This window comes from Benincasa hispida, chromosome 12 (genome assembly GCF_027475165.1).
Source record: "Benincasa hispida cultivar pf3 chromosome 12, pf3_genome.v1.1, whole genome shotgun sequence".
NCBI classification, from domain to species: domain Eukaryota; kingdom Viridiplantae; phylum Streptophyta; class Magnoliopsida; order Cucurbitales; family Cucurbitaceae; genus Benincasa; species Benincasa hispida.
The window spans coordinates 56,785,789-56,929,967 of NC_143489.1; the positions used below are offsets into that span (position 1 = coordinate 56,785,789).

Genomic DNA, 144,179 nt, shown 5'->3' on the forward strand with positions numbered 1-144,179 from the left:
GAGACACCCTCAGTCGGACATGGGTGGCCTGCAATTTGTATATTTTTTGCATCCTCTTCCATGGCCATGGGTAGGATCGGTCTTGACACCAGGGCCATGCCCCTTAAACACCTCCGTTTCCTTATTAGGGTAATAAGGATCAGGTTGGGTTAGCACTGACCGGTGAGCCTCGGCTGGAGACTGAGCGGTGAGAAGCACCACTGCAATTGCTACCACAACCACCCATTTTAGAGACATATTTTTATTACCTCGTTTTTCTGCTTTCAACTTATCGTATTGATCTTCACTTGGAGCAATTTTGTTCCCTTTTATAGCAATTATTGTGGGTGTAAGTGCGCATGCCTTTTTCCTCTTTGGCAATATTTCTATTTGGGCCTACTACTTTTTCTATTAAAAAAGAAAAATTATCGGGCCAATTTTTCATGATTTGTCTAATTGTTTGGTAGGAGTTATATTTACAATACTTTGTGTGCTTCTCGAGCTGCACAATAGATAGATGCATCACAGATTCCACCAAAGTTTATTTTCAAATTTTTGAAAAATTTTCAACGATAGAAAAAAATGTCAAACTATTTATAAAATAGTAAAAAAAAAACAGTGATGAACACTGATAACCTATTTCACAAAGTGTTTATAAGTGATAGAAGCCTATCATAGTGTCTATCAGTGATAGAAACGGATAAAAGTCTAAAATGATTAAAGTTTAATACTGTGTGTAAATAGTTTCCCAAATTTTTTTTATTTTTGAAAATCTCCCAACTTTTTTCTTACTTTGTTTCAGCTTATGTATTTTTAGGTTTTTTTTTTGTTTCTCACTTTAGTCTATATTTGCAAATATAACATCTTATCTTTTATATCTATGTTAACCATCTAACTTTTTATCTCTTTAATCTCTGCATTTTCAAACATGTTATTTTGAAAACTTACTAATATCTCCCTGTTTAGAAAATTTTCTCACACAAATAAAATTTCTAAGAAATTTATTATTATAGAAGTAGGACTGTGTAGAAATTTTGATTAAACAACCAGATAGAAAAAGGAAAAAAAAAGTTACTTAATAGTACATGGATTAAAAAAAAAAAATTGAAGAATCTTGAAAGAAAAAAAATACATGATAAAATTAAATTAAATTTGAATATCTTAATTTAGGTAATTTCTGTTGATTATACTAGCATTCTTAATTTCAATTGCCAAATGAGGGTCTCCAGTAAGAGTATCCCTAGGGCATTAAGTATATATTAAATTTATAACGCTTGGTATGATAGAGGAAAAGGAGAACTAAAGTGAAAATTGAAATTTGAAAGAGGAAACATTCTTCAAGTGTATGTAGAATGCATTTTCAAGTGTTTAATTTAAAAAATAAGTCATTTTTTTAAGTATATTTGGTAACTATTTGAAGAGTATTTGCTAACTATTCAAAATAGTTTTTCAAGTGTATTTTCAACTATTTTGTCAAAAATATTTAAATAAAAATGATTTTTTTGAAAAACATTTTTTCTTAAAGTCAATCCAAACGGGTCCTAAATATCATGCTAACCTTATTTATTTATAAAATAAAACATAATTAATATCATCACTCTCAACCAATCTCATAATAAATATAAAGGCAGCTTGCATAGATAGTCGTTATACCATAAATATTGAAGTTTATATAATAAAAGAAAACTAATTGCAAATATAAAGTTTATATAATGCAGATTTAGGCCCAAGAGGCTAAAAAGAAAAGAATGGACATCATGGTCTGACCCATTTTGAAGAGAAATCCTATTTCACGACAACCATCCTTCTTCCATGGTTTGACCCATTTTCAAGCCATCCCATTTCAAATCGGGGAAGATAAATCAGTCATCATCGATAGCAAGCGTTCTTCCTTCAATTTTCGTTACGACTGTGCGATTCTTCTTACTCCCTTCGATTTCGCTCCAACATTCAAAAGATACATCTATTCTTCTTCATATCTTCATCTCTTCTTCCTCGTTTTTTCGTCTCTTCTTCACTGATAGCAATCCTTTGAAACCGTAGGGCATCGTTCTTCTTCTGTTGACAGTAATAATTTCGATATTCTTCCTAAAATGATATCTATTGATATTTGTTGATATATTGTTGGTAGTTGTTGACATGTTGTTGATAGTTCATTGATTTCCTTCAAATTAGGGCTACATGCATTCTCCATCTCTTTTAGGTATTTTATTCATTGTTTAATTTACACATTTTGGTCAATGTGATAGCTTTTCTTTCTAAAAAAGAGTTGATTATGTGAACTTTATTGTACTGTGTTTGATTATGTGTTGATAGTAGTAATTTCTATTCAGTAATTTCAAGCTATCAGTGATTGCTTTTATCACTGATAACATATTATCAATGACAGAAGCTATCACTAGTAAATTGAAATTAGTGATATCTTCTACGCTAATGGAAAATTTTGTACCTTGAAGCTTCTTGACTAATTATGTTGCTCTCGCAACTCAATCAACAGGGAACTCCCTAGGCTCTTTCAACATATTATTCAAGTACTCTGAAATATTCGTAGTCATCATATTTTACCTTTTGTCCTAGAATATGCACCTTTTATCCTAGAATATGCATGTGCCCACTTTTCAAAATCAACTTAATGAGATATTCCCGAATAGTAGGATATATCGATTCCACCTATTTCATATAAAACTCAAATTTATCAATTGTATAAGCTTTCACACAACTATAATATATGTCATCAATCAAAGAATCCTTATAAGTTAACTTCATATTTTGCAAAAGGTGTCGTAGACAAACACAATACTCAACAGTTGGAAAAACATTGATAACACCTTTTGGAATGCTAAATGTCAATCGAAAATAATGATTAATCCTTCTCGTTCACCAAAACTTATCCTTAGATTCTCAAAAACCCATCTCCATGATGCATCATTTCCAGAGTCAACAATACTAAATGCAATAGAAAAAGTCTGACTGTTATCATCAATTGTTGAAGTCGTCAAAAGAGTCCTAGCATATTTACATTTCAAGAACGTGCCATCAACGGATATATTAGGTCTACAATGCTTCCAACCATCAATTGACGCTCCAATAGCCATATAACAATACTTAAAATGCCTATTTATGTCAGCTTCATAGGCAGTGCATGTACTTAAAATAAGATAAACATGAAAATAAAAAAGCAAAATTACAAAAGGTATATAATTGATTGATGTCTATCAATGATAGAGCTTCTATCACTGGTTGGAGTCTATCACCAATAGCTTCTATCATTTTCATGTTATTTGTGATGGAAGTTATCAGCGATATACTCCTACCAATGATAGAAGCTATCATTGATAGATCATACGTACAAACCGTTAATAAGTTGGAAACAAAAAAAATAAACCTGGATTCCTTTCTTCTAACTTTAGCAAAAACTTTGGAATCAGAACATATGATTCGCGTGTATCGCCTTTCAAAGACTTCATTACTTGCTCTTTTTCCCTCCATGCTTTATAATAGCTAATAATTACTCCAAATTCCTTACGATCTTTATTTACAATATCACTAGGAGTTAAGGTATGAGAAGAACTAAATATAAAATTCTTTTTCAAATATTCAGCTATTAAGGAGGAGGAAGCTTGCCTATGAGAAGTTTGAACACTTGTTATACAACAATCATGAATATCAATAAACTTTCTAAGCATCCACAAACCACTGCGCTTGTAACGAGATGCTCTCACATAAAAATGTTTTTCATTCAATATTTCACTATAAAAAACAACTATTGGAATAACAATGTTTTAAAATTCATGCAAAAGTAAAACAAAAACTCTTGAATAATAATATCAATAGGTTATGACATCTATCAAAAGCAATATAAATCTATCACTATCATTGGTACCAGTCTATAACTAGACATGTCTTTCGACGGATATCAATGAGAAACAATAAACACATAAAAAATAATAGCAGCCACATATATTCTATCAGTGATAGTCAGAGTCAATGATAGCCAACTGATATCTTTCGATTGATGACAGTAGCTTCTAAACTCTAAGTTAATATAGTGAAAATTGCATAAAATCATAAATGATAAACAAAAAGATAAGGTAGTCGTAATATCAAACATCAAAATAGATATGTTTCTAGAAATATTATACAATATCAAAGAAAAGAGTAAAGAACACAAACCTCAAAATAATTAAAGAAAATAGTGAATAATGAAAGCCCTAACTTAATTAATCGATCAAAATTCAAAATATCAAAGAAAAAGTGAACAATGCAATGAAGAAAGCTTATTCATGAAAGCACAACAAACTTCCTTTACAATCTACTCTATTTAGAGTGAGCTGAAGAAATCATTAGGTTCTTAAGAAAAAGTGAAAGAAAAGAGTAAATGAGGTGAAGAAATCAAAAAAAAAAAAAAAAAATGAAAGACAAAATTGAAAAAAAAAAAATAGAACGCTGAAAGAAAATAAACTCACAATCAAGATGCAATAGAGAAAAGGAAAATGAACTCACGAATTGGAATTGGTCATAGTATCACGGAGAGTCTGAATCAGAGAACTTCACGAATTGGAATTCATCGTACTATTTCACATCAAGACTGAAACGAAGACGCCAAACCGTGAAAAGAATGAACACAAAAATGTAAAAAATGAAAGTTAATAAAGGAAAAAAAGAGGGTAAATTTGGAATTTTTAAAAAAGTAATAGCTTGACCAGTTAACATTTGCTATATTAATAAATATTTTAAACGTGTAATATATGATAAGTTTTTTCCCCAATTTATATTAAAAATAATGTTTCATTACAAATTTATATAAAAAATTTTACATTTATGTCAAATAGTTTGTGGAACTCTAAGAAGTTTTTAATATATTATTAAATTTTTAATTTTAAGTTTAATAGGTTCTTACACTTTAAAATATGTCCAACAAATCTTTGACCTTTCAATTCTTAGTTTAATATGTCATTTGCTTATTCAACCATTTTTATTCATGTTTCTATTATAGAAAAATTGAAAGTTTAACGTCGTATTAGAAAAACAATAAGAGCTTACAAAGCATATAGAAAAAAAAAAAAAAAAAAAACTAGGAAGTGAGATAAAAATTTTGAGGACAAAAACCTTTGGAGACAAAAGGAAGCCACACAGAGATAAACACTTTGGAAAGGCTTTAGGTAGTGAGAGAAAAATAGAGGAAAGAGTTATGAAAGAATAGTTTTTGAAACTTTTAGAAAAAATCTTGGTAATGAAAAAAAAAATAATAGATAAGAAATCTTTATGACAGAGAGTTCTTATTTAAATAAAAAAAAAAAAAAGGGAAAAAAAGCTTTCTATACCATTTAGAAAAACAAAGCTTTGAATGTGAGAAAAAAACAAAGTTAGGAAGTGAGTGTTGGAAAAAGATCTCTCACTTCTACCACAAGAAATAAGCAGAAAAATAACAAAGAAATTAAAAGTAAGCAGTAAAATTGAAAATGCAAGAATTTACGTGAAAAACTCCAACTCGAAGAAAAACCACGAACTATAAAAAATTCTACTATGTGAAAAATTACTACAATCACATAGAGATCTCTCTCCCGACCCCAATTAAGATCACTCTCTTCAAAGTTTTTTTCTACTCATACCATTTTTCTTTTTTCCACTCTCAAAGTAGAAAAAGCAAAGAGAGAATTTAATTAGCATACATAAGTTTAAAGTTTTTTTTGCTAATTGGGATATCTAAAAACAAATGACATGGGCTCCTTTTATAACTATGGAGCCCATCCCTCCATCAAAATAACTGATGTGCCAAAAGCTCAACAAATTCCACCTTGGCAAGATGTTTGAAGAATCCACATCATCTAAAAAATCCATTGTCTTCTCCGACAATCATAATTCTTAAGTCACATAATTATAAATCACTCAATCGTAAAAGAGTAGACCACTTGGAATACCATCTTCTAAGAATTTTCTTTTTCATCATATGTTGATAAACCTTGTTGAAATATATGATGCAACTTCCGCCTACTTGACTCACCTGAAAGTCTTTCAGCCATCGACATAACTTCCACCACACACCTTGCATAACCACCAAGTTAATGCCTCGTGTGCAAACCTGTGAAACTGCTAACATCACATCATCTATAATGGTAAAGTGGTCATACCACAAGGATGATTTTTGTTTTCTTCAGAGGGAGCTACTGTGTCCCCTGGCAAGAAAGGCCGTCCTAGAGTCTTTTGACAAACTTGATCTATTAGGACAATCCTTCTTCATGTATCCAGACTGTCAACATTCTCATCGAATATTTTTCTACATGAACTCTTCCTTCTTCCATTTGCTAGCTACCATTATTGAACTTTCTTGTGAACTTCACTCCTTAGTCTTTTTTCCTCTGATAGAAGTTTAATAGTAACCTGAGCAAAATCTAAAGTTTCTCTCTCATACATCAAGATTGGTTCCATGTATCCATAAGGAGGAAGTGACCAGATCAATTGGAGTGCCTATCTTTATCTTCTATCTTCACTCCTATCATCTTCAACTCAGAAGTGATGCCATTGAGAATACCTATACGATTTGTGATTTTCGTACCTTCCATCATTCATTGTGTGAAACAGCTCCTTCAGGTACAATCGATTTAAGATTTTTTTGTTTGATACATTGCTTCAAGCTTTTCCCAAAGCTCTTTGGTTGTCGAAAGTACATGCATATTTGCAAGAACATTTTTAGATAAATTTAGTTTGATTGCACTTGCAGCTCTCAAATCCATCTCCAACCAATCTTCATCACTCATACTAGACTTTTTAGAACCTCCGCTGGACTCTTATGGACCACCATCTGATAGCATAAATACTTTATATCTATATTGAATAGATAAACCCTAGAATCATTCATGTTAAATTGTCAAGAATATATACATACCGGATTCCATTGAAAGATTGATGATGACTAAGTGGCGGCTATTGTCTTCCTCAACCAAAGCTCCAAATGTCCTAAGTGGTATCTCTCTCTTGATGGGATTCAAGAAAGACTGAGGGCTTATTGCTTTGGTATATCAGGGACCATAGCCTAAGGTCTCTTTATATACTAGTTCAATTAGGGTTTCCATTAAACCTTAATTAACTAGGAATGGGCTTCTACCCATTAAGTCCATACTTAATTAGGAATCTAGGGCCTTAATTAATTAGATCACATATGCCCAATCTAATAAAATAATCCAATGTGATAAATTATTAATCCACATACATAGCCCATACTTTAATTAAACATATTATTATTTAAATATGTCTAACACCATCACCACTCCATTCTTTAGAAGCACCACTGTCTAGTCTTCCCTTCAAATTCTTATATAACCTAGCTTGCATTAGCACATCCTTGACTAGCACTTGCCACAAGCCAAAGTTGATCCTTCCATCAAATTTCTCCACATCAAACTTTACTAAACTCATAAAGCTTGGCATATCTACTATCTGTTTCTTTTCCTAGCAAATTAGAAAATAGTGAACAACTCATACTATTCACAATACTGCAGTTCATTTCAAGAATTTTTTTCTGATATCAAAGATCAGACAATGATGAAACTACATAGCATACTTACAAATTCAAGAAACTACAATCCTGACTCTTTGATACCACTTGTTGGGAAAAGACCTCCCACTTCTACTATAGGAAATAAGTAGAAAAATAACAAAGAAATTAAAAGTAGGCAGTAAAACTGAAAACACAAGAATTTATGTAGAAAACTCAAACTCGGAGGAAAACGGCGGACCAGAAAAAATTCTATTATGTGAAAAATTACTACAATCACACAGAGATCTCTCTCCAATCACACAGAGATCTCTCCCCGACCCCAACTATAAGACCACTCTCTTTAAAGCTTTAGTCTTACTCACACCCCTTTTATTTTTCTCACTCTCAAATTAGAAAAAGTAAAAGAAGAAATTTAATTAGCATACATAAACTTAAAGTTTTTTTTGGTTGTTTGAGATGTCTAAAAACAAAAGAGACCTTTTTATAATTAAGGAGCCCATCCCCCTCCAACAAAATAACGGATTCAAATGCAGTGAGGAATGTAATTTGTAGAATGAAAAAATGAGAATGACAAAATATGAACTTTAAAATAAAACCATTTAAAGATAAAAAGAACGTCTGCGATAAACATTTTTAAGATTTTTTATTTTTTTAGTGTCTTGAATGTGCTTTGAATAACCAAGCACACGACCTTCAAAATTGAATTTGTATTCTTTTATGTATTATTTACGAGTTTGATCCTAGAGTTTAGAAGAGTTTGCAATATATAATCCTTCTACTCGTAAAGATGTTCTTGCAATATATATGTAAGACCTTTCTCTCTAATACTAAACTACTCTCTTCCTCTACACATGGACACAACTAACACGATGTTAGCAAACCACATAAATCTTTATATCAATTTCTTTACCATTTACATTTTTTCTTGCCTTATTTGATTATCAATTTCATAACAAAACATCAAAAATGGGTTTTCAAAATAGATTTTGAAAATTTTGAGGAAAAATCTTGGAAGAATATATGAAAATGTGAGAAATAAAAAATTTCAAGATAAAATTCAACAAATATAAAAAGAAATTACAAAGCAATTATAAGAAATTAAGAGAAACATATTTAGAAAAGTTTTTTCAAATTTTAAGAAAAAACCATGAAAAATGATAGTTAAAACCTCATATCTTCGTAAAGGTAAATCTTCATATTATTATCACACTATATATGTAAATGTATATTTGTTAATTATCAAAATCCAGTGAAGACAAACTGAGAATACAGATGAAACAAAGTATGTCTTAGGCACATGTTTTGTCAAAATTGCGATTAAATTTAGAGTTTACCAAAGCTCAAAACCTACTATATACTAAAGTTTCTCTAAATAAAAATTCAATTGTAGGTCGTGAACATGAACATAGTTAAGGTATTTTTGCTCTCTTTTTCTTAAGCTTTGAGGTACAAATCTTTACCATCCACACGTTTATAGCACAAAAAAGACAAAAGATTAAGCCGTTGAGTTGAATTTTCATTTAAAAAAAATCATAAAATTGAGTAAATAAATCAAATTTATAACCTTCCATGACAACTATTTCATGTGTCAGACTTTGTAAGAATTTTGAAGTTGTCTTCTTCAACGGTCTTCAAATGGGTGAGAAGTATTTTTTGTTAAAAAAAATAATAATAACTATGGAGACGAAATCTTGGCCAATTAAATTTTTTCACATCATCACAAAGTCAATTGTATCAAATTTATGGCAATTAAGAATTGATGTCCCTAAATTACAATATGAAGACGAGTAAATAATCACAAACTAAACAATGTCACATGTCTTCTTTTTGGCCATTTGATCACAACGATAGACTGATCAAATTCAACGGTTAAGTTTAACTACCATCAATAAATTTAGAAGTTTATTGGGTCTGGAAACATAAATTAGATCGAGCTGAGTAATTAAAATCATTCGGGTCCAAAGTTAAGCCCAATTCAAGTTCATAATGGAAATTTGGGTCAAAGATAAAACGGGGTCCAAGCCCAACTTTTCAGGTCCAAGCCTAATCTTTGGTCCCAAAAGTAACTTGGCCTAACCCCATGTAAGGCCCATGGAAAATCTCTATAATTAGAGTCGTTACCCTTCATTTTAAGGAATATTTGAATAAGTGAAGGTTGAAACGCTTATTACTAGAGACATGCAATTAATTTTACCTAACCGAATTATTTGGACAACCAGTTAATCCGCCCTGATCAACTAGTTAGACCAATATAAATCGATGAACAACATACAAATTTAAATTGACCTAAATGTAATAAGTAGTAAGGCAAAGTTAGCTTGAACATTTAACAAGGAACAACTTTAATTAAACATTCGGTTGATTTGATCCTAAGTTGGTTAGAACAATGCTCATCTAGGTGATTGCAAGCTACCCTGACCTATTACTTCTAATAGATTAACAAAAGATTACATGTCACATATCCAATTCCAATACAAAAACAATAATTACTACATTCCCAAACGTCCAATGAAATAATCATAAGCATTCAAAACAGAATCGAATTTGAAAACAAAAATGCTAGTTCAAAATCTCACAAATACATCAAATAGGTGAAAAATCCTAAATACCCAAGCACAATCGAGTACCTTTGCCTATAATCGACATGGAAAACGCCAAGGTATTGTCTTTATATATTCCCAAACTAAAAATAGAATAAAAGTGGAGAGAAGTCGAAATAGGGGTCGGATGGAATTGTCAGAAATCGTGATCTTGACCTACGCGGCTAAACAACAATTTTATAGTTGTAGCCGCAGCATTGCAATGCTGGATACAGCATTACAACGTTCTCATTTGTAGCGTCGCACCTTTGAAGTTCACAGTGTCGCAAAGTTGATGACAACATTGCAACACTGGTCTGCATCCTCAGCATTGCCTTTGAGTGTAAGGCAAGTGTCGTGACGTTGCCCTACATGCACATGTTTTACCTTCTAGCGTAGCAAGCAAGCGTAACAATAGGGTTGCAACGCTGCGACACAAGGGCAATTTTGTCATTTTTTCATCCTTTGAAGTCCAGATGCTCAAATTACATCCAATTTACTTCGAATTAACCTCGTTCAAATTCAAATACTCGATTCTACCTCTTGAGTGCTCGATATCTACAAACTAGAAAAATAAACACATAAATCATAGGACAATCTCGAATTAAGTGGATCCAGATAGCACAATTTTAGTGTTATCAGATATATATTTATATTTTTAGTAAATATAGTTATATTTATATTTATATTTATATTTATAGTAAATGTATCTATATTTATATCTATAAACAAGGATTTCTAAACAAAATATTTTAAGACTATTTTACCCTTTTAAACTTTTAGTGGATTCTAAATAAACCTTTATTCAAGATAATTATATTCTTTGTCCCTTTACTCGAATGTATTATTAATAAACAACGATTTTTTTTGTGTGTGTATGCAATATTAAATTGTCTATAACAGACAAACCATAATTCGTGTTAATTGCATCAACAATTTTCAATTTATTTATTATTGTCATTATTATTACGTTGATTTAATAATTAAGATTACAGTTCAATTAGTTTAATTGCTATTAGTTCAAATATTAATTTTAACCCAAAAAAAACTAAATAAAAAATTATATAATTAAGAAAAATTATTTTAAATGATAAAACGGCCGAAAATATTTACAAATATTAACAAAATATCACAATTTATGTGATAGATCACGATAGACTACTATCTGTATCTATCATCATACAAATAGATACAAATTGTAGTCTATTAGATAATTACATTTTGTTATATTTGTAAATATTTTGATGTATTTACCTATTGAAAACGCACACGCACACGTGCGCGTGCGCGCACGCACGCACAGAAATTGAAGGTAAACAAAATATAACTTGATAAGTTTAAAAATAAAAGTTTATTTATTTTTTTCTCTTCCTAAATACCCAATTGGAATGAGATACATTAACATACGTGAGGTATATTTTTTATATAATAAGTTTTTAAAAATACCAATTTCAAAAAATCAAATACAACTTGTTTCGAAAAATTAGTTTCACAAATAAATATCACACGCAGACACGTATACACGCACATGCACACATTATAGCATAAATTAAATAAATAGAAATATGTTATTAAAAATAAATTATTATTTGAAATTTAATTAATAGTTAAATTTACTAATTTGCTTTAAAATAATTAGTTAAAAGATATAACTAAATAAATAAAAATAATAAAAGTTTTCATCAAATTTAAGGTGTAACGACATTTGATCAAATACAAAAATCTAGAAACTCAACTAAAAAACACATTCTTTATTAGGAAAAATTATTATAATTAACATTTCACCTTATCAAATTTTAAATTTAAGTGATTTCACTTTATAAGCACATGCATTACGAAAAAAAAATATTAAAAAAAATACTATATTGGTTCTGTGTTTTATTAAAAACAGTTATTTGTGATATAATCATTAATAAATTTTTTATTTAAATACTATTTTAGTCCCTAAACTTGAATCATTTTCTATTTTAGTTCCTAAACTTTCAAAACATTCGTTTTAGTCTTTAAACTTTTACAAGATGATTATTTTAGTCTCTATTATTAAAATTATGTTAACTTTTCAACAAAAATGTGAAGGAGAATGTATTTTTGGATGACTAGGCTGTAGTTGTATATTGAGCAAGATGAAGATGAAGATGAAGTAAAATGCCAACAATCTACACACCAAAATACTAATCGACCAAAATTTTTAACTAAAAATGTCTTTTAAATTCTCCTACTTTACCACCTTCAAAATTGAAACTTTAGATTTGTTTTAGCTTAGCTAACTTATATGGTAGCCTAGTCATCAAAAAATACAAGTCACCTTGATATTTTGTTAAAAGGTTAACAAAATCTTAATATATTAGGACTAAGATAAGCATCTTTTAAAAGTTTAGGGACCAAAATAATACAATTTTCAAAGTTTAGGGACTAAAACGAACATTTTTAAAGATTTACGAATCGAAATAGAACATTATTCAAAGTTTTAGGACCAAAATAAGATTTAAACTTAAATTTTTTTATTGAAAAAAAAATAATCCAAATTAGAATTTCAATAGATACACTTAAAATTATATGTCAAATTAATAGCAACCAAAAAAGAACTAAGTATTTGGCAAGGGTCAGTCTCAGCCCAGTTTGAGACTGAGGTTGCCAGCTTAAGCCAGGCCCAAGTCAACCCATTTCTTAGGCCAATTTTGATCGTCAGTTGTCACTTTCAGCCTGGGTCATGCTTCTTCTTGATTTTGTCAATTCTAAATGTCAATTATATCATTCGGTCTAAAATCATCTATATCAATAATAACATTATTGCAGGGAGGTCCATTAATTCTTTGAATGAAAATTGTGGACACTTTAAAATTATTTTAAGGAAAAATTGCATATACCACTCATGAACTATGAGGTTGGCTATAATCACACTACTCATGAATTTTCAATTTGATCGATTACTCCCTTGTAGTTTCTTAAAGGCTGCAATCAACTCCTTTTGTTAAATTAAATTTTATTTGTGCATAACTCACACACGAATGAAGAGCACAAACTTATCAAAGAAAGAAAAAAAAGAATCTTCGAGAGGAAGATTTGCATCTATTAATTTTATTTTATGTCTCATTAATTTTATTCATTTTTTATGTCCATCTTCTTACATAGAAGCATTCAACGTGAACATAACTCAACAGTAATTAACATGTATTATCTCTCTTCAAATTAGATGTTCAAATACTTATACATTTACTTGTTGTACAAAATTTTTGTTGGGTTGTATGTCTTAAAACTTGCAGTTTGTAATGTCAAACATATTCTATTATCAATAAAGATGTTATTGACATTTATTCAATAAAATTGTTGTTGAATATGTAAATTGCGCTTGTAAAGACTAAATCCAATAAACTAAGATCCATGGCTATTAAATGAATACTTGGGTTTTTATGTGGAGACATAAAGATGAATCAAGTTCGAGTAAATAGCTGAAACGGTCTATAGTATATAAGGTCGAGTACCTTATTTTGGTAACACTATAGGATGCGATCCACTTTGTATTTAGTACAAACAATTTGATCCTGAATCGTTCATGTGGAGACATGTGAGTGGAGGCGTCTTATGCAAAGAGTTTGTATAAGATCAAGACCAAGAAATAAGTCACTCTTACTCTATAACGTTTACTATTTAAGACTGAATATTTCAAATCAATAACCTAGGTAACTCGGCCTTAATCCTAAGCTTACTACGAACTTTTGTTTATTAAAGATTATCCTTAGATTTTCATTGGTGAGGGTTGGCACAATAGTGCCGGCTCAATAAGCCACCCATTTCAGGGATAAGACTGAAGGAATGAAATATCATGCAACGGAAGACTACAGAATCAATAAGCACTTAAGCTACATTTAATTTGAGTTTTAAGCATATTGGTCATATGATATTCAAAAAGTGGGTTTGAATCACATATTACCTTTGAAGATTCCTCCACGAATTCAATTGAAAAATACCAAGATAGAACTTGAATCATCGAGAGGACTACCACCAAGATCTTCTCTACTATGCTCAAGCTGGAATGTGAGGTGGAAACACTTAAACAAGTTGAATTGATGAAGAACGAGAGTAGGGTTTTCAGGTTATCAATTCAGAAAATATATTTAAGCAATCTCTTTGATCTTCATGCATGGAGCTTCAATCTATAGGTAAATAACATGCAAATGTATAAGGTTGCATGGTGGGCAGCTCCAGCTTGAAGATAATCACAAAAATCAATTGGAGTTTGATAATATTCCATCAAACATGTTAGTGGGTTTTTCCTAAAATTGAAAAATCCCATTAACCTAAAATGATTTCAAAAAATCATTTTATCTAAATTAATTTTATAATATTAATTTAAAATAATTAATTTAAATAAAACTAATTTTAATTGATTTTTTAATAATATTAATTTAATATCTAAATATTAAATTAATAAAATATTAATATCACCAATGAATGAAGTTTATATTTAAATCATAATTTAAATATTAATTGATTTTTTAATTCCGTTTAATTTCATTTAAATGGCCCTCGAACCCTTTAGCCAAGAGGACCTTCGTAAATGGATCAGCAAGGTTGTCATTAGAGGTTATCTTCATGACGATCACCTCTCTCCAAAGTACTATCTCTCTAATGAGATGGTACTTTCTTTCAATATGTTTTCCACGTTTGTGACTCCTTGGCTCTTCCGAGTTGGCAACAAAACAACTATTGTCACAATACAGTGTGATAGGTAGGTGTTTATTTGGAACTACTTCCAAATTTGCCAAGAATTTGCATAGCCAAACTGCTTTTTTAGCGGCTTCACATGCGACTACGTATTCTGCTTCAATTGTGGAGTTAGTAATACAACTCTGCTTAATGCATCTCAAAACTATAGCTCCTCTGTTGAGAGTGAAAACTGATCCTGAAGTAGATTTCCTTAAATCCACATCTGTCTAGAAATCAGAATCAGTGTATCCAATAAGGATCAAGTCCTTAGGTCCATACACAAGTATATAGTCCCTCGTTCTCCTTAGATACTTGAGGATGTTTTTTGACAGCAGTCCAATGACTGTGTCCTAGATTGGATTGGAATCTGCTGACGATTCCAACTGCAAAGCATATGTCAGGACGTGTACATAGCATTGCGTACATCAAACTCCAACCTGCAGATGCATATGACATTCTTGTCACTCAACATCTTGGGGTGTCTTAGGAACCTGTTGCTTTGAAAAATGAATTCCGTGTCTAAAAGGTAACATACCTCTTTTGGAATTTTGCATATTATATTTTGACAATATCTTGTCAATATAAGATGCCTGAGATAGTGTTAGGATTCTATTCGTTCGATTTCGAAAGATCTTGTTGCCTTTTTTGCCCTTAATCTCAAATTAACTAATTTTAATTAATTAATTTATCAATGTTTTGATGATAACAAACTCAATTTTTAATTACTGAAAACTTAATGTTTTAATATGTTCATAGCGTAGAGCTCGGAACAATGATTCCAACACCTCTTGAATCACTCAAATCAGAGCTAAAATGAAGACGATATGACCGAAACAAATCTATAGAGAAAATACCGTGGTAGATGACATGGCATAACCAAACCATCTGCATGTAGACATGTGGCAGCATATTGGTTGAATAGTGGATCATTAAGAGATTAACATATGATGGACTTTTGATTTTTGGATTGATTTAAAATAAAAAAAATCAAAATTTAAAAGAAATTTAAAAGAAAAATAAATTTAATATTATTTTATGTTTATATCTAACGGTTAGTTTTTTATATATGGTATGTTTTTTTATTTTTGGATTGACTTTAAGAGAATGAATTTAAAAAGAAAATGAATTAAAAGGAAAATAAATTTAATATTATTTTATATTTGTGTCTAACGGCTAGTTTTTGACACATGGTATGTTTTTATTTTTTGGATTAGTTTTAAAAAGAAAATGAATTTTAAAAGAAAAAGAATTTAATATTATATTTTGTTTGTATCTAACGACTAGTTTAGTTTAAAATCTCCACCATTGATTTTTCTTTTCCAAAATCCAATTGTCCAAAGTAATTGTGGTTTCTAAAAATTTTTCCATCTCTATATAAACCATCTTCCTCTCCAAATTTTCAACAAACAAATTTTACATTTCATAATCCTCCAAAACTCAAAAGTTCCATTGTTGCTCTCTCTAAGTTCCCAATTTTACATTTCTAGTGAGAGTTGTATTGTGTTCTTCAAAAATTCCAACATTTATAACGGTTTGATCCTAAACCGTGGAAAGGATCGGGTTTGCTCTTGAACCCGTAAAAGGAGCGGTGGTGTAACGGTTGGGCTCTAATCCATGGAAAGAGTCGGAAAGATTTTATTCAAATTTCCAAGAGGTGCTTGGGGAGTGGAGTAGGTCGAGTTTGACCGAATCACTATAAAAATTACGGTATCTTCTTCTCTAACTCTTTTTATTTTTGCAATTAATTTAAGCAATTTATTGTATATTTTAGTTTGTTCTTATTTATTTGCTAAAATTTAATAGAATTAAATTATCACATTTTTTTCATATTATTTGTTGCATAAATTGAATTTTTCTTATTATTTATAAAAAGTGTATTAATTAGTTTAATTAGGTTAATTTAGAAAAAAAAAATTAATTAAACCCTATTCACCCCCTTCTAAGGTTGCCATATCGATCCAACAGATCTGTATTCGTAAAACGTCTTGAGCATCACCCAAATCTTTCATTTGGAATTGTGTTGCTAACCATCTCTTTATATTAGCAAGGAAGCTTGTCTCATTCCCAAAGAGTAAGATATCATCAACATAGAGAACTAATAATGCTACAGTTTTGTTGACTATCTTCTTGTATATACAAGGTTCGTCAACATTCTGTTCAAAGTCATAAGATTTGATCGCAATATCAAACCTTATATTTGAGGATCTTGAAGCTTGTTTTAACCCATAAATGGTTCTTTAAGATTACAGACTTTCTGTTCTTGTCCTTGTTCGATGAACCCTTCTGGTTGAGACATAAACATACTTTCATTAAGATGGTCGTTCAGAAAAGCTGTCTTGACATCAATTTGCCATATTTCATAGTCATAATATGTGGCAATGGATAGAAGTATTCTAATTGATTTTATCATGGCAACGAGAGAAAAATTTTCTTCATCATCAACCCCTTCTCTTAGGGTAAAACCTTTTGCCACGAGTCTTGCTTTATAGGTTTGCACTTTACTAGTTTGGTCTCGTTTCCTCTTGTAGATCTATTTGCAACCTATAGGTTTAACCACATATGGTTGAACTACAAAGTCCCAAATAGAGTTGAAGTACATAGACTCCATTTCAATATCCATGGCTTTTGTCCACTATTCCCTGTCAATATTTTTCATTGCCTTTTTGAAGGTTAATGGATCATCTAATCCATCATCATATATGATGTTTTGAATTTCTATTAGACCTATATAGCGTTGAGGTTGTTGAATAACCCTCCCACTACGTCGAGGCATACTCAACTCTTAAAATAGACATGACGAGACAACAACAGTTGTTGATGGACCAGCTTGATCAACAACTCTTGTTGATGTTTCTGTAGCATTGATAACTTGTAGAAATGCCAGTTATTATAAGCCTTTTATTTAGAATTATGAGAGCTAACAAGTAAAAAATGTAGTGATAATACTTAGAATTTGTGAAAAACTGAGTTTTGCATTGATCAGCATCTAAATCCTCACTAACCTCAATATTATGTGTTATTCCATGTCAAAGTGTCTATTTTTGTAGCTATCGCAAGAATCAAACGTATACGCTGGAAATAGGCAATCGCAGGTATCAAACGCATGCGCTGAAGCCAGGTGACCGCAAAGACGAACGCATGCGATGATCGCATACATTCATTGCAGGGATGTTGTAGGTATCCATCGCATAAGTTCATCGCATCAATGTTGAGGCTATCGATCGAATGCGTTCATCTCTTGGAGATTATGGCCACAGAGTAATAACCATAATAGAAAGGCGATAGCAAGATGGATGGAATGCGTTGATACTTCAGTTGAATTAAGCTCGAACGCATACTTTGGGAGTATCAACAAGATAAGATGATGTGACATTGCCCATACCGCGACAAAGGCAGCAATAAGACATAACGCAATCATGATTGCTGTCGGCGTTTAAACTCTATAAATAACCCCTTGGACTTTCATTTCAAGGCATCCGAGCTTCTGCCTTAATGCAGAGGCTTGCGGTCACAGATGAAAGCATGAGCGAGATTTTTGTTGAGGATTCTTCACTTCCACAATCCATTCCGAGTGACGACCGGAACTTTCACCGGATATAGAGCTTGAGAGAGACTTCTCCACCATCCATCCATGGCATCACCAACAGACTTGATGCATAGCCACTCATTTCTTCTCTTATCTCTGTATTGTATTACATTTTGGCTTAAAACACTTACATTCTGTAATCAATACATCTCTAAATTCCTTCAACACCATCTTCTTCATCTTCTTTATCTTTATCATCGTTTACCTTCATCGTTTATTTATCAAAGGCGATCGCATACTCAATCGTGCAACCTAGAGATAGGACGCATGTAGCAACCCACCGATAGGTGTGCGTTGTGCGAGTATAGTGAGTTAATCTTCTTTGCTTGGTGAGAGGTTGTAACAAGCTTGTCGATGGGTTTTTGGAATGCTTGTCTATAAGTTAATTAGCCGCATCTAACTGCCTGAGAAGGTAAGAGGTGGAACGCACTAAAGCAAAGTATGCATTGTTCCTAGAGATAGGCATGGTCTTATGCTCGACGCAACCATGCACGATAGAGATATAGTCATGCGGCTGACCACTGAGAGGTGTGCGATGCATTAGTATGACGAACTGGGATTACTCGAGCGATTTAAGATAATAAACACTAATATGCATTAACAGTTGTTGCATATCTACCTATTCTCATCGCAAGTCTTTCATTGCTCAATCTGTTTAGTTAGGAGTAGGAGTAGTGTGTAATCTATTAACTTCTTCATTTTACTTTTATTCATCACCTCAAACGCATTGATTCACAAGCATTATTGAGTTATGAGTCCCTGTGTTCGACCTCGGATCACCCGAGAAACTTGCATTCTCGTTATACTTGGCGAGAAGGCAAGAAAACTTGTGATAGGAACGCATGGTCATTGCATTCTAGATTAACGCATACTCTCCATTCCAACACATGAACTCCAATGCATGGGTACAAATGCATAGCATAAGACATGCATCATACATAAATTGCGTTACCGAATTTTCATCAACAAGTTTTTGGCGTCGTTGCTGGGGACTTGGTAACTAATAGTTTGTTAAGTTTTGTGTTTTCGCAAGCACCCCTATCAGTCTTGGGCATATTGTAGCTTGTGCGACCAAGTTGCAAACAATATTTGAAGTGTAGACGATACGCCGAAAGTCAATGTTGACCCCGAGATAGAAAGACCATCTGTCGCATGAGCTAGAAGCAGTCTTAAGCACATGTCAGCTAACATGCGTCCAACAATTGCTGGAAGCTCCAATGGTCAGGACAACGAGTTCCTTGACCTAAGCAATTGAGATCAATCTCCAGCATGGAAGACTCCTTGCGGTGGTTTCACTCCAATTTCTCCAGGGACGTCTTCTACTCTATCTTTACTTTGCTTTTCCTAGTTAACTTTGAGTTTATTTATTTGAATACTGTCATTTTGGATTTACGGCTGCTTTCTTGGATGAATGTGCATTAGCTCTTCGTAGGTGCGTTAATAATTTCACTCAATGCGATGGTTCAGAAAAAGAATTTTCTCTATCATTCAACGCATGGCTATTTCACCACATGAATCCTAAGTATTGAGAAATTAATATTCAACTCATAGGTTCTTTTTCTTGTTATCTTTTATGCGTTATCCCTTTGAAATTCTTCTTTGTCCGCTTGCTTTCTTATGTGTTGATAAACCAGCATCCATGATACTTATAATTATAACTCACTACATCCTCTAACTAAAAGTTGCATATCTCACCCCACTTTAGTAGCCTCTTCAAAATTTGACAGTCTAAGTTTATTATGTGTAAACCTCTGTTCAAACATTTGTTACCACATTCCTATTAAGTTTTTCTTTAGCTTTGCGGCGAGAGCGCTGCCAACCCTTAAGTTTAGAGGTGGCAGCGATCTCAAAGAAATGTGTTCACTACATTGCAATGTTATTACAAAAAAAAAAAGGGAATAACAACTCCACTGTCAGCGCAATGGGGAAACCCATGCTTATAAGAGTTAAGTTGTGAAAGGCACTTACCCGTAGTTGGATGTCCGTATGATACCCATGGGGATAAGCCAAAATGAAAGTAAGTCACCAAGATCAACATATAAGCGAAACTCCTCTGTCTAGCGCAAGCAAAAATTAAGCCAAGACAAGAGTTGAGTAGAATATTACACGCAACCGAAGTTGGCTGTCCGCATGACACACATGGGGGCAAGCCAAAACGAAGAGCGTAACCAGGTTCAACACCGCATTCTTATAAAAACATCATAGAACTTTGAATTGTTTCACGAACGCAATCTTAAAAGCTAAACACAAAGTTGCAGGGAATGAGTAGAGAGTTTTTTAGCAAAGGCATGCCGAATTTAAACTTAGAAAATATCTCTTTGAAGAAGTAGCCAAAGTTATGGAGAGCGTTGCTGCCAAGGTTAGAAGTATGGGTGAATTATATTGTGAAAAGCTTCATCGCAGAGGAAAGCTAGAGGATAAATTTTGAATTTCCTAAGTATAAAATATGCTTGAGGACAACCATGATTCTAAGTTTAGGGGTGTGATAACTGGCAGAAATGCCAGTTACTATAAGCCTTTTATTTAGAATTATGAGGGCTAACAAATAGAAAATGTGGTGATGATACTTAGAATTTATGAAAAACTGAGTTTTGCGTCAATCAACACCTAAATCCTTACTAACCCTAATATTATGCGTTATTCTGTGTCAAATTGTCTATTTTTGTAGCTATCATAGGAATCAAATGCATACTCTCCATTCCAACGCATGACCTCCGACACATGGGTATAAACGCATAGCATAAGACATGCATCACACGTAAATTATTTTACCAAATTTTCATCAACAAGCATCTTTGGTCATTTCTTGCAATATTAGTTTACTATGTGGTAAATGATTTTTTCTATGATCTTCTTCCAAGAATGTGGCATTTGTTGATACAAATACTTTGTCTTCTTTGGGATCATAGAACAATCCTCCTTTTGTTTCTTTAGGGTATCCTATAAAAAGGCATAACTTCAAACGTGTTTCCAGTTTCTTAAAATTTTCTACTATCACATGTATTGGACAACTCTAGATATGGAAATGACATAAATTTGTTTTGCATCCTTTCCATAATTCATACGGTGTTTTTGAAACACCTTTTGAAGGAACAACGTTTAGAATATATACAGCAGTTTGTACTGCAAACTCCCAAAAGGATTGAGGTAACTGAGCATAACTCATCATTGATTGAACCATGTCTAACAAGGTTTGATTTCTCCTTTCTGCAACACCGTTTTGTTGTGGAGTTCCAGATGCTGTGAGCTGGGATGGAATTCCATGATCTACTAGATAGTTCTGGAATTGTAAATCCATATACTCACCACCTCGATCAGATCAAAATGTTTTAATTCTTTTACTCAACAAATTTTCTGTCTCGGACTTAAATTCTGTGAACTTTTCAAGAGTTTCAGACTTGTGCCTAATTAAGTAAATGTAGCCATATCTCGAGTAATCATCAACAAAACTGAAAAAATACAGATAGTTTCCTCGTGCTTGGACCACATAGACTTGATGTATTAGTTCGAGAGGCTCTTTTACACGAAGACATTTGTCAGAAAAAGACCTTTTTGTCATTTTTCCTTCAAGACATGATTCACATAGAAGTAAAGAACCATCTTCTAACTGACTTAGATGACCACTTTTTACTAATCTCTCAATCCTGTTAAGATTAATGTGATCAAGTCTTAAGTGCCAAAGATAGACATTAGGAGAAATTTTTCGTTTTTTATTTTAAGTCTCAGCCGATTTAAACATCTTTATATTTAGAATGGCCTTTGCTTCAGTTGGTTTCAATATGTACAAGTTATTTTTTAGTATTGCAAAACAAATATGAATACTTCTTGAGAAAATAAACACTTCATTAGATTCAAAAGATATTATGTACATATTTTCTAGCAGACGAGAAATGGAGATTAAGTTTCTTCTCAACTTAGGTACATAATATACATTCCTAAGTAAGATGAAAGACTCTCCAAAAAATAGCTTGACATCTCCCACTGCATGAGTTGAAATGACTTCACTCGTTCCCACCTTGAAAGTCATTTCCTGTTTAGAAAGTTCTGTTCAAGAACTAGTTTCTTGTAGAAAAGTGCAAACATGATTAGCAGCGCTTGAATCTAATATCCCGGTTAGGTAAGTATTCTCCACTAGACATGTTTCAACTATTAGTAAGTCTAATTTACCTTGTTTCTCCTTTTCCACTTTCTTTTCAGCCAAATACTTTAGGCAGTTACACTTCAAGTGCCCATCCTCTCCGCAATGGAAACACTTTCCTTTGGGAGTCTTGTTTTTGTTTTTGGTTTTCTTATTCCCTTTACCCTTCTTCTTCATTTGTACAACTTTTCCTTTAGAAGAAGACGGAACAAACTTTTTTATTATCAGTGGGTCTTGTTCCAGACGTTGACCCCTTAAAAAAAATTTTAGGTTTAGAAATAAGATTTACTTCTTTTTCCTTAAGTTTCATCATAGACTGACATGTCTGTAACTCGTTCAACAACGTGGTTAGATTATAAGTAATTTTGTTCATAACAGCATTGGTTCTGAAAAACAGATAACTCTCTAGGAGAGATTCCAATATCATACTTACTTGATTTGTCTCATCAATCATCGCCCTATGATCCTCAGCAATATTAAAGTGGACCATCATATCGAGGACATGTTCTCTAATGTTGGAACCATCTCTCATGCGAATAATGTAGACATACTTAATGGCTTCATGTCGAATAGAGGACGACGGTTGCCCGAACATCTTCTGAAGCAACGCCATTATCTCACGGGCGGTGGGTATTACCTCGTGTTTCTTATTAAGTACATCAGATATACTTGCTAAGATATAGGCCCGACCTTTCTCATTAGCCCTTACCCATCGATCATAGATGTCCCGAACATTTTAGTTCACTGTTGTACTTAGAACCGGTGGATATTCCTCCGTCAGCAAAAACCTCAAATCATCACATTAATATTGTATTGATTTTGGATTTCCAGTTTGAGTATCCTTCACCGTTAAATTTATCGGAAGCTAACATTTGTATGATTGAATTCAACATTGCTGAAATAATTTAAACAAATTCTATTAAACTTTATGCATCTAAATCCAATTTTAGAAAAATAATAAAGTACACAATAAGTCTTTATTTATTTTCAACGATATTTTAGTGATTTAGAACAATTGCTATCAAGGGGCAGTCAACAATTCCTTCAATAAAGCAAGACAAAATATTGACAAAATATTACATAAGAATAACTCTTTACTCCTTTAGTTCTTTTGGTTACGATTTCGGTCAAGATCTTTACTCAAAATTAGTAATGCTTGTAAGTGTGACCCGCCACTTTCAAATCTCATATAACAGTATGAATATGCCTCCAAAATGGAAGACAATACCCAAGATGGAACTATAAGACCTTATTCATCTACGGAAGCCTGGGTTGTTCTATATCCTATGTTACAATCCTCCGTGGGGATCATCTGGTTAACGACTAGCTAGTGCCACCTAAAAATGACAACCGGTGCAACATAGGAATCTCACGGTTCAAACTAATGTAGGAGACCGTAGGAAAATGTTGATAGATTTCCTTCACCCACTTACTATGAACTACTTCTTCCATTCACCTTGTTATTGACCCGTGCATACACTTTCCGAATGGAGTATTCGCGATAAAAGCAACACGAAGTCAAGCATGGATCTCACGGTGTGAACTCTTGAAGACGTGAGAGCTAATAACTATATATCGAATATATTGATAATCTCCCACTGAAGTGTTCTAAATATTTGGGTATTTATTTAGTTGGTTAAAAACGGCTAATTTTGAAATAACCTAAGTCTATTTTATTTTTATCCAAGTATAACATTTATATTTTGATATAACCCTACGATGTCTAAGTATTTAAACCAGTTGTAAACATCACATCGCTCAAGCAAGCTCATAAAATCAGTTAACAACGCTTTATCTTTTGGTCATAAACCCCAGGTAGGAGGTGTTACGTATGAAGGAACTCTTATACAAGAGTACCTATGAGCGGAAGCAGATCTTTCCAATTCATTGTGATATATTTCCACATTTACATTCACACATATAAATATGCATTAAACAACTAAATTACCGACATGCTTAAACGTAAATAAACAAGAGAATGAGGAACTTACCAGTTGAAGACTCTCTTCACTTGAAATCTCACTCTCTCCACGAACGAATGCTCTCACTCTCACTAAAACAGCAGGCTATTGTTCAGCAATACCCCGGTCGTCTACCACGAACAACTCCACACGAACAGCAAGAAGATGGGGACGACACCACCACTTGGATCCTTTAGTATTCTTGGAGTGAGAATCCAAAAAGTGGGCTCTGTTCGGATTTGGTAGAGGTAACGAAGAAAAGGGATCATATACAACGATCAAGCAAGTGGGAGAAGACAACAACTATCATATAGTCAAAGTGCTTGATCGTTTAGGTGAGGTACACGATCATGTAGGAAAAGCCAGGCAGTCTATACAATCGTTTAGTAAAGCTCGGGCGCTAAGTGATCGTTTAGTAAAATGTGGACGATTGTTTTGAAGAAACGTGCGTGGGTGTAAGCTATCATCTAGTAAACTGGCGCTATCGTATAGACTCTGAATTACTAAGCGATCGAACGAGAGCAATTAAGCGTGTTGTTTGCAAATGAAAACAATTTTCATTTTATTCTTCAATTACAAAAACTGAATTGGAACTTCCCACTAACGTATGGTTATGGAGAAAATATCAGGCAATTATCCCATAATTTTCCAATTAATAAAATAATAAATATAATAACATTATATTCATAACCTATAGTTTGGTATCATATATCAACCACAGTGTTTTCTCCTCTACTTGATATAAATCATATTTATATCCAATTTTCTATAAATTAATGTATCTCATAGATTTAGTCAATCATATCATATATAATTAACCAATTCAATTATATCATATATAATCGAACTTCCTCTTGTCAATTTGAACATTTCAAACTGATCCAAAAACTGATTCTCAACTTCATTTTCATTTTCAAGTAATGTTCGATCGATTACGTATTAATCAATATTCGATTGATTGGTCTGAGGTATTAAAGCTACCAAGGGGACCTTATGGACCAATGGCTCGAAGCTCCAACAGTACGTGAATAGTTGAGTAAACTCTTTAGCAACGAGATCCACCATCCGTTAACTGTCAGGAATTCCACTAAAGACCAACAGCTGAACTCTTCTTACCACAGATATATTTCTGTGTCCATCGGATATAACCCATCATCAGTACGATAACCCTTCACAGATGCTCGTAAGTACAGTTAGGCGAATTTACCATTTTGTCCCTATAGTTACATCTTACTTCTTAAGTACCACTAATCCCTCTAATGAACAATACAACATAGTCCTACTATATGTGGACACTCTCGGGCCATGAGAAGGTGTGTGACGCCACATCATTTAAGCCCTGGGATCAGCTCTTAAGGGAGCAATCTATCTACTTACCCTTGCTTTGGGGAAGGAGTGAATTCAATCTTGTGTAATTGAGTTCCCAACTCCCAAATCAGACGAATCCCCAAAGTGGTAGGTTTGAGTCGGCAACCTGGCCACTCGCGCTGCCCTCAATGGCAGGAGTTCTCAACTCACTTAGGATTGAGGTCACGTTACCTATAGTCATCCTAGTGAAGTAAGTCTTTGTCATGAACAGCGTTATATAACGAGATGTTGACACTCCGTGGTCAGGCCTTATACAAACTCTTTGTATAGGACGCCTCCGCTCACATGTTCGCACACGAATGATCAGGATTAGACCATTTATAGCTAGTCGCAACACCTGTAACCATTCTACAAAGTGGGTCGAATCCGTAGCATTACCAGGATAAGGTTTCCCTCCTATATCCATATACTACAGACCATTTTGGTTATCACATAAGACATGATCCACTTGTATGTCACCACATACATGCTTAAGTTACATAATGACAACCAAAGATTTTTGTTTATTGGTTTGTGGTAAATCAAATAAAACATCCATTGTGCAAAGTCAAGAAGTGATGTAAATATCATATATTATACATCACAAGCGTTCACACAAAATGTTTACAAACTAAAGGACATGAGACTTTAGGGCATTATCAGGAGATTTGAAAAAGGATCTTAGAGTGTCTAGGTTTGGGCTAGAAGCCAACAATCACCCACTTGTCCTAAAGCGAGTTGAGTGTACAAAAACTAGTACAAAACAATAAACTAGGGCACTAAGGCCAGTGACAATAAAATCTCCCACTTGCCCTAGACCAGCCGTGGGCGGTCCCGTAGACCCATGCTCTAAAAGTGACCCTCAAACACTGTAGTTGTGAGAGCCTTCGTAGACAGGTCAGCAATGTTGTGCTCCGAAGCAATCTTCATGACAATCACGACCCCTCGATGCACTATCTCGAAAATCAGGTAATACTTCCACTCTATGTGTTTGCCATGTCTGTGACTCCTGGGCTCCTTGGAGTTTCCCACACCACTATTGTCACAATAGAGGGTGATGGGCCTAGACATATCTGGAACAACTTCTAGCTCTGTCAGGAAATTTCTGAGCCAGACGGCCTTCTTAGCAACTTCGCAAGCCGCTACGTACTTGGCCTCCATCATGGAGTCAGCGATGCACCCCTGCTTAGTGCTTCGCCACACAATAGCTCCTCCGTTAAGAGTAAAAACTTACCCTAAAGTGGACTTACGAGAGTCCCTATTAGTCTAAAAGTCAAAATCTGTGTATCCAGTAAGGACAAATCCCTAGATCCATACACGAGCATGTAGTCCCTCATTCTCCAAATTTTCTTGAGGATGTTCTTAACTACGGTCCAGTGACCCTAGCCTGAGTTAGACTAATAACTACTGACTATTCCCACAGCTTAGCAAATGTCTGGCCTAGTACAGAGCATCGTATACATCAAACTGCCAATAGCAGATGCATATAGAACCCGTCTCATCTCCTCAACCTCTTGAGGCATCTTAGGTCACATGTCCTTGGACAAAATGACTCCATGCCTGAATAGCAGTAAGCCTCTTTTGGAATCCTGCATCGAGTACTTTAGCAACATCTTATCAATGTACAATGCCTGAGACAGTGCTAGCACTTTGTTCTTACGATCCCAAAAAATCTGTATACCCAGAAAAAACTGAGCCTCTTCCAAATCTTTCATTTGGAATTGGGCTAGCCAGTTCTTAACTGCAATCAGTAGACCTACATCATTCCCAATGAGTAGGATATCGTCTATATACAACACTAAGAAAACTACTGAAGCATTGATGATTTTCTTGTAGACACAAGATTCATCAATGTTTTTGTCAAAACCATACGATTTCATCGCAGTATAAACCCGAATTTTCCAAGATCGAGACGCCTGTTTCAGCCTATAAATGGACCGATTCGGTTTGCAATCTTTTTGCTCTTGTCCTTGGGCAATGAATCCCTCGGGTTGCACCATGTAAATGGTCTCCTCAAGATTTTCATTCATAAAGGCCGTCTTGACGTTTATTTTCTAGATCTCATAATTATAATAAACGGCAATGGATCAACTTTAACATGGAAACAGGCAAGAAAGTCTCCTCATAGTCGACTCCCTCCACCTGGGTATAACCCTTTACCATAAGTCGAGCCTTGAAGGTCTGCACCTTCCTATCAGCACCACGTTTCCTCTTGTAGATCCATTTACAACCTATAGGTCTTACCCCATCAGGATGATCAACAAGATCCCAAACTGAGTTGAAGTACATCGACTCCATCTTGAGATCCATGGCCTTGACCCATTCATCCCGATCTATATCCTCCATTGATAAGACAACGGATCCTGAACGTCGCCATCTGCTACCATAGCTAGGATTTCTTTGAAACCTAGATAGCGAACGGGTGGGTTTGCAACCTTCCACTGCGTCAAGGTTCTCTCAACTCTTGAGGTGGAACCAACCTACTAGATGAACTATCATCAACAACTCTTGTTGATGAATCAGACCCTTCTACAACTCTTGTTGAAGTTTCAGTAGTTTCGTTGGAAAGTTCACGTAACACGACTTTACTACGTGGACTGTGCTCTCTAATATGATCCTCCTCTAGAAAAGTAGCGTTTGTGGAAACAAACACCCTATTTTCAGATGGATCATAAAAATAACCCCTCGTGTACCTTTGGGGTAGACTACAAAGAGGCATAACCTCGACCGTGGTTCCAACTTCTTGGGATTGGCCTCAAGCACATGTGTTGAACAACCTCATAAGCTGATGTGACGTAAACTAGCTTTAAAACCGTTTCACAACTCTAGAGATGTTCTCGCGACACTCTTGGAAGGAACACAGTTGAGTGTGTATACCTCAATCTCCACTGTGAAACCCCAAAATGAGTCTGGTAAGGAAACATAACTCATCATCGAACGAATCATGTCCAACAAGGTTCTGTTTCTCCGCTCCACTACACCATTCTACTAAAGTGTACCCCGTGCTGAGAGTTGGGAAACGATTCCATGTTCTATCAAATAGTCCCTGAACCCAGAATCCAAAAAATCTCCACCTTGATCTGATCAAAGTATTTTAATCTGTCTATCCAATGCATTATCAACTTCAGCCTTGAACTCTTTGAACATTTCAAAGTATTCAGAATTTCGTTGCATCAGATAAACATACCCATAACTAGAGTAATCATCAATGAAACTGATAAAATACTCATAGCAACCTCGGGCTCGCAAATTCATAGAACCACAAAGATCAGAATGTACTAACTCAAGAGGCTCTTTGGCTCGATAACCTTTTCCAGTAAAAGGTCTTTTAATCATCTTACCTTCAAGGCAAGATTCGCACATCGATAAAGAATTTTCTTCTAACTCACTTAGAAGGCCATTCTTCACCAATCTCTCAATCCTATTGAGATTGATGTGTCCTAATTGAGGGTGCCAAAGTTTGGCATTTTATTTTCGAGAAATTAGTTGACGTTTAGATTGATTTACGACAGATTTAAACATCTTTGGACGAATTCCTACTTTCCATAATCGGTTAGACGGTAGAAATCAGTTATTTGGCTTAGCGAGCCCTTGTCCTTAATGCTTGTTAATCGATTGTTTAGGAGAGGATTCTCACTTAAATTCTTGCTTAACTCTATTCAATGGATTTCCATTTAGGATTCTAAATGAGATGTTTGTGTTAATTGGTGGAATTTCATGTTTATCTTATGAATAAATCAATGACAAAATTGCAAGAAATAGGAAAGACTTGATCGACCCCAGCTAGGTGTTTCTATGATTGATAATTAACACTCAGTGCACCCCATTAACCATTGCATTCCACACATTCACTTCGCATCCTTTTATTTTATGCAATTACGTTCATTTTGTAATTACTCATCACAGCCCCCCGCGTTACCACCTATAAGCTTTTCGATTTAGAAATCTTCTTGGCTCTTTGTGGTTCAATTCTATACTTCATTTTACTACTTGTTTTTAGAGTAAGGCACAAAACATTATTTGGTTAGGACCGTACGGTTTTACAATGCCCTATTGGTGCTCATCAAAACAGTCACACATGCATTGAAATTTCGTCCCGTTGTCACTCTTCACTATTTTAACAGATTTATCAAACTGATGTTCAACCATAGCAAGGAAGGAATGAATGATGTAGAAACTTCAATTTTATTTCTCAATAAATAAATCCAAACAACTTTTGAAAAATCATCTATTATAGTAAAAAAAAAAAAAAAAAAAAAAAAAGAAAAGAATGAGCATCATAGGAAGATGGTGTATTGGTATATGGACCCCACAAATCAAGATGAATAAATTCAAATATACGACTGGCTTTGCTATCACTAACACAAAAACTATCATGAGTTTGTTTAGCTTGAGGACACATGACACATCATTATTCAATTTCTTTTTTTTACGAAGATAGAATTAATGGCAGAATTATTTTTACCATCCTATCCTATAGATGCCCCAATCTTCTATGCCACAACTCAAATTCAAATAGTTTTGGAACCTTCACTGCGTGCACTGTAGGAATTGCTAAAAAAAATAATATAGTCCATCTTTTCATTCACTGGCACCAATAAGCTCTTTGAATGGTTATCCTAGATAGCACATGGAGAAGGTGTAAACTAGACAAAATAACTAGCATCATCAATTAGTTGCGACACCGATATTAAATTGCATTGTAAAGTGGGCATAAATAAGACATGTTCAAGCACAAAGCCACCCCTAAGAGCAATACGTCCCTCCATTTTGGCAGGTGCTTTATTTTCATTTGGCAAACTTACTGGACCTGAATGTCTCGAAATTTCAAGTTTTCTTCCATTGGTGTGATTGCCAAAGAGGATTATGAGTTAATGGTTGATCTGAGCATTGTGGACTTTCGTCATGTACCTAGGTTGGGAAATAGAGTTGCCCATGGGCTAGCTGGTCATGTCGTTACTGATGTTGTCTTCTTATTGGTCTTTAGAATTTCCAATTTGGTTAGTTCAGCTCATTGAAGCTGATCTATCTATGTTTGGGCCTTTGGGCTGTTTGTCTCTGGTTTAATTTATATATATTTGCTTTTCCACCAGAAAGAAAAGCTCTATTGCCATTAAAATATTGGTGGGAATCGTTTGACACAGTAGTTTCTTTTATAAATAGACTTTCTATTGGTGTTCTAAATAACCTGTTGAAAAGTTTGTTATTATTAAATTTTATTTGTGGCATTTAGTGTGACTTTTGGGCTTTGTGACTTTTAGTTTTTTGTGACCAATAGTGATTTTTGAGTTATAGGAGTTATGTGAGTTATGAGCATTTGATGACATTTATAGCTTTAAACCATTGGCATTCCTATGGTTATGTTTGTAAACCTATATAAAGGCATGCTTGGTTGAATAAAAAATATATCTCTCATTTTTCAATATTTGTCCTCCACGTTTTTTCTAACATAGTGGTATCAGAGCTAGTAGAAAATATTGAGAGAAAAATGGCCAACAGTGGGATAGGTTCACTTCAACTACCAATACTTACCAAGCTCAACTATGACAATTAGAACATCAAGATAAAAGCATTACTAGGAGCACAAGACGTGTGAAAGATCGTGGAGAATGGTTTCCAAGAGGCAGAAGCTAGAGTCGATCAAGTGCAAAGAGATGAGTTACAGAAGACAAGAAAGAATGACAAGAAGGCCCTTTATATCTTGTATCAATCGATGGACGAAGATATGTTTGAGACCATCGCCAATGCGGAGACGTCAAAGGCGGCATGGGACAAGCTCCAATCGACTCATAGAGAAGCCGATCGTGTGAAAATAGTATGGTTGCAAAACTTACGTGGTGAGTTTGAATCTTTACAAATGAAGGAGATGAAGGTGATAACGGAATATCACACAAAAGTAATGGTTGTCGTCAACCAATTGAGACGGAATGGTGAAGAAATCACCGATGTTCGTGTCATGGAGAAGGTTCTACGAAGCCTAAATACAAAGTTTGATATTATCGCCACGATGATCGAGGAGACACAGGATCTTGAGAACATGACAATTGAACAATTTATAGGCTCATTACAAGCCTATGAGGAGTAAAAGTAAAGGAAGATGGAGCAAACAGAGAACGTTGAACAACTTCTCCAACTCAAAATCAAGGAGGAGAATAGTTGTGGACGTGGAAGAGGTCGTGGTGGTCGAGGCCATGGTGGAAGAGGTGAAGCCAACACCGATGTTTCTTAAAACTCGTCTGAATCCTCAAGAGGAAGAGGAGGTCGAGGTCGTGGAAGACATGGTGGAAGGTCCAGGAGAGATAAATCTCGGGTAAAATGTTATAATTGTAATAAATATGGACATTATGCGAATAAGTATTACTCATCTCAAACAGAGTCGATTGATCGAAAGCATTAGGACTGATCAACCACTAGCACATCAAAATCCCATCAAGGGCAATCCAATTATGCAGAGGAGAATGGAACCTTATTTATGGTTTCAAAGGGAGAAAAAAAGAGTCGAGATAGTATGTGGTATCTTGACACAGGAGCCTCGAATCACATGTGTGGAATGCGAGATGTTTGTGGAGTTGAACGAGATGGAGAAAGGTAATATTGCCTTTGGAGACAATTCTTTGGCCGCCATTAAAGGAATAGGTAAAATTCTCATTCGGTTAAAAAATGGAGAAAATCAATATATCACAAATGTTTATTACATTCCCAATGTAAAAAATAATATATTGAGTGTAGGACAATTGTTAGAGAAAGGTTTTGAAGTTCAAATAAAAAATAATTGTTTGTATTTGAGGGATAATAATGAAAGACTTATTGCTAAAGTCTCCATGACCAAAAAACAAATGTTTCCTTTGAATATATGTAATGATGTTCCAAAATACTTGAAGACGTGGTATGAAGATCTCTCTTGGCCAAAGATGGTGCGAGGTTTACCACACATTCACAAGCCAAACCAAGTGTGTGAAGGGTGTTTGCTTGGCAAACATCATCGAAGTAGTTTTCTGAAGGAGTCTATGACAAGAGCAAAGAAGCTTTTAGAACTCATCCATGCAGATGTGTGTGGAATGATCAAACCAGAGTCTCATGGTAAAAGTAAATATTTCCTTCTCTTTATTGATGATTTTTCTAGAAAAATATGGGTGTACTTTTTGAAGGAAAAATCAAAAGTATTTGAAATCTTTAAGAGATTTAAGGCACGTGTGGAGAATGAAAGCAGCCTTACAATCAAGGCCATGAGAACCGATTGAGGTGGTGAATTCACATCGAATGAGTTCAAATAATTTTGTGATGAAAAAGGCATCCGACATCCATTAACAGTCCCAAGGACACCGCAACAAAATGGCATGGTGGAGAGAAAGAATCGGACAATCTTGAACATGGCAAGAAGCATGCTAAAGAGAAAGAAGATGCCGAGGGAATTTTGGGCGGAGGCTGTAGCTTGTCTGGATTATTTGACAAATTGAGCACCAACCAAAAGTGTGCTTGACAAGACGCCTCAAGAAGCATGGAACGGAAGAAAGCCTGGGATTGGCCACTTCAAGGTGTTTGGGAGTATTGCATATGCTCATGTGTCGAAAGAAAAAAGGACCAATCTCAATGATCGAAGCGAGAAACTCATCTTAATTGGCTATGATGCAAGTTCAAAGGGTTATCGTCTTTACAATCCTTTGAATGGGAAGGTAATGATTAGTCGTGATGTTGTTTTTGATGAGGAAGCCTCTTGAGATTGGAATATACAAGAGGAGGAGTATGATTTCCTTCCATATTTTGAAGAAGACGATCAAAATGAGCCGACCCGAGATGAAATGGGTGAAGGTTTGCCCATTCCAGTGCCACCTCATTCGACCAATCAATCATCATTTGAAGGTTCATCTAGCGATTCGGAGAACGAAATTGACCCAAGAGGAGCTCAAAGTCTACGGAAACTTAATGAGGTAAATGAAAATCTAAATGACATAATTCTCTATTGTCTTTTTGGTGATTGTGAGCCTATTAGTTTCCAAGAAGCCATTGCAAGCAAAATGGAATAATGCAATGGATGAAGAAATTCGAACGATAGAGAAAAATGACACATGGGAGTTGACCAAGCTTCCAAAAGGGCACAAACCGATCGGAGTGAAGTGAGTATACAAGACAAAGAGAAAAGTCAATGGTGATGTTGAGAGGCATAAGGCGAGACTAGTGGTGAAAGGGTATAGCCAACGACATGGCATCAACTATGATGAGGTATTTCTCCCTATTGTTCGCCTTGAAACTATTCGTTTGATTATTGCTTTGGCAGCCCATAATCATTAGAAGATACATCAAATGGATGTCAAATCGGCATTCTTGAACAGAATTCTTGAGGAAGAGGTCTATATGAAACAACCATTGGGTTATGAAGTCAAGGGTGAAGAAGATAAAGTGCTTCGATTGAAGAAGGCACTTTATGGTTTAAAGCAAGCACCAAGAGCATGGAATTTGAAGATTGACAAGTACTTTCAAGAGAAGAAGTATATGAAATGTCCTTATGAGCATGCCCTCTACATCAAAATGCAAGGTGAAAGCATACTAATCATTTATTTATATGTTGATGATTTAGTATTTACCGGAAACAATCCTAGCATGTTTGATAAGTTTAAAAGAGAAATGGCAAAGGAGTTTGAAATGATGGACATTGGTCTCATGAATTACTATCTTGGGATCGAGGTCAAACAAGGTGAAGATAGGATTTTTATATCCCAAGAGGGCTATGCTAAAGAAGTGATCAAGAAGTTCAATATGAATGATGCTAATCTAGTTGGAACACCGATGGAATGTGGAGTCAAAATCACCAAGCAAGATAGATGAGAGAAGGTAAATTTTACATATTTCAAAAGCTTGGTTGGAAGTTTGAGATACTTGACATGTACAAGACTGAATATTCTTTATTCGATTGGAATTATTAGTCAATTTATGGAGGAACCGACAGCAACACATTGCAAAATGGCAAAAAGGATACTTCGCTACATCAAAGGGACAATTGGGTATGGTCTTTCCTATGTCTCTTCTAGCAATTTTGATATTGTTGGTTATTGTGATAGTGATTGGAGTAGGGATTTGGATGATCGAAAGAGCACTATGTGTTTTTTATTGGTGAAACGGCGTTCACATGGATGTCAAAAAAGCAACCCATAGTCACATTATCAACATGTAAGGCAGAGTACGTCGCAACAACTTCATGTGTATGTTCATGCAATTTGGCTAAGAAACATAGTGAAGGAGTTGAAGTTTCAAATGGAAGGTCTAATGGAGATTTTTGTTGACAACAAATCGGCCATTTCCTTAGCCAAAAATCCGGTATTTCATGGGAGGAGCAAGCACATTGATACCCGATTTCACTACATTCGGGATTGCATTACGAAGAAAGAAGTGGAACTCAAATATATCAAGTCACAAGACCAAGCGGCGGACATTTTCACAAAGCCCCTCAAGTTGGAGACTTTCATCAAAATGAGAAGTTTACTTGGTGTAACAAATCAAGTTTAAGGGGAGATGTTGAAAAGTTTGTCATTACTAAACTTTATTTGTGGCATTTAGTGTGACTTTTGGGTTTTGTGACTTTTAGTTTTTTGTAACCAATAGTGATTTTTGAGTTATAGGAGTTATGTGAGTTATAAGCATTTGATGAAATTTATAGTTTTAAACCATTGACATTCCTATAGTTATATTTGTAAGTCTATATAAAGGCATGCTTAGTTGAATGGAAAATATATCTCTCATTTTTTCATATTTATCCTCCACGATTTTTTTAACATAACCTGTCTTCACTAGAAAAACTCACCATAATAAAACCCAATTACATTTTTCTCAAAAGCTTTGGTTGTCTCATATCCATGTCTCCGACCTTACCAACAATATAATGTGGTCTCCACACCACCATGTTTGTGTTCATTGGGTATTGTAACAAACATAAAGGATATAAATATCTAAGTGTGCTTGAGGAAAAATTTACAATCTCGACATGTCAGATTCGATGAGTTAGATTTTCCTTTTAAAGGTAATTTCACGTCACCACCCAAAACCTCCAGTACGCATATCCTTTGCCCTCCTCGAGCTTGTCCCAACTCCCAAAATTGTTATAATCATACAAATAGAATTTGAAGCACTTCTAAAAAATCATACATGGAGATTAGTTATTCATATACCCAAGCTAAATGTTATGGGAAATAAATGGATTTTCAGACTGAAAAAGAATCCAGATGGCTTAGTTCGAAGATATAAAGCAAGACTTGTGGTTAAAGACTTCCATCAAATCCCGATATTGACTTTTATGAAGCTTTTAGCCTAATTATCAAAGCTCCTACAATACGAGTAGTTGTAACAGTTGTTGTATCTTATGGTTCGTATATCAAGCAACTAGACATAAACAATACCTTCTTAAATGGTGAGCTGCAAGAGTCAGTTTATATGAGTCAACCCGAAGACTTTGTTGACTCAAAATATCCTACACATGTATGCCAGTTAGAAAAGGCATTGTATGAGCTAAAACAAGCCCCTAGGACATGGTATGAGAAGCTACTCTCTTATCTTAGGGTTTTGAAAATGCCAAAACTGACCTTTCACTATTCATGTGAGAAAAAAAAAATTGTAATTTGGTTGTTGATTTTTGTGGACGATATTATAGTGATAAGAAGCGACAAGAGTCAGCTAGCGAGGTTCATTGCAGAGTTGAACAAAAAGTTTCCCTAAAGGACAAGGGTGATCTACACTATTTTTTGGGAATTGAGGTTAAAAGAACAAAGGATGGACTTCACCTTAGTCAAAGAAGCTATCTCGTCAATCTTCTTAAACGCTTAAATGAGGAAAATCTCAAGCCAAGCACCACTCCCATTGTAGTGGGAAAAAAACTATACATGCAAAATGGAGAATCAATAGCAGATCCAAAAGAATATTGAAGCATTGTTGGAATTTTACAATACCTGTGTCACACTCGTCCAGACATAGCCTTCACAGTAAACCGATTAAGTCAATTTCTCTCAAATCTGAAGGCCATTCACTTGCAAGCGTTGAAACGAGTCCTTAGATTCCTCAAAGGGAGCATAAATTTGGGTTTGAATATCAAACCGGCGAGCCACTTAGTAATATCAGTGTTTTCTAATGCTGATTGGGCACGTCACACCTCAAGATAGAAAATCAATCAGCGGCTACTATATTTATTTAGGTCAAAATCTTGTCTCGTGATCGTCAAAGAAACAAAGTGTAGTCTCAAGGTCTAGCGCTATATCAATACAGATCGCTCGCGCAAATAGCAGCTGAGACTACATGGTTAAACTCACTACTTCGTGAAATAGAAGTAAAAGAAAGTTTCAAACCTGTTATATGGTGTGACAACGTTAGCGTCGCTGCCATGGCTGCAAATCCCATCCGCCACTCGAATGAAGCATGTGGAGATTGATTTAGTTTTTGTGAGGGAGAAAGTGATGGAAAAAAAATTCTTGAAGTGAGATATGTACCAAGTGAAGAACAAGTTGCAGATGGCCTCACCAAAGCTTTGCACACGCTTTTGTTCAATCTCCTTCAAAGCAAACTTGGGCTTTCAGCATCACCTCAAGCTTGAGGGAATGTGTCGAGGTTAGTTGCATAAATGAAATTCAACATCAACATAATAGAATATATAGTACAAGGATAAAAATAATTGCATATTTAAAACAAGAAATAGTAAACGATCGAAAAACTCACGCTTAGCCACCATTTGACATACTGCTTCTCGGTTTTCTCAAATTGAAAGCTATCACTGATAGCTGTTAGCAGCTATCAGTGATAGCTTTCAATTTGAGAATTGTGCTATTAGTGGTTATCACCCATGGTTGCTATTAGAAGTTATCACTGATAGCTGCTATCAATTGTAGCTTTTCAATTTGAGAAGTGTGCTATTAGTTATTATCGCTGATAGCTGCAATCAATGATACTGCTATCGGGAATAACTTTCAATTTAAGAAATGTGTTATCTATTGCTATGACTAATAGCTGCTATTAATTGCTATTAATTGCTATTACTAATATGTTTCTATCAATGATAGCCAAATAGTGGCTATTGTTGATATGTTTCTATCAATGATAGCCAAATAGTGGCTATTACTAATATCTTTCTATCAATGGTAATGTTTTGATGCTTTTGTTGTTTGAATTCAATATCATGTTATACTTGTTTGTAAATAATCGGGGTCTTGTGTTTAATTTGTTGATACATGAAGTATGTTTATATGTCGTTATTGATGCATATAGGTATACAATGATATCCTTCTACATTGATAGTCATAAAGGATGTCATTGATAGCTACTGCCAGTGATATCTTTCTATTGCTATTAATGTAAATGATATCACTAATAGTATTTATGTATTATGTAATGTAGTATTTGAGACAAAATGACTTCGAGATTGTTTGATTTTGCATAAAAGTTTTCATTGATAACATGATATCATAGTATCACTGATAATATGCTATTATGATAACATGTTATTAGTGATACTACCATAGACTTCATACTCTTAAAGTCCTATAAAATGAAAAAACAAACTATTGGCTTGTTTGATAACGTTCTCATTTCCCACTTTATGAGAAATCAACTTGTTTAATAACTATTATCATTTCTTATTTCAAACTTTTAATAAATGTTTCTAAAAATTGTGCAAACTTGAGTACTAAAAAAGTAGTTTCTCTCAAATTCGTTTTCATTTGCTATTTATATTTAACGTTTCATTATAATCCTCAAACTTACTGATTGGCTTGTTGTTGGTGTTAAGTTACTTATGAGTTAGACACTTTCAAGTCTTGGGTTTGAAAACTCAGTCCTATAATTCTTTTTTTAAATATTTTAGTGGGAAAGGGGAAGATGGGGGAGAGAGGGAAATGTTTGGAGAGATGAAAAGATTGAGGAGATGGAAGCAGAAACAAAAAAGTAGAAAATAAAAAAAATAAAAAAAATGAGTGAAATTAAAAAAATTAAAAAGAAGAAGAAGGCATGCAACAAAGACAAGGGAGGACAAAATTAGAAATTAAAAAAAAAAATCAAAAGTTAACTAATCAATACATGCATATTTGTAAATATTTTTAAAATGTACTATGTTTTTAGATTGTTTTTCCTTTATTGCTCTATCCTATGAAGCACAAATACTTCATGAGAAGCAATCCATATCAGACACGTATCGGATACCGATACTTTCAGATACTCTCGAGATACACATAATTTGACGTATCTATTTCCACGCGTATCTTTTTTTTAAAAAAAAAAGAAAAGCAACTCATCTAATCTTCCCAATTTAAAACTAGGCAACCTATTTAAAAAGCTCACTGCTCGAGTCCAAAACTAAAAGGCAAAAAATAAATAAAAGACCAAACCCTAGAATCATCTAATCTTCATCTTCACATTTGATTCCCCACAAAGTCCACCAAAATATAAACCATTTGGATATCTTCAGCAATTCAATGAAAAAAGGTGTTTATCTTCATACTTCTCCCTCTAATCTTCTTCTTCTTCTTTGTAATATGAGTCACTTTTCTATTGTATTTTATTAACTATTGTATTTCAATATCTTAGATGTTGTTTTTTTTTTTTATTGTATTTCAGTGTTTGTATTCTATTTTGTGCTATTGTTATTAACTTATATGCTAAATTTATCTATATCCTAGATTTTTTTATGAAAAAAAAATATATCTTCAATGTATCAGTATCCTCGTTTTTTAGAAATATATATATATAAATGACGTATTTTTAGACGTATCCATATTTTAGTTGTTTAGAAATTGACAAATCGTCATATCCGATCGTATCCGTATCATGTAATCGTATCTGTATTTGTGCTTCATAGGCTCTATCTATAAATATGAATATTTGTAATAGATAGTAGAATAAGAGAAAAAATCTAAAAATATAATATATCTTTAAAATATTTGCAAATATGGATGAGTTGTCTACTTAATCTTAGAATTTTTTTTAATTTCCAATTTCGTTCTCCCTTGTCTTATTTTGTTGTACATCTTGTTTCTAGTTTTTTATTTTCTTTCTCTTCTTCGATTTTTCCTTCTTCCCTTCCTTTTTCATTTTTTCATTTTATTTTCTTTCTCAATTTTTGCTTCTTTTTTTTTTTTTTTTAAATTTTATTTTTTCCTTTATCCTAGTTTTGCTTCTTTCCTTTATTTTTTATTTTCTTTCATTTCCTTCTTTTTCCCTTTCTTTTTCTTTCCTTTACTTTTTATTTTCTTTTATTTCTTTCCTTTTTCCTTTCTTTTATTTCTTTTTTATTTTAATTTTCTTTTCTTTCTTCGGTTTTTGCTTATTTCTTTTTTTTTTCTTTCTTCAGTTCTTGTTTATTTCTTTTTTTATTTTTATTTTCTTCCCTTTCTCCGATTTTTGCTTCTTCCTTTATCTTTTTTTATTATTTTATTTTCTTTTCTTTCTCCGATTTTTTGCTTTTTCCCTTCCTTTTTCTTTTTTTAGTTTTTCTTTCATTTGTTAGGTTGTTTGCTTCCTTTTTCTATTTAATTTTCTTTCCTTTTATTAGTTTTTGCTTATTCTCTTTCTCTTATTTTTAAAAGTTTTCTTTCCTTTATTTGAATTTTTTCTTCTTCTCTTTTTTTTTTTTCACAAGAATTATGAGGTTGAGTTCCATATGCAAGACTTGAAAGTACTCAATTCATAAGTGACTTACAACAAGCCAATCACCAAGTTTGATTATTATAACAAATAATAAATACAAATAGCAAATGAAAGTCTATTAGTGATAGTCACTAATATTTTCTATCATTGATAGCTTAATCTTTGATTATATTTTCGTAGTTAATAGCCACTTATAGATCATTGATAGCCAACTTAGTGAATTTAATTAATAAAGTTGAATCTCGAACTAAAATGTAAGTGGAATGCCTAGAAGTTATCACTAATTGCATGTTTATCCGTGGTAGAAGCTATCATCGCAAAGAAAAGGGATTTATAAATGTTTGGGAAGGACAGGAAAGTGGCAAAAAGGTGTTTAGTGGCTATGATTGATAGAAGCTACTACTGATAGCATGTTACCAGTGATAGAAGCTAATAGTAATAGCATGTTATCGATGATAGAAGCTACCTGATAGCACATTACACTGATAGCACGTTATCGGTGATAGAGAACTATCACTGATAGCATGATATCAGTGAGATTATTGATAGCATCTTATTAATGATGTTATCAGTGAAAGAAGTTATCACTGATAACCACAATATGAGTGATGTTAGTGATATCGGTGATAAAACTTAGGTGATATCTATATATTGAGTTTCTTTCAAAGGTGATAACCAGTTATAGAAGTCTGTCATTGATAGTCTTAAGTGTTAATATTTCAAAGTTGATTCTAATTGATGAAAGTCTATCAGTAATAACGACTGATAGCTGCTATTAGTGATAGCCATAATAAAATATTATTAGTGATAACTACTATGGTAATTAAAGTTGTTGATCACTATTTATAAATCTATCATTGATAGCCACTAATAGCCTTAAGTAGTAATATTTCAACATTGATTCCAATTGATGAAAGTGAATCAACGATAGCTACTACTAATTGATAGCAAATTAAAAGCTAATATTTCAAGATTTGTATTATTTTTTCTAAAATTGAAAGTTATCGCTGATAGCAACTATCATCGATAGCAATTGATAGAAGTTATCAGCGATCGCAGCTGCTAGTAGCTATCAGTGATAGCTTTAATTTGAGAAAACCGGGAAGAAGCGAACAAAATGGTGGCTAGACATGTGTTTTTTTAGTCTTTTACCATTTTTTGATCTATATATTAAATTATTTTATCCTTGTACTATATATTATATTATTTTGTGCTTGAATTCTATTTATGCAACTAGCCCTATAAATATCCAAAGTCTTCGAAGAATTTTAATTCTCTCATCTCACTACATTTAGACTCATAGAGAAAATGGGCTTTGACCAAATTCAACATTTGTTAAAGAATGTACATAGTTGTTAAAAATATCTTCAAATTTGGCTTGTATTTCGTGAAGTTTGTAACCATTTATTTCAAATATAAATACATGGTGTTTCTCTCATTAGCAACACACTGGGAAGAATACATTCAAATTCCAAATCTATGTTTGCAACTTTTTTTTTTTTTTTTTTTTTGTAGGTTATACACCAATATTCGAGGGTATATATAATTGATGCGTTACATATGAAGACACAAACAAGTAAATTTGGGTTTCAAGTTTATTTGCTATGTATAACAGTTCATATACATCTATATTAGTCCTCATTACTGTTGTATACAAATTTACATACATTTGAATCGCATGTCTGATATTATGTTGGTTGTGTATATACTATTACATACAATAAAAATCGATGTCGTATTATGTCCTGGGTTGTATATATGTCATGGTTATGTATGTTGCAGTGTCATTTGTATATAGTGCACGACTTCGAGATTCTGATTATGTCTACTAATGTATATAGTTCATTACATAATTGATTATGATTTTTTTTTTTTTTTTCGAAGTAAAATACACTTTTGGTCTTTGCGGTTTGAAGTTTGGTCTATTTGGTCGTGAGAGTTTGGAAAATAGTTCTAAAATGTTATTGAGTTAATTTGACCGTTAGTTGACTAATGAAAATGATTTAAATGAAGTGGAAAATTTTACTTTATTTATATTATTTTAATAAATTACATGGATTTTTTTAAGATAACTACAATTGGTAGCATTTATAGACAAGTCTATCAGTGATAGACTTCTATTGTTGATAGACTCCTAAGCCTATGAACGATAGATTCTTACCAGTGATATACTACCAATAGTATGGTCTATCATTGATAGACTATTAAAATTTAGTCATATTTGCAATTTTTTTTACATTATATTATATGTGTTAATACTTTGGGTATAATCCTTTCTTTCGTCTTGTTCTCCAACTTCTACTACCTCATCTTCTCTCATTGACTTTTCTATTTTCCTTCCTTCTTGTTTCTTTTTCCTCTTTTTTTATTTTTTGATTTTATTATTTTTTACTTTGTCTTAAAATGAAGCTGAAAAGCATGATACTCCATCATAATTGTAAGAATAAACATATAACATCCAATAAATTAAATCCTTCCATTCTCATCTTTCTTCTCCTCCATCATGGAGCTCTTTGCACTCGCGATTTAATTCTATAAATATAACTTTTGGTAGTGCTAGGTTATTCGAAAACACATCCTTCCTTGCCAATGGAACTGGGAAGAAAAATTTGGTATTTTTTTCTCTGATCGTGTCTTCAAATTGTGAAATTGGCCATCTGTATCGTTCCAACCTGTGAAATTATGAAGGTAAAATTGAATTTCAGAACGGATTAAACTATTAGAGTTCCTTGATTTGGGGGGTTTCGATTGCAATTTTGGAGTACCCTTTTCAACATTTTTATTTGCGATACAATGTGCTCCTTCTAGCTAGTGGTGTCGGCTCGGTGCAAATGTTGGAAAAAAAACTTTTGGATGTTAGGAGGAAATTGAGAAAGAGGCTACTTGTGTTGTTGAACACTTCTATATTATTATTTTTTTTTTTTACCTTAATACAAATGGTAGGACATCCGTTCTATTTATACTAGTTGGCACCCCTAAATCTATGGTTAAGATTTCGCCAACGCATTCATGATTTAGTGGCTACAAATGTTTATCTAGGCTATTCTTTATAATTACACATTTTTCTCATATGTTCTAGAGAATCCTATAAAATGCTCTAAATATCTCCTACATATGATTTCTCTAGAATACTCTAATAATTAATACTTCTAAAAATTAGGCTTTTCTTTTGGACTAGGCCCAAATAATCTAAACCAAAATCAAGTTTATATTTCTACACTCCCTTTTAAACTTGATTTTGTTACTCCCAACAAATCTCTCAATCTTGTGCAGTCTTCTTTCTTAAGAGGAGTGAAGATGTCAACTATCTAATCATGAGTCTTCACATACTCTAATTGAACATCTTTTCTTCTATTGCCTCTCTAATATAATGATAACGCATATCGATGTGCTTACTCCGGTTGTGAGACTATGTTCTTGGCCAAGACAATTGTTGATCGGTTGTTTATGAAAATTTTGGTTCAGTCCTCTTGTGGTAGTCTAAACTCCTCTAATGGATTTTTCAGCCAAATTGCATGGCAAATACATGAGGTAGCAGCCACATATTCTGCTTCACATGTTAAGAATGTAACAATTGGTTGCTTCTTTAACATCCACATGAAGGCAATGTCTCCCATGGAGAGCACAAAACCAATCGTATTCTTATAGTCATCTACATCCACCCCAATCACTATCATTGTATCCTTAGAGCTTAAAATTATCAGAAATAGAATAGAACATGTCATAGTTTATCGTGTATCGAGGTTGCTTTCAAGTGTGTGGTATTGGTTTCTCCATGAAGCAACTAATAACTCCAACTGCATAGAGAATTTTGGGTCTTGTGCATGTTAAATATCGTAAACTTCTAGCCAAGCTTTTAAAGAGTGTTGGATCTAAGCTTTCTCCTTCCTTACAATGTAACAGTTGGATTTCACATTCTATGGGTGTGTTTACTAGACTAGAATCATCCATTTTGAACTTCTTGATCATTTCCTTAGCATTAGCTTTCATGTGTGGTAAAGATGCCTTTATCATCTTGCTTTACTTCAATGCCAAGGTAGTAAGACATGAGCCCATGTCGATCATCTCAAACTCCTTCGTCATCTCTTCTTTAAACTCATTGAACATGCTTGGATTACTACCTATAAAGATCAAGTCATCTACATGCAAGCACACAATCAATACATCATTATTTTGGACTTTGATATAAAGTGCATGCTCATATGGACATTTGATGAAATTTCTTTGGTGTAGATACTTGTCTATCCAAGCATTCTAAGCTCTTGGAGCTTGCTTCAGCTAATAAAGTATCTTTTTTAGCTTTAAAACATTCTCTTCTTTTCCCTCAACTTCGTAGCCTTAAGGTTGCTCAATGTAGACTTCTTCCTCGAGGACTTCATTGAGGAAAGAAGATTTCACATCCATTTGATGGATTCTCCAATTGTTTTGAGCTGCTAATGAAATTATTAAGCTAACAATTTCTAGTCGATCAATAGGAGCAAATACTTCATCATAGTCGATGTCGACTCTTTAATTAAACCTTTTATCACTAGTCACACTTTGTATCTTTCAACGTCTCCTCTTGCATTCCTCTTGGCTTTGTAAACTCATTTCCCACCAATCGCCTTGTGAACTTTTGGAAGTTAGACTAGCTCCTATGTGTCGTTCTTCTTGATTGCATTAATCTCTTCTTCCAATTTGGATTCTCCATTTCTTCTTGAAGTTCGTGGGCTCACAATCGACAAAAAGTCGTTTGAGTTGAATTTTCATCAATATATATATATTGAAAACAATACATTCATAAAATTGAATAACCAATGATTGCTTAGTTTAACTAGCTGCAGCAAGCTCCAAGAGGAAATTCTTAACATCTATTTAATAATCTGAATAACCAATTATAGATATGGCTTTGTAAACTCATATCTATAATCTAGGATAAAAGGAAATTCTTAACATCTATTTAATAATTTTTTGTTTATTCTAATTTGTTTTAAGAATAGAAGCATTTCGTATTTATTATCCTTTAAGATTTTTTTTTTTTTTTTTTCTGAATGTTAAGAATATTTTTTAACTATTTAAAAGTTACCGTGCATTATCTCTCATTAATCTTTTTATAATAATTTTCTTTGTCTTGATTGTTGTTTCATTTCATGTTCATGTCAAGTCATAATTACATTAAAGAAATAAAGATAATTTACTCAAAGTACCATTAAATATATCGATCAAGCTTTTAATGCAATGTTAAAATCATTAACAATTATATGTCAAATCATACATATAAAAGTTCCAAATGTATGTACTAAATTAGATTACGACAAAGATGTACCTCCAAAATTTTGATGAGAAAGATTGAAAAGGTTTCATATTGAATTTCGTTCCAAATTTCAAGTTGTGAAGCAACAACTAAATTAATGTAACCAAATCATTAAGATCAACCTTCTTTTTTAAAGATCAAATTTATTTAAGTGAAATGTCAATTTATATCTCTAAACTTTGAAATTGTATTAATCTAAACCTTGACTTAGTAATATCAATTTTATAAGAGTGTTCGGATCAATTTACATCTAACTATTCTGTGAAACTAATTTGAGTCAATTGAACTCTCAATTTTCATAAGTCCATCAATTTGGACCCTTCATACTATGATTTTATTTCAAAATTCATTTATGCATTAATTCTTAAACTTTACAAAATGGATTATTAAGTAAATGTATGGACGATTTCCAAAGAAAATTCTATCTAAGTTTCACGTGAGATTTTTCCAAATGCAACGTTATGGAGAAGTGTAAATTGATATACTTAGAAAAATTTAGAATTTAAATCGATACAATTATTAGTTTAGTATTTAAATTAATATGATTCTTTAAATTTAAGGGTATAAATAGATTTTTTTTTCCTTTATTTTATAATTTACTTAATTTGAAAAGAATTTCATAACACAAACTTGATTACTTTAATGCGACAAATAACATGAAAACCACAACAATAATAAGATAGAAAGCTTCGAATTCGACAAACGGATCGGACAAAGATGAGAAAATATGGTCAAATACATTTTTTCTTCTACATTTTCTAAATCTAGATATAAAACAAAGCATGATTACAATATTCACTTTTGACATTGTCAAACTATAAGTTGTCACTATATTGATACATGTCGAAAATTGATGGGGACAAAGAGGTCACCATCTTTATTAGATAGATGAGAATTACTCGAGTTGAAATTTATGGTTGTGTAATAAAAACAATTAGCATATGTTGATAGAAAAATCTAGCTAAGAGGATTCAGATGACATTCACGTGCCACTGACAATAAATTTGTATCTAGGAAAGAGGTCACCTGTAAAATAATAAAATAATATATCAATATGGTACTTGCCACAATTACTCTATACTTAAATTAGTTTTCAATCCAAGGGTCTGAGCAAGCTTTTTAGGGAAGAATGAGATCTACGATGCTCTATATATAATGGGATTAAATCCAGAGTTTCTTTCATCATTTTAGGGGGAAAAAAAACTTAGATTTCCTTAATCCTTTTTAAAATTAAATAAGACTCTTGATGGCTAGATCAAACTGAACCTGAGGTCTCAAATAAAAGGGCCTATCGATAATAGCTCCAAACAGGGGCATGTCAAACTCAACCTTAACCTTCAAGGATAAGGTGGACAATTGGGCCAAGCAACCCAGTTATTTTGCCCTCTTTTCTTTGACATGTGCCTAGGGGAGAGAGATGAGTTGGTCGAGGTAGGCTAATTGGGTTAAGTGGCCCAAGTGCTTTAGCCTTCCTTCTTTGGCATCTATCTAAAGAAGGGCAATTTTGCCTTACTCTAGGCCTTCGAGGTGGAGGCAGGCCAATGGAGTCGTGGTCCAAACACTATAATAAAATTGGGATTTCATCACATTTAAAAATTGTCAAAAAATTAAAATTCGTGACAGTTATTTTCAATCATTGTATCACACATCACGGTATAAGTGAAATACACCTAAATTGTGCATAATCTGGCTTAGATTTAGAATAATTTTTATTTGATTTTATTAAATTTGATGTCATATGTTAGTGATTTTCAGGGATTGTATTTGAAGTTGAGATTTAGAGTCAAAATAAGCTAAAATGAATCAAAATTGTCCAAAGGAGTCAAACATCCAAAAGAGGGAAGAAAAGAGAGAATGTTCTTAAAACAGAGGAGTTTTACGGTGCTCTTTATAGAGAGGACACATCTGAGGGGTGTTGCAACACGTTACGTAGCATTGCAACACTAGGAAAACGCATCGGGGCACTGTCTTATAGTGTCCCAATGCTAGCTAGGCAGTATTTTAGGAAAATGTATTCTATAAATATTCCAGGGCTTTGGCCTGCCAAATAAATTCAAGATGCCATAAAATTCAAAACCTTAGAGAATTTTTTAGCCTAAAATAGAGGAAGAGATTCAGAGGTTCATTTGGAGGTCGTTTGAGATCCTGGGTTAAAATCAATGCATTTCTAATATGTTCTGTCAACAAGATTCATCATGATAGTAACATTTTTCTCTCTTCTTATACTCTTTATCTTTTCATGGTTGTTGCAATTTATGAGAGTGTGATTGTAGAATCGATGAATGGCTAAACGTTTTAGTTTTAGGGTGTTGATGAACCTATTATGGATTTAAGTTAATGCATATTATTTTCTATAGATGCTTTGTTTTTTTAATATTTTCTAATGTTATTGTGCGTAATGCATTGGTTGATTCTTAGTGAATATTAAATTAAATGTTAAATTCAATATGTTGTATATTTAATTAATTCTATAACATTCGATTATTATCAAGTTATCATGAAAATAGTTAGGTCGGTAATGAAAGTTAATAATGGCTATTCTTCATATCATGCTTCTTAATTTGGTTTCATGTGATTAATAATCAATTATGATGACATGAGAAAATATTATTATTGAAAGATAATAATACAAAAAATAGTTTCTAAACTTAAACATATAATTGACACATTAATTCGTAGGAATCTCTGCATGACTTAATGAAATAATTAAGGAAATCAACACCCTTGAGCATATTTGTCTCCTGAATTTCACACTTGTCTTTATTTTGTTTACTTTTAATTCCAAATTAAAATCATTCATCACATATCCAATCCTTTAATAAAATTGAAACAATTCTAAAATAGTTAGGCATTATCTGGATATTTGATCTCTAGAGGATGATATTCAGTCTCGTACATTAAACCAAGTATTTGGCATCAATAACCATCAATGACACTTTCAAAAAATGTCCTAATTCGACTTTTAATAATAATAATTAATTGTCAATTATAAACTAAAATCGACAATTCTAAATTGATACCGTAAGTTTATTATGACAAGTTATCATTATCATTAATTGACTCAAAATCGGTTTAAGTTGTATCGTAATGGATATTGATGACAATGAAAAAATGTCAAAAAAAATAATATATACTTACAGTTTTTCCTTGTCACAAAAAGGTAATGATGTCATCTTTTATTGTCAAGAATGTCTCAACAATATCAAACATTTTAGGTCAATGAAAGTCCTACCACGACACATTTTTATTGTCGTAGAAATATTTATAATGATATAAAGAAAGTTATTTCTTTGAACCATGAGTTATTTCTTTGAACCATGTCATTATATATATGATATCCATACTCAACTAATCCTATTCAAAACGAAAACAACAAACATAAAGGACTTTCAATCTTCAAACAAACAAGAAGTAAGTACATTGCTACCAAGTTTTGTCACTAACCCTACAAAAAAATCATATATATCAATCACTTACACTATGTCTTTACTACTCCAATGGATTCTTGCAAAATCTAATAAGAAAACAAAAACAATCATTTTAGAGTTCAATTCTACACATCAATATTAACAATGATAACAATATAAGAAGGTTTTACTTCTCCAATATATCAACAAATTTTCTAACTCATCGATCTTACTCAAAAATACATTGATGTCATGTCATAACATAGACCCACAAATATGAACACCTATAATCAGGTAAATGTTTTACCTACAAAATTTCACAACTCTTTTATGGTTCTCTTGTGCAAGACCTAGTTAGTAAAAGACATGGTTCATTTTAGAGTTGAACCACAATACATCCATGTCAACAATCATCAATATTCAATCTTCTAAATTCATATCTACTCCACGACTAACTATTGGGATAATATATAGGACAATTTTTTTATTCAATCTAAAAAATACAAGAAATCTATTTCAACTCTTAATATACCCCTGAGAATTCCTCAAAATATATATAGATAGATATGCATATATAAAGATTGATATATGTAGATATATAAATAGATATATGTAGATATATAGATAGAAATATATATACATCCTCTAGAGGCAAACACTGATATTAACAAGATTCTCCAAAACAGTAAACACATATTAAACAACAAATATAAAAGTAAATTTAATGTCAAGTCGTATTTTAAAAAAATCACCATTAGCAAAAGAACTATTAAAGTTTACCAAACTAAATCAATGTTGTGACTGGTTGGCGGAATTCGTAGACCAATTATGGACCAAATAATTTTAACTGTTTCTATCAGATTTTGTTAGTAGTGATAATACGGGTCAAATACACACAAAATCGAAGAATTTCCCAGTCAAACAATTTATAGCCGAGGTAATCAAAGAGGGAGATTTTAAATTTGTTCGTTGCAGATGAAATTAAATTGCACAAAATAAAAGCACAAAATAAAAGTTGAGAAATTTTATGAGAAAGTCTAGCTTAGGTTATTACAAAATTTCTCTATGTAACATATTTGATCATCGAAATCTCATTACCGGAATTAAGTAATTTATTACAACTAACTGAATTAATTAGAAAAGCTAATTAATCATCCTAATCAACTATTAGTCCAAATCGAATCGATGAAAAGCATGCAAATTCAAATTCATACTAACTGAATTAAGGTCTAGAGCACTTTTAGGTTGAATATCTAACTTTCAAGAGTCTAACTAAATATCCATTTGATTCAATCCTAGGTTGATTAGAACAATACTTATTTTATTAGATTTGCAAGCTAACCTAACCTATCGCTTTCTACAAATCAACATACAATCAAGTGTCATGAATTATAAATTAATCAAAAGTAGTAATCATACAATCTCCAAGTGTACGACAATATGATAATATTTGATTAAGAACATAATTGAATCCGACAATTACATTATAAAATCCAGTTCGAAACTAACAAGAACATGTAGATAGATATAAATCCTAAAACTCAAGCTATAAAATGGTACCTTAGCCCATAATTGACATGATGGATTTCAAGGAATTGTTTAGATACATAAACAGACCAAAAAGATGGACAAACATAGAGAAATCGTGCTAAAATCGGCTGAACTGGAGATAACATGACCTAACGGCTAAAATTGGTATTTATAAAATTGCGATAGCACTGTGACATTCGCATTCGCATGCGTCTAGACTTTCGAGCATCGTGACGTTGTGTGCCTTTCACGAAAAAGAGGTATTCTACCTTTTTAGCTCTGAGCATGACAACATAGAGCACTGTGATACCATGCAAGCAGGGACAAAAAGATCTTTCTTCACTTCTTCTTTCCTGGTTGATACAATTAAACTCTATTTCGGCCTGATTTAGCTCCTTTTTGTCATTAGCGTCCTATTCTACCTCTTGAATGCTCGAAACATATAAAATTATCGAATAAACACGTAAAATTCAAGAACAGTCTAGAATTAAGAGGAGCAAGATAGCATTTTTAGTGCTATCAGTAACATTCCAATATCAACCCAAGACTACAAACAAAATAGTTTTGAAGATTGTAATAATAATTAAAAGAGTTTGAAAGGTGTTTAAAGTACTTCACAATACAAACAATCTTAAACCTTAAAAATTATGAATTGATCCCGACCAAGCAAAGAGCTTCGAAGAGTTATAATTACAACATTTAGAAAGAATCTAAAAGAGTATAAATGAAGCTTTTAACCCTTAGACCTTAACAAAACAAACTTGGGTTCTCAAAATGATAGTTAATATCTTACCAATATTCCAATTGTTGATACGTTCCACTGCCTCAATTGGTATGACATCATTCAACTACAAAAGAAATTAAAATGCACCAAAATACATGTCAAGAAAAAGTGGGAAACAAACTAAAAACTCCTTTAAAATCACAAATGTGAGTTTGTTATAGTACCTTTGCTCTCTCTTTTGCCAAGCTCTTTCTTCCTCACCAACAAGAATCAAACACCTAAAACACCAACCTGTAAATGGGTTTTTGGATCAAATATTATAAGGCCTAAAACTGGTTTCTAATGGATTGATCCAAGGAGAGAAGAAATGGATGTGTATTGTATGATGGATGAGTTGCCATGTAGCTTTACCAAATGATAATTATTTCTTTCAGCTTATCTTTCTTACTCAGTAGGAGTGCCAGCATTTTGATTAAAAAAAAAATTCAGATCTCTCTCCACTATCCTTCTCTCTATTCTTCGTTTTTTTCTTTTAGGGTTATGAGTTTGAATTCAGATTCTTGACTTAATCATGGGTAAAAACAATATGCAATTTTAAAAATGAAAAGAGAAGAAGAAGACAAACTCAAAGAGGTATAGTGTTACAGTGATTCTTCACCTACATCCATTCTGGAAACGATCTTCAAGCCTTTTATTCATCCTTCAAGATTACAAGTTTCATATTCTATAAAGATGAGTATAAACTCTTGAACTCCCTCTCAAAATTTTTATCTTCCGACATGTATTTTCCATTTTGTTCTCTTTATCACAGAGTTTTTTGTTCTATTTGTATCAGTTTATTACAGATAACAGAAAGAACAGTAGTGGTCAGCTAACAAGTTTAGTTTGTTGTAATTCTTTAACAGCTTCTAATTGTAAGTCTTGTATGGTTTGTCTTTGACAGGAGCTGGAGCTTTTTGGTTCACCTTAACAAATCTCCCTCTTGAAGCAAAAAAAAAAGAAAAAAAACTCCTTAAAGATCTTCGACGTGAGGTAATTATTTTTCCTTAGTTAAATCTACTACTTTGAGTAGATTTAAATCGTGGTCAAACTTAGGTCTTGCTAGGGCTTTAGTTAAGAAATCTACTGTGCCATCCTCTGTTTTGACCTTCTGTCTCGATAATGTCTCTGACAAAGAAAAGTTTTACATCAATATGCTTTGATCATGATATCATTGGTTTTTGGTTAAATGGATTGCACTCTGATTATCACATAGTAGTTCTACTGATTCTTATATGTGACCTAGCTCTGTAATTAAGCCTTGTAGCCAAATTGCTTCTTTAATTGTTTCTGTTACTGCTATGAATTCAGCCTCAATAGTTGACAGGGAAACTACTGATTGTAGGGTAAACTTCCAACTTATGAGGTTTCCTCCTAACATAAAGGAGTAACTTGTTAGGGATCTCCTTTTATCACTGTCTCCTGAAAATCTGCATCAACATACCCTTTTAGAAGTAGTTTAGGCTCACTAGAAGCTGTGTATAATAGTCCTCTGTCCACTGATCCCACTAGGTATTGAAATACCCATTTGGAAGCTTCCCAGTGATTTTTGCCAGGGTTACCCATGTACCTACTGACTAAACTTAAACTGTAGGCTAGATCAGGTCTAGTGCACACCATCAAATACATCAAACTTCCAGTTACATTATAATAAGGAATATTTTACATATTTAGCTTTTCAGCTAGGTCTTTAGGGAAGTCCTTGGTAGATAGCTTGAACTTTGACCCATAGGTGTAGATACAGACTTAGCATTGGACATATTAATCCTGTCTAGCACTTTTTAAGTATACTGCTTCTGAGATAAGAACAATTCTCTCCTGCTTCTTTGTCTTATGCTTTCCATACCTAGGATTCTTTTAGCTTACCCTAGGTTCTTCATTTTGAATTCAGCTTTCAATTGATCTTTGATATCATTTAACTCAGTCATACTTTTCCCTACCAACAACATCTCATCAACATATAATAGTAGGTAGATTAGATTACCATTTAGAAGCTTTTTGTAGTAGACATAAGGATCATATAGACTCCTCATAGAATTTATTTTGCTGATAAAGATATTAAACCTCTTATACTGGCACCTAGGAGATTGTTTCAGTCCATATAAGGACCTATTTAGCTTACACACCAGTTCTATCTTCCCTTGAACCTCAAAGCCTTTAGGCTGCTCCATATAGAGTTTTTCCTCCAAGTTTCCATGTAGGAATGTTGTAGTAACATCCATTTGTTCTAATTCAAGATCTTTACAAGCCACAATCGAAAGAAGAACCCTAATTGATGTGTGTTTAACCATTGGAGAGAAGATCTTTATATAATCTACTCCCTCTTTCTGCTTAAAACCCTTGGCAACAAGCCTGGCCTTATATTTCATGACTTAATTGTTTTCTCCCAAGTATTTCTTCTTATAAACCCACTTACAAGGAATAACTCCTTTCTTAAGTGGTCTATCAATCAGCTTTCAAGTTTGATTCTTATAAAGAGAGTCTATTTCACTCTTCATTACTGCAAGTCATTCATTCTTCTCTTTACTGTTTAGAGCTTCCTCAAAACTGTTAGGTTCTTTTCCTCAAAACTGTTAGGTTCTTCACTGCCATCATTAATAGAATGATTAGAAATGCAATCAGCACTTGCAAATCTAGAGGAAAGTCTGATGATCCTTCTTTCTCTGTCCTTAAAAAGAAGATAGTCTTCTAGATTCTAAGTTTGTCCTTCAGTTCTACATTCAGAAGTGCTTGGGATATGTGGGGGTTGTACATGTTCATCTGTAGTAACAGTGGTTTCAATTCTAGGATGAACTTCAACTTGTGAGCTGGAAGGAAAATCAAACTGGTCTTCCTTGGCTGGATGCCTTGCTGTTTCTGAGTTCATATAGGACTCATTCTCTTTAAAGATTACATCTCTACTAATTAAAATTTTATTAGAGCCGAAGTCCCAAAGTTTAAAGCCTTTTACTCCCTCAGGATAACCAATGAACATACATTTCATGGATCTAGGTTCCAACTTGCTTTGTTTAATATGAACATAGGCAGTACATCCAAAAGGCTTTAGAATTGATAAATCTAGGGTTGTACCTCTCCATTTTTCTTCAAGGGTTTTCATATAAATAGAAACACTAGGACTTCTATTAATTATAAAGATTGTTGTAGCTAGAGTTTCTGCCCAAAACTCTTTTGTAATTTTTGCTTCAAACAACATGCATCTCACCTTTTCCATCAGTGTTCTATTCATTCTCTCTGCAACTCCATCCTGTTGAGGAGTGTAGGCTACTGTTCTGTGTCTAGTTAAACCACACTCAACACAAAGAGAGTTAAAATTATTCCCTAAGAATTCTAGGCCATTATCAATTCTGAAAAATTTAATTTTCCTCTCAGTTTAAGCTTCTACTTTAGCCTTCCAGTTTTTAAAATATTCTTCAAATGTCTGATTTTTTTATTTAAGGGAATAAGTCGACACCTTTCTAAAGAAATCATCTATGAAGGATAAAAAATACCTGGAACCTTCCAAAGAAGAAGTTGTTGCAAGGCCCCCCAGATTTTCGTGAATGTAGTCGAGGGTGGCCTTGGTTGAATAAACTCCTTTTGTGAACTTCATTCTCTTGGATTTCCCAAGCACACAGTATTCACAAAAACTGAGCCTTTTAGTATCTCTAAACTGAATCAAACCTTGCTTTAGAAGTTCATTCAGTCCTTTTTCATTGATGTGAGAGAGTCTTCGATGCAATAATTCAAATTCATTGTCTTTCTCAGCTTCCTAGAGCAAAGCATACTTTGGTTGATTGACTTTCTTCAAAATATACAGCCCATCAATTTTCTTTCTAACCAGGATTAGCCTTGCCTGTTTTTCTATCCTCAAGGCATTTCTTTCTCTAGTGAATGTGTAGCCTTGATCATCAAGCATGCCCAAAGAGATGAGATTTCTCTAAAGCAGCCTAACTTTCTACTCCTAGTTTCTCCCCTAATTGATTAAATTCATTTGTAGGTCTCTTGAATTCATCTAAATTCTCATTCAAGGACTTGGAATGGTTCATTTTGAAAGAGAAAGCCTTTCCCGAATGTACAGCTTGTTTGGAAGATCCTTTTTGTCATGGAGAGTCTTCAATTTCTTTTAAACTTCATATGCAATGTCTTTGTTTATGACTTATCTCAACACACTGTTCAAAATATTGAGGATGAGGGTTCCATATGTGATTTCTTCCATATTTTGTCTTTCTTTCAGCACTTAGAGTAGCAGGTAAGGTTTTTGGGTCATCAAGGGCTTTTAGAGCCTTTTGAGAGCTCAAAAAAGCTTTGACTCTCTTTTTCCAAAGAACAAAGTCTCCTGCTCCATTAAACTTTTCAATTTCGGATTTTGCTGTGGCCATTTCAAGAACTTCAAGATTCTGTCATGTGCTCTCTCAGGAATCTCAAGAAAACTAAATTTCGATCTCTCAAGAACTTCAAGAAGCTGAATTAAGCTTTTCAAGAACTCCAAGAAATTGTCCTGTGCTTTGATACCAGTTGTAAATGGGCTTTTGGATCAAATACTATAAGGTCCTGGATGCTGATTGTATGATGGATGAGCTGCCACATAGCTTTACCAAATGGTAATTATTTCTTTCAGCTTATCTTTCTTACCCAGTACGAGTGATAGCATTTTGATACAATTTTTTTTTTCATATCTCTCTCCACTATCCTTCTCTCAGTTCTTCGTTTCTTTCTTTTAGGGTTATGATTTTGAACTCAGATTCTTGACTCAATCGTGGGTAAAAACAACATGCAATATCATAAATGAAAAGAGAAGAAGAAGACAAACTCAAAAAGGTATAGTGGTTCGATGATTCTTCACCTACATCCACTCTGGAAACGATCTTCAAGCCTTTTATTCATCCTTCAAGATTACAAGTTTCAGATTATATAAAGATAGTATAAACTCTCGAACTTCCTCTCAAAACTTTTATCTTCTGAAGTGTTTTTTTTTTTTTTTTGTTCTCTTTATCAAAGAGTTTTTGGTTCTATTTGTATCAGTTTATTACAGATAATAGAAATAACAAGAGTAATCAGCTAACAAGTTTAGTTTGTTGTAACTTTTTAACAACTTCTAGCTATAAGTCTTGTATGGTTTGTCTTTGACAGGAGCTGGAGCTGAGCTTGGAGACAAGAGTTGGAGCTTTTTAGATCACCTCAACACAACCAATGCCAGATTACATTAACTTGCATTTACTTCTGCTTTCCTCTACATCCATTCCCCCTCCATCTGAAACCCCCACTACCTTCAACTCTCCTTTCTTCCTCTGTTTTCCAAAAATGGGTTTCACTATTCAACTTCCATACTCATGCAATGTTGAAAGAAAAGAATTTTTCATTTCCATTGACAAACATTCTAGAGGCTCTAAGCTTCTAGTTATAGAGGTGGGTCCATATAAATCCTTTTCTATATTTATCACCCTTGACTCCTTGGAGTGGTTGAGGACCACTTTCAAAACCCTGATTGCTACCCCTGAAACAAATTACTTTTTCCTAGAAAAAGGGTTCTTTGACTACTGTCTTTGGGTAGAAAAGACTCATAATCGAAAAGGTAATATCATTGAAGTATTCTGAATCCATGACAAAGGAAGAAGATGTTGCATTTTGTTTTAGAAGGCACTGACAAAAATGCCTAGGTTTCTTTCTTGTCTATGATCATCTTTAGAGCTGAAAATGAAACTAAAAGAATCTGTTCCAAGGTCGGACTAGTAGAATAACCAGTTATCGTTTTCCTCATGAAGGCATAAGAATGCACACTTATGTAGAAGTCTTCTCACTTAGAAGCTCCCCTGACACCTTCTAAAAAAGAGTCCATCAAAAAGGAAAGATATCCACTACAACAGTGATATCTTGACCTTTGAAGCAGAAGATGAACTCGACTGAGGCCATACGGTCATTGTCATTAGGCGTTGCTTTCACGATGATTACTCTAAATTATTCAAAAAGCTTAAGGCTCAAACTGATTCAGACTTGAAATATAAGCCATTTCATGTTGAAAAGGAAATTTTCTTCTTCAAAGATAAAGAGTAGGTTCAAGATACAACCTAAAGGGCTCAATTGTCCTAGGCTGTCTTATGAGTCTTGAACTGTATGTAGAGACATATAGGGATCAATGTTAAAGATACAATCTCAAGAGTCTATAGTATAGAAGTAAGATTGGGTACCTTATCCTGGTAACACTATGAATACGACCCACGTTGTATTTGATACCAACGCAGTGATCCAATGCGTTCGTGTAAAAGACACACGAATGGGTGTATCTTGGGCAATGAGTTTGCATAAGACGGGACCGTGAAATAGTAACCACTAGATGTAACTCCGTTGATTAGTTAGGTTTCTATTTCAGTAGGATGACCAAGACAACTTAGTCTTACTCCTGAGTATATTATGAACTCCTATTCACGAGGGATTGTCCTTTGATTTGTATGGGTGAGAGTAGCCAGTTCGCCGACTCAAGAAGATCTGAAAGTCTCTTGCAAACACTAATCCTCCAAGAATATCATCAAATCCAAAGGCTGATCAACCAAGAAGATCAACAAGCCCAAAGGTCGATCATCCAATAAGATCAATTAGCCCAAAGGCCGATCGTCCAAGAAGATCAATAAGCCCAAAGGTCGATCATTCAAGAAGATCAACAAGCCCAAAGACAGATCATCCAAGAAGATCAACAAGCCCAAAGGTCGATCATCCAAGAAGATCAACTAACCCAAAGGTCGATCATCTAAGAAAATCCATAAGCCTAAAGGTCGATCATCCAAGAAGATCAACCAGTTTAAATATTAAAGTTTATTTTGAACGCATCAAAGAATTATTATATTAGAGAATGTACTTGCTATATTGAAATCAATACAAATACAAAGTTCAAATTCTACAAATAAAGTTTCTCCAAAAACTTCGTGCAAATACACATGTTCAAGTTGATATTGTTGAAGTATGCAATGTTGGCTTTTTTGCCCTTAATCTAAAGTTAATTTTAATTAATTAATTAATTAGTGTTTTGATGATAACAAACCTGATTTTGTTTTCTAATAATTTTATGCGTAGAGCTCGGAACAACGATTTCAATACTTTTTGAATCACCCAAATTGGAGTTCAAATGAAAAAAATATAGCTGAAAGAAACTTAACAAAAAAATGCTCAAGATTATGACATGGCGGCCAAATCATAAAAAATTGGACAAATTAGATTGTCACTTGGAGTTATAGAGTGAATGACACATGGGGGCTTAAAATTGAATGAGATGGATTTTCGTTTTCCTTTAAAAAAACAAAATTAAAAGAATTTGATTTTGTAAAAAAAAAAAATACATTTGACGTTGATTTAAAAAAAATTGAAAATCAATTTTTTTTTTTTTTTACCGTTGTTGTACCTTACATATATATATTTACATACATACGTATACATATATAATTTTCCTTTTTTTTTTTTTCATTCCTTTTAATCTACGCATTCAATTTAATTTTTGATCAATTTAATGGCCTAAATTGAAATCCACTTTTTACCTTATTTCCCTATCTTTTTATACCTCATCTTCTCCAAAATTTCTCCACCCCAACTATACCATCCTAAAAAATTGTAAAAGGTCCCCATTGTTGCTCTCACTCAAAGCTCTCAAATTTCTTTCTTTCAATTTATTCTAGAGAGATATTTTCATTTGTGAGGGTTAAATATTGTGAGTTCAAATTTTTACATCAACTCTTTTTAGAGAGTATTATTATGTGATTTAAAGTCTCAAGTATTGGTTCCTAACCCGTGGAAAGGTTCGAGTTTGCTCTTGAACCCAAAAGAGTCGAATGAGATTTCTAATCGAAATCCCATGAGATTCCTAACCCGTGTCGATTGTCTTTAATGTCAGTTTTAAACCGACATTAAAAGACTTTAATAACACTGTCTTTAATGTCGGTTGCAATCGACATTAAAACCCTTTAATGAAATTTACAACCGATATTAAAGCCCTTTAATGTCGATTCCAACCGATATTAAAGCCCTTTAATATCGGTTGCAACTGAAGCCCAAGAATCAAGTGAAGCCTTTAAACCGATATTGAAGCCCAGAATCTATCCATTTTATCAATTATTGTCCGTTTTTTTAAAATTCTGTTGTCGAATCCATTTTTTCGGTAAAAAAGTATAACATGACACATCATCATCGAACACTGTAACTATGACATATTATTTATGTATGGATTGCAAATCTATTACATTTAATCCACAAATTCTGCTATAAAATTATAATTTAAAAGGCCGTACAATAATTCAGCCCTTGAAAACACAAATTACAAGTAATAAAAACATTATGAGTTTACTGTCTCTCTCCACTTGGTAAGTATGGATCCCTTCATAATTTTTCTTGAATAGACCCCCCCAGCTTCAGCAGTGTCTGGTTATAGGAATCTTTGTCTGACCACTGTTGTTCAAAGGATCACAAACAAAAAAAATTTAAGATAAGGGATTGAAAGTGAAAATATGATCAAAATTCATATTCAACTAATCGTTTTTATTAGGAATGTGTATAAATGGTACATTCAAAGAAAAATTCTTGTAGTGAATGTGTTGGGTCTAGAGTTCCCCAAGAAAAAGTATAAAGATGTTGTGATACCAAATCTTTACTACTTTGTTGCACCTGCAAAACAAGAAAACTCAATAGTTGAATAAATGAGAGAATCTTCTTTTTCAAGATCTTGAAGAAGAGAAGCTTGATTACCTAGATATGAGATACGAAGACGATGAAAAATTTTCGACAGCATAACGATGAAGTTGGACTCATCAACTAAAACTTATTAAAATTGTGAGTCAAACATTCTTTTAGAGTATTTAATTAGCATAATGCACATATTCTCAAGCCAATCAATCGTTTAGTTCCAGCATCTATCGCTTAGCTCCAGCGGCCCATCGTGTAGCTCAATCGTTTAGTAAACGATCTCGTGCATAGGCTATCATTTAGCTACCGCACCCATCATTTAGCGCTGATGTTTTATCGTTTAACCCATCCGTCTATCGCTTAACGTCATCGCCTATCGCTTAGCATTTCGCCTAACGTATAGCGCGTCTGCTCATCGTCTAGTGCAACACGGCTATCATCTAGCGCTCAAGCCCATCGCGTAGCGCCATCATGTAGTCTATCGCTTAGCACCCGCGCATCGCTTTAACGCTCAACGCTATCGTCTAGCGCTATCGTCCAGCTTCTACGCTTATCGTCTAGTGCTTACACTGATCGTGCAGTACTTTGTCTATCGTATAGCCCAATCATCTAGCGCGTCGCTCCTCATCGTTTAACGTCGCCCGCATATCTACACGATCATCTAGCGCATTGCTTAACTCTGCGCATCTTCTATACGATCGTCTACCTTATCGTTTAGCTCCCCCCATTACTAAATGATCGTCCAGCACCTGCCTACACGATCCCCTACCTCATCGTTTAACACCCCGCATTGTTACACGATCGTCCAGTGCTCACTTACACAATCGTCTACCTCATCATTTAGCTCCCCGCATTGCTACACGACCATCCAGTGCTCACCTACACGATCGCCTATCTCATCGTACAGTGCTGCTCATTTGCTATACGATCGTCTACCCAGCGCCTTGCGCTCAACATTTCGCTTTCACTACTCTTGCTCACGCATACTCAACGCATGAGCAATTCTTGGCAATGCCTCTTGCCAATACTTCAACAAATGTATCATATATAACAAAACCATTAATCAAATCGAATTTCAAAGGCCATAGAAACATAAAAATGCCCAAATCTAGGAACAGAGAGACATATTGGAGTGAAACCGCAGCTGGCTTTCATTGAGACGTTTACACAAACAGTTGAGAGGCATAAACATAAGAACAAAAATTGTTGTGAGTTTAAGAGAGGAAAGAGAATAAGAGCATACTGATCTGGACGATAGCGTGGTGGACGACGAACGATAGCAGATCTGGAGACACGCAGCAAGGAAAAATCGAACGACGAACGGCGGCGCGGGAAAATTGAACGACAAACGGTGGAACACACCATATGGGAATATGAACTTCAGATCTTGAGACACATGGTTAGCGTATCAAGTTTGAATGCTTATTTATCAAACCGAGAGTATAAGACACAGAAAAATAACTGAAGAGGAGAAGCAGATTCGGGTTGTGGCGCTTCGACAGAACGAGCAGCAGATCCGGCGACTAGGTACGGCGGCGCGGGTTGCACGACGAACGGACCTGCACGGAAGCCAAATCTACACCACAACAGACTCTTCACCCACGTTCAACGGACGAATGGCAAGGGTTTGGAAGAGAGAAGTGAGAAAGAAGGGGGTCTAAAAAGGGAACTGTAAGAATGAGAGGAAAAAGAAAATAGGGGGAGAGTGAAGAGGAAAAAATTAAACGGGTCTTCAATGTCGGTTTAAAATCGACATTAAAGATCCATTTTTAAAAAATAAATAAATAAATAAAACCGACATTATACATCCGATTTCACTTTTTTCAACCGACAATAAAGCCAGAAATTCTTGTAGTGTGCACACTTGGGAAAATGGAGGGAGGTCGTGTTTGACTGAATCACTATAAAAATTATAGTGTTTTCCTCTCTAACTTTTTTCTAATTATTTTTGCATTTAATTTTAATTGTATGTTCTTATTGGTTGAGATTGATTGAGTATATTATTACAATTTTTTTTCAATCTTGTTATTGAGCATCAATTAGGGTTTTTATTAATTTAATTTAAAAATTAAATAAATTGAGCTTTTTTTCAAAAGATTTAATTAAATCCTATTCACTCCTGGTCATCTCAGTCCAGCACGCAATGAATGGGAACAATTTTTTTCAAAAACACTTTTATTTAGAAAATGATATATAATAATTTTAGTTGGCTCAATAGGTTTAGTGCTTTTATAAGTTATTGTATTCTTATCTTTCATTTATATATATAATTTGATTGGATTTTAGTTTATTAAAGTTGAACTTGTTTGTCTGAATTGAAGATTTCATTTAATTGTATAATTTGGATGAATTATTTGTATATAACACAACTAATGTGAATCGTAGTCTTTAGTGATGGACCATGGCTTTTTTTTGGGGGGTGTTTATTAGTATAGACTACAGTTATAGTTATTTTATCAATAATGACCACGGTTAATGTAAGTCGTGGTCTATACTATAAACCACAAATAATGTCAACCATGGTGTATGACCATATAGACCAAGACTAACATTGAACGTGTTGTACGATATAGACCATGGTATATGTTGCGTTGAAAATGGAGAATAAATATGCGTGCATCTTATGATATGCGTTGATCTCTATGCATCGATGGTCATGTGTTGGACTAAGAAATAAGCAATATGCATTTAAGACTATATGCAATGACCAAGCGTTCCTGCCACAAGTTTTCTTGCTCTCTCACCAAGTATAATGAGAACACAAGTTTCTCGGGATGATCTGAGGTCGAACTGAGGGACTTGCAACTCAATGTTTGTGACGTAATGCGTTTGAAGCGATGAATAAAAGTAAAGAGATAAAAGTAAAGGGTTGTGCACTACTCCTACTCCTAACTAAACAGATTGAGCAATGGAAGTTTAACGAAGAGAATTGATAGAGATGTAGCAGTCGTCAATGCATAATAATGTTCAATATGTTAGGTCGTCCGAGTAATCCCAGCTCGCCACACTAACGCATCGCACCTCTCGATGGCTAACTGCATGCTTATATCTCTATAATGCATGATCGAGCATAAGATTGTGCCTATCTCTAAGAACAATGCATACTTTTCTTTAGCGTGTTCCACTATTCATCCTCTCGGGCTATTAGTTGTGGCTAATCAGCTCATAGACAAGCATTGCAACAGCCCATAGACAAGTGTTGCGACAACCTCACACCAAGCGAAGAGGATTAACTCACTATACTTACACAATGCACACCACTCAATGGGTTGCTACATGCGTCCTATCTCTAGGCTACACGATTGAGTATGCGATCGCCTTTAATAATTAAACGATGTAAATGATGACATAGATAAAGAAGATGAAGAAGATAACGCTAAAGGAATTAAGATATGCATTGATTACAAAATATCTTAATATCTTAAGTTAAAATGTAATACAATACAGGGGCAAGAGGAGAAATAGAAGGTGCGATGAAAACAATCTCTTGCTTTTCATCCGAAATGCGTCAAGGCTGCTGGTGGTTCCATGGATGGATGGTGGAGATGTCTCTCTCAAACTCTATCTCCGACGAAAGCTCTAGTCGTCACTCATAATGGTTTGTGGAGTTGAAGAATCCTCAAAGAAAATCTCGCTCATGTTCTCATTTGTGATCGCAAGCATCTGCTTTAAGGTAGAAGCTCGGATCCTTTGAAGTAAAGGTCCAAGGTGCTATTTATAGAGTTCAAACGCCAACAGCCTTCATGATTGCGTTCTGCCCCACTGCCACCTTTGTCATGGTATGGGCAATGTCAACATCACCTTATCTTATTGATACTCCCAAGGTATGCATTCGTGCTTGCTTCTCTTGGGATGCCAACGCATTCTGTCTACCTTGCGAGCAGACTTCTATCGATCTGTGGACGCAACATCCCATGCGGTGAACTTAATCAACTCATGCGTTCAAGCTTGCGGCGGTCTGGGACTGACACATGCGATCAACTCTTGTAATATCTGCAAAAATGAACACTTTGACCTGAAATAACGTATGATATAGGGTTAGTGAAGATTTTTGGTGTTGTTTGATGCAAGCTCACTTTTCACATGAATTCTTAGTATTATCAACGCATATTCTTGCTTATTGGCTATCATAATTCTAAGTAAAAGGCTACAAAAGTTTGCATTTGTACGAGCTATCAGTATATACTATAGACTATACTGGAGTATACCATGATCTCAAATTCGTAATCTAATCTAAGAAACCACAGTTATTTGACCGTAGTCTATATTAAATTTTGTAGTAATAGGCTAAGAATTAAGAATATAGAAACGATATGCTTTAATTTTTCTTTAGATAGAAAATATAGGAGTTTTTAATGTACCAAAAACTCTCACAAAAGAATAGTTGTATCAAGAAAAGTTGTCAATTCACTTAAAAACAGATGTCATAAACTACCTTGGCCTAAAAGATTTGAAGTCTCCTTCTTGGGGAATCCATCACTCCTAAGAAGAGAATCTTATAATCTACATTCATAAGATCTTCAAGAATGAGAGCATTTCTCTGAAGAATCTTAGTTTCTAGGTCTTTCCTACCCATGAGAGCGTTATGTAGAGAGAGAGAATTCACCTTAAAAGAGGTTGAATCCATCCTAGAGGTCCTCTAGAGTGAGGCTTTGATCAAGGAGTATTTGTTACCGGATTCGGCCTCTGATGGCTCCGGTATTCCCCTGCGTCCCCTGCGACCTAGCTATGTCATCCTCCCTTGCTTTGAATGTTTTTTAGAAGTGAAAGTTTGTCCCCACAAACCAACATGAGTCCTTTCAGCATGTTTTGTCCTCACTCACATGCATCCTAGAAAAATTCCCAAGAGGTCATGCTTAATTTTGGAGTTCTTATGATTGAGCCATCGAAAAGGAAGGTGCACCTTGTTGGTATAGGTAATAACTTTTAATTCTTTTAAGCCTTTTTTAACCATACTTTCATGTCCTCAGGATCCCTCTCATTCAGATGTGATATCGGTTCATTCATGTACCCCTCTTGAATTCGGTTCATTACAATTTTCCACTACTTTGTTCTTTCTATTCTTTATAAGTGTTTTTCCATTTCTTTACTTTTATTCTTTGAACTCAACAATTATAACTAACGGCTTACAAATTAATGAAATTTATTCATTTTTCTTTAATTATGAACTAAATATCTAGAGGACTCAGTCATGTGGATACCCTAATTAAGACTTTATGGCTTGAGTTAATGCTAACACAATATTTTGCCATTAACTTTTATATTTCATTTGTTTAGTTTAATTGTTAATCTTGTTAATTAAATTGGCCATTAAATTTTAACATGTTAGTAGAGTCTTGATACTGAGAAGGTTAAGATAAAAATGAATTTCATAAAGTATTATGGGACTAAGAATCTAGACATAGGTTATCATATAATCTTAGACATAAGGTACATCATAAAATTTAGAAATTGCATGAAATGAATCGGAGAAATTTCTATCCATGTTGGACCACGTACTATCAACATGATACGACCGCATAGCTCAAGACAAAGGCATAAAGCCTGTGGGTTAAAAGTTGACCATAAATTATTGTTGTCATCTACTGTTTACCTCAATATTCTGCACAATATCAAATTTCCTTATTTTCACTAAGTTACCACCCTTTTGCATTTATTAGTAATTTTTTAGGAAAAATTGAATATCATCTGATCTCATGGGATACGATAATTGGATTACCACCAAATTTATTACTTATTGACATTATATTCTTGCACTAGACCACTCTAAATTACATATTTATCATTTATACACATCTAGTCGATCGAAACATTTGAAATTTCTATAGAAGAAAATTATCGTCACTGAGTTTGACAATATAAATTTGGTTACTCGAGCTAAACATAAGATAAATCGATGAAGAAGTGAATTCTCAGTTTCTTTGCTTGTCATCCATATAGGGTATTCATTATAGAAATCCTAATTGCAAGAGAACCCCTATGCTTCCTTTATATATTTTGAATGAATGAATACCAAATATATATAAAGAGGCTTGAGATGGAAACTCTTGCTATTCTACACACTCCCACTTTATAATTCAACAAATAACCAAATGGAAAAGATCTAGAAGGAATCAGAAAATCCCATGACTCTTGGGTTGACTCAAGCTTTGCGCCCTTATATACATTGGGCTTTATAGGCTTTTACATTGAAAGAATAATAAAAGAAAAAGTAACTAAATCAATTGGTCAATGATTTGCCTTAACAATAAGGATTAAAATATGTCAATATCGAAATCGAGATCTCAACTTTATAAATATATCAATAGATATATTGGAAAATATGATTATCAACGAATATTTTTCTAAATCAAAACATGTCGAAAACGGCTTCGTGACGGACAGAAGAAGACAATAAACGAACAGCACGAATGGAAATCGTCAGAAGTAAAACCTACAAAAAAAAAAACAAACTGTAAAAACTAAGCCACAGATCTCGCTCTTTAAGACATTTCGCGGCCCTGCCCTTTATGCAAGCTATTCGAAATAAGGCCACATTGTCCCCAGGGTAAAACAATAATCCAGAAAATTCTACCTTGATTAGAACTAAACTGAAACTGATATGAATTCTAACACCACTATAGACTGATGATGCTCGAAAAACTCGAAGGGAAAGAGAAGAATAGCAGAGGGATTTCTGATTTTGTTGTGTCTTTCTTCTGAAGCATTGAAGGCAATTTATAGGCTTTGAGGGTACGCTTCAGAAGGGTAAAGTGTGAATACACGAACAATTCGAAAATGGTCGAAAGACGTAAAAAAAGGACGACCATCTCTAAATCGCAAAAGACTGCATAGAAAATGGATGATCATCTCTAAATTGTTCCCACATCCGAAGACTACGTAAAAAAAACTAAACGGAAGATGACTTTTTTTAATAAAAAAATATACCTCACCTCACCTGACCGGACAGCAGCGGCACGCGTGTGGGATGACCATCATATATCCACATTTATCTATCTTCTCATCCCTCTAAAACATAGGTATTCTTGGGGTCCAAACCCAAAACTAGAGGTGTGGATATATAAAAGGACTTCCCCTTGTTGAATTAAGCAAAGTGAGATTCTCATTTTCACAAAAACCCATGAAAAGATCTAATTTTCATTTAAGGAAAATTTTTCACCAACAAAACATTTGTAAAAATTAACAAAATTAATAATTAAGTTATTTATATCTTGGATCAAACTAAGTTATAGACCTTGTATAAACTAAGTTTTTTATCCCAATCCACGAGATATACCAAGTACAAACTCAAGTATATATTCAAACCTATGGAACTTGTGCATACCAAAAAAATGTATGTTTTTCATATGAACCATTCTACGTAAAAGTCTCAACACTATGGAGGTGCTTCAAAAAAGACTGTTGGGTTTCTCTTTCAATCCTAATATTGGTGCCTCTAATGCATAAGCAACGGTGAAAATATGGACCTTTTTTTTCCATTGCAGGACTGCCACAAGCCTATGGAATAAACTCCAAAAGTTGGTGAGGGTATGCCATCATAAGATCTGACTTCATTTCCCTTTGCAGCTACATTAGTAGTCTGAATTTAAATCCAGAATGGGCAATATCATCTTCAACGCATCAGCCATCCTGCAACGTTATAGCTAGAAAAAAACAATCGCACTTTCAATGACACTTTCAACAATGATGTTAAGCTTTGGTGCTTGTTTGGTGAGTTGCTGGACTTCTTGCTCAAAGTTGTTCAAAGATTACAACCTGTCTTCCATCTCATTAAATTTGTCAGCTTTTCTGTAACTCATCCGTTTCTTATTTGTTAATAGAAGGGATCTAATCTCTAACCCATCCCTTTTTGCTTTTTCCTTTCTAATTATTGAAATGTCTTGAATCTATTTGTTGGCGCTTCGAACAATAAGTACGGAGGTCTCGGTCAGCAAGTCGGGATCTAGGGATAGCGCGCCCTGGTGGGTTGCCCCCAAAACCTATTCAGAATTCGTATTCAGCATATTTATTTATTTGTAATTATTTACGATTATCACCCTAGGGTAGTGCGCTATATAAACTCTCTAACCCTAGAGGCGCTGTTATGATGTAATTTTCTGAAAACATTCTCTCTGATAATACTGTTCTCCCTCTGCCCGTGGACGTAGCTAATACACTGTTAGTGAACCACGTATATCTGTGTGTCGTTCTTCTCTATTTCAACGTTTCTTTTTGTATTCTTTAATTGTCGATTTCGTAACACTAATTTTTAACATATCAAACGAAGGGATTGGGAGATGATGAAGGTGCTTTGAACGTGTCCAACTTAATTAATTGTATTTATATTCCTATTGAGATTAGTAAATTGGTTTTTTCATACTTAAATTGTATTTTGGAAAAGATATGGATGAATGATATAGATTGTTTTTTTTTTTCTTCTTTTGAGTAAATAGATTAATTCTTAATATATAGATATTAATAATGGATATTTAGTCCAGGTATAGAAATAGTGGCAAACTTGTTACATTAAATATTAGGGTTAGAAAAATGGGAACAAAGACTTTTGAAGCAGTTGACTTGATGAATCATTGGTTGGAAAGATGGTATATTCCAAAAGATGCCCTCAGGGGCATTTCTGGAATTTGGTCTACTTCACTTATAAAAACAGGTCTTTTATCTTCATCTTCTTTCATCCATCATCAAGGATTTCTTCTCCAACAGTATCTGTCATTTTCCAGAAATTTCAGGTGCTCTCTCCTCTCTCTCTTTAGAGAGTAATTTTGTTTCATCTGAAATTAATCATTACTCTTCTTTTTTATTTTTTATTTTTGAAAATGATTAATGCATTAATCTTATTCTTTTATTTTCTTAAATCGATATCCGAAGAAATCAATCCACATGAACATTGATGTATTGATGATCTTTAAATAAAATCATAATAAGAATCTAAATTAATTTATTTATAGAAATTTAAGAGTTTAATTTATACAAATAATGAATTTAAATATCGTATGTAGCATGAGAAAGGATTGTAAATTCATACACATACAAACTTCAGAGTGGTAAAAAAACATCAAAGTTGAAACCCAAAGAACTTATTTTCTAAAAGTAATTCTGAAATTGGAAATTAGGTTAACAAGTAGTTTGCTATATATATTTCTTCTTAAACCTTTTGGTTTCCTTCCTTTCAGGTTCAAAACCATTATTATGGAAGCTTTTGGTCCATTTTTAATCTCCTAATCATGATTATCATTAGCCCATTATTGATCCATTCTTCTTTTTTTCATTTTTCAAGATGCTCAATGACTTTAAATGCCAAAAAATTTTGAAAATATTTTCAAACGTAACAAAATTTTACTGTCTATTACTAATAGATAATAATAAACACTTATAAACATCTATTAACGTTTATTAGTGTTCATCAATGTCACTGTCTACCAGTAATAGATACTGAAACATGGATAGAAATTGAAATTTTGCTATATTTATAAATAAGTTGGTTTATTTTCCTATATTTAAAAAAAAAAAAAATCCTTTCAAAAACTTAGATGACTATAGAGTCTAAAAAGAAATTAAACATGTAAATGTTTTTAGTTTGATAACTGCAAAATTGGAAATGGAACCATTAAACTTTAAACACGTGTATCATATGTCTTATTCACTAAGCTATATGTTCAAATAGACAAAAATGATAAAATTATAAGAGAAAATCAATTCAAAATTCAATTACTGCTCTTTTTTTTCTTAGCAATCATGCGTGAGGGTGAGAATTTGAACGTTCTCACATTTTTATCGAGAACACATAATACCTTAATTAATAGAGTTATACTAAAGTTATTCTACCTATCAATATTAACATCTTAAAAATATTTTTAGAATTATTATAGAATTAAATAGTCATCTAATAAAGTTAGTTGTTCCTTCAGTATAATAAAAAGGTGGGGATTCAAACTACAAATCTTATGATCACAAACGTATGTTATATGTCAATTGAGTTATATTTTTTTTTTAATACTAAAATTTGTTGTTAAAGAGTACTTAAGCTACGCAATGAATTTGAAGTTATTTTATTTATTTAATTATTTATTATTCTTATTGTCTACTACATAGAGTTTGAAGTTACGTTGATGGGTTTGTTTAGAGTTAAATATTCTCATTTGAAGACTTTTCTCTTCTTTTTTTTTTTCATTTATGAAATCAGGTTCAAGGTAGTTACTTGATCATAAAATACATTAAAAAATTATGACGTTCGTGTTATTTATATGTCCCTATTTGATTGTTTATTATATATATATGTCACTATCTTTTCCATCTACTCCAAATAATAAATATATATAATTTTTTGAAAGTCCATCTACTCCAAATATTAAAAACACTCTATATTTCTCTCTCGATCATATTTTGAAATAAACGGACGTAGTTTGAACAAATAATATTATTAATAATAAGTGCTCAGAAGCTGTATTAAATTTAAGTTTAGAAAAAATCCTACAATTTTTAATGTGAAGTTTAAAGAAAGTATTTAAACTTACTGGAATTCAGCATGAGCAATTATTTATCTACTAGTCAAAGAATGATCTCCTCTCAAGAAATTAAAATAAAAAATAATTTACACACCTCAATAGTAATATATACATTTTTAAATCAACTGTCCATATACAATTATCCGAAATTCTTATAAATATCATTTACCGTCCTTGTTACAAAATTATGTGATAGGTTCATAAAATTTTAATTTTAATTTTGTGTTTTAATATTTGTCTATATTCAACACTTTTAAACGATCAATTTTCTTTTTTTTTTTTTTCTGTCTAATAAATCATTAAGCTTGTAAGTTTAATTCATGTTCAATAATTTTTATACGGTAAAAAAAATGTTGAATATCAATAACTTATTAGATATAAAATTGAAAGTGAATAGCTTAATATAAAATAAAAGTTTACTTATTATCATAAAATTGATCCTTTAAGAACTTAAATACTTTTTAGATTTCAAGAACTTATTTGACACAAGTAATTTAAAGGTAAAACGGATGTTTATAAGCTTATTTTTCAAAAAGTTAAAACTAAATAATGGTTAAACCGAACCTAAGCTTTCATTTTTTTAAGATCCACAAATTTAAAGAGTTTCAAGTCAAACATAAAATTCAAGTTTATATCTAGTATATCAATTAATTTTTTAAGAAAAAAATTAATTTGTCGGTCGTTTATAGTTCAATAACCTATTAGATACATCTAAGTTGATTAAAGTTGTAGTTTAACTATTAAAAAAAAAATTATAAAAAGGAGATTTTCAAAAAAAAAAAAAAAAAAAAGAAAAGAAATTTTTTTAACTTAAATAATAAAAAATTTTAAAAATATGATATAAATCTATGATTGATAAAATTTAATAAAAGTTTAGTGTACTGAACAACATATTTCAAGAAAAGAATTGTACAGTAATACCCAAAACTCTTCTAAATATACCAGATTTATCTTTGTTTAAAATTTTAAAATGATTTCAAATCTAAAAGTCCTTTTTAAACAACAAACAGTATTTATCTATATTTCCTATCATTTAGCCCAAAAATAAGGTGTCTGACCTTTTTCTTCTGCCTTTTGCTAATTTCAGTACACCAAGAAAAAGAAGAAAGAAAGAAAGAAATCTTCCATAGCCAAAAGCTTAAGATGAGCCAACAAGTGGGAGTGCTGAACGCACTCGATATTGCAAAAACTCAATGGTACCATTTCACTGCAATCATCATCGCCGGAATGGGTTTCTTCACCGACGCTTACGATCTCTTCTGCATCTCAATCGTCACTAAACTCCTCGGCCGAATCTATTACCATATTCCAAATTCCCCCAGACCCGGTTCCCTTCCCCCCAACATCGCCGCCGCCGTCAACGGCGTCGCCTTCTGCGGCACCCTCACCGGCCAACTCTTCTTCGGGTGGCTCGGCGATAAGCTTGGCCGCAAGAAGGTCTACGGCATTACCCTCATTCTCATGGTCGTCTGCTCCATCGCCTCTGGCCTTTCCTTCAGCGACACCCCAAAAGCCGTCATCGCCACGCTCTGTTTCTTCCGTTTCTGGCTCGGCTTCGGAATCGGCGGCGACTACCCTCTCTCCGCTACCATCATGTCCGAATATGCCAACAAAAAAACCCGCGGGGCCTTCATCGCCGCCGTCTTCGCAATGCAAGGCTTCGGAATTTTAGGCGGAGGAATCGTCGCTTTAATCGTCTCCGCCGCTTTCAACAACCGCTTCCCAGCACCACCGTACATGGACAATCCCAACCGCCCTACCATACCGGAGGCCGATTACGTGTGGCGAATGGTCTTAATGTTTGGCGCAATTCCAGCCGCGTTAACATATTACTGGCGGATGAAAATGCCGGAGACGGCGAGATACACCGCCTTAGTTGCTCAAAACGCAAAACAAGCAGCGGCCGACATGTCGAAAGTGCTGCAAGTTCATCTCGAATTAAACGAATACGAAAAGAATATCACGACCGAATCAAATGAAAATCAAAACCGTTTCGGTTTATTCTCACGCGAATTCGCCAAACGCCATGGGCTCCACTTACTGGGCACCACCACCACGTGGTTTCTGTTAGACATAGCGTTCTACAGTCAAAATCTCTTCCAGAAAGACATTTTCACCGCCATTGAATGGCTTCCATCGGCGGCGACGATGAGCGAATTAGAAGAATGCTTCAAAATCGCACGTGCTCAGACACTAATCGCCCTTTGCGGGACAGTTCCCGGTTACTGGTTCACGGTGGCGTTCATCGATTACTTGGGGAGATTTTTCATTCAATTGATGGGATTTATAATGATGACGATCTTCATGTTTGCTCTGGCGTTTCCTTACAATCATTGGAAGGAGAAGCCTCACCGAATTGGGTTTGTGGTGATGTATTCATTGACGTTTTTCTTTGCGAATTTCGGACCGAATTCGACGACGTTTATTGTACCGGCGGAGATATTCCCGGCGAGGTTGAGGTCGACGTGTCACGGGATATCGGCGGCGGCGGGGAAAGCAGGGGCGATAGTGGGGGCGTTTGGGTTTTTGTATGCGGCGCAGAGTAAGGATCCGAAATTGACGGATCCGGGTTACCCGACGGGGATTGGAGTGAAGAACGCTTTGATTATGTTGGGATGTGTAAATTTCTGTGGAGCATTGTTTACTCTGTTAGTGCCGGAATCGAAAGGGAAGTCATTGGAGGAGCTGACGGGGGAGAATGAAGGGGACGACAAGAATGAGAATACACATGTCTAATTTTTTTTTATTTTTTTTAAATTTTATTTGGGTATTGTATTGTGTAAATGAAAAAGATGAGATGCTGGGATTGTACTCTGAACAAATTGGTGGATTTGATGGGGTTAGTGTGTTGAAGTTTCTTAACTCTTTATTTTTAGGTTAAATCTAAAAAAAGCTTCAAAATACACATCATGATTTAGTTAACTCTAAGCTTTGAAAAGCTTTTATTTTAACCTTTACAATTTTATTTTTTACCCAAAATAATTTTGAAAAGTTTTTCTCGTTGAATTTATCAATGAAAAAGTTTATGTTTTATAACGTAGATACAAAGATTTAGTTTATAAATTTTAACAATATATACCTACTATTGCTTTGAAATAAACTTCAACCGTTGAATTGAATATTTTCAAAGTTCAAGGTATAATGGAAAATCAACTCTATAACAATTTATAGAGGTATTTTTTTATATATATAATTTAACTCTTTTTTTATTGTAATTATAAGGGATTGTATTTATTTTGTGCTTATTTGATTCTTGAATTCTAAAATGTATAATAGGTTCTTTTCACAAAATATATATGTACAAAAATATCTCTCATATTGACATGTTTATTAAAATGTTTAATCAAAAATTAAGGTTATGAAATTTTAGATTTTGTGTTAAATAAATTTTTTAATTTTGAAAGATTTTTAATAGGTTTTTAAACTTTTTGTTCGGTAAATAATAGTATTTTGGTACTATTTGGTCTTTAGTTTTTTATTTTTAAAATCAAACCTATATTATCTCAATTCTTATAATGGTTTTAATCTATCATAAGTAAAATAGTTAAATTCTTTGTCAAATTTAAAAAATAAAACAAGATAGTAATTATTGTTACTACTTTTTTAAAAAAACAAAAAAAAAAAAGAAAAATGAAGAGAGAGCACTCCCCCTGTGGGACTCAAACCCACAATCTAATTTATATTGATGAAGATTCAAATCCATTTTAGGTTCCATTTTGGTACCATTTAGTCTTTGGTATTTTATTTTCACAATCAAATCTATATTATCTCAATTCTTAAAATTTTTTTAATCTATTATAAGTAAGAGAGTTAAATTCTTTTGTCAAATTTAAAGAACAAAACAATATAGTAATTATTTTTACTACTTTTTTTAAAATAGAAAAGAAAGCACGCTAGTGGGATTCGAACCCACAATCACCTGATTAGAAGTCAAACGCCTTATCCATTAGGCCATGGGCGCTCATGTAGTTTTCGATGAAGACATTAGAAATTAATTTATATACAATAAAGTTATGAGACAAAATACTATTTAACACATATCCTTGTCTTTATTTTTTTCTGAAAATCTCTGTAGAAAATATTCCAGATTATTTATCAAATATAATAGAAATAAAATATATATATATATATTATTATCTCTAAGGTTCGACTTAGTTGTTTTTTGGTTTCAAGTTTTCAAACTCTATATTTTGACTCAATCATAATAATCTTTTAGGGATCATTTGCTTGAAGAGTTTTCAAGATGGAAATTAACACAGACATCCAAAACTATTTATTTCATAGTTTTAACCCTTAACCTGCGAATAAGTTATTTCCGACATCGTCTTTTCTAGTAGATAAGGGTTTTCATTTTCCCTTTCAAAATGGTGGGTTTTCTCTTTTCCTCTCTTTTTTTCATTTTATATATAATTAATTAATATTAATTTAACAAAATTAATATAAATATTTGTTTGAATAGATGAATAATAATCTATCAAAATATTTACTTAACTTATTTTTATAATAAAATTTATTAAATAAATGTAATTACTTATTTGCATAAATTATTAATTAATTAGTTAACAGTATCTTAAATATAGTTCACTAGTAGACAAAGACAGTCAAATTTTTACTTCTATTTTTACTTCTCATAATAATAATTGATTTTTTTAATCAAATAATTATTTATTGAGATTAATTTTAATTTGATCCTTCAATATGATTATATAATCATTATTGATTATTTATTATGATTAATTTGTATTACTTCCCTGCTTATTATATATATGATATTGTGTAATGAATAGATTGGGGGTAGTGTGTTGAAGTCTTTTTTTTTTTTCTCTTCTTTAGGTTAAATTATAGAAAATACACATGAATAAAAACTTGAAAGATCGATGTCGATGGGAATATCGAGGTGATGAGTTCCCTATTTTATGAAAATATTGATATCTATGAAAATTTAATAATATTTTATAGAAAATTGATGGAAATTGTTATAACTAGTTAATAAACTTGAATTGTTGCTTAATTAGATTATAATTAACCCTTTTTAATAATTATTTTTATAAAGCAAGACAACATTTAAATATATATTGTAAATATCTATGTAGATATCGATGTGGAAGTAGAAATTTAAAAAAGAAAAAGTAAATAATTACAAAATAATATAAAATTTAGAATATTTTGAGATGAAGTGTGAAAATAAAAGTTTTGAATAATGAAAGAAGAAACTCTCATCAATTTAATTTTGAGGTGAAATTATGTGAAAATTTAGGTTCTTTTTGTGGTTTTTCAAATTCAATTTATTTAGAAATGAAAGTTTGAATTGAAACTAAAGCTGAAAATTGGAAAAAAGTTGGAATTTAGGAAAGGCAACACATTAAAAAAGTTTCAACCTTTGTCAGAAATGATATTGACATATAAAACTATACAATTATATGTAATAAGAACCATAAAATTGAAAAACTTGAATTGAACTAACGTATTTAATTAGAAAAATCAAAATTTTCTCGAAATTTCATCGAAATGAGGCAAAATAATAATAATAATGACTTCTCCAAATTTTTTCAAACTTTCAAAATTTCGCTATTTTTTTTTTTCTTTTTAAAAATTTGAAATTTCATCGAAATAGGAGAAAAACAAAAAATTTTCCTACCAAAATCTAAAAATTTCGATCAAAATTTTCACCAAACATGAGCTAACCTTTGAAATACACATCTATACAAAACTGGTAGATCGTACTCGATTTGGTTGATTTCAATTGTTGGGCTTGATTTTTCGGATTAGTTTAAGCTATACTATCAGCTTTGAAAATTTTTTATTTTAACCTTTACGATTTTATTTTTTAAGTAAAATAATTCTTAAAGTTTTTGCTGTTAAATTTATGGACGAAGACACGAAGTTTATGTATGCTTTATATAATAGGCTCCTTTCCCAAAAATATATATAATAGGGTTCTCAAGTTTTTTATTATTGGTTTAACATTTCGATTATGTTTCACATCAATTTACGGCGAACCAACGTTTTTATTATATAAAAGAAGGTTCATAATATATACAAATATATATATATATATATATATATATATATATATATTGTATTGATATATTTAATTAGAATGTTTAATCAAACGTTTAGAGGTCGTTTAATAACCAGTTTGCTTCTTTCTTTTTCTTTTTGCTTTTAATTTTTTAAAAGCAGATTTGATTTTTTTTTTTCAAAAAATAATATTATTTTAATAATAACAAAAATAGTGTTGAAAGAAAAGATTTGACAAAAATAGGTGACGAAATCATGGACTCGGTATACAATTTCTAAAACTCGTAGACCAAGTCCACGATTACATAAATGAAATTGTAGACCTAGTCCACGGTTTTGGGATATAAATGGTGGGCCTCATCCACGATCTTTAACTCACATAGTGCCACGTTGTGTCTATCTGCTATCGGCTGCCTGTCATATCACAGAGAAAGATAATCGTAGACCAATTCCACATTTTCCAGTGTCACACTCCGTCCCAAGTTACCCTCCCAAACCAAGGACGTGGCATGATGATAATAAATTAGAATTAAAGTATGAAATCTATTGTCAAATTCTACATACGGTTTTCAAAATAGATTGGTAGCAAATATTTTTTATATAAAATTTATTAAAAAATTTGGCAGAGTTTCCCCTAAAAATCGAATAACACTTGAAAAATAAACACTAACAAGTGCCCACAATGTTGGTTGGATACAAAGCTAGAGGTCCTTCTAGGATCCTTGCAAACATCACAAAGAAAGCTAACTTGTATCAAACTTAGAATCTGTGATGGTCACTTTTAGATCCTAAGACAACTTATTCCAAAATTAGCTTGATCAAGACTAATCCATGAACTGATTTAAACATCAAATTTAAAGTAAGATTTGAAAGAAAAGACAATACCAAAAGGGTTGAATAAACACAAGCTTTTTAATGTTGATAATCTGTGTTTTATAGAGCATTACATGCCTTGCCAAATGGTCTGTATATGACCAAGAACTCAAAAGTCATTCAAAACAATTAATTGCAAGTTGTAGAAAATAAGACCTAGGAACTTCAAACTTAATTGCACAATAATTAATTAGTAAAAATGCAAAAATAAAAAAGTAGAAAGTTTTCAAATTATCTTAAATATCTCATTTAGAAGGCGGCAACGTAGAATTGCACGTTAGACAAGGTTTGACATCATGTTTTTCCATGCAATGCACACTTAACAATATTTTCTTCACAAAATCTACGTACTTCTTTTACCTCTATGCCACCGGAACATACTCCAAAAGTGTGGTTTTTGGGCTTAGAAATTAGTTAGTTTTATGCTAAATTTGTTATCATTGATGCTTTTTATGTTTAATTGTAAGAAATCGAGCAATTGGATCAGAATAAGTAAATTCAAAGATAAAATGACCAAAATACCCCTATAATAGGTAAAACTTTGACCTAGGGCAAGAAAAAAGTGAGAAAACAAGATCAAAAATCAAGAAGAGAAGAAGTTGTGGGGCGTAGCGATGCTGAGGCTTGCATAATCAAATAATTCGTTATTGAGATTAATATTAATTTTATTCTTCATTACGAATATATAACTGATTATTCATAATCAGTTAATTATTTATTGTGATAAATTTTTATTACTTCGCTCATTATTAATACATGATATTGTGTAATGAATAGATAGGGGAAGTGTGTTGAAGTTTTTTTTCTTCCTCTAGGCTAAATTATAAAAAATATACATGAACCAAGACTTGAAAGATTGACGTTAGTGGAAATATCGAGGTGGAGAAGACCCGATTTTATGAAAATATTGATATTGATGGAAATTTCGAAAAATTTTGATGGAAATTGTTATAATTAGTTAATGAAATTTTGATTGTGGCTTAATTAGACTATAATCTGCCATTTTTAATCATTTTTATAAAATAGACAACATTTAGATATATATTGCAAATATTTGTGTAAATGTCGATGTGAGAGTAGAAATTTAAAAAAGAAATAAAAAATAATTACAAAATAATAAAAATTTTAGAAATATTTTTAGGTGAATTGTGAAAATGAAAGTTGTGGTTAGTAAAAGAAAAAAAAATTCTCATGGATTAATTTTGAGGTGAAATGATGTGAAAAATTTAATGAATAAAGTTTGGATAATGTTAAAAATAAATATAGGTTCTTTTTTGTGGTTTTTTCAAATTCAATTTCATTAGAAATGAAAATTTTGGATTGAAAATAAAACTAAATATTGGAAAAAATTGAAAATTACGAAAAGTAACACATTGAAAAGTTTTATCCTTCATCGAAAATGACATTGGTAGGTAAAACTATACAATTAATTAGAACACTAAAATTGAAAATTTTGAATTCAGCTAGCTGTTTAAAAAGAATCAATTTTGAAATTCGGTCAAAATGGTGCGCAAAAAATATAAAAGATTTATCCATTTTTTTTTTTAAATTTCAACGTTTCTCTAAATTTTCTCAAAATTCCAAAATTTCATCGAATGGGGAAAAACAAAATATTCCACTACCAAAACCTCGAAATTTTGATCGGAATTTTTCGCCATGACATGAACTAATCTTTGAAATATACATCTATACAAACTGGGCGACCGTAGTCAGTTTGGTTGGTTTCGATTTGTTCGACATGATTTTTCAGATTTCTCTTTGCTTACTTTAATTAGTTTAAGTTATATTATAAGCTTTGGAAAATTTTTATTTTAACCTTTACAATTTTATTTTCTAAGCAAAATAATTCTTAAAGTTTTTACCGTTAAATTTATGGACAAAATTGATGTACGCTTTATATAATAGTCTCCTTTCCAAATATATATATATATATAATAGGGTCCTCAAGGTTTTTTTTTTTTTTTTTTAATTATTATTATTATTATTATTGGTTTAATATTTCAATTATGTTTCACATCAATTTAAGTTGAACCAACATTTTTATTACATAAAAGAAAGTTGATAATATATACCAAAATATATCTTGTATTGAAATATTTACGAAAATGTTTAATCAAAAGTTTAGGGGTTATGTTTAATAACCAACTTGTGGTTTTCATATAAGTGAAACAAAATGTTTTTTACTTTCAACATCTTTAAATGAATTTAGACGATTCCAAGTCTCACTATCAGCAAAGTGCATCAATTATTAACACTCTTTTTTATAAAAATCTTGCCCCATACCCTTAAGAGTACACCACTTTAGCCTTTCTACATCAACAAAAGAAAAAACTATTTCTCATATCAAAGCAAGTAATTACTGGACAAATCCTATCTATCATAATTCAATACTTTGAGCAACTAAATCTCTTGCATGCTAACAATTCAAACTAAAAAGCTAAGGTTCAGAAAACATGAACCAAAAGACAACAAATTTGAAGATACAATTGAAAAGTACAAATCTTTGAGGTTACAGAACATGAAGATGCAAATTGGTAAATAATTTTGGTAGTAACGAGACAAATTTTATATGGGTTTGTAGCGCTACATATCTACAAACAAACTAAAAAACTAAACTAAAATAGTGCTTACAAATCAAGTTTTATAATCAAACTTTGGATCTCAAATACATCATGTTTTGGATATAGAGTTCCCCAAGAGGAGGCACAAAGAGGCCTCAATACCAAATCCTTACTTGCTCAACCTACAAAATAAGAAAGCTCAATAGTTGAAGAAATGTAAGACAATCCATAAGAAAAACAGAGACCCAATTATTGAAATATTCTATAATTTGAGATTCAATTGAAGTAAGGGTTTGAGGAGAATTGAAATTATATACCTACGTAGTAAATGCTAGATTTCGAGCATACCTCTGACCCAATAATAGCTTGTAATCACGATTATTTTTTAAGATCAAGCACCCAAAAATCCTAAAAACCACAATAGAAGGTGATATACCAGTTTAACATATTCTTAAGCTCTAAAAATACTTGGATGGGTCTCACAAAGGTTGAAATTGATAACTTGAAAATAGATGCTCATGATGAAATAGGAACTAATTTTAGAGATGAAATCCAACAAAAAAAGAACTACATTTTATAATAATCATTGAGGACCAATACATTCCTCTGTTTTCAATTTTTTTATAATGTAGATGTGTAAATATATATCTTTTGCAACTCAATGTAGCAGAAACAAATATAAGACTTTCTATTAAGACAAAATAATAAAAGAAAACAAATGACAACACGTTAATATAATCAAACCCAAAGCCAAAATCTCCCTACCAATAAATTCTTATTGGGCAATTACCTTTGACAATGTATGAATAAACTCAGCTTCCCCATGGAATCTCTCTCTTTCACGTTTAAGTGATTCGAAAACCCAAACAAACGACTTAAAATTCAAATTTCATTACAAAAATTTCAAAACCAGCAATATCCCAGCTGCCCAAATTACAAGATCCATAAAAAGAAAAGAAATACCACAGTAATCGAACGATGCTTTTCGAGGTTGTGGTTCAAACTTCAACTCCTCTTACTGTTCTACTTGAATCTTCTATGCTCAAACCCCCGCATTATGATTCACAGCGTTTGATTGGCCCAAGGAATCACCAAAAAAAAAATGTCAGAATAACCAGAATCAAACAGCTTCAAAAACCCATTAATCTCACAACTAAACAAATAAAGCAGAAAAAAATACAAATGTAAAATAATGAAAACTTCTCAGACTCACCTTAGAACAGTCTCACAAAAGCTACTTTTAATTGATGAAATGGTGAAAAAGGAACATTAGAATAGTGGGTCTGACATAGAGAAGGGTTTTAGCTTCAGAATCCACAACAACAAGCGTAATGAAATGATAGAGAAATAATTTGTGAAACAGAAAGGAAAATTTTGAGTAACATCGAAGAAGAAGTTGTGAGTACCTCAAGGAGATGGCGGACTTGGGCGAATGGTGGAGTTGTAGACTGCAGATTTGGGCGAATGATGTAGATGGTGCACGAGCGGAGTAGAAGATGGAGAGACGAGCGGAGAAAATGCAAGAGAGAGAGAGGAAAAAGAGAGAAAATTGGGAAGAACAACGGAAGCAAGAACATGGGCAGAAGGAGAACAGTGGAAGAGGGAAAATGGGGAAGAACCGTATGTGGAAGAGGGAAGATGCGTACACGCGACCTAATTTTTTTCCCATCCTGCCTTTTCCTTCTATTTTTAATAGCATATTTTATAAGATGCTATATTAAGATGTTATTAAAAGGGTCTTTTATTGTAGTGTAGCCAAATTACTAAATCATGCAATATAAAATGAAATGTAACATGCAAGAGAGCATGGCAGTTCTCAACCTCGATAGGCCCACTGTATACTCCCGTGTTATTTGGTGGAAAAATTTAGGTTGAGAATGAGCTAAAAAGCCCAGTTAGTAGTGTGAGTTTATAATAAAATAAAAGGAAATAAATATTTCACAATCTTAATAGAAATTCTAAACTCTACAAATCAACATGAATTGTGAGCAATTTTAATCTCCAGATAATGAAAATCATATGAAAAATTTTGTAAAAGTAGCTCTTGAGAACACGACATGAGTTGGTAAAAATCATCACCAAATATGTATCCAAATCTCTGTCATATTGGCATAGAGTAATCTCAATATGCATAAAAAAGCAACCTCTGTCATACTATGCATCGAGTAATCTCCAGACACATAACAGAGCAATCTCTATCACTACTATGTCCAAGTAATCTCTAAATACATAGCAAAGCAATCTTTATCATACTATACACTGAGTACTCTTAAGGTGCATAACAAAGCAATCTCTGTCATACGTTCACACATAGCGGCTTCCAAAGGGCAAAACATATCGACACACAACCCAAAGCCTATATATGTACTGAAGTGGGTCCTAAAGACCTATCTCTCTCATTCACGTAGCATACGTTGATCACCATGAATACAAAGATCTAGTGGTTTGAAAACTACTTCCAATATTAAACTCTTTATTATCCAACATTCTAGACCACACTCTTTCTCTTTGAATACATTTCAATCAAAACTCAACTATTAATCTTCAAACTTATAATACATCATTTTCCTTTCTCAACAAAGTAACACATTTCAAAATTCTCGAATAGTCATAAAATATTTCAGATGATTCTAAAACCACAATTTCTACTAAAATCATGAATTTCCTTAAAATTTCATAGTCACTTTACAAATCTTTATAGGTCTTTAAAATAAAAAATAATTATATATAAGTTGCTTTCTTCAAACTTCATAATACGAGTTAATTAAAGTAAAACATTTAGTGAAAAATAAACCACTCGTAGTATTTAGGTCGCTAAAATTTCATAGCAGACGATCCCATAGCCATTTAGCCTGAAATAATGGTTTCGCCAAGTATTAGTCACTCTTTAAGCTCCAAGTAAGAACATAATACTAATTTACCCCAATTCCTATCTCTTTCTTTAATTTTTAACTCCAAATCACACATTCTCTTTCCATTGCCAAAAGTTTCCTTCCTACTTATCCATCTTCTTCATTTTTTCTTCTTTCATTCCAACCATTTTTTTTCTTTATCAATCTTCTCACATTGGCATCAAGAAAGAACATAATCAAATAGACAACCTTTCCCAAGTAATTGAAGGAGAAAATAAGAACCTAGAATACCCATTCTCTTACATCTTCATAAAACTCATACGTGCTCCATGATAGCATCATAAAAGTGTTATGTTCCCTAGTTTAATTTGGACCCGTAGGTGGATTTTACATGTTTATTATGCTATTTTGTAGATATTGAGCAACTAAGAGTTAGAATGGACCTCTGGAGTCGAAACGAGATGAAAACAATGTTGGGGTTGATGCCCTAAACTCTCATAGGGTTTTGTAGTTTGTAAATACATGTATGAACAAACACTTGTGATGTAATATATGAGATATTTTCTTCACTGTTATCTATAAAATATGAGATCTTTTATTTGCATTTACCACAAACCAATAAACTAAGATCCCTGGTTATCAGGGTAACTTAAGCATGTACGTGGAGACATATAAGTAGATCATGCCTTAAGTGATAACCAAAATGGTCTGTAGTATATGGATATAGGAGGGAAAACTTATCCTGGTGATACTACGGATGTGACCAGTTTTGTAGATAGTTACAAGTGTTGTGACGTGCTACAGATGGTCTGATCTTGACCATTCATGTGGAGACATGCGAGCGAGGGTGTCCTATACAAAGGAATTTATATAAGACTAGACCACGAAGTGTATAATCTAGTTATATAACGTCGTTCATGATAGAGACTTCGCTTCACTAGGATGACCATAGGTAACATGACCTTAATCCTAAGTGAATTGGGATCTCTTGCCTTTGAGGGCAGTCCTTTGATTTTCATGGGTGCGAATGGCCAAATTGCCTACTCAAACCTATTACGTTGGGAATTCGTCTGATTGAGGAGCTGGGAACTCAGCTGCACAAGATGGAATTCACTCATTCCCCGAAGCAAGGGTGAGTAGATAGATTGCTCCCTTAAGGGCTAATTCCGGGACTTGAACGGTGTGGCGCCACACATCTTTTTATGGTCCGAGAGGCATCCATTCATAGTAGGACTATGATGTATTGTTCATTAGAGGGATTAGTGGTACTTAAGAAGTTAGATGATAAATTGGCCTATTTGTACTTACGAGCATCTGTGAAGGGCTATCGTACTGTTGACTGGTTATATCCGATGGACACAAAAATATATCTATAGTGAGAAGAGTGCAGCTGTCAGTCTTTAGTGGAGTACCTGGCAGTTAATGAATGGTGGATCTTATGACTAAAGAGTTTAATCAGCTATTCACGTACCAGTGGAACTTCAAGCTATAGATTCATAAGGTCCCCTTGGTAACTCAATGGATTCAAGTTGAGAATAAGTTTTTGGGTCAATTTGAACTGTTCAAATTGATAAGAGAGAGTTTGATTATATATGATATGATTAAATTGGTTCAATTATATGTGATATAATTGACATGAGATACATTAATTGGATGAATTTGATATAAATATGATTTATACCAAGTAAAGGAGAAAAGGACTATGGTTTAAATGTTACATATGATGTGATATTAAAACTATAAGTTATAAATATAATATGATAAGTTAGTTATTATATTTATTTATATTTAAAACAATTATGAGATAATTGTGGGTCGTTTCTCTTTTAACCATGCGTGAAGTGGGAGGTTTTATTCAGCTTTCATAACTGAAGGATAAAATGAAAAATGTTTTCATTTTTTGGAAGAAATCCCTGAATCGTTTCATTGAGTACACAACCAATCGTTTAGCTCACAAGAGACTATACGACAGCCTTCTAAGCTTTTGACTAAATGATCGTGTACACACGCCATTATCTAAACGATCGTGTAGCTTTTTACTAAACGATTGTTTGTCAAGTGAGCTTCACTAAATGATCATGTAAATGATCACACCTGATTTCCTAAACGATCGTGTACCTGCTGAAATTTTACTAAACGATCAAATAAAAAGTCTATGTGATAGACACTATACTCTCCCACTTGCTTGGTCGTTGAGTTCGATCGTTGTTTCCTCCAAACCTCTACCAAATCCAATAGAGCCCACACCTCCTAGATTCTCACTCCAAGAATACCAAGGTTACTGCGTGGTGGTGTCCGAAGAGGTTACTTGTTCATGGAGAAGTGTGTTCATGACTACTGGACGATTGAATAGGCGATCCAAGCGACAGCGAGAGGTTGCTGTTCCAGACTCCACGAGAGCGAGAGAAATTCAGAAGAAACATTCTTCAAAGGTAAGTCTCTTATTCCTTTTGTATTTAATTTCTAAAGCATGTCGTAATTTATTCCAAGATGCATAACTAGTTTATATGTTTGTGAATGCTTGTAATTCTGTCACAATGAATTTGGATCAATCATGCTTCTGCTCATGGGTTCTCTTTAATAAGAGTTCCTTCAAACAAAACAAAATAGAGTTACGTAGCCTCAACTGTGAAAAAAATGATGAAAATGACCAAAATGTCCCTAGCAAGAGTGTAGCTACCCTCTACCGAATGCAACGCTATGCTTAAAGGCAGTAGCTAATGATTTAGGGAGTATAGCGATGCTACCCTAGAGTGTTTCTAAACTCCGAGTTTGATGGACACAGAGGAGGTGCACATGTGCGAGAGCGTATGGCTTGGACGTTGCTATGCTGAGGCAACTAAAAGCCAGCGTAGCTACACTATACATAGCGTAGTTATGCTCTACACTTTATATAAATTGAAAATTTTCCCGATTTAGGTCATTCCATGCCCGATTTAACAGCCACCAACTTCATTCTCTCTGTATTTCCCCCTTCCCGGACATAAATTCATTTAGTTCCTCATTTATTTTGATTTTTGAACTTCATCTTGACACATGAATGGCTAAGGTAAATGCTTCTAGCTTAGGGTTAGGATGAAATTCATTCGATTTGATTATGAGGACTTGAATTTAATGCTTTGCTACTGTAATTCTCTGATTTCTTGATGAATTTTATTATCTATGTTTGAATATATTGATCACCCATGATATTTTCTTTGCTTTGCTAGGAGAAAAATATGTCTATGTGTTTATCTCTAGTATGGCACAATTTAGAGCATGTTTGTGAGTAATTTATAGATTATTTATGATAATCCATTTACTACATTTCATGACTAATTATTCAAGAATCACATCATGAGTAATTTGAGAGATTTTCTAGTTGCTAATCACCTTAGCTAGATTACCTAGGCTTAATGCGGTGTTTTAATTAATTAGACTTGAATGGAACCAATTAATTAAGTATCTAGACTAACTAAGAAATTGATTAGTTAATTAGGGCATTGGTTTTGATCGTTAGTCTAGCCGACGAGCCACGAGTAGAATTTAGCATGCAATGATATTTAGAGTTTCAATGAACACCAATCGAATGAATGAGTGTTGACTTTCCTAAACTAGACTTTAAATCAAATTGAGACATCACTTTTAAATTATGCATTTACATTCATGCTTTTAAATTCAATTGCAATAAAAATCATATCAAACCCCCTCCGCTGTTACCTCTCGAATTCATCAATTGGTTGATTCATCTCAAAATTCCCTGTGGAGACGACCCCATCTTGCCACTTATACTACGTTGTAGTGTAGGCAGTAAAGATTGAAGTTTATAAATTTACTTTATTTTTAGGGGTTTGTTTATGATGGTAAATTCTCTAACTATCAAATTGGCACCATCATCGGAGAATCTTAACAATTGTTTTAGCCAATTCTTGAATTTGATTTAGTGTGTGTATGTTTATTGTTGTGTATGTCCCATTCTTTTGGAGGTTATGGAGTTCAACTTTTTATAGATATTAACAAAAAAGAATGACGACTTCGACAAGAGGAAAAGACAAAGAGGAAATGAGTAAGAAGTTGAATAATCTCATCAAAGTGAACGATAATTAAAAAAAAAAAAGAGGAAGAGTTAGAGGGTTTATAGCATGTTGTAGCCATGGACGATGCCTCTGAGCGCACGTTGAGGCAGCTATCTGAGTCTGCCATGACACAGCAACCTCTGTGCATAGTCTACCCTCCCACTATAGTGCCTTTCATGCTGAAATCAAGGCTTATCCATTTGTTGCCTCAGTTTAATGAACGTGCAGGAGAAGAATCCCACAAACATTTGAAGGATTTTTATGTCATTTGTACTGGGATGAGACCCCATGGAGTCACGAAGGAGTAGCTTAATCTTAAGGTGTTCCCAGTTTCTCTGATGGAGGAAGCCAAAAATTGGCTCTACTACCAACCCCTGGTTCAATCACTACATGGGACGGGATGCAGAAGCTTTTCTTGGCAAAATACTTTCCTTCTTCGAAGGCAAAAAACATAAAAAAAGAGATCTAAAGCATAACTTGGGATGTTGGCATGACGTTGTCTGACTACCGAGAGAGATTTATGCAGTTATGTGCATGCTTCTTGCATCACCAGATATCATATCCCCTGCTTATTTGGTATTTTTATTAAGAACTTCTCTCTAATGCGGAGCTCTATAAATGCTGCAGCTAGTGAAGCCCTAGCCGATAAAACCCCTTCTGAAGTGAGGGAGTTGATCTTTAAGATGGAAGAGAACTCACAATAGTTCAACACAAGAGCAAATGGACTCAAGCCATCCGACTCACAAGAGGTGAAGGAATTACGTTCTCGATTAATTGACCTCACTTCTCTTGTCAAACAGATGGCCAAGGCTTAACTGCAACCTTAGACCCCTATTGAGGAAGTCCACTATGTTGGAAGCCAAGGAGGACAAAGGCGTGATCCTTACAGCCTTGTAGTTGTGGGTTAATTGAATCAATGGTCGATTAGTTTTTATGTAACTTGTGCAATAATCCATTAAACTAAGATCCAAGGTTATCTAATGTAACTTAAACATGTATGTAGACATACATATTTGGTTTTATGTCCTAAAACTCGTAGATAATAAATGTTATTAATTGACCTTCATCAATAAAGAGTTATCGATGTTGATTTAAGAAATGTTATTGATTATGTTGTATTCTATCTTGTCTTAATAACCCTAAATTCAATAAACTAACATCCAAGGCTTCCTTATAAGTCTTGAACTATATGTGGAGACATATAAGGATCAATGTTCAAGATACAACCTAAAAGGTCTATAGTATAGAGATAAGACTTGATACCTTATCCTGGCAACACTATGGATAAGGCTCACTTTATATTTGATACAAACGTAATGATCCGATGCATTCACACAGGTGACACGCGAGTGGGGATATCCTATACAATGAGTTTGCATAAGGCTAGACTGCGAAATAATAACCACTAGATGTAACGCCATTAACTAGTTAGGTTTCTATTTCAATTAGATGACCTAGACAACTTAGTCTTAATCTTGAGTGTATTAGGAACTCCTTTTCATAAGGGAATATCCTTTGATTTGTATAGGTGATGGTGGCCAGTTGGCCGACTCAATAAGCCTACCATTTTAAAGACAAGACTAAGTGGGGAACTGGGAATATAATAATATAAGATGGAATTCACTCCTTCCCAACTTCAGAATAAGTAAATGAGTGTTCCTTTAAGTGATGTCTCTGAGACTTCAACCAAGGGCCCTACCCTCTCATTGGCTCGAGAAAGGTTTCTTTTTATTGGTTGGATCATAAATGTATTGTTCATTAGAGGAGTACTAGTACTTAAAGAGTCAAAGGTAACCTAAGGTTAAAACGATAAATTGACCCAATTGGCATTACGAACACTTGTGAAGGACTAACTTGTTGTTATTGGTCTATATCCGTGGACACAAAAATATATATGTAGTGAGAAAAGTGTAGTTGTGGATCTTTAATAGAGTGTACCACGAATACTGATTGATTTGGTTAATAAGTTTAGCCAATTAATCTCATATTGTTGGAGCTTCTGATCTGTAGGTCCACTAGGTCCTCTTGTTAGCTCATTAATGGATATTAAAGAGGAATGATTTGAATTGTTCAAATCAAAGTGAGGAAATTGTATATTAATGTGATTAATATGTAATTGATTATGGACGTGATCTATAATTTAAATTAAGTTGGGGAGAAATATTTGAATAAGATTCAAATATTTAATTCAAGCGAATTAGATTCATAAACATTCTATCAGTTAAATTAATAGAGAAGTGGTGCACATAACATATGATTTATGAAGGAACCCAAATAAAGGTCATTGAGCAGAAGCAGATCATCCCAATTTCCCAATTTTCACAAAATATAGAATTTTACAGAAGAACATACAATTTATGCATTTAATACAAAAATTACAGAATGCTCATAATGAAAAAGCAGAAGAATAAAAATTGAGTTCAGAAACCCTTACCTTTGAAGATCTAATCTTCAATGTGAAAAACTCTCAATCTTCAATTGGGCACCACTGTGAAGGAAACCTTGGTATTCTCTGGTATGAGAAGCCAAGAGTTGTGGGCTCTGGCTATTTTGGATGAGAGGGAAGATTTTGATTGAGAGGAGAGGATAAAGGAAAAATTACACTCTAGAGAGAATTCTTATGATCTCTTTTTTTGTTTTCACACACTGTAGAAGATAGGGAACCACTTCCCCACTCACACGTCTAAAAGAGCAAAAGGAAGGGAGGTAGTTACAACTCCCTCCTATATGTATATGTGTGTGTGTATTAAATTACGACATGCTTTTAATAAATAAATAACAAAGGAACGAGAGACATGCCTATTGAAGAACTCTTCTTCTCTTTATCTCTCGCTCTCGTTAAGGAACGACACCTCTCGCTGTCGCTGTGCACGCCAAGGCTATCGTCCACCAAATCTCGTTGTCGCTTACTACTGAACTGTCTTCTACACGAACAGGAAGCAAGGAGGACACCACCACTCAGTAACCTCGGTATTCTCAGATTGAGAATGTAGAAGGTGTGGGCTCTGTTGGATTTATAGAGGGGAGAAGGAAACTACGATCGTTTACAACGATCAAGCATGTGAGAGAGATTTTGTGTCTATCGTATGGATGAATGCTTGATCGTTTAGCAAAGGGTGCATGATCGTTTAGTAAATCAGGGTTGATCGCTTAGACAATCGTTTAGGTAAATCACTCCTGCGCATGATCGCTTAGTAAAAAAACTACACGATCGTTTAGGTCTACTGTGCGTGTACACGATCGTTTAGGACAACTTGAGCTATCGTGTATGCTTTCGTTAGCTAGACGATGAACAGTGTACTAATCGTGAAGTGATTGTCTGATCTTTTTGTAAAATGAAAACTATTTTCATTTTATCCTTCAATTATGAAAACTGAATGCAATCTCCCACTATCATGTACGGTTATAGAGAAAAAACCACCAACAATTATCTCATAATTGCTTAATTAAAAATAAATATAATCATATTATATTTATAACCTATAGTTTTAATATCACATCATATGCAACATATAAACCATAGTCTTTTTCTCCTCTATTAGATATAAATCATACTTATATCATTTTCCTCCAATTAATGTATCTCATACATCATGTCAACTATATCATATATAATTGACCAGTTTAATCATATCATATATAATCAAACTCCCTCTTGTCAATCTGAACATTTCAAACTTACCCAAAAACTGATTCTCAACTTGAATCCATTGAGTTACCAAGGAGATCTTATGAACCTGTGGCTTGAAGCTCCAACGGTACGTGAATAGCTGATTAAACTCTTTAGCCACGAGTTCCACCATCCATTAACTGGCAGGCATTCCACTAAAGACCGACAATTGCACTACTCTCACCACAGATATATTTCTATATCCGTCAGATATAACCAATCAACAATACGATAACCCTTCATAAATGCTCGTATGTACAACCGGACCAATTTACCGTTTTGCCCCCATAGTTACATCTAACTCCTTAAGTACCACCGATCCCTCTAATGAACAATACAACATAGTCCTACTATGTGTGGACACCTCTAAGACCATGAGAAAGTGTGTGACGCCACATCATTCAAGTCCCGGAATCAGCCTTTAAGGGAGCAATCTATCTTTTTACCTCTACTTCGGGGAATGAGTGAATTCTATCTTGTGTAGTTGAGTTCCCAGCTCTCAAATCAGATGAATCCCCAAAGTGGTAGGTTTGAGTCAGTAATCTGGCCACTCGTACCCATGAAAATCAAAGGATCGCCTTCAAAGGTAGGAGTTTCCAACTCATGTTACCTATGGTCATCCTAGTGAAGCGAAGTTTCTATCATGAACAACATTATATAACAAGACTATAACACTTCATGGTCTGGTCTTATACAAACTCCTTTGTATATGATGCCTCCGTTCGCATGTCTTCACATGAATGATCAGGATCAGACCATCTGTAGCAAGTCACAACACTTGTAATTATTCTACAAAGCGGGCCACATCCATAGCGTCACCAGGATAAAGTTTCCTTCCTATATCCATATACTATAGACTGTTTTGGTTATCATTTAAGGCATGATCCACCTGTATATCTCCATATACATGCTTAAGTTACAATGACAACTAGGGATCTTTGTTTATTGGTTTGTGGTAAAGCAAATAAAAAATCTCATGTTTCATAGACAATAGTGAAGAAAATATCATATATGATTACATCACAAACGTTTGTTCAATACAGTGTTTACAAACTACAGGACCCAACGAGAGTTTAGGACATCATCCCCAACAATCTCCCACTTATCCTAAAGCGAGTGGAGTGTACAAAACAATAAGCTAGGGCACTAAGGCCCAGTATACAAATCTTCAACTTGCCCTAGTCTAGCTGCGGGCGATCCCATAGACCCAAGCTATGATGGTGACCCTAAACAATATAGTCGTGAGAACCTTCATAAACGGGTCAGCAATGTTATACTTCGAAGTGATGTTCGTGACTACCATCCCCTCGTTGTACTATCTTGCAGATGAGATGATACTTCCGCTCTATATGTTTGTCGCACTTGTGACTTCTAGGCTCCCTAGAGTTCGCCATAACATCATTATTGTCACAATAGAGGTTGATAGGCCTAGACAAGTATAGAACAACTTCTAGATCAGTCAGGAACTTCCTACAAGCTGCTACATACTCGACCTTCATCATGGAGTCAGTGATGCACCCCTGCTTAATGCTTCGCCACATTACTGCTCCTCCATTAAGAGTGAACACTGACCCTGAAGTGGATTTCTAAGAATCCTTATCAGTCTGAAAGTCAGAATCCGTATATCTAGTAAGGATTAAAACTTTAGTTCCTACACGAGCATGTAATCCCTTGTTCTCCGAAGATACTTGAGGATGTTCTTGACTGCGGTCCAGTGACCTTGTCTTGGATTAGACTAATCCCTACTAACAGTCCCTACAACATAGAAAATGTTTGGTCTAGTAGCATCGATACATCAAACTACCAATGACAGATGCATATGAGACCCGTCTCATCTCCTCAACCTCTTGAGGTGTCTTAGGACACATTTCCTTAGACAATGTAACTCCATGCCTGAAAGGCAGTAGGCCGCTTTTAGAGTTTTGCATCGAGTACTTGAGTAACATTTTGTCAATGTACGATGCCTGAGACAGCACTAACACTTTGTTCTTACGATCCTGAAAGATCTGTATACCTAGAAAAAACTGAGCCTCCCCCGAATATTTTCATTTGGAATTGGGTTGCTAGCCAATTCTTAACTGCAGTCAGTAGTTCTACATCATTCTCAATGAGTAGGATATCATCTACATACAACACTAGGAAAACTACTGAACTGTTGATGATTTTCTTGTAGATACAAGGCTCATCAACGTTTTGGTCAAAGCCGTACGATTTGATCGTAGTATCAAACCGAATGTTTCAAGATCGAGACGCCTGTTTCAACCCATAAATGGACCGATTCAGCTTGCAAGCCTTTTTCTCTTGACCTTGGGCTATGAATCCCTCCGGCTGCACCATATAAATGGTCTCCTCAAGATTACTATTCAGAAAGGCAATCTTGACGTCCATTTGCCATATCTCATAGTTATAAAATGTGGCAATGGACAGGAGGATATGGTTAGACTTCAACATGGCAACAGGCGAGAAAGTCTCTTCATAGTCGACTCCCTCCACCTGGGTATAACCCTTTGCCAAGTCTAGCCTTGAAGGTTTGCACCTTCCAATCGACACCCTGTTTCCTCTTGTAGATCCATTTGCAATCTTTAACTGCCCAGGTGAAGCCTCCCTGATCGTTTAGTAAACTAGCCAGGTATCCACAATCGTTTAACTATGATTGAGTACCATTTACAATGTGATGAAGCATGAGGCACTCGATTGTTCAACGCACCAAATACAAACATGGAAGTCTAAACGATCGTTTAGACGACGACATTGTTGTGAAGCACGATCGTCTAGATGATCATAAAACAAGCATTTAAGTAACATTTACTCCGCGATCGTATAGTCAGTAACTAAGCGATGAAGCTTACTGAGCTACACGATCGTCTAGTGCGCACGCGTCAACAGGCTTCCGAGTATCCAATACTCAACGATCACTTACCCCATCGTTTACATGACCTAACCAATGTTTGGTCTTCTTCATCCTCGAAGTATAGCACAACTCCTTGCCTTGAAGCCTCATCATGAGCGACTCACAGTGACTCAAACTCTTTGAATTACAGACTCGATAGCAAGTTAATATGCCCAAAAACACAGGAGCCCTTACAATTAACTTTGAATGTAAAAGAATTAAATAACCAGAGGCATCATCCCAGAAAACTCCATTAATCCACATCCACAAAACTATTTAACATTTAAACAGAGTGTAGACATACTTTACCCACCGAGAAGGTAAATGCTATTCTATACAATAATGGATTTGGAATATCAGAACCTGGTTCTGATATCAATTGAAGGAACTCTTATCAAAAAGTACCTATGAGCAGAAGCAAGATCATTCCAAATTCATTATGACAGAAATACCGCATTCACAATCAAACAACAAGTTATGCATCTACAAACAAATTACGACATGTTTTTAACAAATAAATAACAAAGGAACCATTGAAGAACTATTCTTCTCTTTATCTCTCGCTCTCATCAAGGAACAACACCTCTTGTTGTCGCTATGCACGCCAAGCTATCGTCCACCAAATTTTGTTGTCGCTTACTACCAAACTGTCTTTTACTTAGAATAATGAGGGTATTGAGTAGAACATGCATTGATATTACCAAGAATTCATGTGAAATAATGAACTTGCATTGATTTACACTAAAAATCCCCGCTAACCTCATATCATGCGTCAAAGTATCTATTTTGTAGTTATCGCAGGAGTTGATTGCATGCGTTGATCTCACTGAAGAAATGTTGGTCACATGCACTATCTCAACTACAAAATGATAACCATGATAGAAGTATGATCGCAAAGAGTGGGTGAAATGTGGTGATCTTTCAAAAGAAACGAATATGAACGCATACTTCAGGATCTCTGAGCTACTTAGTAGACCTTCTAAAAAGCAGTCAGACCATGATCCAACGCTAACATTCTCACCAACCGCGTCAGTAGTGGTGGTGATTCAGATAGAGCCTTATAGCCAAAGTTTAAGCATCTGGGACTTCTGCCTTGGGCAGATTCTTGTTATCACAGACAAGAGCATGAGTAACAATTTCTCTGAGAGTTCTTTATTTCCACAACTTCCTTCGATTGACGACCAGAACTTCACTGAAGATAGAGTCCGAGAGAGACTACTCCATTGCTCTACCGCAGCCTTGACACACATCTAATGGCAGTAAGAGATTGCATACATCTAGTCTTCCACCTCTCTCTTCTCACCTCTATATTGTATTACATTTTGGCTTAAGACATTAATACACTTTGTAATCAATGCATCTCTTTAGTTCCTTCATTATCATTTCCATTAACCTCTTCTATTTTATCATCTTTTATTCCATCGCTATAAGCTAAGTGCAGATAGCAAGAGTTATCGCATACTTAATCATGCATCATAGAGATATGACACATGTAGCGGACCACCAAGAGGAGTGCGACGTGCGAGTGTAGAGATTCAATCCTATTTGCTTAGTGCAAGGTTATCGTAAGATTTTTCTATGATCACTCGTAACAACAAGTAGCTATAACCAACTGCCTAAGAGGGTAAGTAGTTGTGAAACTCACTAAGCAAAGTGAAAAGTGTTTCTAGAGATAGGAACAACCTTATGCTCAATGGAACATCATTCATGTGTTATAGAGATATGACACATGTAGCAGACCACCGAGAGGTGTGCGAGGCATAAGTGTGGTGAGCTGGGATTAACCTTACGACCAAACTTAAGGACTTGGCGATGTCTCCTCCCCAGCCCTACTTCTCCATGCATCTTATTACGCGTTAACAATTACTGCATCTCTACTGATTCTCATAGCTAAACTTCAATTGTTCAGTTTATTTAGTTAGGAGTAGAAGTAATGCATGTTAAGTAGCTTCTTCCTTTGTATTTTTATTCCCTGCCTCAAACACATCACTTACATTCGTCTTTTAGTTGCAAGTCCCCGTGTTCGACCTCGGATCATCCTGAGAAACTTACGATCTTGTTATACTTGGCGAGAGAGTAAGAAAACTTATGACAGAAGCGCATGATCATCACATACACACCTAATGCATACTCTTCAGACCATCGCATGATCAATGCATGACCATTAATGCATATCAACAAACTAATTTAATCACCAACAATTATCCTAGTGAAATATAAGTCTCTATTATGAACGGTGTTGTATAATGAGACTAAACGTTTCGTGGTCTAGTCTTATACAAACTCATTTGTATAGAATATCCCCGCTCACATGTCTCCACTTGAATAATAAGGATCAGATCATTTGTAGCACTTTACAATGATTGTAACATCTACAAAGGGGCCATACTTGTAGTGTCACCAAGATAAGGTATCCAGCCTTATCTATCTACTATAGACCATTTAGGTTATTGCTTAAACATGATCCACCTGTATGTCTCTACATACATGTTTAAGTTATAAGATAACCTTGGATCTTAGTCTATTGGTTTGTGGTTAGTGCAATAAAAATTAAAATAAAATATCATATATTTTATTAAATAAATAAGATGTTTGCACATTACAGTTACAAACTATAGGACCCTACGAGATTTAGGGCATCAATAGAAATAATTTATTTATGTTAATTAAATATATACGTCAAATTGGATTTAATATACAAATGGTTATTTAATTAATGTACTAATTAATTCAATAAACGTTATTTAATTAATTGAGCACAAGGGTAAATTGGGAAAGACTTGGAGATAGAGAAGGGGTTAACCCTTCTCCACATAAATTCTTCCTTACGGCCCTTTTAGGGTGTGAATTCATTTGGTGAATTTTAACCTAGCCACCAAAAGAAAATCTTCTCTGCTCTCTTCAAAGAAATCTCTCTATCTCTTCCTCTTCTAATAGTTGGATACCACATATCCTTCTATAGGAATCCTAGAGAATAACAAGGTTATTCTCGTGGTAGTGTTCAAGATCGATTGAGAAGGCGTTTTTTGAAAAATCAAAAGGATCTTTCTAGAAGCTTGAGAATTTTCAAAGGTAAGAAATAGTTCTCTCTCTTAGTTCCCCTTTATTAAAGCATGCTTTTAAAATGTTTATCTTTCATGAGTTCTGTTTTAGAACACTGTTTTTGTTTATTCAAAAATTAGTTTTTGGGATGCAAAGCATTCATACGCTTCCGCTCGGAATTCAATCCCTTCAATACAGGTGGATCATATTTAAGTGATAACCTAACTAGTATGTACTGATACAGCCTACTTTGTAAATGTTACAATTGGTTTAAAGTGTTATAAATAATCTGACCCTGATCATTCATGTGAAGATATGTGAGCGGGGGTATCCTATACAAAGAGCTTGTATAAAGACTGAACCACGTAATGTTGGGTCTCTTTTTATAACGTCATTGGTAGAAGAGACTTACATTTCACTAGGATGACCATAGATGACTTGACCTTAATCTTGAGTGAGTTGTGAATTCTTGCCTTGCAATCCTTTAATCTGCATGGGTGAGAGTGGCTAGATTCATCGACTCAATATGTCTACCATTTTAGGGTCTGATGGGAATCTGGGAACACAACTACACAAAAATTCACTACTTCCCTATTGCAAGGGTAAGTTGATAAATTGCTCCTTTAAGAGCGGATTCCAAGACTTGAATGATAAGGTGCCTCACCCTTTCTGGCCTGAGAAAGGTTCAGTCATAATGGACTATGATTAATTGTTCATTAGACGGATTAGTGGTACTTAAGAAGTTACATGTAACTATAGGGGAAAAACGGTAATTTGACTTGTCTGTACTTATAAACAATTTGTGAAAGGTTAACACACTATTGATTTTTTATATCCAATAGATATAGAAATATATCTATAGTGCGAAGAGTGCAATTGTCGGTCTTTAGTAGAGTGGCTGGTAGTTAATGAAGGTTGATTAACTTAATTAAACAATCAAGTATCATTGGAGCTTAAATCTATATGCCCATAAGATCCCCTCATTAGCTCAATAAGGACTAATGAGAATCGAATTAATTTTGATTTAGTTTGAATTGTTCTAATTGATGAAAGAGAATTCATTGTATAAGATACAATTAAATAATGTATATTGATACATTATTTAAATTTATGAGGAAAATAAATATTTGAATATGATTTAAATATTAATTATATGAATATGATTCATATAAAAACTATATGTTAAAATTAATGTGAATATGAACTATATTACCTTTATATAGTTTTATGAGAGAAAAGATTATTTGAATATGATTCAAATATTAATTGTATGAATATGTTTCATATAAACTATATGTTAGAATTAATATGAATATGATTCATATAAATATTATGTGTTAAAATTAATGTGAATATGATTTATATTAAATTTATATAGTTTTATGAGAGAAAAGATTATTTGAATATGATTTAAATATTAATTGTATGAATGTGTTTCATATAAACTATATGTTAAAGTTAATGTGAATATTATTCATATTAAATCTATATAGTTTGATGAGAGAGGTTATATGAATATGATTCAAATATTAATTTATATGAATGTAATTTATATAAAAACTATAGGTTATATGATATAATATAAACTATAGGTTATATGTTCTATATATAACATATAATTTAATATATATATATATATATATATATATATATTATTAAAATTTAAATTATTTGAATTTGAATCTTGAAATTAAAAGGGGAGGGAATTATAAGTCCCACAACCCTCTCAACCTCTCAATACATGTGAAACATAAGAGTAAGAAAGTGGTTCTCATCTTCTTCTTATTCCTTTGGTCTGTCTATATTGTCTCAATCTCTCTTTATTCTCCTTCCACTAAAATTGAGTGCAAGCTCAAACAACTTTGTACGATTCTCGTTCCTAAGAATAACTGAAAAGACCTCGTGGTGGTGTCCCTTTTTCCTTGACGTCATGTTCGTGGTATCGGATTTGGGAGATCAAGAGGAGATCGTGCAATTTCGTATGTGGAGAGGAAACGTGAAGATAAAGATCTTCAAGGGTATGTATTGCTTAATCCATTCCTCTCTAATTGCATAGTTGAAGCATGCTTAGGTTTTATTTATCCATGGTTTTCGTCACTCTGAATTATATTGTTATGTAAAACGAAAATTAGAGATAAACACATTCATTTGCTTCCACTGTGGGTATTCAAATTCCCTTCAATTGATATCAGAGCTAGGTTGAGTCTTTGATTTTCATTTTGAAACCTTAAAATTAGAGTTTATGGTGGGTGTTTAGATCTGCATTGTGATGTGTTTTCTGGACTTTTGCAACTTGGATGTTTACGAATTTAGCATTAGATTTATTTCTTTCATGAATGGAATTGTAAAGGCCCTGATGTTTTTTAGTGTTTTTAATTGCTATCGAGTTTGTAATATAGTCCGTGTCATTTGTGGCTTCATTTTGGAGAAAATTGAAGCGAAGCAAAATGGATGGAGAATTGATGCAAAAATAAGCTACTTATTATACCATAACGAGCAGCATAATTATGCTGCCCTTTACGCTGGAACACAAAGAGCTTAACATTATAATGCTGCCACGAGCATAGTGTTATGTTGCAGCTAATGTTAGCTCAGTGTAGCTATGCTCTCGGCAGTGTAACGCTATGCTGGGGCAACATCAAAGCCAACATAACAACGCTGCTAAGAGCGTCGTTACACTTCGGAGATCCCATGTGCGCGCGTCCAACGATGGTAGCGGCTTTAATTATTAATTGTAATAAGTATTAGTTTTTTATTAATTAAATTAACATAAGTGTTATCTTAATTTAATTAATATTTTAGAATGCCAATTTCGATCCTTTATTGCTATTTTATTTAATTATACATGTGATGTATGATTTTATAATTTTATATGTCATATTGTATGTCATAAAGTAAACCTCACCATAGAATAAACATTTATTAATACATCGTCTTAATATAAATGTTATATTATGAAGTTACATGATTTATTAAGCATTTTCATGCATCATATTGTTTAAGTGTTATAAAATATGGTTTCATGCATAAACAACATTTCCATGCATCATTTTATATTATAAATGTTATAGTATATAATTTAGATGAATGGATATATGTTATTTATTTTTCATTACTTTAGTATATAAATGTTATGTATGTACTGATGAAAATGGAGATGCATGAAGCATTACATCACTTTAGAAAAATATAATTGTTATATTTTTAAGACATCACTTTAGAAAAATATAATTGTTATATTTTAAAACTATGTCATTAAATGTATGTATAGACTTTAATTGTTTCATTAAGCTTTACAAGTGTTAGAAGTTAATGAAATTAGAATTAAAATCTATAATTAAGAGTTGCATGCAAACATAGGTTAAAATCAAATTTATCTTTTATTTTCTTTTAATAGGATTAATTTGAAAATAATAAAAGATTAAATTTATAACGTAATTGTCTATAAGGGACCTTAGTCTAAGGAAAGTTCTGTCTAAGGTTGGGGTATTTAAACTGAAGGAAACGGAACACCCCTACTTGGAAACCGATCTGGAAGGTGAATCAGACAATAATGTTATAAGCATGCAATAAATTTTAGGTTTATTAAAGTGTTTAATAAACAAGAATCATATATTATTAAACTATCCAATATAAGAGTTATTTTGGGTCAATTTAACAATCCACTTAAATAAATTTATTAGCCTAATTTGCCTAAGTAGTGAACTCTTATTTGTAAAAGACTCAGTGAAAGAAAAATGATGTATATGATACTTCAATTTCTTTTTCACGCTTCTCCCTAAATAGTCCACACTGTGAGATCTATACTCGACCTCAAGACACCTTTGCTTGTTTCCTCCTACAGATGGTATTTACATAGGTCAACACCAAGGTGAATGAAGAGAGTGTTTATGGTAAGTGGGAGAAGGAAGTGTGTCAAAACATGCCACAGTCTCCTTCATTGATTTGCAGTAAGCTTTCATGTTTGGCCTCGAGACACCTTTGCTTGTGTCCCCCTACAAATGATGTTTGCATAAAATTTTACTCAAACTCAAGAAATGGATAGGATTGCTTTAGTTTTTGTCCCAATTGGTTATTTTTTCTACCGTTGGCTTATTGGAGTGGAATTCGAGAGTCTAAAATGAAGGGTTAAACGAGAAATTTTTAAGCAAGTTAATGGTTTCTTGACCAAAATATGATAACTAAATATTATAAGAATAAGAGTTATTTTGGTGTAATATTTGGTTGAGAATGTCTCGGTCTAGTGAATGAATAACTAATTGCCCTATGGTAGCTTTTATTCTAACTCACTGGAGTATTATAGTAATAGAATTTTTGAATTAATATGAATGGGATTCATATGAAATCTATTCGGTTCATCTTGTGATTTCCATGCTGAATTAGAATGGATAATAGTGTGCATATAGTCAATTAACATGTTTTATATAATTCAAAGTTATGTCATTTTCTCTCAAGAGTTTTAAATACCGATATAAGTCAAATGTTTTGATAACTATGGTACTTTGAAAATGACATCAACACATAATGAAAATGTATTTTTTGTCTTTCAATTTCAAAAATGTACTTAAAAGAATTGTTGCCAATTCATGGAGTGTTCATGAACAACCTTTGTAGTGATAGCTTACAGTTATATTATCTAGATTACATATGATGTACCTAGATCATAATATAAGGTCATGACAAAATATATTGTATGGTAGAGTCATGGGAAGCTAAATGACCTACAAAGTTAAGTATTATTAGCGTCTAAAAGGATTTTTTTTACTAGAGCTAATAAGGAAAACGTTTCCTAGTTAGTTTGAGATGTCAGACGTTGGAGAATTTTTAGAAATACCTCAAAGAGAAGAAAAATAATAATAAGTAAATTTAATTTACAGAATTCTTGGTGGAGAATACAAGTTTACACCTTGATTGTTGAATAATGATTGACTATCAGAATTTTTCTTCATTACAATTAGATTGTAAATCTTGGCAAATACTTAATTCAGTTGAATAGTTTTACTAGTTGACAAGGGGGGCTCATCTCAGTTAAAGTAGTGAGAGACATTTGTTATTTATTTATGCTCAATATGGTGCTTTTATCATCATAAGAGAAATTCAATTTCTCCAATTTTTATTACTAAATATTTCATAGAGTATGAATAGTTTTAGTAATAAGGCATGTTTTCATTTTTTTTTTTTGAAAATATGATCGGCTTTAAATAAATACATTTTTGTGAGTTACTTTAAAATATTGTTTATTTATGTTGAATATGGTGTTTTTATCACTATTAAAGAAATTAAATTTCTCCCTACTTTATTACTAAAAATTTCATAGTGTATGAATGTTCTAGTGATTAGGCATGTTGTCAAAAGGTTTTTTTTGAAGATATGTTCAGCTTTAAATGATTACATTTATGTGTATTAAAGGTTAACACATTTGCGTAGCGTAAATTTTTTTTCGAATCCAGAAAGAAATAAAGATTCTATTAAAGATTCTATTCTCCTATATACGATACATGTGTAATTTTAGTCAATTATTTATTTTAAACGAGTTTCAAATAGTTAGCAAGGGAAATAAGAGAGCATTAAGGAAAATAATGGAGAAAAAAGAGGAAAAATGGAGAAGTAAGAGGGTATTAATGACTTCTTATCATATATGGACCGTAAGGGTATTTGTGAATGTTTTTTTTAATGTTTAAAGGTATTTTTGAAAGTTTTTAAAGTTCATAGGTATTTTTAAAACAAAACACTAAGGTTTCCATGCAAAACTAATGGTAAGAATATTTCTGAACTACTTTTGAAAATTTAAGGGTATTTTTGAAACTTTTGAAAGTTCAAAAGTATTTTTGACATAAAATACAAAGTTTAGGAGTATTTTGTATAATATATATATATCCTTTCCAATTCCAATATTAACAAAAATCCATTTTTTTTTTACATTGGGTCCTTGCAAATTTTCTTTTTCTTTTGAACTTTCTCTTCTCACATATTATTTATAAAAACAAAAAAAAAATTATTAAAAAATAAATAGATATTAAAATAAATAAAACATAATATATAAATAAATAAAATAAAATAAAATAAAATAAAATAACAAAATATGGAATAAGGAATAAGGAATTTCTCTAAAATTTCTACTTTCTCCAATTTTCATGGATCTCAAAACCCACTAAATGACACTATTTATTGTGGATTACATGGACACTAATAATGTGTAATATTGAGATACATGGACAATACTTTGGGAAATGAGGGTATGACACATGGTCAATGGACACTAAGCATGAGCATCTAATGGATATCTATTATTATAATATTTATAATACTCCCCCTTATCCCATTATATATATGAAATATGTCGTTAAAATATTTCTAGAAAAAAACCCAATGAGAAAAAAACCCTAGTGAAGGGAAAAGAGTACATATTTTATATAATTTATACTCCTAAAAAGTATATTTACTCCCCCTCATGGAAAAATCACTTGAGATTTTTTAGTCGCCGCATTCTAATTTTGTGCACCAGTTTTTTAAAGATTGTGGTAGGTAATGTCTTTGTAAATAATTCTATCAGGTTATCTTTCAAACAAATTTGTTGTACAGTGATGTCGCCATTTTCTTCAAGATCATGAGTGTAGAAAAGTTTCGGTGAAATATGTTTTGTTTTATCTCCTTTAAATAAACTAATTTATTTGTTTATTAGTTTTATAAAAATTAATTCAATTAATTAATTTTAGATAAAAACTAATTAATTAAACCTTTTAATTAATTTTATTAATTTAATATCTAATATTAAATTAATAAAACACCAATTTCACTACAATGAATTTAATTTCATATAACTAATATTTAAATCATAATTTAAATAGTAATCGATTCTCTAATTTTGTTTAATTTTGATAAAATTAAATATTTCAATTGTATCGAATACAATTAATAGAAACCCTAAATGAATTTGAACATTTCAAATTATAAACCCTAATTTCAAATCTCATGATGATTACTCAATTTACTAATCCAAATTACGAGCTAGTAGATATATTTTTGTTCATTTCAACCATAATCGGTAAGTCAATCCTTCACAGCTCGTTCGTATTTACAGCTGGGTCAAAGATTATCGTTCTACCCCTGTAAATACATCTTGCTCCTTAAGCTCCCAGTGATCCTCCATTGAACAATTGATTTATAGTCCAACTTATAAACCATAACCCTCATTTTCATGAGAGGGCGGGACCCTGTTGTTCAAGACTAGGCATCAGCGCTTAAGAGAACAACCTATATGCTAACCCTAAGTCGGGTAGGAGTGAATTTCCATATTACAAAGTTATGTCCCTAGCTATCTATCCACTCTTATCCCAAAATGGGAGGCTTATTGAGCAGTGTTGTTGGACTACTCTCACCTATACAGATCCAAGGATAATTCCAAATAAACAGGAGTTCATAGTTAGCTCAGGATTAAGATCGAGTTACCCTAGGTCATTGAGTTTGAAATAGTTAGTTTTAACCGTAAACGGTTGTTATAAAGAAAAGTGACTATTTTGAGGTCCGGTCTTATGCAAACTCATTGCACAGGATGCCCCCACTCACATGTCTCCACATGATTTATTTTTTTATCACATCATTTGTATCAGTATACAAAATGGGCCGCATCCGATAGTGTCGCCAAATGAGGTACCCAATCTCATCCATATACTTATAAACCATTTTTGGCTACATACTAAACTTGATCCTTTTTTATGTCGCCACATAAAGTTAAAGTATTCATGTTATAACCATGGATTTGTTTACTGAATTTTCATATAAGAATGCAATATCAATAATAATTTATTGAATAAAATATTCAATGATATTTTTATTGATAAATAGAATATGTTAACAACATTTACGAACTGCGAGTCTAGGATATTCCCAACATGGAGCCCAAATCTGTAGGTTCATCAGGTCTTCTTACTAGCTTATTACAGACAAAATTGAAGAACTAGGTGAAGTGAGAATTTGAAATGTTCAAATTCAGTTTTGAGGAAAAATTGTATTTTATATAAGATATAATTTATAATTAATTAATTATTTATTTTTGGAGAGTATTTTTTATATAAGATATTAAATAAATTATTAGTATGAAAGTGTTTTAAAAATTGATTAATGTGATTAATCAAAATTAGGTGTCAAAGACTTTTTAATATGTGATATTAAATTTTTATTTTATTTAATTAAATAATTCTAAAATATGAAAAATGTATTCCATTTTTTTTAATAAAAAAATTATAGTGAAAAAATCAAATTGTTGGATTTTCCCACTAACTAAGTGGGTTTTGAAGTGACTTATGCAAAGCTTGACACCTAATTTTTCCATGCTAATGGAGTTTAAGGTGGAGGTCATGCAAGAAGGGTTTTTGCATGTTTTTGGTTTATAAATAGTTTTTATTTTTCAATTCTTAAAAACTAATGCTTCCTTGAAGATTCAATATAATCTTATAGAAAAATCTCTTTTACTCTCCAAAATAATTTACTAAAATTCCCTATCTTTCACTAAAAATTCGGTCCCACAACAGTGTTCTTCAACTGAAGAATAGTGAGGATTTACTATTGGTGGTACTGATTACTCATGGAGACGAAGATTCTTGTGGAAATGACAAAGGTTGTATTTCTAACTCTCTTTGCATGTTTAATCCTAGTTTATTTAATGTAATTAGAGCATTATTGATCCATTGCTACCCCTGTGCATGCTTCTTTTGATCCAATAATTTTTCATATGAGACAATAGTTATAATATCAAGATACGCTATCTTATTCTTTCTGTCAGTCTCAATATGATAACCATTGCAATGTATACCATTGTGGTAAATCCCTCTTTAATTGACTAGAAAACAATGCATTGTTAATTGTAAAATTTTGTTTATCTAGGCAAAATAATATTTTCTTTTCCAAACCATTCAATTAATTTTGTAGAATATGATATCATATTGACTTTTGCTTCCAATATTATCATTTTGACAAAATATTTTCTACTTGTAGGTATTGTATGTGTAGATGCACAATCTACTAGATATAGATCTTCATTTCTCATTTTTAGTCACTCAACATATGAAATTTGTCCATGATTTTTCATTAAACAAGATAATTACAATAAGATATACAAAATTTGAAATACAAAAGTTAAACCTTTAAAAAAACATGAAAGATAGATAAACAAAACAAACAACATTAATTCTCAATATTCTAAAAATCAAAAGAAGCACTTTCTATACCATCAACTATACTAATTTTCTCTTAAGAAGATTCAAAGAAGTCTGTCGCATCCAAAATTGTCATACCGGATGAGTCAAGTATATTATTATCCTGATATACAAAATTTGCATCCACATTTTTTTTCTTTTTTCCTTCAGGAAATCTTGATAAAGATAAACTGAATGTTTTGATGTGTGGCATATATGTGCCTAATGCCCAGTCATATTGCATCAGAAGCATTTATGTTCAACATTTCTTGAATTCTTATCTTGTGGAGTCTTTCCTTTATGATCATCATTTTGTGTGGTTGTTTTAAACTTTGAGTGATTAGAGCGACCACCCTAAAAATAATAAATATTTCTTCTTCTACCATGGTCACGACCTCAATCACGACCATGATCTCGACTATGATTATTAAAATTCACACCATTCACTTCAATGAATGGTGTTATTCCAATTGGTAAAGATTCATGATTTTTTTTTTATTAATAACTCGTTATTTTGTTCGGTCACAAGAAGACGTGAAATTAAATCAGAACATTGTTTAAAATCTTTCTCTCAATATTGCTACTACAAGAGCATATTTGAGACATCAAATGTAGAAAATGTTTTCTCCAACATATATGTGTCAATAACTTTCTCTTCGCATAACAATTTTGAACTAATTTTAAATAATGCGGAGTTGTAATCACATTTAAAATCTTGTAGCTTCAAATACATCTATCTATAACAAGATTTAGGAAGAATAACTATTTTTGGTGATCGTAGCTCTCTTTCAAATTCTTCCACGAGATGCAAGGATATTTTACTGCTTGATATTCCATTTTCAATCCCTTGTGGAGATGATGTCAAAAGAAAATCATTGCTTTGGCCTTTTCTTAACTTGAAGTCGTATTTCTTTCTTTAATTATTTCTCCAAGGTTCATAGCATCCAAATGTATTTCGATATCATGCACCCATGACAAATAATTGTTACCATTAATGTTAAGAGCTGCAAATTCTAATTTTGTAAGATTTGTCATGGTAGCACTATCACAAGACATTATATTTATATTAAAAATTAAACATGCAAAATAATATTTAATTTATTAATTACAATAAAGAGGAAAAAAAACAACCTATCTTTAGGACCCACCTTCCGCAGGGGAAACGACAGGAACCCATGCTGATGATGGAAAAAAAATGAGCTGGTTTGACTCGACACAACCTAACGATGCATCCAATACCAATGATCTATGAAAATCCTATTGGCTATTGAGAACTGGGATATATTGATTCTAGTTTTCCAAAATTGCTTCTTTTTAGAAGAGAGAAAAAGTCGAAACAAAAGGTATGGTCTCTAGAAGATTTGCTCGGGGCTGTTCACTTTCATTTGGTCGCCTAGTATCCTGAAACCTCTTTGCTTGAGAGGTGAGGGTGGAGAAGTAGGATAGGAGGTGAGTGGTTGAAAAAACCTCAGGATTCTAGGGAGATTTTACTCATTCAAAACTTACTTGAACTATTACACAATAGAAAATAAGAGCTTTGGCTTCAGCTTATCGGGATAGAGGTAGGCAAAAAAGAAAGTGCTAAAAAGAGGAAATCAAGGATTGTCCACCATCAAGTATCTAGTTATAAGGGGACTGATTTCTATAAGATTCGGGTATATAAGTAGCTCAACTCGAAGAGGAGAGGGAGGGTAAACATACTTTTTTTTTCGCCGCATTCATTTCTTTGAGGGATTGGTTGTGAGCAAGGAACATTGAGTTGTGTGTGTAAGGTGTTTCATGAGCGAACAAAATATATCGAAATAACCTTACTCTCTTTGATAGAAACGCAAATATGGAGATAATATAATATATAAACAAATAAAATAACAAAAATGAAAAATGAAAAATTCATTAAATTTTTCAACAAATTTTTCAATCATTTTGGATTGTTCACCAATGTGTGTCTACAAAATCCATAAAATGTCATTATTTAAAGACAATTTGACAAGTAGGAGGTGAATGACTTGGACACTAATGTTGTGTATTTACAAGACATATGGTCAATATGACACATAGGACATATGACACATGGACTATTAGAACATTAAGCATGGATATATAAATTATACATATTTTAAAATATTTATAATAATAAATATGTTATTAGATAGAAAATTATTTTAAAAATAATTGGTTTTATTTTTATAAAAGAATATTTAAAACTAAAAACTATGTATATTATGTGATCTTTTATTTTTTAAAACTAAAAGCTAAAACCAAAAATATAAAATCAAATAGTTATCAAATTGTGCCTTTATATTTTATTAAATACCAAATTTCATTTCATTTTTTAATTTAACACTACTTAAAAAAAGAACTAAAAAAAACACACGCCCAGTGGGACTCGAACCCACAATCGCCTGATTAGAAGTCAGACGCCTTATCCATTAGGCCATGGGCGCTTGTTGCACGAAATCAACAACATAAATCTATACATCATGTCCTTTAAGGTTAAATATGCCAAACGATTCATAATTTTGTTAGGTTATTCCCCATCTAGTATTCAATATTCTAAGTTTTTTTAAATATACTTTTAATTGTGTTGTTGTCCTTATTAGCATCAAGTAAGATATTCATATAACATGTTATAAGCGTTGAATGGAAGCCTCGGTAAACGGCGACAATAACTCTAACTGTCCTAAGGTAGCCCAAATTTAGATCTTAAGTCTTATTTTAACTTCAGAGTACCACCAAGAACAAATGATGGAAATATTTCGGAATGCACATATCACTCCAGACATTTCACCCGAGAGATTGGCTAGGTTAGTGGGACAGATTTTGGCTCTGCTCATACGACCACGAAAAAGATGAGGGTAGGATTCTTTGAAAAATCGCGGGAGGGGAGAACGAGGGATGTGAAATTCTACAAAGGGTGGGGAACTGTGTGTGCTTACGCTATAAAGAAAGACGAAGAACCTTGCATATGGAGGCAATATAATATAGATCAATTTAAGGAAATTCCACCAGAACATCGATGTGAGGAAGAGGAAAATCTTCTTTTGGGCTTGCCTTAGGCATCTTTGGACTCACGGAACCTGCTTTCAAATTGAGGGAAAAACCGTTCTCGAAGAAGCGTGACCATCCAGTTGAATCTTGTTACCCTCCCGTGTGGTTATGGGGGCGGACCTACTTTCTACCTTGACTTGACAGATTCATCCAATTGAACCCACACTAAAAGGAGGACCACAAGCTTGGGGCTCCACGAAACATGTCTAAATAACTATTGTTATGACAATGGGTGTGTCACGGGCTCGAAATTTTGAATAACTGTTGGCCACTTGCAAGTATTGCAAGTTGCAGGAAATTTCTTTGACTTGGGGAAGATGACACTCTCTTCAATGACAGGCAACATGTTAGTAGTCAAAGTCAAAATGTGCTATTAATTTGATTATTTCCTTTAATATATTATATTGTGATTTAACGAAAGAAAGTTATAAACATGCTAGTTTTATTGTTCAACATGTAGCGAAGATGATGTACATAGTCGATGTTTTCCCCCAATATATAGTCTTTGAAGTTTAAAGTAAATGCAAATTGAATTATCCATTCCATTTTTTTTTTTTTTTTTTATAATTCTACTTCATTGATAAATATATATAACTCAACGTTTCTCATGAAGTTTAGATATTTTAAATTAATAATATCCTATATCTTTTTATATTGTATTGAAAAACATCTTATATAAATACCATAAGGCTGGTGATTCATTAATATTTAGAATGAGAATACTTGAAATAGAAAAGTTAGTTTAAGTCCCATTGCATAACGATTTGGTTTTTGAATTTTTGTTTTCGAAAATTAAGCCTATATATCGATACTATTTCTACTTTCAATTTTCTTTATTTGTTATCTAGTTTTTACCAATTATTTAAAAAAGTAGCTTTTAAAAATTTATTTTTGTTTTTAGAATTTAGTTAAGAATTCAACTATTATATTTAATAAATATGCAAATTATGATAAGAAATTGAGAGGAAATATGCTTAATTTTTAAAAACCACAAACAAAAAACGAAATGGTTACCGAATGGTGTGAGTAGAAGTCTATTGTTAATCTCTTTTTAGAGTTGTGAAATTATTTTTCTACAATGAAGATCTCAGGAAGATTATTAGAGTAAAAAAAGTGATGATTATTTTATTAATACCTGCTCCCAAAATAAAATTGCCGTTCAATATATCTCAAATTGAACTCGATCAACAATTTTGTATTGACAAATAATTCTCAAACACCCTGAAAATTAAAAGGAAAAACAGCAAATGATGAAGAATACCATCATATTCCTTCAAATTTATATTATATAACAAGTAACAACTTTACTTTTCTTTCAGGTTAAATATTCAAACCTTTGCCCTCTATTTATTTATTTTAGGAAAAAAAAAACATATGGCCCTACCCACATGAGAAGACATGTACTTAGATTGCGCCAATAATAAAAAAACATATTACATAAAAGTAAACTTCCAATAATCATCCATCTTAAGCTTGAGAGAGTAGACACCAACACCTTTGAATCACTGCAACTTTTGGCATTCATCAGTTGGAAGAAGGTGGTTTCGGTCTGCGTACCCGCCGTGGCGGTGGTGGCGGCGGCAAGTTGATTTTTGGGAGTTTGGGAGGTTTTTTGGGAAATAAATTCTTCAACCAGGATGGGATTTTTTTCAAAGATCCCCCGACCGCCGATGAGAGGGTGGCGGAGGGAGTGAGTTTGTGGTGGGTCTCCGGCAGGTAATAAGGTCGACCAACTACTTGGGTGCTAAGAAGAATCACTCCAAGAACAAGAATAACCAAATATTTTTGACACATTTTTGTGGCTGATCTTCCTCTTTTTTTTTCCTGGATTTGTTTCACTTGCTTGTTGAGATGCTCAAACTTAAGGTGCCTTTTTATAGCAAAATTTTGCATTATTTTTGCAATTGACTACATATTAAGGTTATGTCTGCGAAGAAACCTTTTGGTCCTCCAATCATAATATAGTCAATGATTTCTTTTTTAATATTATTTTATTTTCATCCATTAATTCATGGTGAGTTGTAATTTTATTTAATTGAATTTTCAACTTCAATATCACAATGAGAAATTAACTCATCTTTCCATTTTTTTTTTAGACTTTCTATCTCTAAACTTTAATGGAAATAGTTATTTAATTAGTATGTAAAAAATAGTTTATATACTTTCAATTTCATAACAACAATTTAGCAACGAAATTTTAATATGTATTAATTTAGTGCTTTCGTTTGGTTTAAAATTTGTTTAATTTAGTTCTATGAAATTTCTCACACATAAAGTCAACAATTTGTTGGTTAGGGACTAAAAGTGTTGAGATTGGTTAGGGACTAAAAGTATTGAGATTAAGTCATTAGGTAAGAGAAAAATAATACTAAAATTTAATTAGATCTTTCACAAGAGGGATGAAACTGTTACAACTTCACACCTACATATATGAACCTAAATTGTTATAAACTAACAAGATCAATAGTTGTTATAAATTTGAAAGCAACAAAGTTATTATAAATTATGAAAGTTTTTATAGACTCAATTACTATCTTCATAAAAGTTTAATGATTGTTAAAAGTGATTTTAGGTCTAAATGCTTGTAAAAAGTATCTTGTTTGTTTCAATTAGCAAAACGTTTACCTAAACTAAATGTTAAATTATAAATTTGGTTCCTATAGTTTAGAGAAAGTTATAATTTAGTCTATAATCTTAAAAGTTAGAATTTAATCTTTATGATTTGATAAATCTTAATAAATAATAGTTCCTATGATTTGATAAAATATTGGATTCTTTGGACAAATGAGCAAAACATAATAGACATTTTAAAAAATGACCACTAAACTTTTTCTTTTAATCACATGCAAATAATAAACAACTAATCCCTCGAATGAAGGAATGTTAGATGATTTATTTTAGTGAACCAACTTTTAAAAAAAAATCCTAAAAACAAACAAAAAAAAAGAAAAAAATGTTATTAACAACAAATTAAAAAAATATTACACCTAATATAAAATCCATGGATATTGTAAAATTTTCAAAAATTATGTCATATATCTAATTTGGTAGGTAAGAAGAATAAAATCTAATTTGGGATTATCCATTATATATCATATACCCACTCACTCTACTTCTTTATTAATGAGTAAACCCTCTATGCTTTATTAATAATCTATTTTTCATAATTATAAGGAAGGTATTTGTGTTTTGTCTTATACTCCCAATTCCTTTACTTCATATCCATAGTATTCCATTGTGTGTATCTTATACTAAAAATGCTAGAATTTTCTTACCCGTTTTGCCACACAAATACCTTGTACTAAAACTAACTAAAATTTTTATCACCTTTTAGCAACACAAAATACCTAAGATAATTTAAATCTTAGTCTTGTAACAACTAAAAACAATCTCGTACTAGCTAAAAATAAAACTAAAGTGAGACATCTAAATATGCACCTTGTACTATGGTATGCAAATACCTTGTATTAAAAATAACTAAAATCTTCAACAATTGAACAATACAAAATACCGTAAACTTGAAAAAATCTAAACTTTGTCAGTATAGTTGCATTTAAGATTTATATTAGAAGATGCATCATATGGAACCTAGCCCTAAACCCTTTGAATTATACATCATCTTAGCTTTGATCGATGGATTATATGTGGTAGTGATTAAACAAATATCTAAGTTTAGATGTTAGAGTACACCATTACATACCTTAAAAAAAATCCAACATTTAATGGTAGAAGCTTACTCCCATATTGATTGCAATCCAAATCACGACCCTCCCACCATTAACTATTAGTGGTGGAAGCTTCTTTTTGTTACAAAAAAAAAAAAAAAACGACATTGTATTTTTACTAAAATTTTAAACCATCTCTATTAATTAAAAACAAAATCCCAACTAAATCTCCCTTGAATGAGCTAAAAAAATTGTTGTGGATTTTGCTAAATTTGTGGGGATATACCCAACATAATTGTTCGGAGCTTGGAATTTGGAAGGATAGAGTTGGAACTTTATCTAGGAAGATAGTGCCCTCCATACCAAAATTTGGTCATAAATTAAAAAAGGACCATTATTTCAATTGAATGTCTCATTTCGACTATTAAATACAATTTCTCTAAAATCTTTGTACATAGTCCCAATTATTTATAAGGATCTTATTAAACGATTAAATTCTAACTTTCTCTCCGTTATAATAACAACCAAATTTGTCTGCACAATGGAAAATTTTCATATTAAAATTTGGATAAAAAGAAATGAGACAAAAAAACAAAAGAGTCAAAGGATTGTTTTTTTAAAAGTAAAAATTCTAAAATGGGCGTTTTAAAAGTAACAGACTAAAATAAACAAAAATTAAAATGCAATAATCAAAATAGATGTCTAAAACGAACTAAGCCACGTTTATGCATAATCAAAATTTCAGCAATTGTTGATCACATTCATGTGCCGATGAACGTGGGCGTTAATCGCAAAGGAAATATAATTTCTTTGAGCAAGTTTATGTGGGCAGTCTCCATTGAAGCTGTTTATATTAACAGTACGAGTAATGGAATGGATATTGCTATGATTAATATAATGCCCTAGAAATATAATAAAAATATTACCAAACTTTCAAACGTTTGTGGTTTCAAACTTTCCGACGTTCAATTATTTTGGACATTCAAGCGATTCATTATTCAAATAGTCCTTTGTTCGTTGTTTGTTTAATATTTGGTATATTTAGTATCTGAGTTTTTGATTATCTATTTAATCCTTTCTTTCTTTCCCTTTAATGTTATCTTGCTCTATGGGTAAGATACCGTATCGGTTTCTTTATTTTACTTGGATTTGATCTTTTTGGGAATGATTAGTCAGTTGTAATGACTTGTCATAAAATCAACCTTTTGCTTTTGTCCCACATTGAAAGATTTACTCAAGTGTTTAATTCCTCAAGATTTGAAAACGTTTTTCTTTAATTATTTAATTTAGATCTGAAACGTATTTCATATTTAATTTAGATCTGAAAATGTTGTTTGTTCTTCATTCAGATCTAAAAAGTATTTTGTATTTCATTTAGATCTGAAAATGTTTTATGTGTTTAGTTCATATTAGGAAAAAGTTTCCGTTTGGATTCTCATAAATGATTGTCCGAGTTCTTTAAAAGGTCATTAGTTTAGACGACTACTAGTTTATTTTTTTTAGTAATGTCTTTCTCTCTATTTTCATTCTTCTATTTTGAGCAGAGTTCCATTTGATTCCAATCCTTCTTGGACGAATGCATGTCTAAGAAGGGTGTTGTGTTAACCGTGGGGAGAAATTGCCAAAAAATGATTTGGCGTAGTAGTTGCTCTATTAACACTCCGTTTTACAGATTTCATATACCGATATCGATATTTGAACGATACATGTATTAATAATGTAATTTGTACATAATAGAAATTTATATACAGACATCAATTTTAAATGCCACTTAAACCATATGAACGATAATTGAATGATATGGATGATGTGTGAAGGAAAAATCTGAAAAGTCCTCAAAGGTTCACACAAAAAGAAGAACCGATTCAACACAATAATAAATGCATGGTAATCCAATTGATCATCCTCTCATTTTTGCAATCAGATTTATGAATCGAAATTACAATTTTCATTGTAGGACCTGACGTTCATTACGATTATAGAATGTTGATAAAAATAAAAAATGTAACTAATTGAATCACAATTTTTATATTATCATTGATTGATTATATTTTATAGATGATTAAAAATCTAACTTTAACATTGAAAAATTAAAAATCAAAATAATATTAAAACCTCAAATTTTAATAGAAGAAATAGATGTTGAACATATATTGTATACACTGTCGGCAAGAAAATTTATAAACAAAATCAACTTGCTCCACCACCGTAACTCTTTTTCCCCTCTATTTCTACTTATCTTTTCTTTTACAAAGGTAAATTACAAATCACTTTTAATCTTCCCAAAATCAACCACAAACACATTTTTAAGAAGATGGATTAAATTCTCATTTTAGTTTTTAGTTTTTATTAAAAAAATAAAAGACAAACTTCTTTCATAACTGATTTATTTCCTTTATTTAAAAAAAAAAAATAGAGAGATGAAGACATGCTAGAAAGAAATATGATGTGTGAGACATGTAAATAAAAAGATAGAGACATACACAAATGTTTTAGAAATAAAAGTAAAAGCATGACAAATTTAGAAACATGAAATAAAATATATTTAGAGAGTGATATTTGGTTAAATTATACAAATATTAGTAGGAGAAAAAAAAAAAAAAAAAAGAGACTGAGTGAATGCGAAAAATTTAGAGAAAATGTTAAATAAAGAGGCCTTTTTTAGTAAAATAATTATGGGATAGGAGATCGGATACCTCCCATCTCTAAAATGAAAGATTGTGTCAATTAACGCTAAGTTAAGCTCATTTTGACCAACTAAGCTAATTTTAAAAAGAGAAGTCAAGAGTACTATATGATATGTTAGATGAATAAATAACAAATGTGACAAAATCAACATTTGAGTTAAAATATTTTTATGCAAAAAGTTATGATTTATTTATTAAAAGAGAGAAAGATTGAGAAAAAAAAATTTAGAAATAAATAAGATAGAGAAAAAGAATAGTTAAGAGAGAAAATATATATTTAGTTTTGATTTAGAAATTAGAGTGGTATTTTAGATAAGATAAGAACAATGAAAATTTGATATAGATGGACCCGTTTGGATTAACTTAAGAAAAAAATGTTTCAAAAAAATCATTTTTATTTAAACATTTTTTATCAAAATTATTTAAAATATACTTCAAAATCTATTTTAAGTGGTTGCCAAATACTCTAGTATGTTCTAAAATGAATTATTTTTTAAATTAAACACTTGAAAATATATTCCAAATACATCTATAATCTTTTGATTCATTTGAATATTTGATTAATTTGAATTGAAATATGGGTTTTAAATTATAAGATTTATTTATGTGATTACCAAAAAGAAAATAGTAATAATAATGAAACTATAACTCCAAAGGAGATAAAAGGGAAAGAATCCTCCCAATATACGCACACAGATTTCTGTTAATAAAATAATTTTCCATTGTTTTCATTTTAAATACTTAATTATTATATCGCAATAATGCAATAAAATGAATCGAAACATATCTATATTAATTGAAGGAAAATTTTTATAAATCGAAAAAATATCAAACTATTTATAGAAATAATATAAAAAAAATATTGATAGATATTCATAGATTTTTATGAATTTCTTTGCGTAAATCATTTTTTTTTTTTAAATTTTAAAAAGGTCCTTAATTGATATAATATATCAAAGGACAATCAAATTGACAACCAAGTTGGACTGCTCACATGTTTTGTCTTCTAAATGCACGACAATTTTATTGTATCTTTTTCCAATCTTCACACTTGCAAGCGGGCAACTGACTGTTTTAGTTTCGACCCACTATCAAAAGAATATATCTTCAATTAGCAAAGAAAATCATAGGAAACTTCTTATATCATTATATAGGGCGGCTATATCTTTGCAAGAAAAACTCGATGGCGGCTATAACATCAATTGAACCATGTGCGGGCAATATCACCTACTTGCATGTTAATCTAAGAGAAATTACTTTCCTCGTTCCCTATTCGATCAAGTCCCCAAAATTATTCAAATTATAAATTGTCATGTGATAAATTTTTCTTATTTTTCTATAATTTTTTTCTTTTTACATGATTAAAGTGAGATGTACAAAAATAAGTGCATCTCGAGATGTATCTAAGTGATGCTGCTAATTAGATGATTTTTCTTTTTTTTTTTTAAAAAAAAATAGAGAACATTTGAGGATTAGGGGTGCACATGAATATCTCAACTATGTTGACATATTTATAACACCCTTATCATACTCCCAAAAAAGCATTCATTCATATTAAAAAAGTATAAGAATGTTCGTGTGAGATACAAAGAGCTGGAAAGGAACTTAACAACGCAAAACCATCGGAAACGGTAAAAGAGGCTAGAGAAAAACCTTTCAATTCAAAGAAATTGATCAGGCTGCATAATTACAAAAAAAGAGCAACTTTAATACACCAAATTACAGCAAGAGCAATGATTTCATCCCATAAAGTTGATAAGGTTACACCACATTAGCTTTTGTTTAGTGTTTTCTGTAGTGTGCGTAAGGGCATGGACGAGGCTGCTCACAGAAGAAAGTGCAGACACAGAGGAATAGTTTCTAAGGTTGGACCAAATAGAAAAAGCATATGGGTAGTGAATAAATAGATGATTAATATCTTCATAATGAACCATGCAAAGAACACACCAATTAGGATTATGGTGTAACGAGTGGAAACGAGACTGACATTTATCTATCGTTTTAGGCTCCTACACAGCAGATAAAAATGTATGAAGAATTTGTATTTTCTAGTTAAATATAAGAACTAGAAGACCCGACATTCAACAGTGCTAGTGAATTTTCAAGTTGGGTTTCATGCAATTTCACAAAAAATAAACCATTAGAAGCAAGGGTCCAAATGACTGCATCATTATTGTTGGTATCCACAGGCAAACTCTAATTACTAGTGATGGAATCCCACAAATCAACTTCTCGATCAAGCACTTGTCTTCTAGTTTAGAGGTTCTGTGCATCCATGCTAGGGTCCTAAGCCTCCCAAACAATGAGGAGGGGATTCTTTGATAGTGAAAAAAGAAAAAAACGAGAAACAACCTATATATGTAAAGCTTAGTCCAATTATGATACCAAAATAAGACATTGTGACCAATCTTCACCTCCCATCTAATGTTATAGAGAAAAATATCTTGTAAATTGGAAATATGATGTCTAGGAGCTTTAGAACTTTTGTAGCTGCAAGATGGGATAGAGTCGGGGGATTCATAATGATATTTAGCATTTATAAGGCTTTTACAGAGGCTATCGACCTCAATTAGATATCTCCATAGCCATTTATCAAATAATGCAGTATTAGAGATCTTCACTTTATCGATACCAAGGCATCTTTTCTTTTTACTTAGAGTGATATAGTCCCATCGAACAAGGTGTGATCAACTAGCTTTGTCAGTTCCTTCCCACATAAAATTTATCATGAATTTCTCAATATATTTGCAAGTAGAGATCGGAGCTTTGAACATGAATAAATAGTATGTGGGAAGATTACTAAGGATTGTTAGAAAAAAAACGTGGAGAACAAATATGAAAAATGAGAGATATATTTTCCATTCAACTAAGCATGCCTTTATATAGGCTTACAAACATAACCATAGGAATGTCAATGGTTTAAAGCTATAAATGTCATCAAATGCTCATAACTCACAACTCTTATAACTCAAAAATCACTATTGGTTACAAAAAAACTAAAAGTCACAAAACCCAAAAGTCACACTAAATACCACAAATAAAGTTTAATAATGACAAACTTTTCAACACCCCCTTAAACTTGATTTGTTACACCAAGTAAACTCCTCATTTTGATAAAAGTCTTTAACTTGAGGGGCTTTGTGAAAATGTCTGCCGCTTAGTCTTGTGACTTGATATATTTGAGTTCCACTTCTTTCTTCATAATGCAATCCCGAATGTAGTGAAATCGAGTATCAATGTGCTTGCTCCTCCCATGAAATACCGAATTTTTGGCTAAGGCAATGGCCAATTTATTGTCAACAAAAATCTCCATTGGACCTTCTATTTGAAACTTCAACTCCTTCACTAAGTTTCTTAGCCAAATTGCATGACATACACATGAAGTTACTGCGATGTACTCTGCCTCGCATGTTGATAATGTGACTATGGGTTGTTTTTTGACATCCATGTAAACACCGTTTCACCAATAAAAAACACAAACCCCGTAGTGCTCTTTCGATCATCTAAATCACTACTCCAATCACTATCACAATAACCAACAATATCAAAATTGCTAGAAGAGACATAGGAAAGACCATACCCAATCGTCCCTTTGATGTAGCGAAGTATCCTTTTTGCCATTTCGCAATGTGTTGCTGTCGGTTCCTCCCTAAATCGACTAATAATTCCAACCGAATAAAGAATATCCGGTCTTGTACATGTCAAGTATCTCAAACTTCCAACCAAGCTTTTGAAATATGTAGAATTTACCTTCTCTCCTCCATCTTGCTTGGTGATTTTGACTCCACATTCCATCGGTGTTCCAATTGGATTAGCATCATTCATATTGAACTTTTTGAGCACTTCTTTTGCATAGCCCTCTTGGGATATAACAATCCCATCTTCACCTTGTTTGACCTTGATCCCAAGATACTCATGAGACCAATGTCCGTCATTTCAAACCCCTTTGCCATCTCTCTTTTGAACTCATCAAATATGCTAGGATTGTTTCCGGTAAATACTAAATCATCAACATACAAACAAATGATTAGTATGCTTTCACTTTACATTTTGATGTAGATGGTGTGCTCATAACGACACTTCATATACTTCTTCTCTTGAAAGTACTTGTCAATTTTCGAATTCTATGCTCTTGGTGCTTGCTTTAAACCATAAAGTGCCTTCTTCAATTGAAGCACTTTATCTTCTTCACCCTTGACTTCATAACCCAATGGTTGTTCCACATAGACCTCTTCCTTAAGAATTCCGTTTAAGAATGCCGATTTTGCATCCATTTGATGTATCTTCCAATGATTGTGGGCTGCCAAACAATAATCAAACGAATAGTTTCAAGGCGAACAACAGGGGCAAATACCTTATCATAGTCGATGAAGATGAGTTTCTCGCTTCGATCATCGAGCTTGGTCCTTTTTTCTTCCAACACATGAGCATATGCAATACTCCTAAACACCTTGAAGTGACACAATCCCAGGCTTTCTTCTGTTCCATGCTTCTTGAGACATCTTGTTAAGCACACTTTTGGTTGGTGCTTGATTTGTCAAATAAACCGCACAAGCTACAACCTCCGCCCAAAATTCCCTCGGCATCTTCTTTGTCTTTAGCATGCTTCTTGCCATGTTCAAGATTGTCTGATTCTTCTTCTCTACCACGCCATTTTGTGCGGTGTCCTTGGGATTGTTAACGAACGTCAGATGTCTTTTTCATCACAAAATTGTTTGAACTCATTTGATGTGAATTCACCACCTCAATCGGTTCTCATGGCCTTGATTGTAAGGTTGCTTTCATTCTCCACACGTCCCTTAAATCTCTTGAAGATTTCAAATACTTCTAATTTTTCCTTCAAAAAGTACACCCATATTTTTTTTTACAAAAATCATCAATAAAGAGAAGGAAATATTTACTTTTACCATAAGCCTCTAGTTTGATCATTCCACACACATCGGCATGGATGAGTCCTAAAGGCTTCTTTGCTCTTGTCATAGATTCCTTCAGAAAACTACTTCGATCATGTTTGCCAAGCAAACACCCTTCACACACTTGGTTTGGCTTGTGAATGTGTGGTAAACCTCACACCATCTTCTTCTTTGATAAATCTTCTAGACTTCCAAAATTGAGGTGCCCGAATCGTAGATGCCATAGCCAAGAGAGATCTTCATAACACATCTTCAAGCATTTTGGAACATCATTACATATATTCAAAGAAAATATTTGGTTTTTGGTCATGGAGACTTTAGCAATAAGTTTCTCATGATTATCCCTTAAATACAAACAATTGCTTTTCATTTGAACTTCAAAACCTTTCTCTAACAATTGTCCTACACTCAATATATTATTTTTTACATTGGGAATGTAATAAACATTTGTGATATATTGATTTTCTCCATTTTTAACCGAATGAGAATTTTACCTATTCCTTTGATGGCGGCCAAAGAATTGTCTCCAAAGGCAATATTACCTTTCTCCATCTTGTTCAACTCCACAAATATCTCGTGTTTTCCATACATATGATTCAAGGCTCCTGTGTTAAGATACCACATACTATCTTGATTCTCTTATTCTCCCTTTGAAACCATAAATAAGGTTCCATTCTCCTCTGCATAATTGGATTGTCCTTGATGGGCTTTTGATGTGCCAGCGGTTGATCGGTCTTGATGCTGAGATTTATCTCTCCCGGGCCTTCCACCATGTCTTCCACGGCCTCGACCTTCTCTTCCTTTTGAGGATTCAGACAAGTTTTGAGAAACATCAGTGTTGGCTTCACCTCTTCCACCATGGCCTCAACCACCACGACCTCTTCCACGTCCACGACTATTCTCCTCCTTGATTTTCAGTTGGAGAAGTTGTTCAACGATCTCTTTTTGCTCCATCATTCTTTTCTTTTTCTCCTCATAAGCTTGTAACGAGCCTATAAATTGTTCAATTGTCATGTTCTCGAGATCCTGTGTCTCCTGATCGTCGTGGCAATAATCTCAAACTTTGTATTTAAGCTTCGTAGAACCTTCTCCATGACACGAACATCGATGATTTCTTCCGCTACTACTGTGTGATATTCCGCTATCACCTCCGTCTCCTTCATTTGTAAAGATTCAAAATCACCACATAAGGTTTGCAATCGTACCTTTTTCACACGATCGGCTCCTCTATGAGTCCATTGGAGCTTGTCCCATGCCGCCTTTGACATCTCCGCATTGGCAATGGTCTCAAATGTAACTTCGTCCACCGATTGATACAAGATATAAAGGGACTTCTTGTCCTTCTTTCTTGTCTCCTTTAACAAATCTCTTTGCGTTTGATCGGCTCGAGCTTCTGGCTCTAGGAAACCGTTCTCCACAATCTCCCACACGTCTTGTGCTCCTAGTAACGCTTTTATCTTATTGCTCCAATTGTCATAGTTGAGCTTGGTAAGCATTGGTAGTTGAAGTGAACCTATCCCACCGTTGGCCATTTTTCTCTCAATATTTTCTACTAGCTCTAATACCACTATGTTAGAAAAAAAACGTGGAGGACAAATATAAAAAATGAGAGATATATTTTTCATTCAACTAAGCATGCATTTATATAGGCTTACAAACATAACCATAGGAATGCCAATGGTTTAAAGCTATAAATGTCCTCAAATGCTCATAACTCACATAACTCCTATAACTCAAAAATCACTATTGGCTACAAAAAACTAAAAGTCACAAAATCCAAAAGTCACACTAAATGCCACAAATAAAGTTTAATAATGACAAACTTTTCAACAAGGACCACTTGTATATGAAGGAGTAATATAACATGCAACAGAAGAATTCAAAATCTAAGCACTTAAACTACATTTAATTTGAGTTTTAAACAAGCTACTCATGAAGTTTTCAAAGAGGGTTTGATCATGACAATACATTTGTAGTTCTCTTCATGTTTTCAGCAGAATCTCCACAAGTTTGAGCTGAATTCTTCAGATAGATCACCAACAAGATCTTTTCAACCATGCTCAAGAAGGAATGTGTGGTGGAAACACTCGAATCAAGTTTAATCGAAGATAAACTAGTGAGGGTGTAGTAGGGTTTCGATTTTACAGCAGTAAGAATAAAGAGCTCAGTCTTTTTCCAATTTCCATGCATGGAGCTTCATTATATAGCCTTAAATCATGCAATAGAAGATGACTGCATGTAGGACAACTTCTACTTGGTGTTGATTGAAGAGTTCATGGTGGAATTTGGTGAGAATACACCATTTGTGAGTTTTGTGGATTTTTTCAATTTTCGGAAAAAATCCGCTAACCCAAAATCAAATTTAAAAAATTGAATTTTTATTTAAATAAAACTATTTTATTTAAAATTTAGTTTTATATAATTCATTCAAAACTAACAAATTAAAATGAAACTAATTTAATTAAGAAAAATTATTTCAAATAATAAAACTCTTGAAAATATTTACAAGATATAGAAAAATTTTAGAACTATCAATGATAGACGTTGATAGATACTGATAGACTTCTATCAGTGTCTATTAATGTCACTGATAGACACTGATAGAAGTCTATCAGTGTTTATCAGCATATATCATTGTTAGTTATAAAATTTTGCTATATTTTGTAAATATTTTTATTCATTTTTCTATATTTAAACACAACCCTTTAATTAAATTAATATCTTAATATTAAATTAATAAAATATTAAAAAAATATCAATTCCACCAATTTGATTCAAAATCAATATTTAAATCATAATTTAAATATTAATTGATTCTCCAATCTCGTTTTAGTTTCAATTAAATTAAACGTTTTAATTCCATCGAATACAATGAATTTATAAATCCTAAAACTGAATTTGAATATTTCAAATTCATAACCTTAAATTCAAAATTTATCCAATCAATTACTCAATTCATTATTCCAGTTTATGATTTAGGATAGGGATCTATTGGACCTATAGATCATGAGCTCCAACGATTTGTAACTAATTGTTAAACTCTTTAACCGAATTAATTACTTTTCGTTAACCATCAAGACATACCAATATAGCTCGATAGTTGGACTCTCCTGACTGTAGATGTATTTCTGTCAATGTTAACCATAATCAGTAAGTCAATCCTTCACAGGTTGTTCGTATTTACACCTGGGTCAAAATTACCGTTTTATCCCTATAAATACATCTTGTTCCTTAAGTTCCCACTGACCCTCTAATGAACAATTGATCCATAATACCACTTATAAATCATGTCCCTCTCTATCATGAAAAGGTGGGGTCCTGATTGTTCAAGACCTGGAATCAACACTTAAGAGAACTATCTATCTACCAACCCTAAAACGGGTAGGAGTGAATTTCATTTCGCAGGGCTATGTTCCCAACTATTTATCCGGTCTTATCCTTAAAATGGAAGGCTTATTGAGCAGTGCTGTTGGACTACTCTCACCTATGCAGATCAAAGGACAATCCCGGATAAACAGGAGTTCATAGCTAGCTCAAGATTAAGATCGAGTAATCCTAGGTTACTTTAGTATAAAATAGTCAGTTTTAACAGTAAATGGTCGTTATAAAGAAAAGTGACTATTTCGTGGTCCAGTATTTATGTAAACTCATTGTATAGGATGCCTCCACTCACATGTCTCTACATGAACGATATGTGGATCACATCATTTGTATTACCTATACAAAAAAGGGTCGCATCCAATAGTTTTACCAGGATGAAATACCTAATTTCATCCATATACTTATAGACCATTTAGGCTATATACTATTAACTTGATCTTGTTTATGCCATTACATAAAGTTAAAGTATTCATACTATAGCCATGGATATGTTTGTTGGATTTTCGTAATAGAATACAATATCAACAATTTTATCGAATAAGATACTCAATAATATTTTATTGATAAATAGAATGTTTAACACAAAATTTATGAACTGCGAGTTCTAGGATATTCCCAACAATCTCCCACTTGGACTAAAACTCCAGTGAGAATAAATATATACAATACAATGTTGAGAAACATAGAGGAAAAATACAATAAACTAGAGCATCTCTAATACCATAGATATTCTCCCACTTGCCCTAAATTACGTTGCTCAAAGTCCTAGTACAGCCAGGCAGCCCTCGAACACTTTAGCCGAGAGGACTTTTGTAAATGGATCAGCAAGGTTATCTTCAGAGGCTATCTTAATGACAATCATGTCTCCTTGGTGTACTATCTCTCTGATGAGATGATACTTTCTCTCAATATGTTTTCCATGTTTCTGACTCCTTGGTTCCTTCGAGTTGGCAACAACACCATTATCGTCATAATACAGTGTGTTGGGTGAGTGCATATCTAGAACTACTTCCAAGTCAGACAATAATTTTTGTAGCCATATTGCTTCTTTAGCGACTTCACATGCAGCTACGTATTATACTTCCATCGTGGAGTTAGTGATACAACTCTGTTTAATGCTTCTCCAAACTATAGCTCCTCCATTGAGAGTGAAAGCTGATCCTAAAGTAGATTTCTTTGAATTTAGGCCAGTATGGAAATCAGAATCAGTGTATCCAGTAAGGACAAAATCCTTAGGTCCATACACAAACATATAGTCCCTTGTTCTCCTTAGATACTTGAGGATGTTTTTGACAACAGTCCAATTACTGTGTCCTGGATTGGATTGGAACCTGCTGACGATTCCAACTACAAAGCAAATGTCAGGACATGTACATAACATTGTATACATTAAACTCCTAACTGTAGATGCATATGGAATTCTTTTCATTTCCTCAACATGTTGAGGTGTCTTAGGACACTGTTCCTTTGACAAATGAATTCCATGTCTAAAAGGCAACATATCATTTTTGGAATTTTGTATATTATATCTTGACAACATTTTGTCAAATGCTTGAGATAGTGCTAGGGTTCTATTCTTTCGATTTCAAAAAATTTGTATCCCTAGAACATATTGAGCATCACCCAAATCTTTCATTTGGAACTGTGTTGCTAACCATCTCTTTACGACAGCAAGGAAACTTGTCTCATTCCCAATGAGTAAGATATCATCAACATAAAGTACTAATAATGCTACAATCTTGTTGATTATTTTCTTGTATACTCATCAACATTTTGTTCAAAGCCATAAGATTTGATCGCAATATCAAATGTTATATTCCAGGATCTTGAAGCTTGCTTTAACCCATAAATGAATCGTTTAAGCTTATAGACTTTCTGTTTATGTCCTTGTTCGATGAACCCTTCTGGTTGAAACATAAAAATACTTTCATCAAGATGGCCATTTGGAAAAGCTATCTTGACATCCATTTGCCATATTTCATAATCATAATATATGGCAATAGATAGAAGTATTCTTATAGATTTTATCATAGCAACAGGAGAAAAGGTTTCTTCATAAACAACCCCTTCTTTTTGGGTAAAACCTTTCGCCACAAGTTTGCCTTTGTAGGTTTGCACCTTGGCAGTTTGGTCTCATTTTCTTTTGTCCATCCATTTGAAACCTATAGGTTTGACCCCATGTAGTTGATCTACAAGTTCCCAGATAGAATTGAAGTACATTGACTCAATTTCAACGTCCATGGCTTTTATCCATTGTTCCCTATCAACATTTTCCATTGCCTTTTTGAGTTTTTGTTAAACCTATATAGCGTTCAGGTTGCTGAATAACCCTCCCACTATATCGAGGCATGCTCAACTCCTGAGAAGAACGCGGCGGGGAAACAATACTTGTTGATGGATCACCTTGATCAACAACTCTTGTTGATTTTTCTGCAACATCTTTTTTCATTTCTTGTAATATTATTTTACCGTGAGGTTGATAATTTTTAACATGATCTTCTTCCAAGAACGTCTCATTTGTCGATACAAACACTTTATCTTCTTGAGGATCATAGAATAGACCTTCTTTTGTTTCTTTAGGGTATCCTACAAAAAGGCATAACTTCGAATGTGTTTCTAGTTTCTTAAGATTTTGTACCAACATGCGTGCTTGACAACCCCAGATACGAAAATGACATAAACTAGTTTTGTGTTCTTTCCATAATGCATGCGGTGTTTCTGAAACACTTTTTGAAGGAACAACGTTCAGAATATATATTGTAGTCTGTACTGCATATCCCCAAAAGAATTGAGGTAACTGAGCCTAACTCATCATTGATTGGACCATGTCTAATAAGATTCGATTTCTCCTTTTTGCAACACCGTTTTGTTGTGGTGTTCCAGGTGCTATGAGTTGGGATTGAATTCCATGATCTACTAGGCAGTTTTGGAATTATAAATCCATATACTCACCACCTCGATCAGAACGAAATATTTTAATTCTTTTACTTAAAAAGTTTTTTGTCTGGGTCTTAAATTTTTTGGACTTTTCAAGAGTTTCAGACTTGTGACTTATTAAGTAAATGTAGCCATATCTAGAGTAATCATCAATAAAACTATCAAAATACTGATATTCTTCTCGTGCAGTTACATTCATTGGACCACACGGGTCTGAACGTATAAGTTCGAGAGGTTTTTTTGGCAAGAAGACCTTTTTCAGAAAAAGATCTTTTCGTCATTTTTCCCTCAAGACATGATTCACATGAAGGTAAAGAAATCTTCTAATGAACTTAGATGAACATTTTTAACCAATCACTCAATCTCGTTGAGATTAATGTGACCAAGTCTGAGGTACCAAAGATAGCTGTTAGGAGAAATTTTTCATCTTTTATTTTGAGTCTTGGTCGTTTTAAACATCTCTATATTGAGAATGACCTTTTCTTCAGTTGGTTTTAATATGTACAAGTTATTTTCGAGTCTTGCAGAACAAATATGAACACCTCTTGAAAAAAAAAAAACACTTCATTAGATTCAAAAGATATTCTTTACGTGTTTTCTAGCAAGCAAGAAATGGAGATTAAGTTTCTTTTCATCATAGATACATAATATACATTTCTAAGTATGATGAGAGATTCTCCAAAACATAGCTTGACATCTCCCACTGTATGAGCCGAAATGACTTCTCTTGTTCCCACCTTGAAAGTCATTTCTTGTTCAGAAAGTTGTTTCCAAGAACTAGTTTCTTGTAGAAAAGTGCAAACATGATTAGTGGTGCCTTAATCTAATATCTAGGTTAGGTGACTATTCTCCACTAGACATGTTTCAACTACTAGTAAATCTGGTTTACCTTAGTTCACTTTTTCCACTTTGTTTTCTTCTAAATACTTTGGGTAGTTACGCTTCCAGTGCCCATTCTCTCCGCAATGGAAACACCTTCCTTTGAGAGCCTTGTTTTTTTTTTCTTCTTTGCAGTGGTTTTCTTATTCCCTTTACCCTTATTCTTCATTTGTATAGTCTTGTATTTTGAAGAAAAGGAAACAGACTTCTTTTTTCAGCGGGTTTTGTTCCAAACTTAGAATCCTTTAGAAACATTTTAGGTCATGAAATAACATTTACTTCACCTTCTTTAAGTTTCAACATAGACGGATACGTCTATAGTTCGGTCCATAGTGTAGTCAAATTGTAAGTAAATTTGTTCATAACAGCATTGATTCTAAAAGGTAGATAACTCTTCGAAAGAGATTCTAATATCATACTAACTTGACTGATTTCATCTATCATCGCCCCATGAGCCTCCACAATATTAAAATGGACGATCATATCGAGAACATGTTCTCTAATATTGGTATCATCTTTCATGCTTGTACTATAAACATACTTAATGGCTTCATGTCGAACAGAGGATGACGGTTGTTCGAATATCTCTTGGAGCGACGCCATTATCTCACGAATAGTGGGCATTACCTCATGTTTCTTATTAAGTACATCGAATATACTTGCTAAGATATAAGCCCTGACTTTTTCGTTAGCCCTAACCAACCAATCATATATGTCCTAAACATTTCAGTTCACTATTATAATGGGAATCGGAGGACATTCCTCCGTCAACACAAACCTCAAATTCACAATTAATATCGTATTAATATTGGATTTCCAGTTCGAATATCCTTCTCCATTAAACTTATCGGAAGCAAATAGTTGTATAATTGAATTTGACATTGCTGAAAAATTTAAACAAATTCTATTAAACTTATGCATCTAAATTCAATTTTAGCAAAGAAATAAAGTACCCATTTTTCTTTATTTATTTTGTAACGATACTTCAGTGATTTCGAATAGTTGCTACTGTGGGGCAGTAAAAAAATACTTTCACTGAAGCAAGACAATCTTGACCAAATACTATATCAAAACAACTCTTATTCCTATAGTTCTTTTGGTTATCGTTTTCAGTGAAGATCTCTACTAACAATTAGTAATTCTTATAAGTGTGACCCGCCATTTTTAGATCTTATAGAATGATATGAATATGCCCCCGAGATGGAAGACAATATCCAAGATGGAACTATAAGACCCCATTCATTTCTGAAGCTTGGCTTGTTCCGAATCCTATGTTACAAGCCTCCGTGGGGATCACCGTGGTTAACGACTAGCTAGTACCGCCTAAAAACGATAGCAGGTGCCATATAGGAGTCTCACGGTTCAAACTAATGGAGGAGACCATATGAAAATGTTGACACATTTCCTTCACCCGCTTACTATGAACTACTTCCCCCATTCACCTTGTTATTGACCCATGCAAACACTTTCGGAATAGAGTAGTCGCACTAAAAGCGACACGAAGCCGAGCATGGATCTCACGGTGTGAACTCTTGAGGACGTGATAGCTAATAACTTTATATCAAATATATTGTTAATCTCCTACTGAAGTGTTCTAAATGTTTAGATATTTATTTACTTAGGTTTAAAAAATGGCTAACTTAAAAAAACCTAAGTCTATATAATTTTTATCCAAAGTATAACATTTACATTTGGATATAACCCTACGATGTCTAAGTGTTTAAACCAGTTTTAAACCTCAAATCGCTCATGCAAGCTCATAAAATCAGTTAACAACGTTCAAGATTTCAGTCATAATCCCCAAGTAGGGGTGTTACGTAAACCGTCAACTTAAGTACCCCCAACCTTAGATAAGTTTATGAACCAATCTGAGTTTGTAACCAAATTTTATAAGGTAGCAATCTAGTTTAACAGTTAAAATTGGTTATTAACCTAAGTGAGCATGCTAATTTCATTTAAAAACAAACTTATAAAATAAACTTGCTTTAACATACCATAACATGCTTAAAAAAGGTATTGAAATTAATATAACAATTACATCAATTTTTAACAAACCCTAAAACATGCATACTATAGATTATAACTAATTATAACATCAATAATGTATGTAACTTGTTTACCTATGGTGGGATTTTAAATCTAAATCGCATACTTTATGCATATATAAAAAAATATTTAATTATAATAAACATAAAATGCATAAATAATTAAATATAAAACTGATATGGTTTTTGGTTTTGGCATTTTAAAATAAATAAAAGTCTAACTATTACAAGAATCAGCAAAACCGACTTAAAAAACTTCTGGACCGCTCGAACCACCATGAACTAGACAGAACTCATCGAGTATCAACATGAAACTAGCATCGAGTATGCCAGTAAGCATCGAGTATCAGATATTTCATAAAAATACCATCGAGTAGACACCAACAACCATCAAGTAAGGCATCTAGCATTGAGTATCGAGTATTTCATGAAATATCATCAAGTAGATGCATCGATTACATCGAGTATGGCATCATGCATCAAGTATTTCATGAAATATCATCGAGTAAATGCATTGAGTACCATCGAGTATGGAATCATGCATCGAGTATTTCATGAATTTCCATTGAGAATGCCATTGAGTATTCTTTCGAGCATCGAGTATATGGAAGAAATTCGAATTTCCAGTTCCTGCTGCTTCGACCTTCTTCATTTCTTTCTTCAATTACATCCTAATTGCAACTCTAATGACTCCAAACGAGTTACAAACTCTTAAACACATATTAAGGCCCATCAAACAAGAGCCAATTATAAGAGTTACAACATAAATGAAAAGCTTCAAATGCCAAAACACTGAAAAACTATATCAGTACACTCTTTTCATACAGTTCATGAAGAATACCTACCAAACTAAAATTAACAATAGTTAATGCTTAAATCATGCTCTAATACCAATTGAAGGAGTAATATAACATGCAACGGAAGAATTCAGAATCAATAAGCACTTAACTACATTTAATTTGAATTTTAAACATGATACTCATGAAGTTTTCAGAAGAGGGTTTGATCATGATAATACCTTTGTAGTTCTCTTCACGTTTTCAGCAGAATCTCCACAAGTTTGAGCTGGATTTTTCAGATAGACCACCAACAAAATATTCTCAATCATGCTCAAGAAGTAATGTGTGGTGGAAACACTCTAATCAAGTTTCAATGAAGATGAACAGGTGAGGGTGGAGTAGGGTTTCAGTTTTACAGTAGTAAGGATAAAGAGCTTAGTCTTCTCCCAATTTCCATGTATGAAAGCTTCACTATATAGCCTTAAATCATGTAATAGAAGATGACTGCATTTAGGACAGCTCCTACGTGGTGTTGATTGAAGAGTTCATGGTAGAATTTGGTGATAATACATCATATGTGAGTTTAGTAGATTTTTCCAATTTTTGGGAGAAATCTGCTAACCCAAAATCAAATTTAAAAAATTGAATTTTTATTTAAATAAAACTATTTTATTTAAATTTTAGTTTTATATAATTCATTCAAAATTAATAAATTTAAATAAAACTAATTGAATTAATTTAATATCTTACTATTAAATTAATAAAATATCAATTCCACCAATTTGATTCAAAATCAATATTTAAATCAGAATTTAAATATTAATTGATTCATCAATCAATTTTGATATTATGTTAATGCCAGTGATGGTAGATTTTTGTAGGTTCACTTTGAGATTGAATGCTTCTTTAATGGCTATGATAATAAATATCCAAATTGGTACTAGCCTTCAAAAACAATAGACTATCATTTGCAAAAAGAAGTGATATGAAACAGATCATTTCTAATTTTAAAGCAAAAAATAAGGCCTTTTTGCTGAGCATTTCCTAATAAATTTGAGAGGTAAGGGATCGTGTAACATTTGAGCCCTCACAGGATTCCTTAGGTTGAGAAAAGAACATAGACTTGAAGCTTTGAAGGAAATTTTTTGACTAAATATCTAAACTATGCCTTGGAGGAAGTAGTAGTACTAAGAAAAATTTCTAAGTGTTGGAGGCATAGCAGATTGGAGTAAAAAATTTGGCTTAATGTCCAAACTATACTATGAGAATAAAAGTTGAATCCATAAAATAGAAATGAATGGAGAATTTTGACTAAGTATTAGTAGAGGGATTCAACTCATAGCATAGTCAAGTAGGAGAAGTCATAGTATAGTTAGGTAAGAAAAGTCAGAGTGTAGTTTAGAAAGTTCAACTCATAGCATAAACTCGTAGCAGAGTTAAGGAAGTACAACTCATAGCATAATTGAGTAAAAATCCTAGGCATACCATGTTGGGTGTATGGTAGATGCATACTAAGGGAAAATTTGGACAGTTTTGGAAGCATGGGGGATGTTGAAAACTATGTTATAAGAAAGAAGAAACTATGTTTTGAGCATGAACAATTATACTCTGAGCATAAGAAACTATGTTGTGAGCATAAGGAACTATGCTGTGAGCATGAGAATCTATGCTATGAGCATTAAAAACTATGTTGTGAGCATAAGGAACTATGTTTTGAGCATGAGGAGCCATGCATTGAGATGGGGAGACAAGGTGAAAACATAAGGGAAGAGTTAGTTAAGTGTTGAAATGAACCATGCATTGAACTATGCACAACCAAAAGAGGTTGGACGCATAGCACAAGCATAGTGAATGTATGAGGGAGGTTCGATGTGAGAATTTAGATAAGTGTTGGACAACATAGGACGTAAGTGATGAAACGTTAAAGGAAGACGGTTGGACGCATACCTTGAGGTGAAGGTAAGTATAGTTAGACGTATACCTTAAAGTCAAGAGAGGCAACATGGACACATAACTATGCTATGAACTCAAGGGAGGGAGCTATACTATGAGAAGGAGATAAAAACCATGGAAGAATGAGTTTAGGAGGAGTTGAACACATAGGAGGACCATGTGGACTCCATTTAAGGTCTTGAAAGAGGAAGATGAGAGCATGAGACAACCATTTAGGAAGAAATTACACCAAGAAACCCTAGGAAAAGCCTGGTGAATCATAGGGGCAATGTTGGAAGCAAGGTACACTTAAAGGGTCACTATAAGAGTATAACCTCAAGAAAATGGCCTTGGAAGCACAAGTCAAAAATAGAAACATGCGTTGAACACCTTATGGGCACATATGGGGAGAAGTTGGGCGCATACAAGGTTGTTGGTAAGGTGCCAAGTGTTGACTTGAGTTACATGGGGAGCAAGGTCGAATTGACAGCAAGGTGCAATACGTGGCTCAACCAAATTATGTCTTGGTTAAGCCAAGAATGAGGTAGATGCATGGGGGAGCATGCAAAGAGGTTAAGTGCCACCTCAAGGAGAGCAATGTGTTGACCTATGCATGGTGAAGAAATCTGAGTCTTGCATGCAAGTAGGAGGTGTCAAGATGTGTTGTGTTGGGCTTTGCATAGTGTCGTCACATAGGTTTTCCATGCACATGAAGTGTCATGTATTGAGGGCATGAGAACGATGACAAGGATAGTCTTGGGTGCCTATAAATACCCAAGAAAGCCTTATTTCACCTCATAACTCGAAGTTTCCCCAAAGAAGACTAAAGAAGAAGAGAGTTAGAGAGAATTGTGGTTTTGGAGAGAGACCTATCCATTGAGGAAGATGCCTATGCATTGAGCAGACTGGTCATGCACCCAACTTGATGTCCATGTGTTGAGCAGAGCAGTCAAGGTTTCCAGAATAGTTGTCGTTCACTCAACTACCCTAAGGAAGCCTTCCCTTATGCCTACTACTGTCTAAAAGTGTTCAAAGGCCTATCAATTGGAGTTGGTAAGCTGAGTTTGGGGCCAAGAAGGTATTCTAAGGTTATTTTAACCCTAAGCATGAGAATCTAAGCTGAAATTAGGCTAATGTAGACCCAAGACTTGTAGAAAAACTAAGATATTAAAAAACTTGGAAGAAGGAGGACAACCCTAAACTATGAGTGGTATTTACCTTAAAAGTTTAGTGTGAAATTCCATACGTGTAAATATATATGCTTAGCTTGTATGATGATAAGAATACACTGCATGGGATGGTTAGGGGTCAAAGGACCTAGTTCTTGAGCTTGTGATGAAAACTCACGAGATGGTTAGGGGGTCGTTGGGTCTAGTTCTTGAGCCTGTGAGACAAACCTCGTATGGGATGGTCAGAGGACTTATGGGTCAAGTTTCTAAACCTATAATAGGTGGATTTATGTTCACATAGTAATAAGAAAGATATGCTTAACTATCTACCATGTGTGTAGGTATAGTAGGAAATGGAATCGTTCGAGCTTGAGGTTTGAGTAGTGTTCTTGTTATATAGATATGTGGATTGTGCCATTTGTTTCTAAGGATTGCAAGAGACCCTGTAAGCTGTTTACCACTCACTAGGATTCTATCTCATTCTTCCTTTCTGTTTTTCCTTCACAAGTAGCAGAAAAGTCATGGTTATTGCGAGAAGACAAGGTCTGCCACGAGTTAAATGTCTTATATAGTAATTGTAGTGAGTTGGGCAAATGATTTGTAAAACTAATTGAACTTTAATTTCTATTAAATAGAAACTTGAAGTTAATTTAACTTCCAGTTAAATTTGAGTTAAAGTTAAAAATGTAGGGATGGGTAGTAGATATCACAAAAGGGGTGGCATCTACCGTCTTCACGCTTTCTTTCGGACTAAAGTGGTAAGCTTGGGAGGGGGTGTGACAGATCGAATCCTCAAAGGAAGCGTTTGATCACTTTTGTTTCAATTTCGGTTGGATGAAAAATATAGAAAAAAAAAATTAAAATATAGACATCAATATGCTACAAATATTACAGGCTAAGCATAAATTAAATAAAAGAAAAAGATAAAATACCTTTGAAGAAACTATTTTCTATAGGGATTATTTTTCTCCAATTGATCGAATTCCTCATCTTCTTCGAACGTCTCCAAAAGAATTTCCTTGCTGTCACTTTGGCAAGACACTGTCTTGTGGGAAGTCTCCTTATCAAAGATAAAGGAGTTGGAATGGGAGAGCTTTTGGGCAGAGATCCTTTCTTTGTAATAACAGTCTTTCTGTATTTTACGTGAAAAGGAATTAACTTCCACTACTCTATTTCCTAGCATAAAAGGGGAGTTAATTTCATTTAATTAATAATTAATTTAATTAAATACAAATAAATATTCAAATATATATCTCTCGTAACCTATAGTATTAATATGAATCTCATTCATATTAACTTTTAACATATTGGTTTAAAGATTCATATTAATTATTTGAATCATATTCAAATACATTAAATCTTCCATATTATATAGTTTAATTTTATATCATATTCATGAAGAGATTGAATCCCAACAAAAGCGTGTGATTGCTTTCTTTGATTTCTCGAAAGAACTAAAAACACAAAAACTAGAAGAAAAGGTTAAGCAACATTCCTTTGTCTATCCAAAACTGCAGCAAAATCTTCTCGTCGAACTGGTAGTCTTCTCCTTAAAGTCTTCCTCTTTCTACGAGATCTTCCTTGCTATGACTTAGTAAGATCTGGTTTATGGGAACCATTCTTGAAAGATGAGAGAGAATATGAAGAAGAATTTTTAGAGAACTCTTCTCTAAAAATTTGGGAGAAATTTCTTGGAGAGAAATCTCTACAAAATAGCTATAGAGATTATGATCTAGAGTATGTTCTAGAAGGGCTCCCTAGAGCTCTATTTATAGAACTCTATAGGGTTACTCGTAATCCTATTAGGATAACTCATCTATAGAGATTTCTTAATTAAATATTTAATAATATCCAATATTATTAGATATTTACCCAATCTCATATTAAATGGTTTTAATTATTTAAATTATATTTAAATATTTATTCTCTACAATATTTAATTATCTACTAATATCCCATATAAAAAAATATATTCATTTAATATCTCATATTAAATGTATTTAAATATTTAAATCATATTTAAATATTTATTCTCTGCATTCCTTTAATTTGAATCTCATCCAAATTAAATAACTAATTATTTAAATCATATTCAAATTAATTAATTATCTCATTATCTATTTACTTCAAATCTTATTCAAATTAATAATGAATTTTGAATCATATTCAAATAAATTAATTCTCCATATTATATAGTTATAATTTGAATGTGATTCAAATAACTTTATAATAAACCATGTATTAATTGCATCCCATGCAATTAATATTTTTCCTAAAAAAATTTGAACACTTTAAATTTTCTTTCAACATATTTGATCCTTGTTGGTTCGTCATGAGCTAGTAGTGGACCTTATGGAACTACAGATTATAAACTCCAATGATCCAAGATTAATTAATTAAACTCTTTAATTCTTTAATTAAATTAACTTTCATTCATTAACTACAGGTAAACCACTAAAGACCCATAGTTGAATTGTTATGCACTGTAGGACACGTTGTGTCAATGGATGTAATCAATATAAGCAAGTTAATCATTCATGAGTTGTTAGTAATTATAGGTGGGTCAAATGTCCGTTTTACCATTGTAATTACCTGTTTTCCTTTAAGTAATATTGAATGAATAATTTGTTTATGGTCCAACCATAAACTAAGTTCCTCTCGGGCTAGTGAGAGAGTGAGGCCCTTTGTTCAAGACTTGAAATAAGCACTTAAGGGAACTACTCATCTACTTACCCTATACAGGAAAGAGTGAATTCCATCTTGTGAAGTTATCTTCCCAACTCCCCATTTAGTCGAGTCCCTAAAATGGTTGACTTATTAAATCAGCAACTCGAGCCACTCTCACTTCTGAAAATCAAAGGACTGACCTCACAGATAAGAGTTCATGAATCACTCAGGATTAAGACTGAGCCACACATGATCATCATATGAAATATTATTCTCATCTATTAACAGATTTACAAAGAGAGATTAAATATTTCGCGGTCTAGTCTTATACAAACTCTTTGTATAAGATACCTCCACTAACATGTCTCCATATGAACAATTTGGATCAAATTGTTTGTAACATTTACGAATTGAGTCATATCCGTAGTGTCACAAGGATAATGTACCCCACCATATCCATATACTATAGACCTTTAGGTTATTTCTTGAACATGATCCTTCTGTATGTCAACTATATACTGTTCAAGGTTACATGTAATAACCTTTGATTTTCTTGTTAATGGATAAATTAATATTGCATAATTGATAATTAAATTAATAAACTAATTAATTATGAGGCTTTAGGGCACAGATTCCAAAATTTCAAAATTGATTATATGATCATATATCTATATACATTATATTAATCATGTTGCATACAATTAATATATATTTCCCTAAACTAATTTGAACCTTTCAAATTATTCTTTCAAAACTTTCATCCTTGTTGATCCGTTGTGAACTAGCAAGAGAATCTAATGGATCTATAAATTTTAAGCTTGAATGATGTGAGATTAATTAATTAAACTCTTTAATTAAATAATCAACATTCATTAGCTATAGGACAAACCACTATAGACCCATAGTTGAACTCTTATGCATTGTAGAATATGTTGCATCCATCGATATAATCATTATACGTAAGTTGATCCTTCACAAGTTGTTCATAATTACAGCTTGGTCAAAGTCCATTTTACCTCGTAATTACCTCTATAACCTTAAATATCACTTTTATGTTGGGTTGTATGTCCTAAAACTCGTAGTTTTTACTATTAAACAGATTTTATATGTAATACAGATGTGATTAACGTTTATTCAATAAAATTGTTGTTGAATATGTAAATTGTGCTTGTAAAGACTAAATCCAATAAACTAAGATCCATGGCTAGTATATAAATACTCGGACGTTATGTGGAGACATAAAGATGAATCAAGTTCAAGTAAACAGCCAAAACGTTCTATAGTGTATAAATAAGGTCGGGTACCTTATTTTGGTAACACTGTTGGATGCGACCCACTTTGTATTTAGTACGAATGATGTGATCTTGAATCGTTCCTGTTGATACATGTGAGTGGGGGCGTCCTATGCAATAAGTTTGCATAAGGCTGGACATAGAAATAAGTCACTCTTACTTTATATAACTGTTTACTGTTTAAGATTGTTTTTTTTTTAAAAGCGATGACCTAGGTAACTTAACCTTAATTCTGAGCTAACTATGAACTCCTGTTTATTCGAGATTATAATTAGATTTGCATGGGTGAGGGTTGGCTCAATAAGCCTCCCATTTCAGGGGTAAGACCGGGTAGATAGTTGAGGACATAGGGTGCAAGATACAATTCACTCCTACTTGCTTTTAGGGATAGTAGAGAGGTTGTTCCCTTAAGTGCTGACTCCAGGTCTTGAACAAGGGGCCTCACCCTCTCATTGGTCTGAGAGGAACTTCATTTGGTTATTGGATCACAACCCAATTGTTCATTAGAGGATCAGTGGGACTTAAGAAACAAGAGGTAATCTCGAGGTCAAATAGCTATTGACCCAGCCGTTATTACGAACAACCTGCAAAGGGTTAACTTACTAATTTTTGTTATATCATGTGGACACAATATATCTACAGTGAGGGAAGTGAAACTACTGGGTTTGGTGGAGTGACCTGGTATGTTGGTTAATTAGGTTAAAGAATTTAGTCGGTTAATCTCGAATCGTTGGAGCCCATGATTTGTAGGTCCATTTGGTCCCCCTACTTGCTCATAAATGGAATGAGCATTAGAATAGAGTGATGAGTTTAAATTGAAACGTTAAAATTCAAATGAAGAGAATTCGTAATTATATGTGATATAATTACACGTTTAATTGGAGAAATGAATAATATTAAAATATGATTTAAATATTAGTTACATGAATAGAGATTCATGGTTGTGGAATTGGTATTCTATTAATTCAATATTGGATATTAAATTATTTTAATTAATTAAATCAATTAAATTGAAAATTGAAAATTTGAATTTTATGAAAATTCAAATTTAGAAAATAAATTTTGTTTTAATTGAATTTTAGTAAAAATTCAACTAATTGATTTTAAATCAATTTTAAATGGAATTGAATTTAAATTTTATTTTTTTAAAAAAAATTTGAAAAATTGGTTTTTTCAAACAAGTGGAGTTTCCCCACTTTAGTCAACAAATTCCACTTCAACCTCTAAGTAAGTGGTGTCAACTTAGAATTCAATTTGATTGCATTACTGAAAGTGATAAAGATCAACTCATTTCAACTGATTCAAGGGCATGTAAACTGGGTTTTCTCTGAATTTTGAGCTGAAGAAGGTGTTCTTCAACTGGAAACCTAAAAAACTAAATACTCGTCCTCTAAATTTTCCTCTAATCCCAATTTATTTTGAGCTGCACAACTCAATCCAAGGTTATAGAGAATAGTAGGGAAGACCTATTGGTGGTCTACACCTTATAACTATGGAGATTGAAGCTGATTTTGAAAATTGAAGTCTTCAAAGGTGAGTTATACTAAAACCCTTTCTTTCCTGATATGAACATGCTTAATTTGATGCTAAAATTGATGAATTGGATTGCTTAATGATCCTGATTTCTTCCGCTAATTACATGTTAAATCCAATATGATACTTTAACGAACAGTTTGTTTATTGTCCAACTGATAACTTGTAGAAATACAAGTTATTTATGCTGTTTTATTTAGATATTACGGTAAAAAGAAAGAAAAGTTGCGTCGATAGTATAGAAATTGGATAAGAAATGCGAAAATTATAAAATTTCGTCAATTTTTTCACCCATTAACACCATTGCGATGGTAGAATAGAGTGTTTCAATTTTTGTTTTGTAGGAAACCAGTCACTGCATGCGTTAATGGCTTAAAGATAAAATAAACAACGCATCTACGTCGCATTGCACCCATCATTCAGGAATGAAGAGATGATCAATGCAATGATGGCACATGCGACAATCGATCAAGAGCTTAGCGATCAATGCAATTTCAACCGCATGCGGTAATAAAAAACAACACCGCATGCAGCGATTGATCGAAGATGTAAAGAGCAACGCATTTGCGGAGGATTCTAACAAATGTACAACTTTCAGTTGTGCATTTCTGACGGGTTGATTACGTAACAGAAGGAATATTCACTCCGTCATTTCAGAAACTACCATAACTATAAAGTAGGGACCACAAAGTCAAAGAGCCAAGCTTCGCCTATAAATAGCTTTTGCAGATTCAATGAAAGATAACATGAATACATAGAGACGTGCATATATTGATTTTGAGAGAGAGATTGGTCTGAAATGACTTCCAGATTAGATCCGAGAATAACTACGAGACAAGGCCGAGAGGTGAGTCTCTGGGCAAAGAATCCTTCCAATCCTTATAGTTGAAGCTCTGTGCGAAGGTCACTTCCACCGGGAAAGCAAGCCTGAGAGGGAAGCTTTCCTCTCCATTACCTCCACACGCCGGCAAGCACAACCTCCGTTCAGGATCTGTGTCAAGACGTTTACACTCTTTCTATATTCGTTTCTAATCTCTATTTAATCATCTGGATTCATCTTCCTTAATCTTTTATTCACACCATGTATCAAACGCTTAATCATAGTATTAAATGTTATGATCATTACCATTATCATATCTCTATCTCTTTCTATTCATCTATAATCCATTTTCTCCATGATGTTTTCCTAATTCCCTGGGTAATTAGCAAGAATTAAGCGAATAAGTTAATTTGTGTTAAGGAAATAATTAAGTTTAGCTAAAACATGCTCGACGACATCTTCACCTGTAAGAGCAGAAGTGAAGATGTTATTCCGCCTATCGAGAGAGGGTTGGAAGAATGCGTTAACTAAAGCAAGAAGTATTTCCTGAGATGGAAATAACCTTGCGTTCATCACGTTCATACCTATTTCACCATAGAGATATGAGAATGCGGCCGATCACTGAGAGGTGTACGCCAAGGGAAAGAGGAACCTTAGTTGTATCTTTAACGAAATTGACAAACTTGCGTTGTTTTTACTATTTACTCTTTCCCTTTTTGCTTCATTCATAAAGACTTACCATCACATACCACGATTCTTTTTATAACTTCACAGTCAGTCTCGACCTCAGTGTCGTGTATCATGTACCTTGTATCTTGTATCATATTAGTTTAGGATTTTATTTTATCAACACAACTTTATTTTATTAATGCAATTTAAATTTCTATATAAACCCAATTCTTTATTCATTGTTAAACCGGTCGCATGTATCACAAAGGTAACGCATTAACGAAAACAATCCCTGTGTTCGACCTTGGATTATTCTGAGAAACTTACGTTAGAATTATAGTTGGTTTCAGCGCAAGGAAACTTGTGACACGCATTACTCCATAGCATATACAAGCATATCATTAACAACACATATAATCAGACATAGTGTGCATAAGAGATAACACAGCATAACAACTCCATTTTTACCGTTACAAGTTTATGGCATCGTTGCTGGGGACATGAGCTGTTAGCACATTATCTATCATCACAGTGCATGCATAACAAGGAATCCATTTTTAGCGTTACAATTTTATGGCACCATTGCTGGGGACATGAGCTTGTAGCACATTATTTATCATCACAGTGCATGCATAATAAGGAATCCATTTTTAGCGTTACAAGTTTATGGCACCGTTGCCGGGGACTGAGCTTGTAGCATATTATCTATCATCACAGTGCATGCATAACAAGGAATCCATTTTTATGTCATCACCAACCATAAACCAAATCCCTCTTGGGCCAATTAAAGGATGGGCCCCCATTGTTTATGTTTCAAAATAAGCACTTAAGGGAACTACTCATTTACTTACCTAATACGGGAAGGAGTGAATTTCATCTTGTGAAATTACTTTTCCAACTCTCTATTCGGTCAAGTCCTCAAAATGGTAGGTATATTGAATTGGTGACTCAGACCATTCTCACCCATGCAAATCAAAGGACGAGCCCTCATAGATAGGAATTCATGATTCACTTAGGATTAAGATTGAGTCTATGGGTTATGTTCAAGTAATAACCTAAAGGATTTATAGTATATGGATAAGGTTAGGTGTCTTATCCTGGTGACACTATGGGGATACGACCCATTTTGTAATTGTTACAAACGATTTGATCCAAATCGTTCACTGGAGACATATGAGTGAGGATATACTATACAAAGAGTTTGTTTAAGATTAGACCACGAAATGATTATTCTCTCTTTATAATTCCGTTATTGGAGATTTACCGATTGTCTCTATATTTTTCTAAGGCATCTTCTAGTGGTTTTTGCAGTTGTCACAAATGATGTCTTAACATCGTTCTCAGACATTACTAATTCCTACAGAATATTTTACTTTCCTAATATGGAAAGTATTTGTGGAATATTTTTATTTCCAAATTAGGAAAATCTTAGTACATGTACATTCATCTATATTTTCCTTGTTTATAGTGCAACCTAATTTGACTGAAAGAAAAACACTTTTCTAGAAATTCTTTCCTTATCTGATGACGATTTTTAAAAAGGAGAATAATGGCTTTCATTGTGGTCTGTCGTATTTGTTCATTACGAGAGAGTGTCTTTATACTTGGTTGTTGATTTGTGCAATATGGTGTTTTGATCTTTGCTCACTTTATTGTATTGTGCATATCCATTGCCTGATTCTTTCGAGAAACTTGAAGATAACTTTTGTTTTAGCGGGAGCCTAAGCATCATTGAAGAGAAGGGATCTTTGGTCTTAGGGGAAGCCTAAGATTTCATTCACGAGAAGGATTTATCCATCTTAGGAAGGATCTAAGATTCATCAATGAAGGGAGTTCACTGAGTTACAAGGAAGATAATCAAGCGAAGAGGAATCTCACACATTGTCGAAAGCCGAAGTGTTCAACACTAATATTATCATACTTAGGGGGAGCCTAAGTACAATCAAGAGGGATTTTCACATCTAGGAAGAGCCTAGGTGACTTGTGAGTTGAGCTCTACATGAGTCACTATAGTAGTTAGAGTATTGTAGATAAGTATTACATTATAATTGCTTAACTCTTTAATATTAGTGAATTATATCTCTCCTGGGCACACTGCCCCCAAGACATAGGTGGTTTATCGCCGAATTTGATTATTAACTCTTGTGTGCCTTTATTTGTTTTTTTTTTTTGTTATTATTTTTTTGTTATAGTGCTTGTAAGTGTTTTTTGTTAACATCTGTATTTTGAGTGATGAGTCATCCTATTATTTTTTCAATTGGTATCAGAGTGGGTCACCTTTATCTCAGGTGCTTTGATCATGGACAAAATAAAAAAAGGTGGCTCCACCACTCGTCCCCCTATTCTTGTTCTAGATGCAACAAACTATTCATACTGGAAAGCTCGAATGATTTCCTTTCTGAAATCGATTGATAGTAAAACATTGAAGGTTGTTATTACTAGATCGTTTCATTCAATCATCAAAACTGATGATCAAAAGAAAATCTTAAAACCAGAATTATAGTGGTCTGAAGTTGAAGATTAGGCGTCTTTCGGAAATTCGTGTCTTGAATGCCATATTTATTGTTGCTGATCGAAATATATAAGGACTTATTAGTAAATGTGTCTCTGCTTTGAAGACATGGGATATCTCGTCTGTTGCTCATGAAGGAACTTAAAAAGTTAAAATGTCAAGGCTGCAGTTGTTAACTTCAAAGTTTGAGAATCTCAGAATGCATGGTGATGAATCTATTGCAAAATTCAATGTTTAGTTGCGGGACACTGCAAATGAGTCGTTTACTTTAGGAGAAAAATTTTCAGAAGAAAGACTTGTCTAGAAGGTGCTTAGGTCTCTACCTAAGAAATTTGATATGAAAGTGATTGCCATTGAGAAGGCTCAAGACATAACATTCTTTAAAGTAGATGAACTGTTTGGATCCTTGCTCACTTTTGAGATGTCCCTAGATGGAAAGCCTGAGAAGAAGAATAAGGGAATTACTTTACAGTCCTCAATTCATGATGAGCATGATGATCTTGACAGAGAGTTTGGGGATTTCCTTGTTTAATCTATTTCATTGCTTTCTAAATAATTCAATAGTGTTCTCAAATGATTTGAAAAGAAGCCTGAAAATTCATTTTTAAAAATAATAAGTCAAGTGGCCCTCTTCCTTTCAAGCATGTCAAAATTCAAAGTAGTGGGAAGGAAGTTAACACGTCAGGTGGTTTAAATTTTCAAAAAGAAAAGTTCTTCAAATGTCGAGAGTGTGAAGGCTATGGACACTTTCAAGCAGAATGATCTAATTTCTTGAAGAAGAAAGGCAAAAGCCATGTCTTAACTTTGTTCGATGACGAGTCTGAAGACATCAGTGACTCAGAGGAAGATGTAAAAGAACTTATCAGTAACATCTCATTTGACACCTCGTCATGTTAGATTTCTGAGTATGATGTATATGCAGAAAATGTTCACGACATTACCAACCATGAATTTATGGATCCTTCTTATCAAGCACTTTTCATTAAATGACAAGAATATTAGAAAGTCCTTAATGTGCAAAAATAAAGAATTGAGACTTTGATGGGTGACAATCACATACTTATGTCTAATATTGCAGCTTTAAAGTATGAACTTTCTCAAGTTAAAGTTGAGAATGATTCACCATGCAGAAATGTCAGAATGTTGAACACTGGTATTAAGTCTCTGAAGGAAATATTGAAAAAAGAAAAGACAACAGGTGAGAACTCTGGGCTAGGTTTTTCAAAAGGTGATAGTCAACATAATAAACATCTCCATTTTAAAGGGAAGCAAAAGATTGAGTTTGTTAGAGCTCAAAATTTAAAGTCATATGGCTTTACAGGTACTTCCTCCAACTATTCAATATGTGAAGGCAACTAAATTCACAGAACAAGATGGATTTATCACTATCGTGGAAGACTGCACAAGAAACAACCATTTTGCTATTAATTTTTTAGTACTCTTCAAAGATCCACAGACTTTAGAAAGGCTCTTCACTTCCCCCAAAATAACTTTCAAAGAGAATAAAAAGTAATAATATATGCAATGTTGTACTAATGTCTTTCAGATTT

General features: G+C 33.0%; 1 long non-coding RNA gene, 1 other non-coding gene and 1 pseudogene across 5 annotated transcripts; 1 reads left to right on the forward strand and 2 right to left on the reverse strand.

The window, feature by feature from the left end:
* Nucleotides 1–68,715: 68,715 nt before the first annotated feature.
* On the forward strand, nucleotides 68,716–73,465 carry LOC120070137 (low affinity inorganic phosphate transporter 1 pseudogene; annotated as a pseudogene). Its single transcript, XR_016525609.1, has 2 exons — nucleotides 68,716–68,767; nucleotides 71,631–73,465. The product of XR_016525609.1 is annotated as a low affinity inorganic phosphate transporter 1 pseudogene (transcript).
* Nucleotides 73,466–79,898: 6,433 nt separating this feature from the next.
* Nucleotides 79,899–81,670, reverse strand: LOC120070138 (uncharacterized). 3 transcript variants are annotated; one of them, XR_016525612.1, is made up of 5 exons: nucleotides 81,405–81,670; nucleotides 81,212–81,281; nucleotides 80,962–81,031; nucleotides 80,316–80,406; nucleotides 79,899–80,180 (listed from the first exon to the last, which is right to left on the reverse strand). It is a non-coding gene; the product is annotated as an uncharacterized LOC120070138 (long non-coding RNA). The 3 variants fall into 3 exon arrangements; XR_016525611.1 differs by having other exon boundaries at nucleotides 80,962–81,034; nucleotides 81,405–81,653; XR_016525610.1 differs by lacking the exons at nucleotides 81,212–81,281; nucleotides 81,405–81,670 and having other exon boundaries at nucleotides 79,947–80,180; nucleotides 80,962–81,099.
* A 26,402-nt stretch (nucleotides 81,671–108,072) lies between these two features.
* TRNAR-UCU (transfer RNA arginine (anticodon UCU)) lies at nucleotides 108,073–108,145 on the reverse strand. Its single transcript has one exon. It is a non-coding gene; the product is annotated as a tRNA-Arg (tRNA).
* Nucleotides 108,146–144,179: the final 36,034 nt, after the last annotated feature.